Below are 133,768 nucleotides of genomic sequence, written 5' to 3'. Positions count from 1 at the left end.
AAAGAGAAGGAGAAAGAGAAGGAGAAAGAGAAGGAGAAGAGATTCCTCCTGTGGAAGAGAAACTTCTCACAACTCTGTTTCACTGCTTCCTGCCCGTCCACGCAGCAGGGTGGCTTCAAAAGATGAAGAAGTCACAGCAGAGCATTAAAGGCGGCTCCGAGTTGCCCAGAGGCCGTTTGCAGGGGTCTCACTGCTCGCCGGCCCCAAGGACACGCACCAGGGAAAGGCGCCTTGGTGGAAGGAGAAAGCCCTGCGGCAGAGGTGCTAAGGAAGGTCCCCAGCACCTCGGGAGCTGGAGCGGGCTGGGGATGCTGCAGAGGCACCGGCTCACCCCCGGGGCATTAGTGGAGCTGAGACGACTTTCCGGAAAGGACTGTCATTTTGGTATAGCGACACTCGGAATAAGCGGAGACGGGGCCCGGTGTAAATCGGGAGCGCACGCACTGCTGTCAGCAAGGGCGTAGGAGCTGGATCGGAGTAACGCCGTGCGTTGTGCCGCATGCCCACAAGCGACGATAACCAGGGAAGATGCTCTTTGTAAACCGACTTGGCAAAAATCGTGTTGGGGTTAAGCCACGGCTAGGAAAGTCCTGCAAAGGGAAGTAGGCGAACGCGCAGGATCTCCAGCTTGTCAGCCGCAGCCGCCTCCTCCGTCTCCGCTGTCAGACGAGGAAGGGTTTGCAGGAGGAAACTGTGGTCTGTGCAGAAAAGGCACGTTGTCCCTATCACGCCGCACTGCGGCACATCGGGCCCCGCCGATGGTTGGCCTGGATCAGGTTTTCAGCCATGTGCATTTAACTGCAGAGGCATCGCGGCCATGCGGATTACCGAAGGCGCTTACCAGCTGGATATCCAACCCGCAGCCGAAACCAAAAGCCCACAAATGCAGCGTCTCTTGCCACACGCCAGCTCGGCTCCGTTCCCCAACTCCCTTCATTCCTCCGGAAACGAAAGGCTCACGCTCCGTGGCCGTTTACTTCGCAGAAATAGGATCAGGACCCCAAACTAGCCATTAAAATCCAGAAAAAATCCCCGTGGATCCGCTTTCTTTGCTCAGCCTGCTCCCCCTTACCCGCGGCCGCTTGCCCCCTTCCTCCCGGCGTCCCGGTGCACGGAGAGCTCTAGCACAAAAATGCACAGCCGGCTGGAAGCAGAGCATCTCCCAGGGAAAACCAGGAAGCCGACGCAGCAGCAAGCCCTTCGCCTCGCTGCCCGGCGTGCTAAACCCACTGGAGATGAGCAGCGCGGCCCGAGAAACCCCAGCGCTTCCCTCCCTCTCCCTCCTTTTGCGATTACGCATCCCTGCTACAAATAGGCAATAAAACCCGGCAGCCGCATCAGCAAAATTAGCTCAATCCCGCAGCGACACATCCTCATTTAAACATGATCAAATAACGCTTCGTCCCGAGGAGCAACCTGGGGAACAGCTCTTTACGGGGTAGGGCACGAAAGGAGACCGAGTCAAATTAAAGATTCATTTAAATTAAAAGGTTCAATTTTAAAAGAGGCAGGGCCGGGCGCGAAGGAGCCGGGGAGCGTATTTCTTAATGAGCTCGGTGGCAGGAGTCTCTTTAATGATAGATCTGATAGGAGGACTGCGTAACGCGGCAGCGCAGGAGGCTTTTCCCTCCGCGCCGCGCCGGAACGAGCGGCACGCGCCCCCCGCGCCCGGCGCGTCCTGAACGCTCTGTCCGAGCCCCAGATTAAATCTCAGCGACCAAACCAAAACCGCGGCGGCGGTCTTAGGGAGAGGCTGGGTGGTGCTGAGCCAGCGGCACGGGGGGGGAAAACTGCCCCGGAAAAGGGAAGGTCGTGGATAGTTATGAAGGAAAATGAATAATTCTGCGCTCGAGCTGGATCCCCTCGCTGGGAAAGCAGCTCACCGGGAGAAACGCTGCCGTCGTCGAAGCGCCGATGAGGATGAAAAAAAAACGGTGACGGGTTTTCCCCAACCTCTGGCATTAATTGCTGGGGTGACCTCAAGGCAGCCGCTCACAACGTGCCGTATTTCTCCTCGTTATAAATAGAACGAGAGACACGGCGTGGTGGCGACGAGCCCTCGGAGCATTAAGATCACGTGTGCATCATTCACATCGTTCCCGCACAACTGCAGTTTTGAGATGGAGTTTCTCTAACTTTTTTCGGGAGAGGAGGGAGGGCCAGAAAACAGAAGGTGGTTTAGAGGAATTATTATGGGTTTTTTTTTCTTTTTTGAAGTGAAAATGCTTCCACTCCAAGGGAAAAAAAGTTTGGAACAAAAGTTTTGATTTAAGCCCGCCGTGAGGAAGGAAAACGTCTCAAACCTTCTTTTCCCAGAGCAGCCGAGACGTGGCCCCGTGCCGGGCGGTGGTTTGGGCTCGCAGCTGCCCGTCTGGATGCGAGGGAAACCCGGAGGCTCAAGGCTGCTTCTTCCTCCAGGGGCCAACGCCTGCCCGGTGCATTCGCTGGTGGACTGAAGCCTGCACTGGTGGCACGGAGACGCTGACCTTGGTCCCCGTGTCGCCGCAGGGGCCCTGTGTAGAGGGCAGTCCCCAACTGGGGATGAGAAAGGGGATTTTACAGATGCTTCCAGCTCCCTCACAGCTATTACAGACAATTTCAGATCTGTCGCTGGAGCTCAGTTACGGAGCTCTCAAGGCTTTTTCAGGCAATTGCATCAAAACTTGCTTTCCCACATCGCATCCCGAACCAGCAAGAACTGCAGCTGCTCCGATTTCTGTCTCCCTTTCGGGGCTGCTGGGGAGGGAGAGAGAGGGCAGCGAGAGGAGACAGGCTCTTTCTGAGAGCGGGAGTCAAGATTTATGTGAACAGTTGCAGGAGGGAAGAAAGGGAGAGCTTTAGAGCTCAAGAAAACYTGCAACTGTTTTTTTTCTTTTCCCAGGGCAGCCCGTCACCAGCATCCCCATCAAACTCATCGCTCCTGCAGCCGGACAGAGGCTTTGGGACAGGTTCCCAGGCACCGGAGAAGCAACAGGCTGCGGGAAGCAAGCAAGCAGCAAGAAGGAGGCTGTGAGCAAGGGAGACCGTGCGTACGCAAAGGGGCAGGATGCGGGAAGGTGGAAGGATGAGTGGAAAAGAAGGAAGCACATCCAGGAGAATTTCCTCTGCAAAGAAAAGGCAAAAGCCAGAACAGGCAGACAGACAGGTGGGGAAACGGGAGAAAAACAAAGCAATTTGTGCTACCAAATTCCAACTCACACACCAATCCCTTTTTTTTTTTTCCTAATTGATTTCAATACTTCTTGACCCTCCTGCCCATGGCAGAAATGGACTTCCCATTTCTGCAGCCGCCTGCAGGCAGCCTGACTGTAATATCTTGTCACCCCCATCCCTGCCTGCCCCAAATCTTGCCCCCTCCCCAACGCCGGCGCTCGCCTGGTCCCCCGGCACCAAACAGCATCCCGCCGAAAAGATGAAGTCATTTTGCAAAGTAGGGCTTAAGCTCTTCAGTTGCTTCAATGCCTTTGAAAACACCAGCGCTTGCTGTAACTGGGGGATTCTGCTGCGGTACCGCGGGCCGGGCGCTCGCACAACCCCGGTCACCCAAAGGCAGGATCTGCAAGCAGCGTTTTACAGCGGACAATGCAGCAACCCGYCTGTGAACAGCCTGGCTTTGGAAGGAGGCCCGACCCGGAGCACCGGGGGGTTGACGTTACGTGATGAATAGCAGCAGAATTAGAGCCCAGCATGTCTGTCCTGGGAATGGGGGAGTTTTGCCCTCGCCGTGGATGGGTGAGTTACTCTTAGAAAAAAGCTCAAAGAGACAATGCACCACGTTRAAAAAATGGTATTTTTCAGCTAATACCAGCTCTCCTGTGCGTTCTGCCAAAAGCAGTTTGAAAATCCGGTGCTGCTTTTACACCACTGGGATAGCATCTGAGGAAAGGGCTGGGGATTTTCACAAAACACTTCAAAACCAAGTCTGGGGGCTTAGACGCCAACGTGCCCTTAATGAAGTGTCCCGACCTGGAGCGACATTGTCGCAGCGCTCCTGGAGCAGCCGCTGGCCACAAAGAACGACCCGAACCACTTGGTGCCATCAAAACTGTCACAGCACTTAGTCACCGGATTTAGTGCTGCTCTGAAGCATCAGCCGCTYGTCTCAGGCCACCCGCTGTCACACCAGCTCTCATCAACCAAAGAGGGCAAGTCCTTGGCTCTCGTGACTGCAGGGTGAAAATAACTGGAAGCATGTTACCCTTTAGGCCTGCAGTACCAGAAACAAGTGAGAAGCGCAGAAATCCTGCCCTTATGTCACGGAGCTGTAACTGCACGATCTTTGGGGTGATACCCTACTTCTTGCTTGTTTTACGATACGACACCTGAAAGGTCACTGAGTTTCATGACACCTTTAGGATGCACCGGGATGGGGACCGTGCACGTCGGGTGAACTTGGCAGATTGGCTGCATCCCCGAAAAACCGGCATCTGTCCAAAGGGCAGCCGGATCGAGGAACGACTTTCCCTGCTGACGCTTCACTTTCCCAGCACGACCATGCACCAGATCCTTGTGCTCCTGGGGATGGTTTTGTGCGTTTAAGACCTGTCCTTAGCAAAGCACCGTGCAGGGCTTTCAGGCAGGGAACAGCCAATTCCCATGAGCTGGAAGTGCTGCGCTCCAAAAAAAAAATTTTTTAAGGTTTGGCTGATGTACGGCAAATACTGTCAATTCCCACTTGGGGTAGGTCCCTTGGAAAGCAATTTCTAGTGAGTTTTGTTTTTTAATTAGAACGTGGCTGCATAAAAAGTTATAAAGAGCGTGCTGTTAAAGTGTATTTTACAGCTGCACCTTGGGGAAAAAGCGCTTGCTTTAAGACAAGAGGAGAAAGCAAGCGGGTACGAAAGGCGATAGCTTCACGTGGCCTCCCCTGGTAAAGGCTCTCGGCACATCTCGGGCTGGGGAAAGGCCTTCGCCCGTGGAAGGGGGCTGCTCCACCCGGCCCAAAAACGCTGCCGTGCCGCTGCCGCCTCCGCGCAGCTCCGACGTCGCCGTTTGCTCCCGCGAGGGACCTGCCGCACGGTGACTTCCGCTCAAGGGCGGCTTCAGAAGGCTCGATGTACCAACCCGCGTGCCCAAAACCAGTCATGCTGCCATCTCCAGCTGGGCAGCCAACGGCTTCCCTTTCTCCTCCAGGCCTGCGTTCGCCAAGAGCATGTTGAACAGCTACAAAGAAAAACAACGGAAACTGTTTGTCCCCATTCTGCAAAGGATCCATGGGGAGGCTTTCAAAGAGCTCAGTGCAGGTACAACCGCACTGCTGCTGATATCACAGACTAATTTAGCATAGACGTCACCAGAATTCAACCCCTGGCCAAAGCTTCGGAAAAGCGGCCCAAGTACATTTTTTCATTGCTGGTCACAGATGAATCATTGGAGGTTCTGCAAAGTTCCTCCCAGCATTGTTATTTTCTTTTTTTCTTACAGCCTCCTAACTGCTTAAAACCATTTCTTTTGGAATAGCAGGGATTTCTTTCTTTGTTCAAAAGCAAGAAGTGGACTGGCAGAACACAAGTCAAGGAAAACCGCGTTCAAATGCCTCCCTGTTAACCTAGGAAGGATCTAGATCTGCAGCAGGATGGAGGCAGATGTCTTTCTTCGCTGGCTCCCTTTGGAGAAGCGAACACCACAGGTATGATTTATGCAGCTTAACAAAAGGCAGGCAAAGGTTGAGCAGTCTCCTCACGCCTGAAGCTGGAAAAGCATCTGGTAAAATTGCCGCCCTCCCCAAGTCGTTGGCATAGACCAAGGAGAACATGATATTCCAGTGTTTCATGGGAACAGCACAATATGACAAAGCGACACAGGAATCAAGGACCAGAGCAAAAGCAGTAAATACCAACCACAACGCTGAGCCAACTGGCGAAACAAGAGAAACCAATTCAGCCTCGGGTTTTCACTTAAAGATAGCAACGTCGCTGATATAGCCTGGGAAGCTGGTAGTCCTTTACAGTTCTGTAAACTTACCTCGTGTAAATTCAGCAGAAAGATGAAAACTACATTCCCACTCCAGGCAAAGCTGACGAGCAGCTGCAAAGTGCACATTAATGTGGGTATCGATGAGACAGTCAGAGCAGCCATGGAAATGAACTTAGCTGATAAGTGAGCAGATCGATACAGCCCCCAGACCGGCCAGTTAGCTAGCGCTTAGGAAACAACAAACCATCTGGGTCAAAAACAGCACTTAAAATGCATCCATAAAACAGGGCTGGAATCTCGTGCCCCAGATTCAAAATGGACATTATCTGCTTCCTGTGTAAGGAATTAAACTCGACACAAAAAAAAAAAAAAAAATCAAAGCACTCATTTGCTACCCCATGTATTTCTAGAGCGCTTGCAGGGTGGACAGCAGAGAGAGCACCACAATATCCTACAAAAGACATAAGCAAAGTCATGAGCAGAAGTCCTTGTGTCAACATCTAATGACCCAAGCAGCAACTCTATTTTGCCCTTATTAACCCATGTCCAAATTAAAGGTTTTAAAATCAGCATTTACATGAAGCTCCTGTATCAGTGCTTTTGGCTACAGAAGCCTCTGCTCCTCTGAAATGCTCTTTGCACAAACAAGGTGTCAGGAAGTGTTTCTGCTGCTGCGTTAAACTGGTGCTTCTCTGCCTGGCGTTGGACTCCCGGGTGGTGGCAGGGCTGCTGACAYAGGGCCTGTAGGCAGCTGGGTCACAAGATGGAGCCTCCTTATCGGGATCTGCTAATTCATATAAAAAACAGCTCATGAGCCCATAAGAAAAATGCAAGGCTCCATATTTGGGCAGGGTCAATGAACTGCACAAAAACAGGCTGCGGAGAAAGTAAAATGTGGAAAGGCAAAGGGTGAGCAAAAGAAATGTTTGCAAGGTGAACGAAGCCAACAGAAGCTGTGCAATTGGAAAAAAGGCAAAGGGATGTAGAAACAGGCCTGGAGCCTGCACAACACATGCAGGAACCGGCACCACGTAGAGCCGGGCAGCGCCTTGGCTGGGGCACCCACTGACAGCGAGCTGCAGCGTGGGGCTGATGAAGGGAACCGACGTTCAGGCCTGCAGGAGAGAAGAGCGGAGCGGTTTGAGAGCAGTCTCCAAGGAGGTGCGAGGGGGACCCGCTTCTGAGCTATGCTTAGGCCAGTTGGAGCASTGCATTTCCACCACCGGGCACTGGTGGCAGCCTGCCTTGAGGCAGCTGCACGGTCCTGCTCTGCTCTCCCCAGCTCTGCGCTCTCAGCCCTCCTTTGGGCCAGATCTGGCACTGCTCGACCCACAGCTGAGCCTTGCTGTGCACCAAGTCACCGGAAAACCATTCAGCCGTCCTGTGGGCCGGTTTTCTGCCGATTTACCGCAACGAGGTGGCTCAGCAAAGAGCCTGAGGAGCATCACTGCAAGAGGACAGAGGCCATGGCGAGCAGCAGCAAAACTGGCCAAGCTGGTCACTCGAGCACTGCCTCGCAAGGGTGATCATTTAATGCTCCTCAGGCATCCGGGGTGGTAGGCAACGGCCATACAGCATCCACTGTAGCACACGATATACTATAATTTGCAAGAAATCCCTACTTCTCCGGCTGGTGGGGAAGTTCCCACAACACATCGGGGGGAACTGCTTTGTTTAAGAATTTGCAGTGCCTGATCATCTCCGTTGACCACATTCACTGCAAGTTGTCTTTTAATTTTTGAAAGGAAAAGGAGCAGGGACTCACGTCTGTGTTGCGTTTCCCTGCTTGCTGGCACGTTCGCAGTGCCAGGCTGCAAGCGCATGCAATGATCTAGTTAGTACCGGGCTGAACTGAAGTCGATAGACCAGCTTCTTTTTTCCCCCGCTCTTACTTTCGGAAACTTTTGGCCGCACCCCAGCCGAGAGTTGTCATCACCCCCGAGATATAGATCAGATCATTAGGCCTGTGCAAAACTCCCATCGCGCTGCAACAGCCAGAGCCACGGTCACCTCTTGAAGGCACTGACGTACCGACAGTTCCTCCGGGAGCTCCTCCGCTTCGGCTGTTCGGCCAATCTGATCTGCCACACCTTAAACACCTGCAGTCAGGAGCTGTAGACCAAAACACGGGCTAGGCAGGGCCAGGGCTGTGCGAGAGGACAGAACTGCTGCGTTTCGGCGGCAGCACCAGCCTCTGGCATCTCCACGGCATGTGCTCCAACCCAGCAGGCTATTCACAGATGTGTCTCAAATTTTAAAGTGCTATTTTTAAACGGCGGAGGACACCTCCGAGGGGCACCCAGCCCGGGCGCAGAGCCAGGTTGGCGGCCAGCTCTGTTGCGTGGGGAGGGAAGATGGTTTGAGCATCTCTCGGCTTGGCAGGGGATGCTCGCCCACGAGAGACGTGCCTCCACCGGCACTGGGGCAGCACTGACCTTCCTGCACGTCCGTCCGAGCTCTCGGAGCATGGGGGACAGGAGCAGTAGGTGAATTTGGCAGGAAATTACATGCCGTGCTCAGTCCCAGCCCTCTCACGAAGCGCGAACCCAGGGATTGTAAATCTTCTCCTGGTACTTCCGGTGGTCTCTGAGGAAGCAGGGGAAGGGCCAGGCGACACCGCCAGGGAGAGGAGCAGGAAGCAGTGGGGCTTCGGCACGCTTGTCCTCTGGCCATCCCCCAGGAGAGGTGTCCAGCGTGTGCTCCTCCTCGCAGGTCATCCCCAGAAACTGCACGTACCTACCTCCGTGCTTCCAGGCACAGGCAGCTCCCACCCACCATCGCCATCTGGAACGAATTCCTCCCGCTGGGACGGCAGAAGAGGACAGGGAGCAGCAGGAGAAATCATTTTCTCTCATCTCTCTGGAGCATCTCTCTTATGAGGAAAGGCTGAGAGAGCTGGGCCTGTTCAGCCTGGAGAAGAGAAGGCTGAGAGGAGATCTTATCAACGTGTACAAGTATCTGAAGGGAGGGTGTCGAGAGGATGAGACCAGACTCTTTTCAGTGGTGCCCAGCGACAGGACGCGAGGCAATGGGCACAAACTGAAACACAGACAGTTCCATCTGAACATGAGGAAATACTTTTTCACTGTGAGGGTGACAGAGCACTGGAAGAGGTTGCCCAGAGAGGTGGTGGAGTCTCCTTCTCTGGAGATATTCAAAACGCGCCTGGATGCAATCCTGTGCAATGTGCTCTAGGTGACCCTGCTTGAGCAGGGGGGCTGGACTAGATGATCTCCAGAGGTCCCTTCCAACCTCAGCGATTCTGTGACTCTGTGATCTCCACTAGAAGCATCAGGAATCCACTCTTAAACTGGCTTTGCAGCAACACCACTTTCAAAGCAGCATTTCTTGGCTGAATGAAAAAGCTCCTTGTTAAATAACAGCTTTCATGAAAGACGTCTTAAAAATTTTTCATTTCTAATTGAACAGCCCAAATTCTAAAATGCTATATACACTCTCCGTCCTCCAGCACAGCCCGTAATACATCTACACATACCAGCATGCGGTCTGAGAGCTGAAATACTATATGCATTAGTTTGTCTGAGCGAGGAAGAGTTATCTGATTAGCGATCAGCAAGATTTAAGAACTAGTATAAAATTTATCGCAGTGTTTTTGCGCTCATCTGCTTTACGTACTCAAATGGGATTTATTTTAAGTTTGAGTTGTTCTTATTTGGGATCTGAAGAGGAGGAGGAAGGAAATGAATGCCTAAGTTTCTCATTCAGTGAGACATGTAAGCCTATGCCTAAATTTACCCATGTGACGGGTCTCCCTGAAGTCAGTACAAGTATTTTTGTGCCTAAACATAGGCATGTATTTTAAATATCATGTTAAATTGAGGCTTGGACACAGTAATCCAGAATACATTCATGATTCTAAGCTTGTCCTAGGCCCTGCTCCTTTAAGAGCTTCTTTTCAAGTTGCTCAAAATCTTTTCAAGCTTTTAACTTTTTACATTAAAAATTTCCATTTTGTGTTGATACTGTGTGAGTTTTACTAGTAGTATTAACCCAAACGGTTCATATATTCCCAAAAACAAAGTCATGGAAAAATAGTATTTGATCAGGTACTTGGACTGTGTCAGAACTGCCTGCGTTACCTTTATGCCAGCCCCTCCTTGCAGCAAGAGTTCAGCTTTCCACCGCTTAAACCATTCAGCTTCTGAGAGCAGTTTTCTTCAGAGGTTTCATCTGACATGCAAAAACTAAGTATCACAACTAATAATTCCTGTTACACCAAACACCACCTTGGGGGGGAAAAAAAATTAATATAAAGAATCTTTCCCTAACAAAGCTGTGGCTCTAGCAAGATACAGAAATATCTATAAAAATAACAGATAAATTGAAGCATATGGCTCTAAAGGGCCAAACCCTGAATCCATCTAGCTTTGTGCTGTTTCTGACAGTGACCGCAAGCAGATGCCTACAGAGCAGAATCGGTGACAATTGTCTCACGTTTGCACTCAAAAATTATCTGAACTTCTAACTAACTGATCTCATTTGGGAATCTGCATCCTAAGCCATCTTGCAGCTTATGAAATGCTCCTGCAGATGGGAACTGGAACGAAATGTTATAATGCCAGTAAATGTTATGCAAGATGTCTGTGTTTTCCCGCTCCGCGGTGCACTTTATAGAAACGCAGTGCAGCGCTCTGCTTCTGTTTAAGAGCAATGTTCCCATGATGCAGCTCGAAGAGTTTTTGGTTTTACAGCTGTCATGACAGTAATTTTCTCAGCTTTGTAAGGTTCCCTCATATCCTGTTCGAACTGGCTTATCTCTGTTTGGAACTGATGTTTCTACACAGCATTCTTCAGGAACAGATGTTCTATCTGATCCTGCAGCGCAACGCTCAGCCGTAATATAGCCCCATTTTGAAACATTTAGCCTGTCACAGTTGAAAGAAACCTAATGGTTGGCTACTTGTGCACTTTGGGAGAAAAAAAAAATAGAAGTAACCTATGATTTATAATTTTTCCAAGTGTGCTAAGATGCTCTAAATTTACAGTTCATTAAAATGGCAGCATGTCCTGGTTCAGCTGCCAGTCCTAAGATTTGTTATCTGAAGAACCAAATTTTTTGCTAAAGCTGCTAGCGCCAGCAAAGATCTTCCCCAGTCCCACAAGCAACAGCAAAAATGTACTGAGAATCTCTATTTACACAAATTAAAAGCTAATGAATTAGTGCAAAGTGTTTAGAGCAGTGGGGTCCATAGTTCTTGGACCACAGACTGCTGTCAACACACAAAATTTATCATGAAGTACTAGGCAGTCTTAATTATTAAGTCTTTAGTTGAACATACTATGGAGGCGATTGCAAACACACAGCTGAGGGCCACGTACCAGCGGTTTGTGACTCCAGTAGTCTGCAGACCACAGTTTGGGAACCATCCATGCAGAGTGCTAACACAAACACAGTAAATCACAAGTTGCCCTAAATGGCTCTAGTACCATAAAAGTCAAAGGCGCTACATGCAGATTTATATCAGCTGAGAATTTGATCCCCTACATTAAGCGGCAATAATATCCACCAAAAAAAGAAACTTGCAGACTGCTGTAATAAAATTATCTGGCTTTGATCTCGTCGAGATTCCTCCAGCCTAGTCCCACTCGGAGAAATAGATCTTGCRGTCATACAGATCCAGACCAAAATGAGTGAGAACCCAGCCCAGGGCCACTCTGCTGCCAACACACACTCCCCTACTTTATCTGCTTTATATTCTCGTCAGCATAATTTATAACCCTTCTTCTTGTCCTCTCCCTTTTCCCCTGTAACTCCTTTTTTAGCACACATTTGGAAGCTTTTTCTCTGTAGCCGACGTTACCTAGCCAGCATAGGGCACACTAACGATGAAGACCATGATGACCGAGCTTAGAAGCAGGGAGTAGCCACCGGACTCCGTACCCCCGCTTTCTTGCGGGGCAGTAAAGGGCAGGTGCCACAGCACATCACAGCTGGCAGGGAGGCAGTCCAGCCTACCAGAACCAGGCTGGGAGCCTGGGCAGGAAAAGCATCTCAGATAACAGCTAAATATCAGCAGACGGAGATAGGAGACAAGCTGAGGGTCAGCAGAGGGCTTGCAACAGCCACAAGCTTCAATTACTGATCAGCTGAAAGCAACAGCAGAGGCTGCCTGAAATAAAACTRCTTCTCCTATCAGCCAACACTCAAGGCAACCACATTTTTGACCATCAAAGCACAACTGAAAGGCCTTGCTCTCTGCAATTGCTCACAGGCCTTAGATGGGAAGTAATCCTGCCAGAAAAAATTTGTGCGAGAGAAATGCTTTCTCAGGCTCCTAGAAACACCACATAGCACAGACATGCCGGAGACATTCCCATGTATTATATACACATCAGATGCGTAACTCTTTTCATAAGTACATTTTACTTTCAAGCAGACAGTCCTTACTTAAAATAGGAGATGAACTGCTTTACAAAGTTTTCTAAGATTTGCCCCAGGATGAAGGAAGGGAGTGGAACTGTCAAACATTAGCCGAGACCCATTCAGGTCACTGCTAACTCCAAATATTTATTTTAGCAGTCAACTCTCCTCAAAGCCCTCAAAAACAAAAGTTGGAAGACAAGGGCTCTTCACTTGGAGGCACTCATGCCAACGGTGCTATCGGAAAATGACACTTGATACAGGTTCATCTCTACTGCCTCCTGATCCCTGAAATCTAGTCTCCCTTCTGGCTGGTGAAGGGAAAGAGCCCCCTTACCCTAAAGGAGATGTCTCCAAGAGGTGTGATGGTTCACATCCTAGAGGACCTATTCCACAGACTATACGGATGTCCTGAGACCTAGCAGAAATGTGAACATCTTTACAGCTGGGCAAACTGAATCCCACCCTCAGTGAAGACACAGCAACAGGACCACCGTGTAGGCTTTCTTTCACATACACACAGTTGTTTTGTAATGAAAGGCATGGTCCCATCATTCATTTCCCCCAGAATATTCCTCCAAGGTTCAGCACCCATTAAAGATTGGTTTGGCTTTTTTCCTCCTCCAAAACTGACTTTCTACCACTGGATTCTTGCACATGCTCCGTGTTACATTCACAAACYTAATTACCAGGTTTATAATTCTTCGCTGTGTACTTTTAACTACAGTTGAGGCATTGGCAGAGCTCTGTGCACTAACTCACCTCCATATAAACACAATTATTTTAAATGAACTCCAGACAAGGTTTAGCTGTAAAAACATCTCCAGTTTTTGAAGTATTTTAAAGTGTTCAGCTCGGAGTTGTTTTTTTTTTAAGGCAAGAACTTACCTTTTCTGCAGTTTACAAAGAATATTTTCAAAACTAAATGTGGGTGATGTCCCAATCCCCCCCCAACAATAACATGACGCTTGAAAGTCACAAGTTTGAGAATGAAGCTCCGCTGGGATTTCACATTCAGGATTTTCCCTTTTTTAGCTGGCTATTCATTTCCTTACAAGCAGGAATGCTTTCTGGTTTCAAAGCCAAGTTGAAGAGAAGTGAAAACAGTAAGAGGTATTCACTTGCTTGCATTATTTTAAATGTTTCTGGCATGCAGTTCCCGTTATAGTTTGCATCAAAAAGTGGCAGAAGAACATTGTGTATACATTATAATGGTTGTATTTTCTCTGAACAGACATGCTTCCAGGAGGCGGCAGATTAAAGAACTGGTGTGACTTCAGACAGRGAAAAATAACATCTTGCCAGTTGTGCTTATTTGTAGGGAGACATGATTTATGCTTTCCCATTTGTAGAGTGSTTGAGAGAAATGGGTCACGTGGCACTGTTTAGATAATCCCGGAGGAAATTCAGACGGCATCAGGCAGGGAGAGATAGGGTTTGTTCCTTCAGATGAGAGGCTGGAAAATGGCAGGGAGACATGAGATTTCCTCAAGTTCTTGGAATGAAGTTCAAGGCTCTGATATTCTGAAAAGATTGAGTGTGGGTTGTGAGAATGAAGCAATTAAGATAACAACAAAAATAGCCCAGGTATGTAGGGATGAACAGTCCTTTCCTGTTATTTATTAGGYGCTGTCTGTACAATCGGCCCAGGGCAGGGAAAAGAAAAAACAGTTCCTGCCTGAAGGATCTTTACCTGTCAAACAATCCAGCGAGAAGATGCAAAACTGTTCCCGCAAGCATGAAAGGGGGACTTGTCACCCTCCTGCTCTTCAYTTTCCACAAGGATTCCTCTCTGTGGTGTGGGCACTGTCCCATCTCTCTGTACCCTCCTGGATTTAGCAGGACCTGCAGAAACTAGCCAGTATCATTCCCATAAAAGCATGCAAGAACCTAGTCACAATCACCGGCATCCCCTGCCCTGAAAAACATACATACCAAATTTAGAAGAGGCAATAATACAACTGCTTGCAAAAAGAAGAAAATAAGATATTTACTGCAAAGATGGCTTTATTCAGTTGATCTCCCCCAGTCATACTGGAGGAGAAAAAAAAAAGAAAAAATAATAATCAACCGTTAAGTGTCTGGCATAGAAAGAGGCAACGGCACAGCAGCCTGAGCACAGAACGGGAGGTCCCCCTCAGGCTTGAGCTGCAAAGTTTGCAGGGCAGGAGGAACCCCTTGCTGTACCATACCCAGCACCACATTATCCCAGGTGCTGATTTGGGTTCTGGAGCACAAACACCTACTGATAACGGTGGCAGGGAATTCTGCCTAAAAAGCAGTATTAAACCATTGACATTAGSAGACATAACTGCTGTTTAAGCAGATGCTGGGTTTCACAGCAAGTGCCATGTTTGATCAGTGGCTCGGTACCTGCTGCTTTGCCATAGGTGCTGATTAAGGAAACAGCAGGGAAGGAGTAGCAGCTTTGCAACACAGAAGATGGTATTTATGTGACAGATGCAGGATGCTGAATGCCCTTCTCCAAGGGCACATCATGTAGGAAGAGCACAGACAATTTCCAAGACTGTCAGAATAAAAATAAGGAAAAAGAATGACAGGATGCCATTCACCCAGCAAAATCCCTGGTCACTGCAAGAAGTATCTCCCAGAACCCATTAAAAATAAGCTCTAAGTCATCATTACAGTGGCAAGATTTTTACATGGCAATCAAACAGTTGGCTATTWAGGTGATAATAGGCTGTAGGGGAAATAAAACTGTAAGTATATTAAAAAACAGGCACCAATCTGGGGAGAATTTATCAGCTGACACTAAGAAATCAGCAAGCTGAGACAGTAGAGCAGGGAAATGACCCCACTTGCACTGCCAGCAGCACACAGACCCGCTGCTGGGCCTGCCCAGGGCAGAGGAACAACAACCGGCACGCCGAGGAGTGCCCTGTCCTGCTGCCAGCAGTGCTCACTGCCTTGCTCCCCAACCTCCCTCTCGGCATTTGGCTGGGGGTTCGGGTCACTGCAGGGTAGACCGCAGTGGCAAGAYTGCTACTCTTCAGATGGCGGTGCCTAGAGTGGAGCCAGGCTTTCACTTATTCTTTTGCTCAGCACTCGCTCAACTCTTCAGATGACTCCGATTTTTGCATCTCTCAGTTGTTCCCAACTACTTTTCTGTGAACTGCCCTAATCCTGCAACGGGAACTGCACAGGCAAGAACCCCACTGGCTTTTAGTTGAGCCATTTCAGGGTCCTCGTGTATCCCTTCAAGGTACTCAACAGCATCAGTGCAGGACTGGTCAACCTGAAAGACCTACGGGCCTTTGGGGTGAAGACCCATGARAAAAATGGCACTTCTCTGCTCCAAGCAGGCTCTGCAGAGGGATGAGAAGACACATGTTCATACAAGAGCCCTTTCTTGGACTGACTTTCCCCCCAYCCTGACAAAGGGCCTCAGACGCATCACTCCGGATCACACTTCTGATCTGAGTTCTCTCTCACCTTCCGGTTTCTAACCTAAATACAAAGTAATGTACAAAGAAGAATAACCTCCAAACCAGAAGAGTCCATTTTCTGCACTCATRTCTCAGGACAGAGGTTGGCAGCAAATGCAGGGTTCACCTTCTTACCACGCATACAGAAGCACGGACACAGTATTGCGTGTTTGTATTATTGCCATTACAGGAGCAGGGCCTAGAACGTTATTTTGACCACTGCTCAGTCGGCCAAGTCAGCGTAGTGAGATTTCCACATTTTTTATAGAAAATTCTGACAAAAGCTTCTGTTGCAGTTCCCTAACCTGCTTCTGTGATGAGATGCTAGAAGAAGGACCACCCTGGAGAGGCAGAGAACCACCTCATCTGGCTGAAGAAGYCATGAAGAAGCAGCCAGAATTCCTACTGCCTTAGCATTGCCACACCATTTTATAAATAATTGTACCACTATCTTGATAGAAACAAGAGAATGTCAAAACACGCAACGATGGAAGACTGCTCAAAGATGCTACAAAATCAAGATATGGGTAAATGATACAGTTGCATCTGCAGGACCAAAGAGGTAAAATCACATCCAAGTCCTGGAAGGTGGGGGAGGCATCAACATACAATCATAATAAGGAATATTTTAAATACAACTTACAAAATAACATAGATCTAACACAGGAGTGCAGCAGAAGAAAGGAAGAGAAAGAGAGCCCTATAGAAACAGGCCTGCCCACCAGTCCCAGGACAAATATCACAAGTACAAACATGCTTCCACAATAGTTTTCAGTCCTACACATGAGAAAACAATGTTGGACACGTATAGAAAACATGAACTTCTCATGTCATACCAATTCACTAGGACACAATCCTCTTGCCTTTCTGCCTTAAACTCTTTTGCCTAATGTTTAGTGAGCTGTTTAATAGCTGCAGGGTTCCAGCCCTTAAATKTCTGAATTTCAGACTGGGCTCCAACAAATTTTTATGCATGTGTAACTTTAAACATCTGAGTATTTAATTCACTAGGAGAAGGTTGGCACGTACATCTTTACCAAATCAGGACTGAAATACTCTCCTGCATGGATCTGTAAAGCACCTCAGAAAGTCAGTGCATGTTTTTAGCAGCTAATTTTCACAACTTCCATCTCTGAATTATGAAGGTGAACAGCAATAAAAAAATAGATAAGATAATAGATAATAGATAAGATTAAGTCTGCACATGAAATTCTTTGCTACCTATACTGAAAAACATAACTCAGCTAAACAGGGGAAGAGTGACACTAGCATCAGACAAGCTAACTACCAGTTTATAGCTGAAGTCCTGTCCCAAAAGTCTCTACTGGCCTGGAAATGGGGTTCCCAACCCATGTCAGGAATCGTGTGATGTCCTTGCTGATCTACACATTCCCTCTATTGCTACTGCCATCACCATACTGCATCTCCCTTTTTACTTATGGGAGGGAGGAGGGGAAAAAAAATGGATTTTGAGTACCTTACTTCCAAACTGCCACATTCTACTTACCAAAGACAGAAAAAGATGGCCTACAAAAACAAATAGTTCCTACAGTTCAGTTTCCTGCTTTAATATGCTGCAAGTGCAATCCATGATCAAATGCTCTTGTTTTAGTGTTTCCTGATTTAAGATTCAAGAAAGCTTCACCAAAAATTCWGTTGAACCAAGAAATAAAGCAAGGGTTTTGGTTTCCACACTACCGTCTTGGAATCCAATAACAACCCACCTCCCACCTCTATGCTGCTGAGAATTAACTGAAAAATATAGCTATATAGAGGTGGGTTTTTAATACTTCTGCTGGATGGAATTCTATTTGATGCTGTTAAGCTTTGATGACATACCCCAATGACTTGCTTGGAAGAAATCCATTTAGCAAGCTTGCAAATCATGCTGTTTCAGTTCTGTGAGTGCCCATGAGAAATGTGCATTTTCAATCATAAAAGCTGTAGAAACAAAATGGAACTTTGAGACACAGACAGATGAATTCCTTATCACGGCTTGGCTCTGTTCACAGAACATGTGCTTACCATTTCAAACTCCGGAAAACTATTTACAGGAATCTGAAATACGAGACTAAATCCAAAAGTAAAAAATAGTAAAAAATAGATAAATTTCTAGAAGATGCATTTTTTTCCTTTTCAAAGGCAAAATGGAGAGTCTGATTAAAAACAAAGCAAAAAAAAACCCCAAAACCCCAACCCCCCCCACAGCCTCTAGTTTGTTCCTAGGATTAGAAATGCTTGTAATATGATCTATGCACAGGGTGCCAGAATTACAGCGGTCGTCTTATGTTTATGTGGCAAGATACTTCAGTTCTGGGGAAGGAAAAGCAAACAGTTTGCACTTTCTTCACCTCTCACAAATTGTCCTTGAAYGGGAACAACGGAGACTGCAGTGGGGATGGACACTTAGCACATCCCACTGCCACAGTGTAATCCCTACCAGCACCRGATCTTTGAACCACACTGCCAAGCATTCAAATGCTTCCAAAAAAACCCACCAGTCATGTCAAGCTGGGAGAGAACATAAATCTGTGTCAATCAGTGTAACTCTATATGGAGTTTTGAAAACAGTCTGAAAAATGGTCTTCACTGGGCATTTTCTGATCTACTTGCTTAAAAATTCAGTTCATTTCTGTAGGAGGCAGTCAACGACAATGACAGCACCTTCAAGTTAAATGCATTTGTTCCCAAGAAGAGAATTAAAGAAACATGTGTCATGCTCAGCATTGCTGAAAGTAAGACTTGACACAGTTATTTTCCCGGTACAACGAGACATCGGCCTCTCCCACTGGCCAGGATTGTCTCATTATTTCCTTGTCCTCTCTCCTTGCCTGTGTATCCATCTGTTGTTTCTTGTGTTATACTTAGTTTGTCAGCTGGCTGGAGCAGCAATGTTCTCGATTCTGTTACAGTACTTTGTTCAGCACAGTGCAGTTCTGATCCAARCCTACAGCTCTGGGCACAAGAACAGTACAGCTCATTTGCTATTTACACTGCAACAAAAGGGACCTAAATTATAGATTAGCATCACAAAAAACCTAGCAGATTCACAAAGCACTCAGAACTTAGTTTCATGAAGGTTTTCTCTTGCAGCAAAGCTGGTTTAAGAAGTTCTTGCCCTCCTAACCACATTTCATTCTCCTGTCAGTTGTTCCAGTGCATCTCTTTGATGCCATGCTGTAGCAAACTGACGCAGGTTAAAAAAACATCTCCCCCTTCCCAGAAAAGGGTTGCTGTTCTTTAAACCATTAATCATGTCAATAACCTGATTTATGGTACCATTCCACAGACAGCTGCACCAGCACAACCAAGCAGATACACTGTGACAAGCCACCAGCAGCAGAGGAGAACTTCTAGAGCAGCTTTACCACTAGAGAAAATGTTCATGAAATTGCATGCTGGAAASCAGCTCCCAATAATGCTGTCTCATCTGTACCTTTTTTTTTTTCTTTTTTTTTTAAGTGATGTTCTACTTTGCATGAAGCCTGCCACACTTTTACCCCCCTACACACACCCAAATCTGCTATCTACACGTCTGTCAGAACAGACAAGAATACAACTCTATAATGTGCTAAAGAGACTGCCTATAAAGTTGAATCCTCTGGATATTACTGACCTTGAATGGTTCAAGCTCTCTCTTGTTCCATTTATCCTTGTAGATTCTGCAGCCAAATCAACTGAACCTTGTAGTCAGTGAGACCAAAATAAAACAAAGAGGAACTTCTAATCTTTCTCTGTTAAGGAGAAATGAAATCAGTGCAGGCTCCATAAAACAAGAGTAATGGGAACTGTTCATGGTTATGAGCATCTGAAACAACAAAGTGCCTCTCACTAGGTGATGCAGTGAAACTGTGGCAAATGAAGTTATATGCTCCAATGTCACAACAAGGTACAAGTCAACCAAAAAGGAATATTTTTTCTTAGCTTTTGAGAGATGACTTCATGCTACGTGTCTTTGAAAGTGCCACTGTCTCAGATTTTCCAGAGATATCCCATGAAAACTTGGATTGGATGAGGAAGAGAGCAAAAGCTGAGTTTGCCCTGCTTGGAAAAAAGCTCCTTTCCTAGTTTTCTTGCTTGGAACATGTCTGAATTTCTCTTATTTTGTGTAGATGCTGCCTGGGGCAGACAATCCTACCTTCCTCCACAAGTCACTGCTGGACAGACCACATTGTCCTGACTCAAGCAATGAATGAACTAAGCAATCCTTTGGAGAGCAGCAATGATGTGTTCACACACTCTGGCTGTTAAATTATTACCATGGTATTTCTGACTAGAGATTACTGGGCTTCCAAGGGTTGAGACTGTGGCAGATAGATCCTTCTCATGAGAAGGAGGAATTTACATAAAACAAATGTAAGCAAATAACTTAATGCATACGATCTCTCATTCAGACATGTTTCAACATGGGAAAAAATCTTTAGGGAAACAAACATCAAAATTCTGACAAATTCTTATAATAGTTACAAAAATAAATGTGTCTTAAAACAATACAAACATTGGTGGTCTTTTTTACATACAATTTTGAACTACTGTCTTATTGTGCTAGCAGTCTTCTAAGGATAAACAAGCTCTGAAAGTATTTAAAAAGAACAGTTTTCTTGCAAACTCTTGTTTGAAATATATTCTCCTCTGGCTCCACATTTTGACAGTACTGAAACCGTACTGAGCCAAACATTTTTTTTCCAACAGTGAGTATTTTAACCGATTTTAATACAGATCACTTTCATATTCATTTGTACATACAATAACTAGCCTTCACCYTTATTGACTTAAACTCACAATAATTCTCATAGGGTGGCATTTTATTTGTTTAAAATTTTGATATATTCACAAACAGAATAATTGCCTAAATTTACAATCATAATCATATCAAAGTTATATGGAAAAATAGTAGAAAATAAACAGTATTGAAAGACTGATATTTTCATGAAACATCCAGACTATCACACTAGGCATACAAAATGTACCAGTGATAAAATCTTCAGACAGCAACTATCATATAAAGCCATAAGCTTTAAAATGTATCTGCCCCTGAAGAATCTGAATCCCCATGTATACTGCTGATACTTCTAGTTTGGTTATCTATATTCATGGAAGGCAGCTTCACTGACACCTTTGCTGCAGAAACCTGTGAATTTAAATGCAGGACAGCATCCCCTCCTAAAATAAAAACAGAATAAAACACATTATTCGCAGTCTATGATATATATCGTTTAACTACTTGATTCATCTCCATACTGTGTCACTTTATTGAAATATAAAGACACAGACACCCTTACTGTCAAAAATCAGCATATGGCAATATCTTTGACGCATAGTTCAGAGGGTGTTGTTTTACCCACCACAGTCCTCTTTATCAGATAATAAAGGGATGAATATCTGAGAACATATAGTGTGGGTATTTACATACATACACACCACATGCGCGTGCATACACACACACACACACATATATATATAAAAGTGTGTGTGTGTGTATATGTATATGTGTGTATGTGTATGTGTGTGTATATATATATATATATATTTATATAAAATCTCCAGTAGGCATAGAACTACTTCGAAAATGTATACTGATGTTTTCCATGGAAAAGAAATGAGATATTGCAGACACTAATAGTATTTCTAAACTCCATCCATATGTGCATGTCTATTTGCATCAAATCCTTAGAAAACATTAAGGATTCTCTATAACGCATATCTCCATAAAATCATAAAAAGCAAAGCAATACAAGTTGAAGCTATTGGCTATATGTGTTGTGGGGAAAAGCACCCTCCCAGCGATTCAGCTGCCCAAACACAAGTGAGCAGTTGCTTTAGCTCTTTCCCACTACAGGGCTGTTTCTCCAGCTTGCTTCCCTGACAGATGATGTGGTGTTGCTACTTCCTTGTGGTTCATCCCCCTTCTTCCATCCTACAACAAACACCAGAGAAAATGCATCAAGCCGCCCCACAGGAGATGCGGCTTGCAGAACTTCACTTTATCTTCCACTAAGCCTGAGACGGCACCTCGTCGTTCTCCGTTCTTGTGGTCTCGGCCTTCTGGCCCTGCGCAGCGTGGGACTCTGCCAGGGACAAGCCCACACACAGCCTAGCCACCTAGGTAATTAAAACACTAGTTTCTCAATGAAAAAACAAAACAAAAGAAAAAAACCCCACCACACTTAGGCTTTCTTTCACCCCAGTTAATTATCTACTATGTCACTGCAGTAGTAACCTGCTTTCATCTGACTTGTAGCAAAGCACACTTCAAATGACTAATTAAAACAACAAAAAAACAACTGCTAAAATAAAATTTCACCCCGTGTTTTTCACGCTAAAACAGCTGCCAACTGCCTAGGAAGTCAAAAATAAATGGGGCTGAAGACAGTAAATCCAGTACCTGGAGCAACTTGTGCCAGCTAAGCCTCTTGCATCTCAGGAAGGCAGGGCTCCACAGACGTAGGAAGAGCACAGTGACAACTTTTATGTCCCCAGGGAGTCAGCACATCACCCGCCTGCTACAACCACTTATGCACTTTGCAAGAGTCAATGGCTACGGTTTCTCTAGCCTATCCTCACTATTTGCGCAGCCTTCTTTGCTCCCCGCCCGAATCCCCTCCACAAAGCACAGCTGCCGCAGTTTGTGTTGGCAAATATGATGCACGATCAGAAAGAATACACGAGAAAATCGACATCTTCTGAACATTATTCAAAAGCACATTTATGGTAACACCACAGAGATGTGCAAACAACATGTGCGTTTTGTTCTTCCAGAAGTAGTTCCACGAGCTTAGTCTGTAACCATGTCTGCATGATTAAAATAGGTTATTCAGAATGGGAACAGAAGAAAAACATATATGTTTATTTGGTTAGAAGTGAAGCCGACACACAGTAAAGATATGAATGTGTAATGCCCAAGGAAACTCTGTAAATCATCCTAGACACCAAAGCAAACCATTCCATACTCGCTGACACTGTATGCAGTTTGATGCTATCGAAGCTTTACATGGTTAATAATTTCCACAGTCATGCCACACTCCATGATGTCATTGTTTCAACAGCTGTTTTCAGGTTTAAAAAAAGAAAAGGAAAAAAAAGAATATTTCCTGATCCCAAGGGTCTGTAGTAACTTCCCAAGCATTTGAATCTGGGGCGCTGAAAGACCATAGCATACCAGTCTACATTCTTCCTAACACATACTCTAATATATTGTACAGACAAACTACAGTTCAATTTTCTGTTGGCTATAAAATGCTAAAAGCACAGAGAAATCAACCGAGTAATTCCATCTACCTGCTCAATAGAAAAGTTACCTGGTCCTGGATTATCCAATTATCCTTAAAGATCAGCTTAAAAAATATCCAAAGTCAATATTTAAAAAAAAAAATACAGAAATCTGAAGTCTTCAACTTTGTTAGATACACAAAGAAAACATACAACCTAGATTTTCAGCATTTTAACTGTAAAAATTTATGGATATCCTATTTCAGCTCCACAGGAGATTTTGCTTCGTGACTGCAAGTTTCCAGGACAGGAGGCTGCTAGTCCTAGAACTCTGCACAAGCCCAAAGATGCAGCTATTAAGTTACTCTCACATCTGCTTTACCATTATCACCTCTTGCTTAATCCAACCTCTGGCATTCACAGTGCATACATTTTATAAAACACATTCATATCTACACACAGAGATGTGTATGTGAATACACGCACAAATGCAAGTACATAGGTTTAAATGCTTGTATTCATGCTCACATAATATGTTATAAAGCATGCATATTTACTGATGTCTGAATCTGCCTTTGGCTCTTCACCATATTAGTGCTTGCATAGTCCTTGGCCAGCTCCTACTTTACCAACGCAATATTCCATTTTACTTTCCTCCCTCCCCGTCATCAGAGAACGGCTCATAACCAAAACTAAGAGACTTTCTTCTTAAAGATTAACCCCCTCAGCCACAAATATGCAAATAGCAATGATGCTTGTAATCTTCTGATGCACAGTAAAAACGAAGTGGAAAATTCCATCACTCCATAAAGCAGCACAGAGCAGGGAGACAAGTAGTCTTCACAGCTTTTTTCCTCTTTAGAAGTTCTGGAAGTACTCAGAACAATTTTGCAGTCATCTACTTAGCTGTATTTATAAAAATTTTCCTTGTTAAAATCCAATAAATGCAACTTGCGACCTCAGCTGACCTCCATTTCTCCAAATTCATTGTCACTGTCTAATAGAATACGTTCATGTAAACTGTGAAAACTGACACCTTTAATAAGTGCATAAGGGCCCTCGACTGGTAGAAACTCAACAATGACTGAAAACATCTTGGTGACCCGCTGATGGAAAAGGTCGGATTTCAGATTAGGAATTTTTCCTGTGCTTGGCAATCTATATAACAAATTCATGTACAGTACTAAATTTCCAGATCTTTGTTTAACAGAAACATAAAAATTAATGGTGTGTCAACCAACCGGTGACCTGTGAAAAGAGTTTTTCTCTGAGAGGTACCGTCACACGGAGAGTATGCTATATACAAGTGTATTGCGAATGTGTGCCAAATGGAAAAGGAATTAAACACACTGAAGGGAGTTTTGGTTACTAATACCATATGGCAACAATAGGAACAAAGAAAAATGTTTGAACCTTTCTTTTTAATTTTTTTTCTATTTGGCAAAATAAAAAGACTAAACAAGTCTGATTTTTAAGCCAAATAAAAAACATGTGCTTTAACTTCTTTAAGCCAGTGTCCGTACATTAAGTAAAACTTCTATTTTTAATCTATCAGGAGATAAAACAGAACCATATTCTTGTCGGTGAAAAGAGCTATCTTTGTAGACATATGTGCCTCGATAAATAGGGAGGGGTTTGAAGGATCAGGGCCCCAGTTATTGTTTCAGTATAAAAGCACCATAATTACTGTAATTACCCGTGTATTATTTCCTAAAAATTAAAAACAACCATCACCCCTAGCAACCCTCCCTCTACCCTCTCATAATCTAACGCAAAAAATAAAGCAGCTAACTTCTAGAGTAAGAATAAACTTCCAAGCACATGTAAAAACAACTCCGATACAATACTCTTATTCCCTTAACAGCAAGGGTTGATATGCTTGGCTTGTTTCTTCTTCTGCCAGATTCCAGCTGCTTCATTTTGTTTATCACTAACTTCAAAGTTTCAATGCTGTCCTGTCCCAACAAATAACTTCCCCCAGATGGCATTATCTCAAGTGTTCAGAGCACTGGGGATAGCACAGCACCTGCAGATCTGTAACTCAGCATTGTATAAACCTCCAAAGAAAGTTCCTTTAATTTTTTTTGTCTGTCATTCCCCCATTTTGCCTTTTTTTTTGCTACCAAAAAAAAAAAAAAAAAAAGCTTCATATCTGACATATAGTTACAAGGACCTTTAGCAGGGAGACAGAGAAAGAGTTGTCAGAACTTCTTACAGTGATGACCGTAAGCAGAAAACCTATGAGTCCAAAAGTGACCAGACCACCACCAACAGAAACACTCTACCCGCTCCCCTTACCTGTAAGTAAAGACGTGAGATGCATATTTGCGCCAATGTGCGTCTGATCTGTGTCTTCATGGATATCTGTATGGTACCAAAAAAAATCCACGCATTTTAATGTCTTGTTGTACAGACAAATTACCAAGTAGAAAAACACAAAAAGCAGCATTTTCCTACAAATCAAAACTATTCCAGACATGCTGGGCTAACATACATTGATAAGAAACAGCCGTATTTTGATGTAAGCAACTCTGAAGGCTAAACTAAAAAGAGAAAACACACTGCAAGTCAGTCATGTTACTAATTATAAGGAACAATATTTCCAGTTCAAATTCATGTCTAGCTATATAGCCTGTGCGCTGTCTACATAATTCAATGCTTCTGGAATTTAATGGCTTATACAGTTGAAACTTGGTATGGTACAGAGCTAGCCTCATGGTCTCAAGACGGTAAAGAATACAGCGTTCTCAGAAATGAAATGGTCTGAACGGTTTCTCTAACAACCCTATCATTCGGACAAATTTACTCTCCATTCATGAGACAGCACCTCCACTTTTCTATCCCAGGTCCATTTGCACCATCGATTCAGTGTGGAAGGTATGCATATTTATGTTATTATGGAAAAGGTGAGGGAGCAATAAGTTCCAAATGTCCTCTCTTCGCACTGCCAGAAATGAAGCAAAAATGTTTAAGCATCTGTGCTTTTTACGGCAGGGACCCCTTCTCGCTGTGCAAACGCATTGGTTAGCATAGGGCCCCAGACTCCGGTACAGACCTCTGGCTTCCACTAGGACAGAAATATAAAAAACAAGAGAACAAGATGCACGGCAAATGCATGCAGTTCTAGCCTCGAAATTCAAAACCAAACCTGTCCATAACTTCACTGGTTTCATGACAAACAGAAAAGACTCCAGGCAAACTGAGACCAAATTTCTAGGGCTGAATTACATGAAAGGGATGGATTTACAATTAAAACACATCAGTTGTTTTACAGAAATGGACTGACATCTGTGGGATTTGAGCCAGAAACGTCTGGATCTAAAAGTATGAGTCTGCTGCTTGAGCTGAGATAACACAATTCCATTCTCAAAGGCTTCAGCCAACTCATAAACCCCCGTAAGTGGGCTATAGCCACCAAGGGGACAGAAAACTATATAGCATGAGTTTAAAGTTTTGACCTAAAGTTTTCATGTGGTGTAACCTGCTTACAGAAACTCCCCATGCATTCACACACAGTTTTCTTTTTTTGTTGGTTTAAAGCCTAATACATATCTTAGCTATAAGTATTTTTGAAAAGAAAATAAATTCAGATCCCGAGTCAGTAAAGGAGTGTGGGACACAGGCTAAGCAGCCTAGCAAATTTTTCAAAGCAGGACACTTGAAAATGACTTTTCCTCCTCTCGAGTCTGACTTCAAGGTTCAGCGGTTTTCCAAAACATGTTATATTCCCACCAACAGCAACACTAAACAGAACAAATACTAGAAATACATAAAACAAACTAGAACCAGATTTTTCAAAATCCTAACGCAGTTTTAAGAGACCAGTAGGGAAGGGCAAACAGAAAGCAGCTCCAAAAACATCTAGGAAGGAGATTGCAGAGTTTGCTAAATAAATATTTCCTTTCAGCGACTAAAACCTCCTCTGCCCCTTTAGCTCCGGCGTATCTTGCTCTGTAGTCTTTCTCATTGCCTAACAATTCAATTCCCTGGCCACACCTCTTCCTGTTGTTTCCCACAAAATCACTTCCAAAAGATCACTTTCCAAAGAACTACAAGAATTATTAATACTGAGAAGACATAGCAGAAGTCCGTTTGAATGCTCCTTACAGCAGCCTGTGATTTTCTGCATGTGAATTGCTTCTTTCTTGACTGCAACCATTTTCCCTGGGAGAAGTTAGAGGAGGGGCCTGCAGCAAACCTTGAAGGTTTTATTTGAAAGTAAAGCAGACAACGAGCAAACAGGAGAAGGAGTTGGCCTGCTACTGGCCCAGAATCTCTGAAAAACACTGGGAAAATGTGCAACATGTGCAGGGAGGTGTGGGTGGGTGCGGGAGTTACTAGCCTGCAACCATCTCTAAGTGCACAAGAGAGCCTAGATAGAGAGTTGGTGGAATCAGGAGACTCTGACAGGTGATAATTAGAAAACCGCATGTCTCATGGTGTATTTAATATTTCTTTTAATTTCTCCCTATTTATTCAGTAAAAATAAATACCTCCTACATACCAATCTTCTTCTCATTTTCTGCAAAATCTAACAGGCAAGTGGATAGGAAGGCAATTTTGAATTATGGTTGTATAAAACTATAGTAGCTTTGTTAATCACACCTTCATGTCTGGGGATCCAAAGGACATTTTAATGTCAGGATCTGAAGCAAAATAAAGAAACTCAAAGAAAATGCACTCAAGTGATCAACAGCAGGAACTGACACTCAATTCTAGTATAATGAAATTATGCAGACTTCCCTCAAGACGCAAGAATCATTCACTACAACCCTAGGAGTAGGACTGGCTCCACGGAGACCTTGCATCTTTACATAATAATCGCAGTAATACTTCCATGAGTAATTAAAGTTGAATAACAAATTCAATTACGTTTCACAATAAATTAGGCTTACAATGGGTTTGAAAGTGAAGATCTTTCCAATTCACACTTAAAATGAAGACGGTTGCAAGTGAGGGAATTCCCTAAGTAAATGTTGTTCTTTTATAAGCCAGTATACTGGCCAGGAGATGTACTAGATTAATCTAGAGTCCCTTCCTGCCTCCGAATTTCTGCTCAGATCTATTTGGCCTATGCAGTGGAATTACCAACAATATGATGGCTGTTATACAGTTTTTGATGCGCGGTTGTCCATACTACTTGGGGAGCACATAATTCGCGGCAAATGACAATCTCTGCTTATCAGACACGTACAGTATGTTGCGGGTCAGACTGAGCATGTATCTGCAGTGAAGTTTGCACTGCATCTGCTTGCTAAGCATCATGTGCCATCCGGCCCTATTAATTCCCCAGCTGCATGACTATTAAAAAAAAATAATTCGGTTAGGGACGTAAGAGGATAACATTCAGACAATCAGTGTAAGAAGTTACAAGCTACTTAATATCTCTTCAAAGTGTGATGGGAGACCTTGATGCAGCTGTATCTCAAACAGGCGAGGGATTTCCTGGGCTCCATTCCCTCCAGCCGTAACAGCAATCCTCACCCAGGTTAAAATGAAGGCTTCGGGACGGACAACGGGAAGAAAAGGGAAAACTTTCTCAACCGCACTACCCTTCAAGCAGCACTGCAGAGCAGAATTTGCTCACTGCAAGTCACTGTTCACATATAATGATGTCACTAAATATATTCCTGCAATAAAAATTTATAAAAGATATTCTCAGAATCCAAAGCTGTTTGATTAACAAGTGTTTTTCTAGATGACCACAAACAAAAGAGATAAAATTTCTCTGTTCTGAACACGTAAATATTCACAAGACCCTATGTATTTGTTTTGATGATTTTTACTTAATTCTTCCAAGCTCATGGGATTCTCCATACGGAAACAGTTTGCCAAGATGCCTATTACTGTACCACCATTACAAAAATCTGCCATTTTAAAATACCTATACTTTTAGCACAAGTATGCAATTTTTGTAATTATATATTTTTAAAGGAATATTATGAATGTTTTCCCCAGGAATACAAAACAAAACAGAACAAAAACAGCTCTATACAGTTAGCATTTTTCAGTGATACACTGTAATAAACACTAGGACATTTCTACATATGTTTCTAGCATACATGTTGACAAGCTTGTTAAAAATGACTTCTTTTCAAGCCATTTGTTAAACAGCAGAAGATGGCCATTGAAGGCCTTACCATTTGTACATRTCAATTAAATTTGAAAAAAGTATATATCAGGAATAAGCAATTCTAAGAAATATGAGAAGGCAAATAATGTCTCTATTAGGTTAGAAAGAATATTGTAGTAGTATACATAAGCAAGCATACATTAAAAAAATGGAAAACATGAAATCTGTTTACAGGCAGATCTGGTTGGAGACAGCTAATTTGCAAGTATTCAGATCCTAATCTGGCAAAGACCCTCTAAGCCTTCACTTGAAAAAAGTACCCAGTGTACCCAATGTGATGACAAGTAACGCTGTCTCTACAGTTTAATGACTGGAACCACAGACTTGGAAAGGTCTGATAGCAACTCTATGCTTTTCTGCTGTGCTATTTTAAAGTTCATTAAAACCTAAGATGTTTAAACTTTGTGCAACAGAGGTAAGCATTCCTCCTTGCAAACAAACAAAAAAAACCCAAAAATCCAAACCACTCGGTCTGTTATATGGGAAAAGTAAAAAAGAATTCCTTTGTAATACTCAGGTGAATTTGACAGTAAAAGAACTTACAGCTCTAAATACTCAATACCGTCAATGAACTGCAGAAACATATTTCTGGCTTAAATATTCTGCTATTACTCTACATCTATGCTACCTATTTAGCACGCTACATCATCTTCCTAATTATCTCTTATGCACATTGCTACTTATTTTAATATGACACATACCTCCGTCTCTGCAGACTGCTATAAAAAGCAGGGAAAACACTGCAAGCCTCCGCTCTCAGCCCCACCGTGACTCTTGAAGGTTTCGCTACTACCAATGGTTCCCAAATAGCTACAGTAAAACCAGCAAATATGGTCAGCAATGCAGGAACTGCTCTGCACAAATCTTTGAGCAGCAGTCGAATAGTGCCTTTCGAGACACTGAACACCCTCATTTACACGAGGTTCTCATCTGGGCAGATGTTCTTTACCTCTAAAATTACACACACACAGGTTGAAATTTTGAAGAAGCTGGCTGCACAAGCTGCTGGTAACAACCCTTTTTTGTGCTAACTTACTTGCGAAAGCATTGCCGCTCTTTGCCATTCACTCTTCCCTGATCAAACCGTTGGTACCAAACTTGGTTCGCGCTTGGTTCATCAATAGCTTGCCTCATCAGCTTAGGCCACAGGCAAGCTGAATGCAGCTTGTAAGCAGTGTGATCGAAACTCATTTATCAGTTGTCCAGGTTTAAATATTTCTGGCCACAATACAGGGGAAATCTGCCCTGGAAAGCAGGGTGAATGGAAATAAAGCGAGCGTGTGCAGGAGCAGCTTCCTTGCAGAAGTGCAGGCTACCGTGTGTTGACAAGACAATTTGTGCAGCGCAACGGCAGCGACTCCTGGTTCTGCTCCGTGCTCCAGAGCACGCATAGGACCTCCTGAATTCGGGGGCTGTATAGGGTTCTTCGGAAGGGCCAGCCCATGAAATTACTGAAGTGCAAATCATTAGTACAGGACACTGAGTCCCCTTGACCGAATGCAAACTAATTATGGAATGATTCTTGAGAAAGCAGGTGAAGGATTAGGGTCTAACGCAGTTACACTTGTATGTCAGGTGCGTGTGAGTCTATATGAAATCTTAATATTGAAAAGAATCATATATGAATCATTTTATCCATAAGTAATTATTACTCATTGTTGTGAACTGAGATTATTTAATTAATTAAGTTTTAAAGTGTCTCATGGGATTTAAAGGCTCTCCAGTATTTTACCTGAAGCAAATTCATTCACATTATATACATGCACACACATACTCCCAAATCTGGGATATCTCCGCAAGTATTGGATAAATCAATCTGCTTTCTTGCAGTTTCTACATAGAATCAAAGAAACAGCAGAAATTTTAAATGCATTATCCATTATTTTCTTCCTCTCTCTCTCTCTCCCTCTCTCATATATGGCCTACACATGAAAGAACTCATTCCAGAATATATTTAAAATTGAACACGTATATACAAATTTGGGAATACACTTGCCCATATCATTTTTCTGTCACTGTGAGTTATATGGCTCCAAGACCTCCACAAGACCAGAAGAGAATAAGCACTTAAAGCTTATCTTTCTTGATGCAAGACAACATTTGAACATCACTGTTACTTGATGCAGGGTTGTTGGGGGGGGGGGGATAATCTTTGAGAGAGAAAATGCACATGCTGCAAGGTCTCTCAGAACAGGACTGTCTCCTACAATCTAGAAAGCCTGGCAGAAGTGAGCCTCAATCATGTCTGGTGCCTCTCGATGCTTCTGTAATGCAAACTGTAATACAGTTTTACTGTCCAAACTGTAATATGGTCTTCCTGTCCAAGTTACAGAGTGAGCTATCCAGTCCTTCCCTGTTTCTTTAGGAGAGAAATATACAGATTAATGCAGACTCATTGTTCATTGCTCCATATTTTTAGGCTGCTGTTGTGAAAATGAGGTACAGTAGTAGCCAAAGCGTAGTATTACTCACGTGGCCTACATTTATCAGGCACAGAAAGTTCCCTGCGCTCAGCTGAAAATGTATTCTAAATCTGATAAGAAAAGCCCCCATTAAGAATCATTTGCTTGTTTAATTTTCACTTATTGAGCTTTAATGTACCATAGCAAGTGAACTGATAGTTAGTAATAACAACAGTGCCTTAACTACACAGTCCTTGTTTTGTACTCATTAATGTTTTAGAAGAACACATAACGGCCTCTAGATACAGGAAGCTGCTGGAAAATAAAACTAACCAATCATATAAACTAAACCAAGAGCTCTAAAGAATTTTTTGTTGAACACAGAGTTCAACAAAAATGTATTCTGTTCACTGTACACACGACACCAATGGGAATAAGAGCCAGTTCAAGTTCTAAGTTACCATTACTGGGGTAATAGTTTCAAGCTGCAAGGCACAGCTGTATAGGCCCAGCCAGACAGGCTATCACAGCAATGCTTTGATAGCATGGGGCCCTTAAGTGTCAGGATATAGAAAAGGCAGCAGTTGTTGGCTGTGAAAACAGTCTGATACAAACCAGATGGGGACTTACTTGATGGGCAACACAAAGGAAAACAATTGGCTCATTCAACAAAGTCAGGCCACTGCCCCAGAGAATTAACAGAAGACAATAACAGTCAACCCGAGTTGAGGCAAACAAGAAACAGCCATGTGGATACGGCTTAAGGAATTGTTTCTCCTCAGACTAAACATAAAGTTTTGATTTCTAATTCTTATATTCATTAATTTCAGTCTCGTTTACAAGCCCCCTCTTCCTCCAAAGTCTTCCGTATAATTCGTTTCTGTAACACCGGCCCTCACACACCTACTTAAGCAAGAGAAAAAATTATACGACAAAGAAGGCTGTATTAATCTAATGTTTCCTGAAGAATGCCAAGACCACAGACAACTTTCTGAACTGTGTCAGACCAACGTTACAGGCGCACGGCACACAATGCGTTATTGGGCACACTAACTCTGAAACATTTGCATGAATATGGCAGTATACTTACTGATACTTTTTCATTTTAAATGAATAAAACCAAAGAGGTCACATGCTAAGTTCCTGGAGTACAAATGCCTTCCAGTTTTGTGTAGAGATCTGCAGGGTTTTTAATCTTCTTTTTTTGTCTTGGGGTTTTTTTGTTTGTTTGTTTTTTACTTTTTTTTCCACTTTGGAAGCAAACTTCAGATCAGTTATGTATATAGTTTTGTTTGTTGGGCTACAGTTAAAAATCTATTAAAATAGCTATTATCAAACTGTTTTGGAATAATAATCAAGAATGGGCTATTTCTGCTGTAACTCAAAAAATCCCCAACGCATTCATTTTTAGAAGCATGCTTGCAGAAGATTATGGCCCAAAATCTTAATTGCTCTTGCTGTTTTATTACAGGAAATATAAAAGTGACATGTGCAAAGGTATTTTGATTACAAATTACTTACAGAGATTGCACAATAAGTCAGACCTCTAAGGGCCTTCTGCAATTTCACTCTCAGACTAGAAACATCTGAACTTGCCTTTCAKACGCTTCGAAACACTCACCCTGGCAAGCTCTGCCCTGCAGCGATCTACATGAGCGCATGGACGGCACACACTGAAAGACAGTCCCGTACTCAGGATACTCAAGCTAGTGTATCTACAGATGCAGTGACGTGCAGATGTCCTGGAAGCCTTGTGGGCTCACATGGTCCTGGGATCAGTCAGCATCAGCCCACCACAGCACGTTCCTTGGGCTTCCCTGCTTCCAGAGGCTGCTTGTCATCAGTTCAAGGACTTCTGTGCTAGCAGTGTTGCATGATGTAAACACGTCCCAAATACATCATTTGGATCTATGTTGGGTAGACACAATATCTGCTCTTCTCTGTAAGTGCTTCTCTTTCCAAGCAGACTTGCAAAAAGGAGCTGAGTTAAAGACCTGAACGTATGGCTCGCCTTTAACAGCCACAGCACTGGACAGACAGAGCTAGGAAGTTTGTCCTAAAAGAAAGAAAAAGACCTACTGAATTCATGAATTAGAGAGTCAGGGTCTGTCTTCTTAACTGGTTCTAGTTTTTAGCTGTTGGGGTGCTCGAGCCTGTGAACATGGTTTTACTTGAAAAAAAGAACTAAAATGCAGCCTTGGGTGCATTCAAAAAACCACCACATACAGGAGATAGAAAAGTAAAGTTTTGCCTCGGTTTCCTGCCATAAGCACACAGAGCAAACACGCTACAAAAGCAGTTGAGCGCTGCACTCTGTCGGAGCTAAAACATCTCATCAGCAGAATCGCGAGGCGTATTTCCAACAGCACAGCCAAATTCTTAAAACCTCCAACGAAGGGGCGGGTTGTCGCATCGTAACAGGGAGGATTTTGCCTGCAGCGCTGCCATTATTCATTTTTCACATCAGATATATCAAGGTCAGAACACGGGTTTTCTACACAGCCAAAACTTTGGTTCGAGGCTCCTCACTAGGCCATTTCTAGAAGATTACAGATCTTCGGGACAGAACAGCCTTTATCAGGCCTTAATCTCTGAGCCACTCACTGTCTTAGCCTTATGTTTAAAAGCAGATAAGAGAGGAGCAAAAATCTCTTCAAATCCCACGTCTGCCTGTTCAGGAAACCCCCAGTGGTTCTAGCTCTTGTACAAATGGCTTTAGACAACTTCGGTCAGACAATGTATACAGAAAGGACGGTATCTGAAGGCCATGGGGAAGGCATGGACTGACCATCCATTAAAGTGAGGACCCGCAACAAGAAACCGTTGCTCCTCCGCTCTTCTTTTTTTAATCAGGAAGGAAGCTTCATCTTCAGAAACGAGCATCCCCTGTGCAATCTCGCTCTTCGCATGTCTCTAGGATCGGTTCCAATTACTGAAACAGGCAATGTGCACTTTGAAGAAGTTAATCATGTATTTACACTGTAACTCAAACTAGTAAATATTTCCCATTTATAATTTTGATTTACACAACAGGGCGCAATGGCAGCTGTTAAGTAAATAAAACAATTTTCTCAAGATCTGTAATTATGGTTTTAGGAATATAAAAACAAACCAAAAAAACACAGATATTAAGCAACTGCCAGCAAATTCCAAGCTTTTTACTTCTTTTGAAGATACAATAGCCTGACAAGGGACAGAAACTGCAGCTGCCACACTGTCTTTAAACAAATACAACCCTGCCTAAGTCTTGCAATACGTACAGTGCATAAAACCAAGCCATACTATGCAACCTTGAGATTAGTACTTTACTGTAACAACTTGAGTTAGGTTGGAGGTCAGTAGGTCAGCCCATATTAAGCCTAACCTGCCTCAACTGTATAATTTTGAGCCAAAACATAAATGTAATTCTAACAGACTCTGTGTGGCCTGAGATGCACATTTTTATTGTTTGCATATGGCTGATGATTTATTGTTTTGTATTAAAGCTACATGCCTATCTGACATTAAAAAGGAAAAGAGTGAATAGAAAGTCAAAGTTATGCCATACACAAAGAGAAACAGTTACCTCCCTGCAGCCAAAGCATTAGGGGAAAAAACCCTGCATTTTATGGAACTGCTAAGTATTTTGTGTCATACTCAACAACTCTCTCTCAACTTGTTTAGAACTGTGCTTAAAAGCAGTTCTTGTTGCTTTAAAAGCAAAACATGTTTCAGATTAGAGAAGGAAAACAATTTCTAAATGATAATAGAGATACAAAGGTTCTAAATCTAAACTAACTTTTTCTAGGTGTACTTTTAATTTTTTTCTTCCTGAATGACAGCATTCATGACAGAAAACAGAACACAGTAGTTCACAGACAAAACATAACCCATCTTCATCATTTACTACTGTTCCTTGCAAACAGTCACCAAAAAGTAATTTGTAACAAGTATTTCAGAGAAGAGGATTTGTTGCATTTTGCTTTCAAAATTCAGCTTTATAGACGACAAAAAGCGCTTTTAACCAAGTTTTATATTTGCACGTTATTCAATACTGTTAGAAAATGTAGTCTCATATGCAAACTGAGCAGTGAACAGGTCACACATTACAACTTTAATCTTCACTTATCAGTTTTTACCCTATTTTTAGGAAAGAATCTACTTTGGCAGACTGCATTTTCTCAAAAACAGCATGCTATCAAAGAGTAACATTACAATTATTTTATATAGTATCCCTAATTTGGAAAACATCCTAGACAGCATTTACTCTATGTTCTCTTGCCTTATTCAAAAGTTTCCTAGGCACCTAGTTAAGAAATGAGGAAAACGGGCACTGGAGACACTTATATTTCATTATATGCAGTCTTTGTATCAATGTGTTTGGAAGAAGTTGCTAGAAAAACCTGGCCTCTGTTCAACACACAAAGTAGGAGGTCTGTCGACTCCTAAAGGATCTAGGAAAACAAGTAAATAAAATACTTAGATAACTACACCGATCACGAACAGCAAAATCATCTGTAAGTCAAGCCCTTTCACAACATAATAAGCAAAAAAGTTAAAAAAAAATAAAATGTTACTATTTGACTGTAGACACCAATCATCTAAATATCCATCTTTATCGGCTCACTAGATTTTTTTAATAACTTCACAACTATGTATCACCTGTGCCAGCAGTGCAAAAACTTTATTAAGTATTAAAAAAGGGAAAGAAACAAGGTCAATGGCTGAGAATGACAGCATCTGTAAATCCCCCACCCACTTCATAAAAGAGGTTTGGGGACAACGATGGTCAGAATCTGTGGATTATTCATCACTCGCATTAAGCTACCTCTTCTCTTCCTGGTCATCTCTCTCCTATCAGCCATCCCATGTACAAACAGCTGGGTCCTTTCAATTTCTGGATAGTGCTTAAAAAGCTGAATTGGAGCTCTTCAAGGAGAAATAAAGCTGAAGAGTGTCCAGCTGCCTCTGCCAAGGATGGTCACAACCAACACAGACAGGGAAAGCAGAAGCAGCTCATTCTGTTGCTTTGCTCTCAGACATGCACAAGCCCCTGAATTATAAAGGGCAACATCTGCTTTCCGTGACAACCAGAAGAGGAAAAACAAAACAAATCCAGAGTATTTTCAGGACAGAAAGCCTATTATTCCTACACATTTCTATTAGTCCTACACAATTGTATTATTCCTACACATCCTATAATTTTGCTATAAACGTTTCTTCAGATTGAAAGGCGTGTTTGTAATACTCCTTGTCTTCATCTGTGGCCATACAGTATCTATGCAACGGGTCACCAGCATCCAAAGGCCTCAGGCTTCTTGTTCTGATACTCATGCCTTCTATAAAAGAAATACAACTTTCATATTTAAAAAAATAATGTGAGATAAGAGGCCTACTTAAATGATTGTTAATCCCAGCAAGGATGGTTATCCTAAAAGACCCTACTGTGAGTCTGTTGATTGCACTAACTCAGCAGCAGAGTCAGAAGCAGGTCTAGCTGAGAGAGCTGGAAGGGTTGTTACTAATTCCAACTTCAGCTGATATTGATGTACCAGGCTGTAGAGTGAGGAGTGGAAATGCATCTTATCCAGCAAACGGTCTTTGAAGGCTGTAATCTCTGGTGAAGGCTGCAGCATACACCTGGATGCAGTAACTGCAACCAAATGCTGAGCTGAACAAGAAAAGGACAATGTTGTTCCTCACAACAGATCTTGCTGTAGTGACATACTGAGATGCATCATTTAGAACAACTAGGAATCTCATTWTAAATTCATTTGCTATCACTATTAAAGAATAGGCGCATGGAAGAATAAGACCACAAAAATCTAATGCCTCTATACAACATTATGGTAGTAAAGATGACATCTAGAGGGACTTCAGACTCAAGTATATGTATATAAGTGAGTAGCAGGTTCAGGAGAGACTCCACCAATCATCTCCCATAACCTACTGGAACACAGAGGCCACAGAACAGCTAAGGACACTTGCTTTCTAGATGCACGTCAGTTCTTTCTTATTAAACCATGGGCACAGAGCTGTGGAACCACTAATTTGTGAGAAACTTCTCCCTCCAGAGAAGAACTAACTGGAAACAGCCCTTAGACTGATTAAGTATGTGGGGAGTCTCTGTCCTTAGTGAGTGTGAGTGTGTGTGTGTGTGTGAGTGTGTGTGTGTGTGTGTGTGTGTGTGTGTGTGTGTCCCATTTATACAAGCAATGGGTGCATGAAAGGGGAAAGCAGGTCAGCCTAGTCAGCTTGCTACAAAATCTGCTTTTATTCAGAGTTACTCAAGATCAGTGCCAGTGGGATCGATGCCCGTTTACAGGGTTTATTGTGTGTGTTTATTTTTTGCTCTTTACAATGAAGGCAAGAGCAATTACTGTAAGTTTGTAAAAGTGCATACAAATCATAATACACAATACAAAGCTGCTTCAGTCAGATCCTATCATGTTTATGAATCCTACACAGGCTGGGAGAAAAAAAGGCTGTGTGTTTAGGCACAATTTGGGTAGACTGGTGAGGAGTGATTTAGTGTCCAGGAGATCCTATACTGTATTTGATACTTGCTATCAAGAACATACCCTATTTGCAATGCACAGCAACTCCAGCTCCTTCATCACCACACATTCAGAGCATGAGAATCTAACACAAGAGAAACAGCATCAAGTTCTAGCTTTGGTGCTCAGCTCCTGGCTGGATGGGCATCAAGAAAACAAGCAAAGCTGCTGTTACTTACTTATTTGAAAATCTACCCTCTTCAATAACTCTTTACACCTGGATTGTCTTACAGTAGAGGCTGATTCGCACAACTGGAAACTGGAACTTGTAGAAGATCAAAGGTAGAGTGCCAAAGCGGAAATTGCAATTTTGGACTATTATCTACATTCCAGTTGTCTCAGAGTGGATATGCAGTGGTGAGAGGTACTCTTTTCTTAATTAGAATTCTGCCTAGAATCTGTTTGGCCACTAGAGACAGAAGCTGCAAAAATAAATGGAAAAACTGTCTCAAGAGGAAATATGGAGAAATCCCCAATGCAGGAACAAGGCAGTAATGACAAATACAGCATAACAGAACTGATATGTCTAGGAAAATCTATTCCATTATTAAGATATATTTAACTTAAAGAAGGGGAGGAAATGAGAGATTTAGGAGACTGGAGGATCATTTCCCAAAAAGGAATCTTTTGTGAATAGGTGCAAGGATGCGCACCGTGCCATGAAAGCCACAGCAGTTCCTGGTGCTCACTTCTTCCCATAACTCCAAGCAGAAGAACACACCTGGGTATGCAACAATGATTCTACACGTGACTTCACCTTACACTATGAAAAAAAATCAGTGTTTTGTTTTAAGCTTTTGCTCAAAAAAAATTGAGATAACTCAGTGGGGAAAAAAGCAACCTTAGATATAAATGATGCTTTATAGCAGATAATTAAAATGTATGAGTCAGCAAATTCAAAGCTACTGTTCCAAATTTACTGTAACAAAGTTACATATCAACTTGCAATACTTTAAACTAGAAACTCTCAAGTGCAGCTACTGAGGATTTTATGTAGGAAAATTATGCAAAATGTATTCTTATTATTCAGGTAGGTGTTTTATAATATATGGGCTGCCATGTAATTGCAGTGGTCGCACATGCATAAAGCAAGAGAAAAGTGTTTGAGAATTAGTGTTCCAAACCCTTCTGATCACTTATAAGCCTATGGCTACTTGTGAAAAAGGCAGAGTTTCTGTTGGAAACACAGTTTTGCATTTCCTGAATAACCAGAATGTAAAATAAATTAACTGAATTATGTCAATGAGCAGTTTGATATCATGGGGAGAGAGCTATATTGGTGTCAAAATAGACCAGAAACAAGAGTTCTGCAGAAAAAAATGAAAAAACTTATATAAACCTCTACAGGACAAACATTTGCTTGTAAAATACCACAATTACATCTAATTGATTTCATGACTTCAGTTTCCGAGATATTCCCTCAGAAAGCAGTCAAGCTCAAGGACCAACATAGGCTATACAAACTATTCCTATAGCTCAGGTTGTGGCGGTATTCTGTCTACAGTGTGAAATAGCTCTGTTCTGCTTCACTAGCTGCAATTTCCAGTGTGGTTCGGACAGTCTTTAGCAAAAGTCTAGAGTGAGATCCAGTCCAAAAAAAGAAACAGCAGGATATTAAAGCAAAAGTAAACTTTCAGTAAAATAGTTAAGAGTTTGACCAAAGCAATTCCAGTTCCAAGAAAAAAAATACAGACCTTTAGCCTTATCCTAATCTTCTTCCTTCCTATTGAAGCATCTGTTAGAGATTTGCCTCATGCCACAATAGTTTAAAGGAAAAAAAAAAAAAAAGACTAAGAGCAATTTCTGGCTAAGGAAGAGAGACAAAAGAAATATTTAGTTATATCCATATTTTCAATATTACAATTTTCAGTACAGCATAATGTCAATGTGAGCAAAGAACAAGCTCATTTTCAGTACAAAACTGGAGCTCTGGAAACTTTGTTTTTATACAGATTGTTTTAAGGGCTTCTGCTCCCCTTATTCATTTTTTGCACAGATCATCTCCTCCCACAAGCAGTTGTGCAATCTCTCTGTGGCAACGAAGCCAATCGCTTAGTCTCCTAGCATTACTTTCTCATGCACTTATAGCTGCCTGAATATAATTCAGTAACTGAAGATAAAAAGGAATTATTATCATTAAGTTGTGCTCTTCAGATCATATTTTGAGAGTCTGTGCTGTAGAGAAATAATTAAATGAAGATACATCTACCCCTTGGTTTTGAGCTGCTTGTATTAAAGTTTAAAAACACTCTGCAGTCAAGCATTGCCACCTGTTCTTTCATTTTAATTTAAGTATTTCAAATTATGTTAATGGAAAGCTGAAAAATGCTTGCATTCTGGAAATATGTACATTCACTAACCACCACAATTATTATCATATTAAATTTATGAAGATAAATGAAAAAAATGGCATAAAGATTAAAGGGTATTATAAAGCCAGAAAAATTTCTGCATGTATATTATACGCTACAAACATATATGTTTTCAAACCACTGTCTCCGCTATGTCTAGAGAAGGCACACATTTCAATTAATAATACATTCAGGCTTTATTTTCAGCTGTAACTTTCAGGAGACATTACCCTTTTAGGCATGATATTGTAAAAGTCCTACTGAACTTCAACTTTCATTAGAGGACATCAATCAACTTTCTTTCAGTAAAAACACATGTTCAGTGTAGACCACAAAAAAATTCTTAAACAACAAAAGAAAGCTCTATCATATATATTTTATATTTATATTTATTTATTTGTGACCAGAGACAAAAGATGCATTTATCAATTAAATAAAAAAAAATTTTCAAATGCAATTTTAAGTTCAAAACAATATCTCTTTTCTCCCACCACCCTGAATTCACACTTCAAGTGGTTTAATAAGCTGTACAGTTAGCTATAAGCAGTACTGTATAGTTAGCTATACAGTAACAGTTACTTAACCCACACATGCTTATCATGTTGCAAGTTTTCATTTTTCTTTCCAGTGATTCTTATTAATTTTTATCCTCAAATTTTCACTGATTTAAGTTGGATATGGTGAAGCTTATGTAGACAGGACCTTCTGGTTAAAACTGACAGACAGTTGTTTCCATTTCCAAACCCTTTTGATTTTTATTGGCTCATTAAATATGTATACTATGAATGAGATTTAAATTATCCTGCTATATAAATCATCCTTTTTTTGTTCCTCTCAAAGAGCAAAGACTACTGCCATCTTGCGGTCAAACATTTTGGTCTGACACACAGACACCCTTGGACTGCACCCAAACACCTTGTATTACAGTACTGATCCTTTTTTTTTTTTTTTGGGGGGGGGGGGCGTAAGAGAAAGATTCTAGAAAATAACAGATTTGAAAAAAGTTATTTTACTCCATTTCCAGCCCTCCCTAACTTCCTACTCCATGATAGAGGCTGGAAGCGCTGTCTTGTTAAAACACAAGAGCCAAAGCTGAGGTGCAAAACATGAGCTGCAGTGCTAGGAAGAGTATCCCCAATCTGCTCCTTCTCTCYGATGCTTAATAGGAAGTGGTGGGAAGGAACTGCTCTTAACTGCTCTTAAACTTGTGAACAGGTCAATTCTGGAAGACAGCTCTGCCACATAATTTCTTTCCTTTTTTTTTGCAATTTAGAGGCCATATGCAATTTATTGGAAATTCAATTTCCTTAAACAGTATGGATTTTCTGAGCACCAGAGGAAAAATGCAGTTCTTCCTATCAGAGAAAAATTCATTCCAATACTTCCCACCAATATTAAAAGATGGGGGCTAACTCTTAATAAAAATTAATAAATGAAGTCTTTATATACCAACTTTAAGAACGTATGTTGATAAGTGTCCCTACAACAAAATATATACATGCACAAACCTAAGGTTTGACACTTCTACTAATTGACACATAAAGTGACACTACACTTTTCTACTAATTGTGCATAGAAGATAAGTTTTACATTATTCATAACTTTCTTCTTGATATGTAAACCACGGTTTTGAAATTAGGTTCCAAGTCCCATGACCATAACATTGGCCCAGGGCTTTTCTCTCCCCTTACAAATAGCTGAAGCAAAATAGTTCCATCAAAATTATAATTCAATTAGGTTTCTTAAAAAATTAAATGGAAGAAGTTCAAAGAATTATTTTAAAAAAGGGCTTGAAGGAAGAATTTGTCTATACTTGGGTGGAGAAATGATAATTGCATATATTACAGACGTGCAGGTTTTTAGATTCCTGTTCTTAGCACCTAATATTAAAACTGCTACATATCTCATTTACCACCTCCACAAACTTACTATCTGCTAAAACAAGCAAGTAGGGCAATAATATGCGCAGAGCTTGTTATTCCAACACTAACTTGAACTACAGTAAATACAAAATACTCTCTGCCCCTCATGCAATATCATTCATACTTTTAACAAACATTGTTAAATAATTTCTAAAAATAGCATGGCTATGCATAGATAATACATAGCGTCCTTCACAAAAGAAAACCAGCATCTGTTACACATTAGCTAGAAGCCCATCTCAAACCAAGCCATTGCAACATTGGATATGCTCTTTTCTTTCCACATTTGCACGACCTTAACTTTTTATTATCTTTCACTTCTCCTCTAGTACCCCTGCGTTTTCTCATGTGTATGAACCACTGTCATCTACCACTACATTACGAATACGTTCGCTGAACAGCTTTCTATAATGCAATTACAATTCAGTTGACTACACAACATGCATATTGTAAAGCTCTTGGCAAATAAAAGTTTAAATAAATACTTAATTGCAAAGATTCTGATGACTTATTTACAGACAGGTACAGTATCAACTCTTTCAGTGCACCCCAGTGAGATCATAACTGTGTAAGCAGATTTACAAATGCTGTATGTACCCATTAAAATTTTGGGGAATATAGTAGTAATAAAAACAGAATGCCAAAAATCACAGCTTTATTGTGAATGAGTATAGAACAGCACTTAAAAGTGATGTGCTTAACTGAAAGAACTGTGTTTACTTAATGACATTGGATTACCTTCTTGCTGCGTCTCTTCAGACTTAGTTCTCACATGAATAACTCGGGGTCTCACAGGCGCAACTTCTGCAACTCCTTGGCTTCCTTCCTACATGTCACATATTAGAATCATGTTACAAATCTGATTTTTGATTTAGAAGCAGAGTAAAATTATGTGGAGGTTCAAGAAATATTCAAAGAGATTTTTTAAGGTTCATTAAAGCATATGCTTTTGTTCTACCTCCTTTCAACTTCAAAATAATTCAGACCTGAATTACCCTATTGCAACTTTGCTTCCTCTAGACTAACATCCTGGGAGCAGTAGGGATGACAAAGTGCCATTTAGACCTAAGGCATAAGAGACCCTCAATTCCCACTCAAAAGAATGTGGCAGGAGGAACTTTTTAAGATTTTTCTTCTTTTCTCCCCATACCAATACCCAGGATTTCCCCAATCCTCCTGGATTAAAAAAAAAAAAAGAGTTCAAAGCAAAAAGAAAAAAAATTTAGCACATAGGTTGGAAAACCTATGACAAGTAGAAAATCTATTTCCTTGACCATGTTTTTAAAACCATTTCTCTCTCTTCCTGAAATTCTTTTCAGGACCTATGTCTGCCATGATGCCTATCAGAAAGCGGTTACGTAGGATCAACAAATGCTCTGCATATTAAAAAGGAAGACATCACATTTGTCAAACACACTTGTTGTCTTAGGCTGTTAACTGTTTGGGACAGAAATTGTGGCACAATGACGTTCCACTACAATGTACACAGGAGCCATGAAATGTGCACAACCAACTCATGGAAACTGTAAGGCATTCTCTAAAACAGACCAACTTGATTTCTTCAGTTATTCTGATGATTCTATAGATGAATATATGCTTTTTAATGAAGCTTCCTAGAGAAGGAGGAACACTAGAAGGGTCATAAACTTCCGCATATCATACAGCATTTGAAGCCTATGAAGCATTGCTGTATGACTTTCAAGAAAATTATATGCCTTAAAAAGGAATGGCACGCTTGAAGAAGCTATGGTATTTGGTCCCCAAAAGCTAAAAAGGAGGAAAGAGAAAGCATACTTCAGTTCTGCAAGAGAAAATCCTACCCAGTACAGGCTTCAAGCGAAACAAACAGCCAGAAATACTGATGAGAACATTTCTGTCCAGCAAACAAGCACGGAGCCAAGGAAGCAATCAGGGCTTCCCATTTCTTTCAGCTAACAACTGTATCCTACGATAATGGGACTCTCAATGGTAATGATATTGCTTGTCATGCACTTAAAGCATGATCATTTAAGCTGGTGTTGCAGAAATCGGGAGGAACAAGAAGATAAGCCATTTAGTCGCTGCCCTTTTCTCAATGGCAGTATGGACACTATGGATACTTACATGTTCCAGTGAACAGATGGAGATGCCCACACTAGTAAAGAGCATGTTATCTCTGTAACAAGCAGCAGCATAAACCTCAGCAGCACAGTGGTGAGCCTAAGCTAATAAAAGTGATTATACATGCTGGGAGGTCAAGCTAGCATCTCCACAAGGCACTATTCGCCTGGATATGCCAGCTAGGACTGGCACTACTTCCGGCACCTCTACGCTCCATGAAGTAGACCTACATCATTCAGCATAATTTAAAGCTGACAAGAAAACAAGGAGCTGAGGTGATTTTCTGAAAGCAGGGAGGCCTAGCTTTAAGGTAGGTGGAAGTGTGATTGAAGGACATTGCTATCTAAAGGTCATCACCGTTACAGGACATTAAGTTTAAGCAGCGTAACAATACACCCACGAGGCCTTTTGAGGTGGGGGCTTTTATTGAGACAAACCCAAAAAATAGTTTAAACTCAAATGAGGTGCAAACAGAAGTTTAGACATAACACAGAGATTCATAACCCACAATTTTGCATTCCTGGAAGATTAAAAAAAAAAAAAATCTCTTTTGAAATACTAGAAATGAAAGCTAATGAGAATATCAAGCTGACAATCCCACTTAAAAAATGTTGATTATATAAAAACATTCCTACTTATGTAAGAGCATTATGAGAATATTTTGCAATTAACTCATTCTCCAAGAATTTAACAATGCATTTGGGACTTAGAGTGATTTAGATTTACCATCTTTGAAATGTTTAGCCACACAAATCTAATTTTCAATGTTTGTGCCTCTCCCATGAGCAAAAAATGATTTATTTAGAGCAAGAAGAGCCCATTTTCCTCCTTGCCATTCTTTTGCTTCCTAGAGCTAAGAGCATAGGGGCCAAGTGGCCACAAATATCACTTAATTCCTGTGTTATTAAACAAGAATGGCCATAACAGGTCAAACCAAAGATGCATTTAGTCTGGCATCCCCTCTAACAGTGGCTAAAAGCAGATATAAATCTCACAAAACTCCAGTGCCAGAAATGGAGGAACACCAAAGAAATTTGGGTAGGTGAGAAAATTCCTGTATGACTTAAGGCATTCATCTTGGAGCGAGTGACCACACAGGTGTCATTCATGACTAAAAGGCATTTTCCTATGCCCTACAGGAAAAGACAATGCTCATCCTGTCGGTCAGGGTCTGATCCGCACCCGGTGCCAGGGAACAAACAAGTGGCAATTACATGGCTTCTCCACACTGCCGCCCACAACCTCTCTGAAGCGAGGATCCTATTCAGACAGGTTACAGAAGCCATCCTAGCTTTGGCATGATAAATCCTAGTGTCCAGGAGTATTGTTCCCAGTTGAATCAGAACAAAGCTCCACAGAATCCAAAGCTGGATGTCATCTGAAGCAGTATGTGCTTTCTCAGGCCTCTCAGCAAACACCATTAAAAGCCTCATTTTGCGCCTCAAGGGATTGCTTTTCTCACTTTATAAGTAGCTGATACAGTTTCATTGCAATCAAGGTAAAACACTGGCTAGAGATGAAAACCAAGAAGTGAAAAGACTGATGTGCTTTTGAAACAAGCTTTCAAATTATCTCATACAGGGATTTTTTTTTAATATTAAGGAGCCAAAGAGATAGCTCCTGGCTTGCTGGTAGTCTGGGATGAAGCTCAGCTTCGTAATTTTTGGTTCAGTAGGCAAACCATTCCTTGTGTGCAAAGAAGTTCTGTCTCAGTGCTGATGCAGCAAAACAGAACCCTACCTTCCTGCTTTTAGACAAGGAAGACTTAATGAATCTTCTCAAAAGCTGTTGGGAGAGGAGTACCAGTGACTGGTGTAGACCCTGAAGACCTATATGAAAACACTGCCAAGTTAGCAAATGCAAGGACTTATGGAAAGCTGTTCAGAGAAATAAGGTGACATCTCAACATCTTAAAAAAAATTAAAAAAAAAAACAAAACCCAACATCTAGAGTGTTTTGGAGGATTTGCAGGTATACTGTCTCCTGCACAGAACTTTTCAGGAGGAACAGCTTCAACTTTGCCTGCTTGCTATCTGGGTCCTTTCAGAGAAGGAGGTTCAGATCTAGTACTGGATCTTATGGAACACAGCTTTGCCCCACACAGGACAGAAGTTGACTGTGGCTATCATGGGGCACGGTCACATCACAGAAAAGTTAAAAATCTACCCCTTGAGAAGCAGTGGTTTAGAGTCTTATGCCACAAACACCCATGTACAGGAAGACATGATTGCTTGGGAAAACAAAACAAACAAACAGAACCACAAAATTTGGGGTTTGATTTATTTAGTGCAAGGGAGAGTTTTATATGCCAGCAGGCAAAAAAACAAACAAAAACAAAACCCACATTAAGGATTCAGATGCAAGAAAAAGTTTCCGCAGATAACATAATACACAATTATACGTATATTTTTTTCCTCTATGAAAAACAACTAAGCTATGTTAGAACACCTTATATTCCTTGCATAGGTGAGACTAAGTGCCTGGATCAGCTTAAACGTGGTAAGTTATCATTTGCCTGTGCCCAGGCAAACTAAAACAAAACCTAACCACATTAGCTACATCTTCAGAGCAGGAGATGCAGATACCACTGGGTTCTTTATTACAGCTACTGGTGCTAGAAGAAGGAAACACACATTTTACTCGCTCTGCCCCTGTTATTTTTGGCTAGTGAAAGGATAACAAGGATACAAGCATCACCCCAACAGACAGCTGCTTAGCAGAATCCAGTCTTGCCTATGAACAATCACCCCAAGAAATAATACGCCCTGGTGATCTCAAAGTGGAAGAGGTATAATATTTCAAATCACCTTTGAAGATGCAGCACTTCACTTAAAATGACGTGTTTAAGAACTGGTCAGACAGCAAGGGCACAGTACAAATCAAGGCTCAAAAGCAAAACCAAAGACAGGTAAATTTAGGCTAGTTTATTAGGCTCTATTAGGCTATAGGGTGATTTAGGCTATTTTTAATATAGAACATCAGTGAAGAATAGAATGCATCCATGAACATATCAACCACACAGTAACTATACTATTACTTTCAAACACATTGTGAAGTTTAGCATATTAAAGAGCAACCCGACACCTGATTTTAGTTTTTGTCACTTGCTACTTGAATTTATCTTTAGTTAGTAGGAAAACCATCACCTCTAAGTAGAAGCACATACTAATAAAGCAGCAAAAGACAAACTCCAAGTTTCAAGTAGAAGTCAACAAGATCTTCCTCTACCTTCAACTGTTCTGAGGTGCACCGTCAATACTGCTTTTCAAACCCTGCCCCTACTACAGCAACCAAAGCTCCTGAAAAGCTAAATCAGTGGGCTACAATGGGTGAGGCAGAACCTCTATTGCTGTTTCCTCTCCCGTATATCTATATGCCACTTTTCTGTATTTGAAGCACTATGCCCCTAAACCACTGGAAAGTGCCACGTGAACTGAGTATGCATGGTGTTAGATCCTAGGACACCAGTGAAGCTGTGAGAAAATACAGAAATATTCAAACAGAAGGCAAGAGCCTAACAGAAAAAACATTGCAAGGATTCCACCTCCGTAAAAACCATCTTCTTTGTTTTACACATGTACTTTTCATTTCAATTTCACAGGGCTAAACATATCGCTTTAAGTGTGCCTGTTCTGTGATGTCAGTCTCCACTACCTAAATATGAAAATTTATCTTCCTAGATTTCAGTGCGCACTTTCTGACTAGTCAAAAAAAAAAAAAAAATCCTTTGAGTTTACCTGGGAGAGACCCTTGGAGAGAGATGTCACTCTGCAGCTTACTTGGGCTGCTTGCACAGCAGGATTTGAAACTGGTTGTGATTCCAATTCAGTCATAAGCATTGGACCATGACTTGTATCTGCATCTCCAAGAATTTCTGCTGAGAGAGAAAAATAAGGAGAAAAAAAGAATTCCTGATGAACTGGAGCAATAATCTCCCAGGCAGATCGTGTGAAGCAGGATGTGGAGCCTTTTCAAGACTGAACAGTGGAACGTACAATGCTAAAGAGAACAATTTCCTCTTTACACACTCATGGAATATCCCTTAAGTAGTCCTTGTGGAGAAAAAAAAAGAAAAAGAAAAAAGGAAATATATGTCTTTGGAAATGGAAAAAAAAAGATCAGTTTTATGATTTGTAGATTTCCATCATGGCAAGTTGTTACAGTAGCTTCAGAGCTGTATAGTTCATCATATCATTATATGCTTAATAAGTTTTATCTTGCATATTGGAACAATACTGGAAAGGCTTCTTCATGAAAATGTTTCACTTAGTGTGAGTTAAAAGAAAGCTGGATAATAGTCTATTTTTTAAAGAGGTAATTTGCTATGTAACCCAGTATTTATCATGCTTTTGCAGCCTGCAAGCATGTAAAACATCTTTATGAAAAACATACTGACAGCTCATGAAATAACTTTGCCTTCTGTTACCATATAGAGCCAAAGAAAGAATTTTAAGTCTAATTAACTGTAATTATTGTTCACTTTAAGACTACATGTGCCATATTTCATTTGCAATTTGGTTTTTATGTCCTTGATTTTAACCACTGAAAACAAGGATTTATAAAGGACAGACTGATCGCTACAATGCTGTCATATGCCCATATAAGCAACACTTTCTATATTCTACAAATGGACAACAGATTTCCATAATACAAATTAAAACTGGTCACAAAACTGAAGGCATTCATAGATACACAATCCCTAGGATACCTACAGATACATTTGCAAGCAAGTAACTCATTCTGACAGGGAAACTGTCATACTACTGCAAGTATCTACTGCAAGGTTATATGCTCGACTAGTCAAGTGTTTTAATGTGTACAGAATTACACACCCTGAAATATGTGAACTTTTACACCTAACTGGTTTAACAATTATTTGATTTTACCCCTAAAAATAATTCTTAAATAATGAGGAAATAGCACTTAGCGCTAACTCGCAATAGACTAAAGGATGTGCAATCTCACATACCCGTGAAGGATACAAAAGACTTGGAAGAAAGTGAAAAAAGCACAGATCATTCCCCCTCTCTGCCTCAAAGGAATATTTCATGTTCAGCATTGACTTCATTATCAAAAGGACTTGGAGACAAGATCTTCTGTTCCTCCCTGACATGAAAACATCATTACCTTCAAAGTAGATCCTAGCTTTTATACAACTTTGTTTCCTTAGTAATGTCAATAAATACCATGCTGGCTGGTTCAAAATGTTAGGTAACAGTGAGCTTAAAGGACTTACTCTCCAAATAACCAGTTCAAATGTGAATCAAGCTCCATTTCTCTGAGAGCATTTATATCACATGTTGAACACATTCAGTTTCAATCCACTTCCTATTCGTCAAGTGTTAATAACATGAGAAATCCTTCTCTTGTCAAAATCATACATGTGAAGATTAAAAGGAGAGAAAAACAGTTGTTTGGTCACTTTAGATACTGGTCTAATAYGGTATAGACAACTACTCTGTTTTAGATGACTCAGGGCAACCATGTTTGTCTTATTACAGCTTAATAATTATTTCAGTTTTGTCTAATTAGATTTAAAACCACACTCACCAAAAGTAGGAGTTTCTACAAACATGTAGCAGTTTAATTAAGCAAGTACAGAAATACATTTTCAGATAAAAATGGAGAAAATGGGGCAGAAAGATGAGGGAAATGAATGATGGGCCACAGTCTATTGCTTTACCACAGCAATATATTCCTCCAATACCTTGAACCACAATGTGTGCCTCAGCTACCCATCTGGGAGAAAAAGAATTTCCAGATGTTATAGGAATATTATGAAGCTAAAATATATTACAGATTGTGAGACACTACGGTATTGCTCTGATGGAGTGATAAAAGTAATGAGGAGGAATGCTGTCAGAGGAGAGAGAGAAGCCGCTGGCCCTGCCAGTGTTAGTACCTGTTCTATGGAAACAGACCTCAAGAACGGTCAAATCAAGTGTTTTTGAGTTCTGAATTAGACTTAAAAGAATAAAACACATACTTTGCAAGTTGACTTTTGCATAGGGAAGTGGGTACTTGGAACAATTTTAGTTCAAAGTGTAGCATATTAAAGAATTCTGCATTAGCCAAAGAAGAGTGAAGACACAGCTTGAGTCAAACCCACCCAAAACAATTCTCAGAATAGGAATGCTAATCCTTTCATTGCAGTAATTGCCTGTATTTAATACAGGAGTTGAACACACTCTCTGAAATAATTTCAGATACTATTATAGAAAACCTCAGAATACAAGTAAATACCACAGACCAGAAATAACAATTTAGTTATACCTGCACTTTGGGCAAACTGCCCTGGTGACGGAGCACAGAAACCCTGGTTTCTACTCTCAGAAGTCCGAGCAGTTGGATGATCCGTATAAACTGAATGTCTCATTAGGATATTCTCTGCTGCTCTTGTCAGTCTAGGTCTTTGACCTTCACTGATCTCCCCAACACTATCATCAGAATCCTACAGAGAACAGCAACAACAGAACAGCAAGTTTAAAAATACAATTCACTTCTTTCAAAAATCAGGCAATATTATCTAATTGTGTTAACCCTTAAAGCATAAATGAACTTAAGCCTATACTACTAGCCTTGAATAAAGACAATTGAAAATTGAAGAGATACCATCTAACTGGGTTTGAAAGACCTACGTTTATCAGTACTGGACTGAAAAGAATCATTCACAATCAAAGAACATCACTGCTTTTGTTAGTGGTGTTCCAAGGTGATCAGAAACTGAGTTACATTTTTGACACAGGAATCTTTAACATTACAGATATAGTCATTGCTGCCTGCCTGACCTTGTAACATCGAACAGCTTTTAAACACTTCAAATGTCTGTTGTACAGCATGTCAGATAAAAAGATTCCTTTTCAAATAGGTTTGGTAGCCCATAAAATGGACATGTTTCTCTGGATTCTGACTTTCAACCAAGCTGCAGAGAAAAAACAGTAAACTTGTTTCTATGCAGAAAAAAAAAAAAAAACAGGCTGAATACACACACACGCATGGTGTTATTCTAAGGAAATACCAGCAACATCTACGAGAATATTCTTCTCTTATACATGACCAGCTATGCTTGTATCTGTCTTGCTAGAAGCTGTGGAGGAATTTATTAGTCTTGTATGAACAGCCAGAGTGGTCTGTGACTATGGGAAAGGCAAAAAGCAAATTAGAGATGCATTTGTATTTGGCAGTGCTGACAAGAAAATGTCATTACAATTACAGTCAGATTCAAAGCTGGCACTGTAGAAAGCTCTTCACTAAGTTCATCTATCAGAGCTTGCTAAGCAAAATAAAAGACAGACAGACCAGGGGAACAGTTAAGGAGGTGAGTGAAGTTGTTAATTATTTAGACTAAACTGACCAAGACAGAAGGAAGAAACTGCATATGCATCAGTATAGTCGCAAAAAGCAAGAAACTGTCCTAAATAAAGTGTTCACGAATTGTGTTGCAGTATTCAAGGTTCACTTCCTTTAAACATCCCTCCAGCTACATTAGTTTGATCAGATGCCCACTCCAAACTACTTTTTTCACGCAGAAAATAGCTAAATATGTTACCAAAAAAAAAAAAATTACTTTTGCCCCTTGTAATGCAGACAATTGTATTTTTCTGCTAAGTCTGTTTTTTCTGCCAACCTATTATGAATATTTGGGATTTTTGTTCCAAGATCTGTATCAACAACATATGCAAAACTGCATGTAAACATTTCTGACAGCTATTCTTCATACTTCCCCAAAACACTCATCTGGCTGTAAGCGCATGGAACTTGTACTGCTAAACATACCACTTATACTGCCAAAGCGACAGAAAACTTCCCTGGTTTTCAGAATGACAGGACAAATCTGGCATACTGTAACAGTCATGTACACAGCATGAAAACTAGGTATGTGTGATAGTACATACAGCAAACTTGTTTATAACAACACTAAAACTTCAGTGTTTTTAAAATATTTAGTTGAGAGCAGAGCCAACGGAAGTGGGATCACTTCCAATAGAGATTAAAGTGGATGAACCTGTTCCACAGCCAACAGGAAAGATAAGCTTCAGATATTTTACCCATTTTTGAACAAAAAAGTATCATTTTGAAACTTGTATGTTTGTTTCACTACTGTGCTGCATGGAAAAGGACGGTAACTTACCTCCGAATGGCACATTCCTTCTTGTGCAGCAACAGGTGCCTGATTTAGTTTGGCAAAGAGAGTCAGGACAGGGTCCCTGTGATAGCCTTTATGGGGTCTTCTCACCACTTGCCCTTCACTGGGAGGATCATAGTCCTTTAAACAAAGAATAAAGGTCCACATAATACATGATGCCAAATTATTCTTTCTTTAGTTCATAGTTAAACTGTTTTCTTTTACAAAAGTTGTTACAGTTATCCATATTTAGAACGTGTCATGAAAATCCAGGCATCTAAAAATAAGCAGACTGTCACACAGCTTTCTCCTTTTACTAACAAAAGTGCACAGCCTTTAAGAGCTTGATACAGAAGATCTTAATACTTTCAGATGGACAATGTCTATTAGGCCTTCGGGTCCAGGGAGACAGTTAAATTCACACATACCAGATGCTCATAAAGCTCTGGCTGTACAGCTGCTCTCACCAGCAGGGATTTAGCTTCCTCAACCATACAGAACAGTTTGAGGATGAAGAAAGAATATTGGAAGGAAATATGATCCATTTGACAAAGAGAGGGAAGAATACCTTAGCAATCAGGCTTTCTAACCTGATGGGGAGAACTTTAACCTAAATTCACCTAATAACAAGAGTCTTAAGCCTAGAATTTAGGGGAGGAAGTGCTGCAAACAGAAGAGGTATCCAAAGGGAAAGCCACAAGAGGGACTTTACCGTCTTGACCAGAAGGGAGAGCATTCTCCTCAAGTGTCTATACACTCACAAACAAAGTTTGGACAACAACCAGAAAGACCTTCAAGTTCAGAGCATAGTCTCAGGGCTACGACATGAACGAAATCATAGATATTCGATGGGATAGCATGCACGAGTGAATTATGGGCATGTATGGGTACAAATGTTTAGGAAAGACAGGCAGGGAGAAGAAAGGGAGTATCCTGCTCTAGGTCGTAGAAACATCGCATCACTGAGGTTGGAAGGAACTTCTGGAGATCATCTAGTCCAACTCCCCTGCTCAAAGCAATCTCAAAAAGAGCCACGTCCAGTGGGGTTTTGAATATCTCCAAAGATGGAGACTCCACAACCTCTCCAGGCTACCTGTTCCAGTGTCTGATCACCCTCTCCATAGAAAAGTTTCTGATCTATTCCTGTATTTCTATTTGTGCCCATTGGCTCTTGTCTTTTCACCGGGAACCACTGAGAAGAGTCTGGATCTGTCTTCTTCACTACCTCCCATCAGGTGTTTATACACATTGATAAGATCCCCCCTGAGCCATCTCTTCTCCAGGCTAAACAATTACAGCCCTTTCAGCCTCTCCTCCTGACATACATCATACGCTCCACAAAGTACACAATACTCCAGCTCCGGTGTCACCAATGCTGAGCAGAGGGCAATAACACCTCCCTCACCCTGCTGGCAATGCTCTTAATGCAGCCCAGGATGCTGTTGGCCTTCTTTGCTGCCAGGGCATATTGCTGGCTCATGTTCAGCTTGTTATCCACCAGGATCCCTAGAACCTTTTCTGAAAAGCTGCTTTCCAGGAGGCCAGCCCCCAGTTTGTGTTGGTGCATGAGGTTATTCCTCCCCAGGTGCAGGATCTGGCAGTTCCCCTTCCCCTTGCTGAACTTCGTAAGATTCCTGTCAGCCCATTTCTCCAGTCTATCAAGGTCCCTCTGAACGGTGGCACAAACATCTGGTTTATCAACCACTCTTCACAGTTTCGTATCATCTGCAAACTTGCTGAGGGTGCACTCCGTTCTATCATCCAGGCCATTATTGAAAAGGTTAAACAGTACTGGCCCCAGTATTGACTCTTGGCGTAGTGACTGGCTTCCAGTTGAACTTCATGCCACTGATCACAACCCTTTGAGACCAGGAAGTTTTCAGTTCAGGGTCAGGAGTTCCTTGAATGCACAGACCTCCGTGTGCCTGTTGAAGGTCTGAGTCAGGATCAGAGGGGAAAGGAACCCTGGAGACACTGTGGTCAGGGTACGTTTCAGAGCATCTGAACAACAGAGAGTAACAGAGGAGACTTTCTACAGGAAATTAACAGCAGTCTGCTGATTACAGCTCTTCATCCTCATGGGGGATTTCAACTACTTGGATAACTTCTGGTTTGTGCGGGAAGGTCTCTCTGGAGGTCCATTCCAACCAACACTGTTATGATTCCACTATCAACTTGTTTTTTGCTTTCATAAAGAAAGTAGTTTGGTTTGAGCATAGTATTACTGTTTGATATTACCATTTATATGACAACAACGTCCTACCAAAAGGGTACATGAAGTTGGGGGGGAAAGGGGGAAGGGAAGAGACAGACGGAGACAATACCTGGGAAACTTTTAAGACAATGCACTAAAGAAGACAGATAACACTCTTTAGTGAAGTTTTAAGCAGCTTTAACCAACTCCAGCCTCAGCAAATCTACTTTAATAATTTAAGCACACAAGCAACCACAAGACGGCTCTAAGTTGAAACAGCTTAGAGCTGTTGATAGAATTTCCTATTTTATTTAAGAGATCCTAAAACTAGTAACAATAAAAGATGAAGATGCATATTACCTACCTCTCACCTACAGAAGTATCTAAAACATTCAATTTTATTATAAATTAGTTTGGACAATGTGTTTTTTTTCTTTGGAGCTCTGAAATTCTAACATTTTTTGTAAGCATACAGTTTAAAAGCGTAAGTTTAAAAAGTTTAAAATTGAAAATGCTTAGTAAAGGACATCTGATTTACCAAGCTGCTTAAGGTGGACTACCATTCTAAATTCAGTTCTTTATTAAAAATTTCCTTACCATTTCATTGGCATCTCCTAATGTACTTGTTAAGCTCTCAGTAAGAGCTGGAAGAGACAGTCCTTCTTCTGCTAAGGCTGAAAAATATTTTAAGTTACAAATACTAAAAAAACATGAGTTACACGAAAGCAAGCTAAGGTCATATTCTTCAATAATTGCCATGCAGTGCTCTAGTAAGGTCAGAAATTCCTACTACCAGATGTGTAGTGGAAAGACAGATTTTCAGTCCACAGGAAAAAAAATCACTCTGATATTTTACTTTCAATAAAAATTATTTATGGTACTTGCATGAGACAATCTAAATTATTTTCCGAGCTGATCTTATAAAAAAAGAGCAAATTTAATCTTTTGTTCATTAGTAAACAAATGCTTTTGTTCAGAGAAGAGAAAAGAATGATGAGGTCTCTTAAATACATCCAAAAACACGAGCTGAAAGTTAAGGAACAAGTTAACGCTTGTAGTTTTATCAGAGAATGTATGAAATGTAATTCCAATAGATTGGAAGACAATTTTATAAAGAAAAAAAATTATCCAAATTCTAATTTCCACAGATTTGTTTAGTTAAAGTTACCTCTTGCAGCCGCCATCTGTCCATAGCTGAAGAGCACCTCCCCTTCTGAGATGGGCCTATCTGCAGTTTCCGTTTCTGTTCCCGTGAGAGTAAGGCTGCTTTCCCGTGTGGACTGCCCAGAACTAACTGTAGGCACAGGTGATGGAACCTGTGGTTCACGAGGAAGCGATTCAAAGGGCCTCGCTGATGACTGCCAAGATGGCAGAATCAAGGCCTCTGGTTCCTCRTCATTAGCCACTGACATTACACTAAAATGTAAGAATACACATTGTGAATACATCAAAATGAATTGAACGAAATTGATAATACTGATTAAAGTCTTAAAACAACACTGAAAATAAATAAATTTGCAAATATTATTTCAAATGGAAGAGTACAGCATTTTACAGAAGAGCCTGAGCATCAATGTGGTTAAATAACCTTATTAATGAATTTCTGCTCATAGCTAAAAATTACTGTGTTTTTGTTACAAAAACCCACTGAGGCAAGAGAAAAAAATAAAATGCTAATAATGTCCACATGACATGTCATTGTTACTRTAGTTATTACTAGCAGGTTTTACAATACCAGTTTACTAAGTACAATGGTCAGCAGGACAATGAATAAGAACTGATAAATTCTGGGARAGGTCCAAATTTCACATTTCTCCCCAAAATACAAATCAAGCAATTCTAAAAAAGAATCCTGGCTTACTGCARTGCCTCCTGACATAAACATTAAGCACTTCCCTCTACTTACTTTCTGAGGATATGTGTAGAAAGGATATACATATGTATTTATTAAGAAATGAGAAAACCATGCAGACTTAAACTCACACAGCTCTGGGATGGAATCGTTCTTCATTTAAAGGACTGGGTTTCTCCTCTTCCAGAGGGAGTTCTGCATCATCCCATGGGTTTGGAAGCTTTGGACTTTCCATTTTTGCAGCATCAGAGAGCCCTTCCGAGGCAGGAGGGCTCGGAGTAGTTATTCTAGGGGGTGTATTGGCAGGGGTAACCACAGGTGTGCCAACACGGCTAGTGGAAGCTGGATTCTCAAATCCTGCATCTGTGAAGCCAAATTTCAGATTAGAAAGGAAAGCAGGCAATAACTCTCAGGCACAGAGCTTGACAGTTCCACTAAGCACTTATGCAGCTTGCCAAAATTTTTTTGATAGTTATGGAGATGAGGCTAGATTAAAACTAGACTCTTTATAGAACAATGTTAGCATCTGAAGGAGCTAGAAACACCTCAGCTCTTTACTGCCTGTAGTAAGGGAGTCTGCCCTGCACTTTAAAAACTAAGCTGCTTTATTTAGGGAGTGTAAATTTGGCTTAATTAACATTAGGAACACATGAAGCAGCAAAAGACTTATTTTTCTGATGTGAAAAAGTATGTCGGGGTGGAATCACACAGACTGTAACAATATGCATTAAGTTTGATAATAGAACTGTTATCAAATAGATGTTTGCTTTTTATACAAATTAGCTCATAAATTTTATACCACATGAGTCCCCACTTGAATCATAGCCTCAAGAGTGTTTATCCTGAGAGAAAACATGTCTTTAAAGAAGAAAATTAAAGGCAGTAGATTAAAGCATATTTGTCCTTTCTCAAGTTCAATTATTATTTTCACTACCTGTTTCTTTCATTTTTTCTTGTTCATGAACATCGCCACTCATTTCTGTAATAGACGGAGAAGACTCTGGAGTTTTGACCGGAGGCAGTTCTTTTTCTGAAGGTGGTGTTTGAGGTGGTGTGGCCTGGGGTGTCGGCAATGGAGTAGGCACAAGAGATTCCTGAGGGAATCATAACCGCAGTTATTACCTCAGTGCAAACCTTGTATCTTCCAAGTATACCCACAGTTAGTCAAGGGAAAAGGCAAAAAGAAAAAAAGGAGAGAGAGAGATAGAGAGAGAGAGAGAGAGAGAGAGAGAGAAAAAAACAGGCAGGGTATCATAAAATAAGAACAATTGTTACTTAGATGCATGCTTCATGGCTGTAAATCCTCTATCTAAATATAAAATTGCACTAGGCTAAATGAATTGCCTCGGACAAAATAAGTAAGTTAAAAAAAAAAAACAGTAAATAAATATTACATGGATTTTAATAAAGCATTTGATGCTTTATTAAATAAATGCCTCATTTAATAAAGCATTTTTTATGCTAAGGAAGAAAATATTTCCTGACATGGACAAAACAGAGTCAGTATAATACTTTTAAGAGAACCAGCTAAAAGAGAAGATTATGAACAAGGCAACAGCCAGGACAGCAAAGCACTAAAACGGGCATGAAAACAGTCACTATGTTCTTGAGCAAAAACCAGTGATGAAGATATATCTGACAAGAAAATATGATGGTTCTCATTCAGGCTGCTATAGGGGAATAGGATGGACTAAACAACCTCTCAAGAATTGTTCCAGCCTGTTTTCTGACATTCCATAAAGAAAACAAGACAAATGCTAAAGGAACGTTTCCACGCTAGTTCCTCAGAATAAGTCAGACTGCTGATTTTTATTAACGACCCACACAGGGAGTGGAACATGCTAACCCATTTAGCAGTTCACACACAACTGCATGACTGACTCCCCAGTCAAGACCAGTCTAAAGTGGAAACCATAACAGTAGGACCCAACAGGAAGAGCGGAGGATTGGTATGCATACAGATGCTTGCTTTATTTTGCCTAGTCAAATAAAGGCCAAGAAGGACACAACTAATCTCAGCAAGTACACAAACGAATAAATACAGAGAGAAAACAACCATTACAGCTCAAGGACAATGCAAGTACAGGAAAAGGAAGGCTTAAAAGGGCTATGAATAAATTTAAATGGTAATTAGAGAGAGGGTTACTTAGTATTACAAGAACAAGCTCTGAAGAACAGCCCTCCTTAACATCACATCCCCCTTAATGTGTAATGGGGTGGGGAAGAGCTTTCAGACACAGGATGGCTGTACTAAGTCTACAGCAGTAAAACACCTCTGTTTGCCTGAGGAATAATCTCATTTACAGCTGGCAGTAGGTGGTATTTCAGTGTATGTGCACTGTGGTGGATTAGAATAATTGCTCTCACTTTCACCAAACCTTTAAAGAGTTGGATTTCTAAGCACAGCCCTTTACACATCTGTCTCAAAGACATTATACAGCCCAGATCACTGGATTGTAGCAGTCATGCTGTTATCAGAATAAGAGATAGCTGTCAGTTGATTATGAAAGTGAACAGAGAAAATTATTCTGTCTTACAGGGAGCTCTAATCATTTAAGCATTTGCTGAAAACCACCGAATTCAAAATGCAGAAAGAATTAATATTTATCTTTACAAATATTACAGAATGTCTGCCAACCTGTAGGGCCAAAAATAATACTGTTCTCAAGCAAAACTCTATTTTTCACTCTTGCAACTTTGCAAGAAAGTGACATAGCTATACTTTGTTGAAAATAACATACTTGTCTTTTGACAACAGGAAACCCAATACTAAGTCTTTTTCTTAGAAATCAGTTTTGTGCTCAGCCTTAAAAATGAGTAGAAAAATAAAGCATGTTAAGGGAATACAAGGAATTCACATTTTCTGAGTGAAATAAGTTTAATCTTGTTGCCTGCTGGGGTATAACAAGGAATAAGCAACAAATGCAAATCGGGTCCATTCAGTTTTCCAGTCTTTCTCTGACATTTTCATATTTGAACAGCCATGCTATCAAGGACTTATCCCTTAGAACTTCAGCAGGAAATCTTACATAAAACAGGCTCTTACCAGCATAATCGTTGTACTTGGAACAACATTTGTGGCAGGAACTGCTTTCTGAGCCTGCCTGTTACCCAGCATGGTGGCAATTGTCTCACTGAGAGCTTCATTCACAAACTGACTGATCATTTCTGAGTTCACGGGCACACCAGCATTGATAAAGAGCTGAAATCCTCCACCACCTGCCACTTCGACTGAAAATGAAGAAACACAAAGTACACATCCAGGTCTCACTTCTTAAAACACAGGTATTTTACTGCAGCACCACATTTTTGTATTTTACAGATACAGAAACTACAGTAGAGAAACTATTCAGGACCATAAAAGAAGCCAGTGCAGGGTAGTGACATCATATGAGAAATGCATTTGGCTCCTTTGCTCTCATACTTTTATAAGGGAGGTAGTTTTTGACAAATCTATTAATAAAAGGAAGGCAAACATGTTCCAGGTGTAGCAAAATACCATGCCCAGACAAATCTGATTTGCCTGGCCAAGGAACAGAAGTTGGTTTGCCACAGTGATGTATTTTGTGTTCACCTTTTCTTTTTTAGATAATTTATTTTAAAGGCCTTTTAAATATGTGCTCTGCCTCAACATAAATTAAAGCATGTATTTTTGCATATAACAGTTTCACTGGTTTGTATTATCTATAGTTAGGCTCAGGCAACAGCTACTGATGCAACTTTTTAAAATTAGACTGAATTTGAGAAAATTCATCCACCACTTTGAGGGGAAAAAGCAACTGTAAACAATAACTCCTACTTACCAATATCAGAGGTTACAGTCTCGCCGTCTTCACTTTCTGATGTGCTTACACTGGGTGCTATTTCCTTCTGAACTGGGTACATCCCACTGATAATTTTTGCCATTATCTCTTGTTCCACCCTAGCAAAATAAAACCTTTATACCTATCAGCAAGCACTAAGACACCTAAACGTATATAACAGAGCATTCTTGACACAAAGGAAAAAACAGGCAAAATTAAATGGAAGCTCAAAGGAAAGGTGAAAAGGGAGGGGAGGGGTGAAGAAGAAAGGGAAGGTTATTCTTACAGATTCATTCCTTCTTCCATATTTACACTCCTTCTATTTTGTAACTGTCATTTGCACTGCAACTCACCAATGTATCAGCCTGTTTTCTATAGTCTCTCTCCTTTGAATCAGTTCATCCAAAACATCAGAAGACTGCTGAGGAGCAGAAGCCACTGGAGGAAACAAAGGACCGTTGTATTTTGGAGAGGCAACTTTAAATTGTCCATTAAGCTCCAGAAGAGGCTCAGAGAATTCTGGAATTTCGTCACGCTCCTCTTCCTGATCCTAATAAATAAAAAGTAAATTAAATTATGGTACATTTTTGTAAGATAATGTCATTGAGGCAACCTTTAGATTTTTGTTTTTGGGGGGGGGGAACAGTCATAGATGTGTCAAAGCACACAAACCACATTCTCCATTCTTATTATGTTGTAGTTAATAGATGCAGTTCTAAACCTAGCAAATCATAAATCTATAGAGGTATAAGAGTACAGGAACTGCTAAGTGACGCGTGATTTGGCTTATGTTTCCTGCCTGTACTGCATAGGGCAGGGAGCCAATGGTAATTCTAATACTTGAGAAATTTACTTGTGACATAACTGAGGTTTCTTGAAATACATATCTCAGAAACATGCCTTTTTTTAAAAAGAGAAAGCCTTAAGAATCTTACTGTAGTCATTTGTTGGGGAGGAGGGTTAGAAATTAAATTTTTATTTTAAAAAAGTCTCTAGTCTGAAAAGACATATTCCCAAAAGTTAATGAGCATGCAGTCAGTCAAAGCTCTAATAAATATATCATCATTGAAGCTTAGACATTAATAATCGACGTGTATGTTAACTCTTTCACTAACTTCGGTTGCTGAAAAGGTAGAAGGAATTTCTTGGCAATCAGTTCACAAGAACCCCAGAGACACTTTGAATCTAACCTTAATGTGCTATTCCTAAAAGTCATGAAAGTTATTCTGTGTGCATTAACAATGTTTGACTGTTTCCAAAGATGTCATCCCCCTCCCTTTTTCCTCCTGAGTGCATACCCAGCATTAAGTCCCCAAAAGCACAGTCACCAACCCATCATATCATACTATAACACTTTAGCAATGTCTCCTGATGGATAAGAACCTGTATCCTTCATTCAAAAATTAAACTTAAACATTTCCAATAGTAATATAGTTCTATAAGAAGAAAATTAGGCATGTCAAAGAGAGTTGAAGAAATGAGCTCTAAATTACCAGTGAGAACATGTGATGTTGCATAAAAAAGCTCATTGGGAATCTACATTTACTGAGATTGATCTCCTTCAGATTGGCAGGAGAAAGTTTTCTTTTCCTTTATATAAATTAAATTCACTTTTAACTGATAAAATAAAAACCTTAAATATTTCTTATGCATAAAAGAACAAATCACTAAAAATGGAAAGAGAAGAGAGAAAAACAAAAGAGACAGTAAGAGCTTCCTCTCTCCTTCCCCAGCCCACTATTAATGCTTCTCTCCCACCTTAATATATGCTAAAGCTGGAAGAAGTCAGACAGCTCCATGATGGGTAGTGCAGTGAACAGCTATTTCTCTTGGTGGAGGAAGGGTAATCTTTCTGCATCTTTAAATAGTAATAATTTTCCAAAGAAAAGCTGTAACTTACAAAGCAGGCAAAACAGAACATGCATATTTGGGCCAACAAAGATCACTGAACTATTCTATGCATTCATTCTGAAATAAGACAGTAAAGTTATACTCAAAATGTCACCGGATGACTTGCGAGCTGATAAGCAATTCATTCTGTTAGGATATATGCGTTCATAACCATAATTCATGCTGACAGCAAACGTAAAGACGCCTTTGTCCACTGTTTCGTTATGCAGTTTCTTCTGACTGCATTACTCCATAAATTTTCTTTGATGTCTCCTATTTAATATAATCTTTTCTTTAAGTATGCAAAATGCAAACATCTGGATTAAATAAACCAAGTACATACAATAAATTTTGTGTATAATTAGTAACTTCTGACAAACTTTTGCAAACTCTCCTGCATTTCTAGATTATATGCATAAAATATTTTACACTTAATAGTGCACAAATCTAAAAAATATCTAAAAATTACGTTCATTTGGGGGTGATATATTACCTCAGATGAAAATTTTAAAAAGAATATAATACTGAGTACTTATTTATACAGCTTGAACTTGCACATATATCACCTTGTAGCCAGTCCTGAATAATCTGCACTCAATTTTGCATTTTACCTCCTCGGAGACCTTTGAAAATATCTATCATGACTCCCGATCAAAATAATGCATATATTAGAAAGGCTTTCAGATATGGTTGGAATATTAATCATTGTACTTTAAAAAGTATCAAGCTGAAATTCTATTCACTTCCCCAAATTACATGGAAATAATTAAAATATATTTGAAGTGATTAGGTGGTACAGATTAATTTTGTTCCATTACCGAACATGCATATGTACAGTCTTTTATTAAAGCCATCCAAAACTTAGACATAGATTTCTTTTTGACAAAGATTTCTAAAGCAATTTTCACAAGCCAAGTCTGGCTGTATTACAGACGCTACCTGTGATCTTTTGTCTGAAGAGCTACACATGTAAAAAAATCATAATCATAGTGTCCCAAAGTGCATTTATGAGAAAGCCATCTTGAGGAAGATACGCTTACTCTGATCTCTGCAGGTTATATACGTTAGGGTAGTATTCAACAACGTGTAAGTACACAGCTGCTTCAAAATGGAAGCTGAAATTCTGAGAAATAAGTTCCTACCTTGCAATTAGGGCATGTTTACAAAGTAATAGTAGTAGAGAGGACAAAAAGCCTGCCTAATCTTACAGCAAAGTCTAAGTTTGTTAAAGGCATTGCAGGATGTGGGTGCTCATGAGAGATGGAGACTAGACTCAGTAAACCTGAAAGTCCATTCTGAGCTCATGCTAACCGAGCACGTTGCTCGCTCTGGAATAAGACAGKGTCCACAAGAGGGTCGGCATTATGAGATCTCTTCTGTGCAGAAAGACTGAAAAACTCATGTATGTACACCCACTGATCAAGAACAAACAAGTGTGTAAATTAAAGCTAGTAATAACCTTTCCACTTTGTTCTATTCTGGAATAAGAGCTCCTAATTCAACTGTTTTGGAACAAGGAACGCTAGATCTTTAAACATTATACAGCCAGGTTGCTATGGGAGAACAATGTGCATCACCTCTTCCTACAATGGGGCTTAGATTTTAAAAGTTGGGACATGTCGCATTAGCCTACAGGAACTGCTAAATCAAATCAGTATTACATTACATGATAAAAGGTTTGTCTCCACAAACCCAAAGGAGCACAGAGGAACAAGGACAGGCAGGGGAACCCAAACAAGTTCATCAGAGAAACGAGCACCCTGCTGATCCAGCTGCTCCCGGGACTATCACAGGAGGGTGATCAGTCCCACTGTCCAGGTGTGCAGCCCATCAAGATGAGCAAATGGAAGTGCTCTCCAGGCTGAAGTGGGGTTACCCCGTTATTATCGCATGCAGCAAAGAGCATTTGGGGATTGTAAAAAATTTATTATCACGTGCCTCATTAGTGCAGTTATTAAACTCAATTTCTGACTATTTTCCTAGCTAGGGCTCTCTATTCTGTGTGCATGCATGTGTAAGGAGATCAAAGTGCCAGCAACTGGAGTCAGGCCACAAGTCACATGGGCCCACGTGTCTGTGCTGTTGGCAACTGGAGCCAGAGGGTACATCTCAGTATGCGCTTGCTAGCAAATACCAAGCCGGAAGAGCAAGCAGGTAGGATATACAGCCTGCAAGCCAGGTATCAAACGACCCTAAGTCTAGGCTGGGTATGTGTGCATCTCTTAGAATGAGACAGCTGGAAAAGCTGGCTACCAGAGGAGCCAGAAGGTCCAGGCTAACTGCTGGAGAGACCACAAGGTCTGGGAGTTGACTGAAAGACTTGTTAGCRTGTGTGTGCGCCATCTCTGGACAACTGGAGACAGAGGATCCAAGGGCCAGTTACTGGAGGGATCCTGGACGGTACAGTCAATATCAAATATATACTATATATACACACACACAYATTATATATACACACACAYGTACACACACATATGTTGGGGGGTACATTTCCCACWAACAGACCTTCATCCTGAACTGCCACAGAGAGGAACAGGACAAGCCCACTGGTGCTGTTTGTGCGAGCGTTGAGTGTTTCTCCCTGTGTTGATCTGTGCAGTCAGCCAGGTATATATATGTACATGTGTATTGCTTACATGCGTTTGCGTGTGTGCGTGCTCAGCCTCGCTACCGGCTGCACCTGGGAACAGGGAGCTGTGACAGCCTCACCTCTGCTGGGCTACGGGATTTGGCAACCCCTATCGATTAGTATTTCAACTGTCAAAGTAACTCTCGAATCTGCATCTTCTTGTATGAAAGGTAAAGCAAATTCTAGAAAAAGAAAAWTCCTGGGCCAAGGTCCTGAAGCCTTTTTGCAATTTCCAACAAGAAAGGGGGAAAAAAAAATAAATCACTACACACAAATACTTATCCTGTTCAGCTCTAACAGAATTAACTTTTCATGGAAAAAAGGAGGGGCGAGGGGGGAAACAATAAGCTGTTTTCCCATGTAACATTTTATGATGCATCTGAAGCAGAGTTACTGTTATAAAAGAGGCTTCCTTTTGATGTCTTAAATACTCTTGCCACTCCAGAGGTTGATTTTATGCTTCCACATTGTGTTTGTCTTGCACATTTTTAAGAACATTGTCTACATGGTCATAGGCCAAACATGTGTTTCACTTGGAACATTTTTTTGGTATTGTGGTTAAAATATATCCCATTGCCAAAAATAAAAGATAAAAGCAATTCAGGAGAAAAATGAAAAAAAGAGATGAGTAACTCTTATTCACATATAAGAAAAATCTAATGTTGCAGGATATTTTTCTGTTATTTCATAAACTGATTTCTTAAATAGTTTTCCGGTTTATTTTTATAAAATAATTTTTTTGTGCAAATAGAAGAAAGTTCTCCAAATAGATTTAACTCCTTCCCTGAATCCATATACACACACAGACATACTAACAAGAGAAGAGATCCAGCAAAACCAAATTCAGTCAGCTCTTAATGAGATACATCAGATAAGTAATATGCATATACTGCTTGCTTTTTTTTTTTTTTTTTAGTTACACTCTTTTTGACTGAATTGAGATATTATGCCAAAGCATTTAGGACCTCAAAAGCACATACACATTGTTCCATACTTATATTTTCTAAAAGGGAATCCTCAGAAAATACTTTCATATTTTAAAATACAGGTTTGCCTAAAATCTGTAAGAGCATCCTATATTTCTTTTAGAGCTCAAATTGTGAAATCTCTAAGTGCTATAATCACTGCTGATTTTAAAGGGCTGCTTTTATTTCTAAGCAAGTCTGACACATCCAAATAAAAGTTAATTTTATTTTTTTATTGTAATTCCTCAAAGATACTTTACTTATTAACACATAGTGACTCATTACATTGTTCAAAGCACTGTGAACATTTCAGTATTGTTCACAATGTGTATTTTTAAAGTTGGTAGTAAAGCAAACTCATTTTCTATATTGTTTTTTCAGTTATGACAGAATGATAGAAAACAAATAYGAAACATTTCGGAGAAAAGGATACTTTTTCAATATAATTACCTGCATGACATCAGTAACGTCAATGAAATTAGTTCCCGGATACTTTATGTCTTCTTCCTCACTATGTACATCTTCTGGAGTCTTATAAAGACAGATTGAAATTGTTAGGTATCTCATATAGGGGCAAAAAAAACAAAAAGCAAGACACACATTAACAGAAAAACTTCATGCCAAGAATACAATTACAATCCAGGAAGAATGCTTTATGTATCTTAACAGTTAGGAGGAATTTCTCTGCATACCATAAGCAGAGTTTACTAGAAGTGTTTCTTGTATACTGACAACTACTCTCACTGAATCTCACCACCAAAAGTTTAGGGCAATGCCTATAACCCTTATTAGAATAAAAATTAGTATGACAAAATATTGTCAAAGGTAGCACCCAAGAGCCTACAAGTGTCTTAAACCATTTACTTGTGTTTAAATTCTACAGCATTATTTAATAGCCCACTGTTTTAGTCCATGGTCTCTATCTTATTCGGTGAACACCTTGACTATGGGACTCCAAAGGGCCTAACTCATTAAGTYAGAAAGGCAGCTGAGAGAGTGAAAGCCAAAAGTACACTAACTATACAAATATAATCGTTCCATCACTGTGCCTTACTCGATTCTCACCGTTCAGTCGGTGCAGTGTATGAGACAGAAGTCCAGTGCACCAAACAATATGCCACCCTGCAAACATGTGCCCTAGTTTACAACCTTATCATTCAGTATTTCTGCTCAACCAAAACCTTCATTACCAGCTAGACTAGGTTAAAAATGCTATTGAAAAGTTATACGGGAAGAGCRCAGAGGGGACCAGCCAGCTCTGCAGCCCAGTCACTCTGTATCGTTTACCCTCATGCAACCGGCTACACACACACGCCACCAACCACTCAAATACAGGCAACGAACAGACAGAGGAACGAAGAACATCTTCAGTCTTCATGCCAACACCCTAAAGCCAATATAAATAAGACAATGTGACATGGGCCAATAAGGGATTATAATTCTCAACAAGACAGAGGAATACTGTTTTCCCTAGGATTTTGCTACAGTGCTTATTCAGTCTGGGAAGAATAGTGTCTTGCTGCAAATTTTCATTTGCTTAAACAAATACCTCATATTACAAATTCTTCAATATAACTATTCCCCTTTTTTCCTGGAACCAAACAGGGATAGCTTTGTAGTAATTCAACATAATTTACGCATATTTTCTTATTTTTAACAGATTTCAATTCATTTAAACCAATCAATACCTGTATTACAGCATTGACAGGAGGAAGTGCTGTTTCCGAGCCTGGAAGTTCGTGGTTTACACTCACACTGCCACTTGAAATACTGTCAATATCTACATTTGGTAACACCTAAGACAGGAAGGAAAAAAAAAAAAAAAGGCACCAATCTGAAAAATCTATGTTTCAGTTCAGCTACGATCACTAAACTTTCCATATTCTCTTCTTTTACTTGCTATTGAGTCACTAAACTCTCAGAGCAGATCCCCTTTTCTCATACCTGCATCTGATAATAACTTGATTCTAAAAACAGAATACCATCATATACAAAAAGTAACCCCTGAGAAACAGTCTCCTCTTTTCTTCTGGAGCCTGGTTTCTCCTGCTCTCAAAAATCAAGATGTTAACCTGAGTGGTTAAACTATAACAGACTGCTAACCTCCGATACCTTGTCTTGCATGTAAATATACCCATAACTATTTATATAATAGATGCACTAATTCTATTCACATAAATTAGTTAGACCATGTGTTTGATTTGCATTTACGTTATTTTTGCCTATAAGCCACTGTGCAGATCGGTTACTGTCTTTATTTTGTCATACATCTGGTATGGTAAAATAAAGGGATGATTGTTGTTCTACAATATAGCTTGTAATATAGGCATGTCCTTTATAGCATCAAAACTTTTTTTTTTTTTGCTTTTTGAAGAACAGTTGCACAAATGCATAAAGTTTTAAATACTAGTTTAAATGTTTGGAAAAAAAAAAAAGTCACCTTAAACAATTAAGAACTAACTGGGTGAAATAATACAAAAAGGTACATGGGTGAAATACAGCGACGCAGCAAGGGAATGAGCCACATACTCTGTTTCTATTTAACTGAGTTCCGTGAATGATTTATATCTAAAAAGTGTATGTAGGAGTGTGAATATTCTCAACAATTTGAATTCAAAACACTGAACATGTAAAGAAACATTTGCTTCCTCGACAACAGATTTATGTAATAAAAACTAGATAAGGACTTCAATGCTTGATCAATCAGGAGTGAAATTCTTGGGATTAATATCCTACTTGAAACAGAAATTAAAGGCAAAAGCATTCAGCCAAAAAAAAAATAATATTTATATTAATACTCTTTTTTATTTAAAGTTTGTTCTGGCTTGAAAATCTCCTTTAAAAACAAGAAAGTGTGGCCTATTACATGATACAGGGCTATTTTACAAATAACTTGCACAGCTGACTTGCAGGAGAAAAAAATATTCTATTTTGGTTAAATAATAAAAAAGGTTGTTAAAATATGAACAAAAATATCAGCAAAGCACAATGACTTTTTGGTCATTCCATGCCATATGCTCCTAATGCTTACAGAAAAGCATCTACAACATCAAAGTAAGCTGCTGATGGATGTGACTATGTCTGTAGTTAGCATTTATATATAAATAAAAAAATAAATACAGACATCAGTCTTGATACATACTTGTACAGACAGTTGAGGTGGATCCTTTTTTTCTGATCTCATCTCTATTACAGCTATGTTTGGCTTTTTTGTCTGAATTGTTGGCTTTGGTGGCACTGGAGGAAGGGAGGTTGTGACTGTAACAGGGTGTGGTTTGCCTATAACTACTCCAGCAGGCTGCAGGGAGACATCACTAATTTGCGTTTGACCTAAGGAAAATTTTAAAATAAATAAATAAATACATAAATATTGAAAACAAGTCAGTAAAATAAAAAAGTAATTAAAATCCAATTCTGGGCGTCTAGGTTTCACGTAGGACAGACTGAGTTCTCTTGCACAATTATAGAGCAAATCGAAAAGTCCTCTATTTTTTTATTACGTTGCTGTCTCAGTTGTTACTATCAAACCTTCATAGCGTGACACCTATTATGCTAAAGCCTAGTATTTCACCAGGTAGATCTAAGCTTTTCCCAATAGAAATTTGAAACATTGCCATTTTTCAAATTGTGAATCAGTTCTGAAGCAGTTTATTTGACTACAGTGACACCTGCTGCTGAAAACAAGAATAACTACATTATCTTTCCTGCTTAAGAATTGTTATCATACCATGCTTCTCCTCCCTCACACTTTCTTAACTATATTCAAAATATTATTACATTTAATACAACATCTCTCAGATTTTAATTTGAGACTCTCTATCCTGTATAATTATTTTCTTTAAATGCTGACATAATATTAAACTTTCCCTAAGCAAGGCTGATATACAGGCTCTACAGAAAGTCCAAAAATACAGATGCAATAACTATAAAATAGCTTGTTTGGCACAGTGCTACTGAAGCCACTGGGCTGAAGTTATTGGAAATGCTGAATGCAAGGGCCAATGATTCAGTTTCTGTTTACACGGGTACCAAATAAAGCCAGAACAAGAATCCTAGGAATGGAAAGCGTACCGAGGAAGGTATGTACAGCTATACAAATATTGCTCTTCCAGAGAGTAGTCAAACATGCAGCACGAACAGGAGGAGACCCAGAGGATTTTAAACTGTTGTCCCATGTATTAACCTATATAGATCCCATCTACAGGTKATTAGCTCCTACCTAGTGGAATAGCCATAGGAATTAGGTGACCTTCAAGCGGACCGCAGTCAGCAGGCACATCTCTGCTTGGACTGAAGAGATACTGCTTTTCTTGGGTAGGTATGGGTAAAGGATGCTGCTTCTTAGGGCTGGTTATTACCTTCTGCATGTGAGAATACGTCTGCGTTCTTGCTGACTTTACCTTTGTACCTGAAACAGAGCCAGATAAATCRCACATCATCAATGCAGGTACAAACACAGTAATATCATAGTCACTAAATAAGCCGTTTGACTGAAAGTTATGAATTTCTGCTGTGGGATGGAGGAAGTGAGGGAGACAGGCAGGGAGGGAAGAATCCAAGAGTGAGCTGAGAACTGCTATGGCCAGTCAGTGCTGAACAACCGACAGTATCTCAGTCAAAACAGCTTTCCTTCATAGTACATACCCATGTCATAATTTCTTCATTCTCTTTTTGTACAATGTTTGAAACCAAGCAATCAATAAAGGTAAATGAAAGCAACTGCAGAAATGAATAGGTTATCCTCTTGGTATTTATGAAAGAAAGGGAAGGGAAAAAGAAATACAGAGGACTATGTATTCAGTACTGCAGGGAAAACTTCTCTATAAAGATCATTTAGTTTAGTACTCTTAGTTCTCCCTTCCATCCCAATTACACACACAACTTAACACAGGTTCACAGAATTTGAAAAAGCACAACAAGCAGTTCATAGGTTGTAAGCTTGTAAAATCAGAAGGAAACCATCAAGATTACCTAGCATGGCCTTTTACATCACGCAGGCTATCTGAAACCCACGATTAATGCTTAAACACCACAACTAATGCTTAAACAGAGGCGGAGAATATAGCCAAAGTTTAATCTACTCTTCATATGATTAACTGCCTTAATTTTATAAATATACACTTTGTCTCCAGCCACAAGATCAACAGGTATTCAAAGGAATAGGTATAATCTACGGATTCCTGGTTTTAAAACTCACTGTCATTGGAAAATAAAGCTGTAATTAATAGCCATACATCTTGACTTGCAACATCAAGGAAGCACTGATTTTTTTGGTCTAATTTTGCAAATACATTCTCAAAGAGCCACCCAAAAGTAATCCGTATGTAACGATGCCTTTTCTGCCTAAAGCAGAGAAGAACATTTATGTCAATGTTGCATATCTTGCTGTACACGCATGAAAGTTCTTATTCAATCTATCTTCTTTGTAAACAACAGATATTATGRGCACATTAAGCTCTGGAATTTAAATACAGGCAATGTTCTCAAAGTGACCCCAGCTTGATCCACAAGATGTCTTCATTTGAGATTACAGCTTATACTCAACTTATGATTTAAGAGAAATTATTAACCTTTATCTCAATGGATAAAGACTGCCAGATAGATCCCCAAAAGAGTTGACAATTGTGAATCACCAAACAGAGGTGCTTCTACTGCTGTTTTGTAGGAATTAGGAAAAGGAACCTGGAAAGGATCACATGGGTAACAACTCAGTACCTTCACCACAGCTGACAAGTGTCATCTTACTCCTCTCTTGTTTCTAATTACCAGCCTTTATTTATTCATGGCCAGTTAACACAGGGCAACAAACACTCATGTTAGCTCTGTTCACATTTAATAGCTTCCTAATTAATTGAGGAATAAAAGTTAACGATGATAACATTYAGAGATAATAAAGATTGATAATGTGGCATATAACAATGCAGATAAGGGAGGAAGCCAATCCACTCAAGAAGTGGCATTTTTGCACACACAGATTATGGGTTATAAGCCTAGCAAAAAAGAATTGCAAGTCATAACTTCAATTTGAGAATGCAGGGCAGAACGCAGAGCCTTTGAGAAAAGGTTTTAAGGTCATGCTGGATAAGCAATGCAATGAGAAATCATAATATAACACTGTGGTCAGGTGGAGTAATGCAACCCTCAGATGGATCAACGGGAGAGCAGTGAAATGGAGTAGGAGAAGACTTCCATATATGACAACACTACATTCAGTTCTAATTGTGTATGTCTGTAAGTATTAAAATAGGTTGGACATTAAAAGCCTTTTAAATTTTGTTAAGAAAGTTACCTGGAAACTGAAGTAGCTGTAAACTGAAGCCAAACACACTATAAACCAGTTACTAAATGTAAAGCATTATGTTTACTTTTGAACAGTAAGATATCTAGCCACGGGAAGAGGCAATTAAGGGCAGAGTTTCTGATGCCTTTAAATGATGAGTACATGCCTTTCTGCAAGGCATAGGTCAGGCAGGCAAATTATTCTTTAGTCAAAGACAAAATTCCTGGACTCATCAACAGAGTAAATAGATACAATTTAGTATGACCTCTTCTAAAGCACAAGCCACTACATAATTTAATAGTCCTCCCGGCCTTGAACTTTTGAGTAAAAGCAGAATTTGGCAAGATATCTGTAATACCGCTAAGTTGCAAAAACAAGGTTCTCGCAGTAAGAATGATTAAGTACTATACACACAGCATTTCATTTTAATTGCTTTCCACTCCCCCTCCCTCCAAATTTTATTTGCACTGGGCAGAAATTGGGCATTTGATTAACCTTAGTTTAAAAAAAACTGGTGTTTTGCATATATTTTTCAGTTAAATTTATGCAAGAAAACAATTTTTTTTTTTTAAAGAAATGCTCTCTTACTCATAGAAGTGTGAATAGTTGGATTTTCTTTCTAACTTTCCAGAAAAATTCAAGCATTAGTCACTACAGTTTATTTACAAAGAAAATGGTTGAGAAAGTTATAAAACGACTGAAAAGAGACTCTCCAGATGGCCATTGAAGTCTTAAACAAACATCTTTATTATAACACTCATTTAAAAACTAGCTCAGTGGACTGCTCTAACAAAAAAAGTCATTTTAATAAGCCTGGCTTTTCCAGCCAGTCAAACTCAAGGCCAGCTCCTTTCCACAATTAGAAACCATTTATCACCTGGTACATCAAGGCCAGGAAGGGGAATCTGTGGGTGCAATTTCATAAAAGAAAAACAACCATGCCTAATGCAAGCAAGATTTCTTTGCTTTTTAAGAACCTGCTGCTTTTAAATGCGCACGCAACTTTGCTTCATTTTATTTACACTCCTGCAACAGAAGGGTTCGGATCCGTTTCCAGTTTTACTATTTATACTATCCTGCCATAACAGCGTCTTTCAGAATAGCAGCCCACGAAACCAGTTAATTTTGTCTGCACAAGAGCGACGTGAAGCACAGAAGCATTGCTCTTTCATTTTATTGACAAGATGTGGGAAAGCATAAGAACTAAGCAACTTGACCAACTGTCATATAGGAAGAGTCAGAGGCAGGTAAAGCCAGTATTTTAAGTACCGAACAAATGCCAGTATCAAATAAACACTGACCTCACTCTAAAGCTATTAGAATCAGAAAGCTTGGAAATAGGTTAAGTCTTCGTAGGAGTGCTACTGTAGGAAGTGACACAAAAAAATATCCGTCTTCTTCCTTTCTTCCCTTAGATGAGAATACAAGGGCTTCTTACTTCTTTTACTCTCAAGATACAGRCAAAAATATAACCTTCTGTAATTACAGTTCAATGTGAAAGGGAGAAATGAACTTTATGATGGCTTTACTATTGCAAACACACACGCTGCTCTACTGCTATAGCATGACTTAATGACTTGGAAGAGAATCACTTTGGGTAAAGGCTATCCAGAGTTCATTCTGTTTTCAAGCAAATAGCTTTTAAACTGTATTTGTCACATTCAGGAGTTCAGGAAGATTAAACGTAGCACAGATCCAGGACTCAGTATTCTCCTTCATCTGCTAATCACCTCTAACAGAAAACAAGCTAAAGCACAGGACTGGCTTGTTACAGCTGCATGCAAGCTGTACCTTTAAATCTAACCGAGAATACTGAATTAAACATGTTACCGGTGGAAACCTGTTAGTATCAAATGACTTACTTTTTATTATGATAATATTTGTGCAAGGGAGAMTGAGAGTATGACATACTTTTCCTGACTCTTTAGAAAGTATTATTTTTGAAATGATGAAATTGGCCTACCAGGAAAGGTTGTGACCTTCTCCAGAGRACCAGAGCCCTACAAATACAGAGGAAAAAACTGTAGTTCAGGACCCAGTGAAAGCAGAACTTCTGATTAAATATTCCTTAAAGGAGTGTCTGTTCTCAGTTCAAGTCTTAGAAGTCACTGTATTGTAGTCTAAACTAACTTAATTCTTACTAACACATATTTTGTTCAAAAAAATTCTGTGCAGAATAAACTAAACTGCAGATTCAGCAGTCAAAAACAGTGATGTATCACACTGGTCCTTCAAATGAGTATATTGGCATCTTTTACAAAAAAAGAAACGTATTAAGAGAGGTAAAGTCAAGAAGACAACCAACATGACTAGTAATTCTCAATTTTCACTTCAATCACTGTGTACAATATCAAGTTTTCTCCATTTTAAAATAAAGCAAGTTGTGAAAGCTCTTCTGGATTTTTGCCAGAACTATTATCCACATTTTCAGAACAGATATAAGAATTTTGAATACTCTCTACATAGATCACAACTGGCTCTAGAGCACAGGTGAGAACAGCACCAAGAAAAAGCACAAAGATTAGGCTACACTTAGCACATTRTTCCTGGACTATTTTGTGGATTTAATCACTGTGAACATCCATCCTAATGTCAAAAAGAACAGCAGTGCTTGTCTTCAAAGACATACATTCAGTGCTTTACACCATACATTTTGCTGACCTAAGAACATGGTCTCATTAAGTAGCTGCCTTCATCATATTTATCTCTTATATTTTATACAGAATGTGTCTATTTTGATACATGTTCATTTTAATAAAACCGCACACAAAACTAAATGAGACAGTTAAGATTGCACAACTGGCAAAAAGCATAATAGCAAGAAGTGAAGCGTTAAGTCAACTGCTATGTACTGTGCTGTCTTCTCCATTGATGCCCATCCTATGGTCTTGATTGTGCCCCCTACACCTATAAAAGGTGATGATCAAGGGCACTGATCATTATCTTTTATAATATCACCTAATTTGCTCACTCCTTCATGCAGTGAGGAGAGAGGGGGGAAAAAAAAGGCCTTTTTTTCTTCTTCACTCCACAGCAGCCTTCTCCTCTTGCATTTTCTGGTCCTCACTGTTAGTCTCTTGCAATGTTTTTTTACTTTCTCACAACGCGCAAAACAACTTTCAATAAAGGCAGCTGGTGTCTTAACTGAACTCTTTTTCTGTACAAGTTTGGGGAAGAAAGAACAGTCCCCTCCTCRCTTCAATCACACTGAAAAATAACAAAGTGCAACCACTTTGGAAATGTCTTTGAATAATCTTCATCCTTCAATACAGGCTACATATTTAGTTAAGAGTAACAGCAGAAATGCCCTTTAAATCTCTCCAGAATCCCTCACATCAGTTCTTCTATCAGTTCTACTAATGATTAATCTTCATTTTTGTGTTATGAACYAGCAAGTTTTAAAAAGACAAGTAGGAAATAAAACAAATCCAATTAAAACAGACAAATTTAAAATACACAATTTCAAACATTCTGTTGATTTGTGAAGGACTCAACAAAAATTACCAGGAAAATCCCAAGAACAACTACATGAAAATTTAGAGAAAAAGCTCCTGAAACAGAGAAAAATAAGAACTCACGTTCCTCTGTAAATCCATTTCAAATACAATCYGATACTCCCCACGCCTCCAGCATAAACACCTAGCAAACACTGAATCTTTAAAACACTCATTTTTCAAACAGAAATAATACAGACACTTTAGCTGTGAACAACAACTGTTTTTGCATACAAGTTCCCCAAAGAAATATATCAGTGCATATTTTAACCGTGTCTGAAAATGAATTCCCATAGCCTAGAACATCACGGCAGTGCCATATACATATTTATGTGAAATAAGCAGTATATGTCTGTCGATACCTTTTTTGCCCCCTTTCCTTTTTCTTTCTTTGTCTTTGAGACAATCCTTTTAAAGAATTATCACCCATGACAGGGTGAACTGATCTAAGACTAGAGTAGTGTTACAAATTTACTTTGATTCAGAACACAGAAAATAATCCATTTTAAATCAAGATTTGACTTTATACCTTTCAATTATTTCCTTAAAGTGAGATCACATTCATTAATACAATTTTTAGTGAAATAGGTCCATTCACTGATGCAAACATTACTTTCTACTAACTCAAGATGAAGTTTATCTACACTTACCTATGTCAGGTATCATACTGTTTTACTGTGGGTTTTTTGGTTTTTTTTTTGTTTGGTTGTTTTGGTTTGTATTATTTTGTTTTTTTACATTTCTAATAAGTTTGAAAATTATTACCTTCAGATTTTAATATTTTGCCTACAGCAGTAAAGAATGGAATTAAAACTATATTTCCATCAGTTAATTAAATAACCTCAACAAACTAGTACAAAGAAGAAAAAAAAAAGTTATGCTCTGCATTTAAGCCCGACTTGTCTGCCAGAAGAAGTTACCTGCATTTAGTGAACTGAACCGATGCCTTTTGATTAACGTGTCTTTCAATAATTTCAGGTTAACAGATGTAATCTTCTCACCCTTCAAGTTCAATTTTCATTTTTCAATTCACATATTAAAGGTGGGACAAGAAATATCAGCCTTCCTTCATTTTTCAGTTTCCAATAGATTCCTTAACTCCATATGAATCAATCACTTAACTGACATGATTGGATAAACCTGACATGAAGAATACATGTCAGCAACCTTTACCAAAAGCTGGGTTAACCTTCTAGTGCACTCTGCTTCCAGGTGCCTATGCTGTTACTTCCAGCAATTCACTTGTTTAAGACTTCCATAAGAATAAATATATACCAATATGTTTATTAAATTCAGAATTAAGTATGAATTTAACAATCTAAAATAAGTCAGATATACTCTAAGCAGATTTGAAACCCAATTTTCATAATTTTTAATTTTGAAAAGATCATCTCTTAACCCCACAAGAGTTGCTTAAGCTTTACACTAAAGAGCAGGTAAATGATGAGTAAGTGTTTTAATTTATGCAAGGAAGTCCTAATAGAAAACTCCAAAAAAGAAAACTTTTTTCACATCAAATAATTACTTACCTCTAACRCACTCTATCACTTTAGGTCTTTGAAGCTTAGACTTGGGAGAAGGAGAGTTGAATCTCAGATATGGTGCTTTTTTAAGTGTGCTACGATGGCCCTGGTAAATTGGTTTCCCATAAACTTGGCACAAATACTCTTCATTTTGTACCACTGCACTTCCATTCACAAGTCCCTGCCACAAGAGAAAAAATGGTTTACAGCTTTTCCATGTGTGAAAGTTAAACATGTCATTACTTTGGACCTGCTTTATCCAGTTTTACCTTTCACAAAGCCTCAAGAAGAATTTAAGATTAAGAAGTTATGCAATGAATAGTATATATTGCATGTAGACACGTATGCATGTCAWTAAACTTACTAACAGCTGGATGAAATAGCTGGTGCTGTGTAAGATGAAATTCTAACACGGCAATGAACTCTGCATTATTTAGCTTAGGTTTCTACAGCACATGAAAACAAGGACAATTCTGACAACAGAAAGCCACAAGACAGCTATTCTATTTTCATTTAAAATTATTACAGTTACACATACAAAAATTTTTCTGTACAAACACTACAATCTAAAACATTGCAGTCATTATAAAAAAAAAAAGAAAAAGAAAAACAACTACTTTGGAACTCACATCTGTCTTTTTTCCTTTCCTTTGCAAACCTTCAGAAGAATAAGTTCTTAACGTCTGTTTTCTCATGTTATCTTCCGCTTGCAATGGCTTAGCTGCAGATGAAGACTTCTTTGTCGAGAACCCTTGGATTTTTTGAGTTTTTGCTTTAATTTCTTTATTGGTCTTCATAGCCTTAGTGTTCTGGGCTCTCTTGATCCATGGAACCTTTTGATCATATTTCACTTGTTCAGAATCATTTCTTGCCAATTCAGTCTGAAAATAAAACATAAATGTAATAAAAGGAGATTTTATCTTCAAGGCTATCATAGGAGCCTGTGGATAACTTCGAAGTTCAGAGAAATTGTCTGTTTTTCATGTTAGCCAGCAACAGTGACCAAGTGACTTTCATTAAGCAATGGAAGTTTTAAAATAGAGGTAAATATTTTATTACAGCAAACTACATGCTAGTAATAAAAGGCAGTTTTCTCATGTTTTGAAGTTGAGAGCGAATCATGTTATCTGCCTATATTAACAATGTTAGAGTGAAAAATAAAATGCAAGAATTCTGAACTCATTTTTTCCAGCCATACCTGGATTTCTAGGCTGATTGCCTTAATCCACTCATCCACAGTCTTTCTGATACGAATCTCCTCTAATACATCTCTGAAATAGAAGAAAGGGCTATTTTAGGTCTGTACTTCTTAAATTGCACAGATTTGTTCCTGGGAAAGTAGCAGCCTTCCCTATGGAAAGTTGTAGGAACAGCAGAAAAACCTAGGGCAAAAAGGAAGTAAGATTATGAACCTCCAAAAGGCACTGAGCATATCTTCTCCTAATTTCCCAAACTTAAATCTCTTTTTACATAAGTGCCACCTGCAAAAACTCTCCTGCTTCTATGTACTAACATTACTACAAACTTATTTAAAGAAGTAGCACTCGTGTATCAGTTCCTGTTTTGATCAAGAATTGAAAAACCTAAAAGGAACAAAAAAAAATTCCAACTCAGAAAAAGCAGCTGACGAAAAACACCACTTTCTCTTAAAAAGAATTATAGCAGATACCATGCCTGAAAAATTTTTTTTACATGAAGAAAACAGTGATCTTTCTCAGGAAAACAGAAACTGGGAGTAGTTTTAACAAGAACACTATAATTATGATTTAAGCAGGTGTATTTAACACAACTGACTAACCAAGAAGAAGTGAATTCAAAAGCCAAGGATTTTTTGTAGGGTGACTAATTCTAAAAAATTGACAGGCTTACAAAGCCTGTTAAGGAAAGTCTTTCAGCCTTGAATGATGAAACCACTCCTTGGTTTTCCCATTTAAGTAACTCTGCATACAAAAAGCTATAGGCCCCCTTGCCATGACAGCAGAACTGTTTGTCCAGATGGGAATTTGTCTAGTGTCAGAATTTAGATTTAAGTTCTGGGGCACAGATCAGACCAAGAAGTAACAACCACCTATCAAAAAAATTCAAATCACATCTGGAGATTCAAAAACATTTGAAGTTCAAGAGAATCCTCTCATGACTGCTAAGAATAAGCAATAAATCTCTTTTTAGGGAACTGCAGCAGTTCTTGAATGCATGGAATTGAAACAACTGTAAGAGAGGTAATGAGCACATAAAATAAAAGYAGCTACATAAAGCACTGAATAATAGGGTCTAACCTGTTTGTAGTCAAGGCGTTAATAAAAGTATACATGGCATCCCCATCTTTTGCACGAATAATGGCTTCCAAATTTTCTTCAAGAATTTTTTTATTGTTTTGAACTCCTCTCAAAATCCTTTCAGCATCCTTCAGCATAGATTTTGGTGCTTTAACTTTATGAAGAATGGATGGTTTAACAAGTTGATGATGTTCAGAGAGATCAGATGCAACAGTAGGTTTTTTTGACTAAAATTGAAGCAGAACAATTGGCTTTTAATCAGAGATTGTAACCATATAATTTTCCTACACACTGATCAGAATTACTATTAGTCTATTATCAACTCAAGGCCCAACATATGAAATACTGTCCATGTGTACTATTATCAATTTTAGTGTTACCAAAGAACATTCAGTATTTTGCAATGGAGTATTTTGCAGTATTTGCTCCACCACCCCCCCGCCCCCACAAAAAAAAAACCAAAACACACTTGAACAAACTCAGAGAGCATCAACTGAACAAAGTTTCTCAGATCAAGAATTAGTTTGGGCTTTAAGGTGACTATTAAGCCAAAATGAAACAAAAACTTCTGTCCTAACAGATGTAACTACCTAAGCACAACTGACATGAAAAAAAAAAAAGAAAAAAAAAAGAAGAATCAACACCCTGATCCTGTGACTTTGGGTTTCACCTGGTGAGGAAAGGACAATATTCAAAATTATTTGTGAATTCTATGTAGGTTTCATTTTAAAATGAAGCTTTTGGACAAATACTAGCTCAGCAAGACAGCTGAAATGCATGAAAAGCATAAGAAATGTAGATACACGTTCAATACAATCTTAAAATGGCATAGACTTGCCAATGACACTGAGAGCATGAAACAGTAACTCTATTAGCAGTCCACACCAGGCATATTTGAGGAGGCAGCTTTCTGCTCAACATTTGTTTTAGACTTCCCTTTGGGTAGTTCACAAAGATTGAAAAAGACAAGTCAAAGAACAAGTTAAATCTTGCTTTGATTAACTTAGTCTAAATATAACATCGACTTTTTCAAAATACTACAGGCATGCAATAGTTATAATAGGGTTACCTCATTGCAAGCATATTCAAAACAGTTTCAATATTATACTATTAAAACAAAAACAAAAAAAACACACAAAATTCAAGTTATACCTTAATAAGATCATTCATGTCTGATTTCCATGAATTTGCTTCCTAAAAAGACAGAAGAAGAGCCTTTGAAACTCATCCAAAGACAGGTGTGAATAGATTAGATCACTTGAACTGGACAGAGTGAATTTGTTTTGACCTACTGAACCTCACAGTTCACTTCTTTTGGATTAGAGCAGCACCTTCTGTTCCATCTCCACCTACCTGCATTACTTCAGACCTTCCATGTGCTTGTATAACAAAGTCAGTGGTCATTTACCCCAAACATCTGAACATCATTTGCGTCAACTGTGTCTTTCTCAGGCTGCCATACCTTCTCCTGTCCTGCCCCACTCTGTGTTGCATATGCTAAAGAATGTTATTCAATGTAAGTTTTTAGCAATAGTGGTACACAGATATTTCCAAAGTAAATGCGGTACATGGCATCCGTTCATTTACTAGTAAAACTGTTAAACAAACAATCTTCTAATATGTTATAAAAATCTATAAACTAAACAGTGCATCAACTATACTGTAATATATAATTAGATGAGGCAGCATCTTTTAAATATGCAACAAATTGAATAACTTGCATGTAACATATGTAATGAAATATGCAAGCTGAACCCTTCAACTACAGAAATGAACTGGTAAAATCAAAGCTATTATGCTCCAAGATAAATTTAAACTTGTGAATTTTCAAGTCTTCTTTCCTTCCCACTGCTTACATTTACAAAAACAGAGACTACCACAACAGACAGGCTAAAGGATCAGGTACACTTTGCTTCCATATGGAACCAGGCTAGCAAAATAGAAAAAAGGCTCGGTTTTGAAAAGCCAGAAACTGGTTACATGTCGCTAGCACAGAACCATTCTAGATGCACAAAATCATCAGCACAAAAGAAAAAAAATGTAACTATATGACAGGTAATTCTTTGGAAACAGCACTCTTTTTGGAAAGAAATGGCAATGTGAGAAAGGAAGTAGCTTAAATCATCCCTAACATTGACTGCCTGTAAGTAGAACATTTTTCTTTCCTGAACAGGAATGTTACAGCTGCTCTGTAGCTCCAGGATCACAGGAAGAGACCCAGCAGAAAACAGGCATTAAAAAAAAAAAAAAAACACACTTTTAAAATAAACTTAATAAAACTACATCCTTGATTTTTACTGTTTTGTATTTGATAGAACAGAAATAAGAAGCTCTACAGTCTAGTTTATTGCACACTCATTACTCAGGATCAAAGCCTTTTCACACAAAGAGATAGTAGGATTTCAAGCCACTGTATATAAATGTCAGCCTGTTTACCGAGGTAGAAGCAAGGGCAACATTTTTAATGATATCAAAATTCTTAAGTTTTTCTTAGCATTCTTTACTCAAACTCTTGGTCATCCCGGTAACATGGTCTTTACCTGCAGCATGTTGTGCATTTCTCTTCTCAATTGGCCGAGATCTTGGAGTAGATCATCTGCTTTTTTCACTGTTTTCTCAATCGAACTGGAATTTTGGAAGGAGCTTTCAAAAGCGGGGAATGAGTCTGCACGCAAAGCGGTAGGTCTGATGGGAAAAATACTCTTTATTAAATTCTCGCGCTTCCTCAAGTGGCTCAAAAAAGTGCCCGACTTCTACACTGACTACTTGAATGTGTACCAAAACTTAACACAAAATAGCATTTGCTTTTCTGCCTGAGGTTACAGACGGGTTACTGTGTTTTCTCTGTTTACCACTTATACTTGGATCTGTATCCTTGTATTTTCAAGTGAAACTATATATAAAATTCAGATGTAATAGAGCAACATTTAAACTTTGAAAATCTTTTCATTTGAAGCAATTATTAATATTTTTGTTCCTACTATCATAAATAAGACACTGTGTCTGTAGCAGTTTCTAATTATACTTGTGAAATTATGACATCAAATTATCAGCTGTGGAAAACTATGCTTCAGACTGGATGGCTAAGAAAATTTCCTAACCTAAAGCTTAGAAACTGGTAGGCTGATGCTGCTCCTTCCCAACAAAATGTTCTCAGAAAGCTCGCATAAGCAGGCAGCTTAGAGTCCACCGAGGAGGGCAATCCCTCTTTAACACAATACTTGTATAGCCGACCTCCTGACGTGACTTCCTGAGCAGCTCCAATAGAAGAAGTATGTTCAGAAGAGAGGAGAGCACKGCAAGCGATTCCCACTGACCTCTGAGAAAGGTTGTTACCAGCTATCCTTAACAACTGGCCTTATTTACCTCAAGAACGACAGAAATGCAAAAGCATCGTAGAAATCCCTGCGTGCAACAGTATTTTACTTGAAGCGCAGCTTTATCAGATTCAAGATCYGCACCAGTGACTCTGTTACACCATCGATATTTAATACTTCTTTCTCAGTCTCATTAAAACAAAAGATCTGCCTCAGTTTTGAACTGTTACATTCATTTACCCGTCTCTCTTGGAATGCCAACTCGCTTTATTATTGTTTAATGTTGCATTCTCAGAAGACTCAATTTGCCTCAGTGGGGTTTCTTGAGAATTCAGAATATGCTCAAGAAGTCTCCCTCCACCTAAAGCAGAAAAAAAAGAAAGTTACACTTACTGTTAAGCTTTTTCAATATATTTAACACTTTCTTTTCCTTTCCAGATAGTTCACTATTAGACAATATTCACTAACAATAGTAAATATATATATGTGTGTGTATGTATATAAATATGTTACATATTTACTTCAGTAAGGATAGGTCTCATCAAAATGTTCACATCTATCTATCTTACTATGATTGATCTGCATAGCAAAGTAAGAAAACAGATGAATGAAATTGGGACACTAATTAACTGAGTCAGAGAAACATTTTGCTCWTAATGTCACAGATTTAGGCAACTATTCTTTTTTAGCTCTTCTTCCTTGATCTTATTTTCCTCAGCAAAACAGAAAAAACTCATTAATCAAACAGGGCATGTGAAAATACCACATAAATGTTTTCATGAGACCTGTGACAAGTATATAATGTATCATATGGATACACACAGGCATATATATGCACACATGTACATATGGCTAGATTCTCACACTGACAAAAAGCAGCAACATTGCTGCTACCATCAGAACCAACCTTAAAGGAAAAAGTCACATCTTCTAGAATGAACATTAATTTTTTAATTCACCCTAAAACAATGTTTGACTATATTTTTATACAGGTCACTTTCTAATTATAGAATTAATTCAGGTTGGAAAGCACCTCAGGAGGTCATCTTGTCCAACACACACACACACTGCAAAAAACAGATGGAGATTAAAGAAGAAAGGGAAGTGAAAGTTACTGAAGTCCATGCAGTCTTCTTAAAAGAAAAAATTTAAGGAAAAAAAAAACAGTAATTAATACAGTCAAAGACAAAATCGCAGTAACAAAGGTTTAATTTGAAACAGAATATAAGGAGGCCACATGAGTTAAAAAGYAAGCAGGAAGCAAAAAAACCTTATTTTAATAACATTGTTCCTAGACCAAGAGGAACAAAAAGAGTATGTGGGGACTTGGAAAAAGAGAGGCAGAAGCMGCAGTCTGACAAGCAACTAACCAAGTCAAACTGGCATTTCGTCCATGATATTAGAAAACAAGCTTGGATCCACAGGCAATTTTTCCCTGAACGCTACTAACTAAAGATGCTTTACTTTTTGATGGAATGCTCAAAACTGGATTTCATGCTGCTTAACTGATCACAGCTAGCAAAAGAAAATCACTTCATTTGCTTTACACATGCTATTTCCATTAGTATAACCCAGAGACCTGGAGGGATTCATGTTYGTGAGAAAAATTCAATTTATCTAATGAAAAAGTTCATGAGTAGCACCCCAGTTTTACATTATATAATTTTCCCTAAACAATGAATGGTCATTATATTTTTTAAACCTTAAAATCAAAGTGAGAAATTCTCTTTAGAGTCTATAGGTTAGATCATTAGTGTCGTAAAGTCTTCAGTTAGTTAAGAGTAATCCAATTATCTCCAAAACTAACCTTTCCCAAACTCTTCCAAAAATTCTGCACTGAAGTACATCCATTCAGACAACCCAATGACTCGGAAGAACTGAGGACTAGAGAGAGTAAACCCTAGGCTGGGCTATTCACACCAGCAGAGGACAGGAGCACCTTACTGACAATACCTTCATATGTGGATTTGGGAATATTTTCCTTTTCCTTTGTAGGGTTTTCTTTCTTTGAGATTTTCACATTTTTTGATACAGGTTCGGGAGCACATCTCCGAGGAACTGGTGTCTTTAGGGGAGAATTCTGTGTATGAACCCCACAGTTTGGAAATTGACTTGAATATGCTTCAGAGGGGAAAAAAAAACAACATTCAAATTTAAGATTTTTTAAAGTTATGTAAGTGTTAAGATYATTTTTCACAGGAAAATAATCTAGAAAAAAAAACCAACAAACCAACATTATGAAATTCTCACAGAAATGCAAAACATTACAAAACAAATACAAAAATAGACAGGAAGAACCTTCTATACTTCCGAGTGTGATTATGAAATGAAGGGGGGGGGGCAGGGGAGGAAGCAACCACCAAATAACAAAAAACTCTCCACCACTAGCTCATTATAAGCTTCCACATAGATATTTCTCATTAAAACTGTATTACGGAAGTCTCAGCCTCTCAAACTGAATCAAATTGGTGCAGACTAAGCAGTTAGTAAATACCAAACTCTCACTTTAATTTAAACTTGAATATTTTCAGAATAAGTGGTACACATAGCATACAAGGCAATAGGAACATTTACTATACTATACGTAAAGGTTTACTACACATTAATAATGTGACATACAATCCAATATTAATTAAAACAAAATTAATGTAGAACTAACACCGAAAATAAGACATTAAAAATTTGTTTTCACCTTGGGCAGGCGGACCACTAGTAGGAAATAAATCCGTCTGACAGGAAGATACAGGGTGAGTAAGCAATCGCTGCTCTGGCTTCTCAAATTGTTTAGTCATGAGACTGGAAGAAGGTACGTGAACTTGCTGTAAGCCACCCATGTTGACTGCAGAGCTAATGAGATGAGACTAAGAGACAYAGTTACAAAGTATTTTGGTATATGCATTAATATCCCAAGTAAAACTAAGCATGAATACATGCCATATAATCATACTAATCAGATTTTGACACGCTACTTGACTGAAAGTCATTTACAACATGTACAATACTTTTTTTTTTTTTTTGAAAGGAACAATAAGACTGCAAAGACAAAGAATACRCTTGTTTTTTGATTTTTGTCTGAAAGATTAAGTGAAAGTTTTCTCAATTATCAAAAAGAAATAATTTTTTTTAGCAGAAATTAGGATCTCTCACRGTTTTTGTATGTTCTTTCTACAGACAAAATGACTGGGGGGARGAGGGGAAAGAAGCAGAAATCTGGGACAAAACTGGAAGTGAAGCTTTTCCCAAAAAAGTTCTACGCTTGTGTGCTGAGCACTGGATCATTCTTTCTCTCAAAAACTAAAAAAAAATACTGAATATATATTTATACATTGAAAATTTCTTTACATTTTTAACTATCCAGCATAGGAAGGGACTTGAAAGTTCATCTTGGTCATATTGACACATCAAAATTAAGAACAACAACAACAAGATTATAATGTTAATACTGAGAAATAGAAGAAACAATTAAGCAAAAGCTTCTGCGTGTTTATGTAGATACCTGAATATTCATTTGTTGCTGCTGTAACTTTTCCAAATGCTGAATCCGCTGTGCCATGAAGGTATTCATTTGTTTTWCAAGCTCACTGACTCTTTCATGACAGTGGAGCTTCTCATTTTGAGCCTTCATATTTGTTTGTTGTTCAGCAACACGTTGCAGTTGTTTATCTGTCTCCTGTAGTTTATCAATTAATGCCGAAACTGAGCTAACTTTTGCTTCYAAATCATTTTGAACCTAGAGGGAAAAGAAAAAGAAGAAGAAAGCAAGAAAAGCTTCCTAGAAAAAGAGAGATGCAAGCACAAAAAGCAAGCTGATATGAATGCCATCTCTATTTATTCCCACCTTTCCTATCATCATGGGATGATTTGCTTCCAAAAAGACACAAATAAAATAACAGCCCTAATCTTTGCTGGTTTAGCAATATTATGAAACTCTCCTAAAAGACAAATCAGATGTTCTACATCCACGAGCAGCCAAGTCCCACCGAGATAAATCCAAATTAGTTCTCTCTGGTATAATGGTCAGTAAGTCTGAGATCACTAACACACAGAAAAAAAGTTAGTAGACACATTCAGTTMCGTTTGAAATAAAAACCTCTGGTTTGAGCCAGGACCAAACTTTCTGTGTGCTTGTGGAAGCCAGTAAATTAAAGTTATATTTAAACAAACTACCAGGAGACGACTGATCTTTTGATCTTTTTGAAATGCCATTTAGAAACTGTTGTTTTTGCAGAAATCTTTCTGAATCAGATGTGTTATCCTTTCTACATGGAACCTGAATGCTCTCTTGTAAAGTTCAGCCAGATTATGCAGCATAAGGTTATCTCCAAATATGAAATCTGACCAGTTTATTCTAACTAATGTAATGCCCATCCTTTATCATTACATTTATATAAATTTGTTGCACCTATAGTTCTGTCATCTTAACAACACCATTTTTGTTAGGGAAATTTACACCATATGTAAAAGCTGAAAGGAATCTATAAATACCGAGYGGCCTGATTTCAAGCTGGCAAATAAACCATCAAACAAAGGTTCTTTCCCATAATACTTAGTATACACTACTTAACAGCAATCCACTTACATGTGCACAAAACAGTAGCCTGCATTCACCCAAAGGCTGCAGTCTTCTGTACCTCCCATKTAATTTTACTTTATAGGCAAATGATGAATGGAGGGAATATGAATTAGGTACAAGTACAAAAGAATGTTGGTCCTACCGCCAACCATTTCAGGCTTGCTTAAAAGATATACTATTTTAAGAGGACAATGAACTAAATTATCACAAATGACTCATTTTAAGAGACGGATTACTCACTTTAAAAAGTGGAGCCGTAGTAGCAATGGCAGCTGCAGTTGCTGCTGCGATGGTTGTAGTGGAATCAATTTCCCTGTGTGTTGACCCGGTGTTTTGACCAACACTTTCCTGTTTTTCTGTAGAGGAATTTCCTAAGAGCTGTACCTTCACCTCCTTAAGTGCAGGATTATTTTGGGTTCTACAAATATAAACAAGTTCCTGTAAATAGCATCGTTTTGTTCAAATCCCCTTCAAGAAAACAATTTCCCACCTGTAGCATCTGTATCACCTCTTATATAAGCATTTCCTGCAAAGCTCTTGAGGCCCAAGAAAAAAAAAATTACTTTCATCTTTTAGTATGACAGTAGATATTTCTGAAAGTTACATTTCTAATATTATTTCTATATTAGCTTCTAATATAAAAGGTATTTCCAGGTGATGACTGCAATCACAACAAAGAGTATGATTATGAGTTGTCTTTTGCAAAGTCAATGTACTAGTATCAAAGTTCTACTAAATAACTTCTGATCTTCAAGATTTCCAGCCTAGGGATAGACAGCACAGCACATCTCCTTATTGGTCTTTAAAAATATCATACATGTGTTGGTCAAGATTTGCTCTGATAGATAATTTATTCAGTGCCAAACTCTTGTACCATGAAATCATTAACTCATATAGTTTAAAATGTGCAAAATAAACAAGATATTCCAGTAAACTTTTAATGATAAAATAAATTGAAAACACGTTCATAGATAGAAAAAGAACACTCACAGAYGACAATAAGTAATACTTTTTCCTTACCAGCTATGGATTTTGGCAGAAACTGCAGAAGTATCTACCATATGTACAAAAGCAGATTAGCTGAGAATATCAACAACACACACTTACTTTTGCTTTAATGCCACACGCAAAGCCTCTTTCTGGCCAGCAGCATACTGAGAAATAAAAACATCATCTGTGGGGAAGGACATCAAATATACTTTGTCAGGTAACATTCAGTCTTGCTTTAGAGGTTGAAATGTTATTCCAGTAAGATGTAATATTTTGCTACAAAGAATCCATTGCCTGCACGGACCACATTTTCTACTGCAAGTATCAAATTGTTTCCTTCACAAAGTAACAGATTTAAAAACAAGATGAGACAAGCAGTTAACACAATTTTGTCTATTACTGAATGTTGTTATTAAAAAAAAAAAAAAAAAAAGCCATTCTGGTACCCTCTGAAAATAACAATGACTGCACCTTATCCTCAGAAAATTTGGAAAAAGTTGCTCTAGAAATAATAACTGCAGCTCAGGCAACCCATTCAAAAAAATTCTGCAAATTCTAACTTGAAATAAATTTAATAAAAAAAAATATAACTGTGATATGAATATTTTCCTACAGTCACCAAAAATTGTAACAAAACTTTTCAATAGCTTTAAATTACGCTGAAAGGTGTGCAGTGCCTCCTGTATCCACTGTTCATTGGGCAAAGGTGATAATACAAGCTGTGGAGGATTCCATGTTTCACTACTGCTAATTAGGCAGTTACTACACCCATGTTGATTAGCTGGATAGCTGCTGCCTCTGTGAATGGGTAAGAGGAAAGCAAATTCCTCTTAGCCTTAAATGGGGGTGTTAAATTGTGTTTCCTTTTCTCAATCCAGTCACAGATTTTCAAGAAAGCTGCAGAAACATATTTTCTTTAAAAGCTCTTTGCTTTTTCCAAATCTGATTGAAACAGAGATGTGATTTCCTGGATTTTTAAGGTTAAAAATATACTTTTTCTGGTGTAGGTTGCTCGCAGAAAATAAGTATTTGTAGCACAATTACTCACATCAGGAAAATATAGCCACATGAGCTCCCCCCCCCAAAAAAAAACCCCAAACAACCAAAAAACATCTCTATTCAGAGACATGAGTAGTTTGAATAGTAAAAGGAGCCTCCCAGTTTCTGGTACACTGGCAGAACTCTCTCTGAGAAAAGCACAAGAGCTATATAAGCTACTGTAAGCCAGAAAGATTTAAATAAAATTTGCAATATTTAAAAACATTAATTAAAGTTATCTTCACCTTATCCAAGAAACCCTTGAATATTTTCACTGAATTTCTATATTGAAGAAAAAGATCCAAAACAAAATCATAGCTCTTTCTTTCTCTAATGAAGCAGTTTTTTTGAAGGAAAAAAAATGGCTATAGCAACACATAAATGTGTCTYACCTTCAGGTCTTCTGTTATCTTCCAACAGCAGTGAAGGAACTTGTACCGCAGCTTCTTTAGAATAATCCTTCAGAACAAGAAGAGCAGAAAAGCATACGTCAAAGCCTTTGGTAGCAGTAGCCAAAATTTTAGAAGCAGATAGGATTGCTGAATACACAAGTGTAAGCATCTCCACACTGCAGTAACGCAAGGCTTTGGAACAAGCCATGCTAAGACTTACCTCTACCGTAGAACTATCTGGACTTTCTAGTCAAGAACTAACATGATATTTGAGGACACAAACTAAAAACACAGTACAAATTCAAAATATGAATTCTAAATACTGATTAAGAAGTGTATTTTCCTCATTTATGGCCAAAGATGTAGAAGTGAAGTTACATGCATTTAAGTTAATAGATGTAACTATTCTCAAAGAATTCAGCATCACTCACGCATGCAGAATTAAGCACACATGCCAGCAACCGCAGAACTGAAGGGACAGAGMTGAATTTCCTTGAATGGGAATCCACAAATAATCAGAGTCTACGTGGAGTCAATAAACCAAGTTAGGAAAGTAAAAATCTCTTACTCAACTTTATTTGATGGCGTGGAACTGTAGAACAGTACTCCACCATCTTTATGAGAACTTTTGTTAGCTCACTAGGTCTGCTTTGAGCCATGCAGAGACTTTGCTGCAATGCTTTCAYAGCACAGGTTAATTTTATCCTCGTGCACGGTCATCATAGGCTGGACCCTCTAGAGACAGGTCTCCATTGTATGTAAGATTTAGCAAACATAAATTAATCAGAAATAAGCCTTTTAATCTTGAGTGTTAAAGAGTTCAGTTTAAACTGATGTCCAGTTCAATACCTATGATAAGAAGAGAAAAATCTACAAAAAGTTTAGGGCTTTTCAAATAAATGTTGTGCAATGTGCAGCTGCTATTTCAAAGGAAGAATTACTCTAGACTCTGAAAACATGAATACTCTAAGAAAATTATACTTGGATATAGACTATGCAACAGGTAGCAGCACACTAAGCAAAGGCCCTTCAAACACTTCAGCATGCACATCACATTCGGAGCAACTCATAAAGACAAGCATCTGCACAGTTATTTTGCAGAAGCAGAGCCAAATATTCAGTTGGCTACCAGAGAGAAACAATTTGCTCTTCTTCTACAGAAGCTGAGCATATAACTTCTTGAGATAGATGTGGTTCTCTCAGTCTAGGATTCTAGGAAGCAACTGTAACTTTTCTTACCATTTGTGATAAAAACATAGGTTCTGTAGAATTTTCTACTGAAAGCAGATGTTCTGGATGTCCTTTAGTATTCTGGACTCCTAAAATAAAAGCAGTTTTACTGTGGTCATAATGATCTTTAACACAGTTGCAGTGTACCTTGCCTAACTCCAATCTTAATCTTTTCTCTCTCTGTATCTTTGAAAATCTAAATATAATGACTTTCACAACACAAATGATCACAGCCATCAATCTGAAGCTCACAAATGTTAATGAATTCTGTGAGAGTGGAATATAGATTTGTTTTACAATACAAGAAAAACTTCCTGAAAAACAGAGCATCTAAAAAGCTGACAACCCTTAGGTCAAATTCAAGTCTGACAGGAACTAGGGACATTGAAAGCTACTTGTCTAAAGACACATTACAATTATATGACAACATACTTCAAGTAAGAAAGAGAAGGAAACTGAGCACAGTACATATTTCAGTATCAAAGACTAATCTAGCTTTATCACACTATGAAAATAACATCTTACGAAGCTGTTTGAGCCTTTGATCCAAAAAACCAACATCCCCCTCCAGGAACTCCAAAGACTGATGGAGTTCTGTTGATCTAGCTTTGACTGACCACATGACCCTGTACAAGTCACTTTCCGTATGGAAAACAAAGGTATATTCATAAAAGCTTGGGGGAAACTTGGAAAACAAAGTTCTGCAAAACTGCTGACACTTATGGTATCAGAACACGAAGGTCACTTCCTATATTATAAAACTACTGCATGACTGAAAACAACGCACAATGATTTTACCTCAAATCTAATCTGAATGTCACTGGTAGATCACATACCTGGTGCAGTACTGCAGGGGGAAACTTCAATTAAACTACCAGATAAAGTCCTGCTTGCTGGCAAGGCTGGAGGAATACAYGATGTTTCATCTCTAGCCAATGCTGCATCAGAGGCTTGGCAGGGAGGGACCACTTCACGAAGCTTCTTTACAGAAATTTTAACTTTTTTAATACAGCCACCGGCTCCTGGCGCGGTTTCAATGGGCTGCTTCTTGTGGAGGCTAGTGGAGTGAATGAGCACATCACCCGCCGTGAAACTAGCCAGTGAATCCTGGCTAATGCTAGAATTGCCTTCCACCTCCATGAAGACCTCAAAACGCAGGTTTCAGCACTTAAACCTGGCAACAGAGTTTAAAAACAATACTGTTACAAAAATATCTATTTAGCAATAAATAAATAGCCATTGAGCAACGCTCCTGAACTGCTTATGGGCAAGTCGCCCACACTGCTACAATCTACGATTAAGGAAACAGCAAGTGCGGGCAAAGCGCAAGCAGCGTTTAAGCAGCAAGAAGCAAACCGGCTCCAAGCCGCCATTTAAAACGGAGCCGGGGCTCGGGCGCGTCCTGCCCCTCCCGGCGGGGACAGCAGGTCTCCCCCCTCAGCGGCCCAGCGGGCCTGGCGCTGCAGGCAGCGGCCGGGCCCCACCGCGGGCACCCGCGAGCCCGCCCGCCTGCTCCCCCACGCGGAGAAGGGCGCGGAAGGCTCCCCTCGGCCCCGGGAGCAGCCCGCCGCCGCCGCCGCAGGCCCCCGCACGCCGCCCGGGGCCTCCGCACCGCTCCGCACCGCCCGGCGGGCAGGCAGCGCCCGCTGCCATGGCAACAGCGCCGCTCGCGCCAATGCCCGGTCCGCTCCTCAATAGCGTCCGGGGGGGAAAAGCGGCGCTCGCGGCCCGCTCGCCGCTCCCGCCCGCTTCCGGCGGGGCCAGGCGCTGCCRCGAGCGGGAAGAGAGGAGGGCGCTTTAGAGCGCTGCGCTCGCGTCGGGGAGGAAAGTAAAGCCGCCGCGGAACTCCGCGCCCGCTGATTCGCCACGCGGCCAGCATTGGAAGGGGGGGGGGGCTGTGTGGCGAATCAGCRGGGCTGAAGGTCCTGCTGTTTGCCGGGTCGTGCCTTCCTTCCATCCTCCCTCCCCCACGCCAACCCCCCGCGTGGCCCGGGCTCGTGACGGCGCGGGTGCGGGTGAGTGCGCGCGGGCGGCGCGTGCCGCGGGGGGAGGGGGGGGAGCGTGAGGTAACGGCCGCCCCGCGCCGCCCAACGGTCGCCGCCCAACGGCTGCCCCCGCGGCGCCGCTGGGGGAGCGCGGCCCCTTCCCGAGGGAGCGCCGCGGCACGTCCAGCCCCGGCGGCCCTGCCCCGAGGGTAGCCGGGCTCCCGGCGCCCTGTGGGCCGTTAAGGTGTCGCAGGCAGCAAATTAAGGTGCCGTGGGGTACGGCCGCTCCCTGGAAGCGCGCCGCAGGGGGGGCGGCGGGGCACGTGGAGGAGGGCGGAAGGGGCCCCCAAAACGTCTCAGTGGTAACAAAGCAGCTGTTCGTGTTGTGGGCTTTTCACGGCGCGAGTCAGATGTGCGGGTGACTTGAGATGCTCCCTACCTTAGCACTGGCGTTAAAACTAAAAGCTGGTATATTCAAATCTAGGTTTTCTGGACAAATCTTCCTTAATTCAGATTGGAGTTGAAACAAAGGGGCACAAGGCATGTGCCGGCACTGGTCTGGCACGTGTTTGTCTGTCTGTTGGGTTGGACCTTGGCCTGAGGAGTATCTCCTGAGGCAAAGAAACTCAAGGTGCCCTTGAAGGCGAGAACCAAAAGATGTAGTTTAAAAAAGCAGGAGACAGAATTAAGGTGAAATTGCTTCACCTTCAGCCACTCCAGCTCAGGTTTTGACCTCAGTAGATCGCAAGTACTGGCCAGGCCTAATCAAACTTTAATAGGAAGCCACTTATGGAAAAAAAAGTACATATTTTCTCTCCAGACAGAAGACCTCCTTGTGTGTATCCAGTCTGTTCAAGAGACTCTCAAGAGGTCTCATTTCAGACTTATTAGCTTACCTTTGGCATTAGGATTTCTTTCTATCATTGAACTTTTTTTTTACTCCAGAGTAGAGTCTGGCTCACAAACATGTGCTGATGAAGCATAACCTGTGCACCGAGTACATTTTGTTATCAAACCACCTTTTAACTCGTCTTTTTCTCATCTAATCGTCCGTGTCCGAACGCTGAGCACAGCTTGTGGCCTGAGAAGAGAAGCTTTGTGTAACCGCATCGCAAATAATGCAGTCCGAAGTAGAGCAGTTGAACCTCATTCGGAAGGGGCGATGAGCTGTACTCTGCCTTTCCGACAGGAGAGGGCGCAGGGAAGCCATGCCTTGCTGCCTGTCTGGCGGCTTGCATCTTACAAGGCAGGGTTACACGTTAACGCTGGACTTCCCGCGTTGTGTGGGTAATTACGTCTTGGCCTGAATTTTAGGTGGTTAGCTTAGCTGCCTACTGRTCTCTCATGTATTTGCAGTTTAATTAGCTTCAGTAAAAGAATGCTTCAAACATTGAGTTGTCTTTTTTTGTTGTTGTTTTTAGTATGAAGTCAAGTTCTAGCCTAGCAAATCCCTACTACTACTACAGAAAACCCTTTTTCTACAAGCTATGGCTGTTGTATCTTAACACATTTCTTTAACTTGATATTTTTCTTCTTTGTTCCTGGCACACATGTGCAGAAACGCTTGGGTGGTGTGTTTCCTCTCCCACCCTGCTCTGGAGGCAGGGGGTGTAAAACTTCCTTGGCTTCTTGCAGAAAGGAAAAAAACTCAAAGGGCCTGTTCAGCTTTCCTGGGAAAGGATACCACTGACTTAAGATTAGGTAATAAGCACTAATGTTTTTTACATCAGTGAAAAGAACTTCCTCACTGAAGTTTACAGTGCATGTTTCACCTGTAAGAACTCATAGCTGTTAAGTGGAGATAAGATGGAGATAGCCACCCAGTGGGACAGTAATAATAGTCGTGGTGATCCAGTGCATCCAGTCCATGTGGCCTTCTCGTATAATCACCCACCGTCCTTGTTGCTGTGGTTTATTCGGAGCTATCCGCTTCCTTTAGTGTGACTTGTGTTTCAATGCCTAACTTTCAAATTACATTTAGCCCAGAGGAAAGTAATCTAGGCTACGTAGGGCCGAGGCTTAAACCTGAAGCCTGCTGGAGTTGTTTGAGCAGCTGCATAAGAAGCTGTGTGGTGTGTTAGTCAAGGTGCCAGCCTTGCAAGGGGTTCTTCTATCGCTTTTATTTTTTTCCCTCTCTTCCTTCTTTCACAGGCTGGAGGGAAGGAGGACAAAAAAGAAGGAAACTTGAAATATTTATTTTTAACATATTTTAAGAATAAAACGATTTGCATGTTTCCAGGAATCCTTGGCTAGCATATTTTAGAAGTTAAGGCCAACTGGGAATGATTTGTAGCTACTGAAGATGTGTAGTAGAGCCATATAATTTCACTGCTTTCTGTATGGAAAGTGTAAATTACCTGAGGACGGACTAGTGCTTCAGACATTTTGTTTCAGAAACTTAAATTAAGATAGTGCCATTTTGCTGTTTTAGATTGGAGCTATTTCCCAAGTGCAGGTGCAAAAGCTTTGTGGAACTACAGTTCTGTAAATCTGCAATTTTAAGCTTGCCGAACTAGTGACAGAAGAACAAAAAATTAGATTTGTGATAAACAGAAACAATAAAACAAAATACTGAGTGTGAGAAAATGGGAGTTGAGGCTTTTAGCTTTTTATACTTGGGAGAGGACAAAAGTCTTTTCTGTTCTCTGTGGGTTTTAACACTCTGTTCAATAATCTACTTGAACTGACTTTGTAGAATTGTCACTGACTTTTCTTATAACAGGGTGAGAAATGAGTGACATTGCCATCCATTTTCCCTGGTTGTTGTCCCAGTTGACAGTGTTCACTTCTTTTAAAACAAGTTGGAGGTTTATATTAACCTGAATAATACCTTGTTTCTTCTGAGCAACCATAAGAATATGGTCCTCCCTAAAGCAACAAGCCTTGTGATCTATCTATCCACGAAGAATTCTTGTTTGGGGGGAGGGAGGTGTCTTAAGTGCAAGAATCATATGTGCTCTTTACATCCCGTACCTGGATTGACTTCCTACATAGCCGTAAAGTGCAACTTTAAGGGGCAGATGTTCTAGTTACCCTGCTACTGGAAGGGAGGAGGTTCATGCTTGGGAGTGCTCCTTAGTGCGGTCTTAATGTCTTCGTTTTCTTTCTGCTGTAGAAATAATTATTAATGTCTTTTTGTTCCTGTTCAGAAGGCTTGCTTCCGCTCTCCCCTCCACACCACCAAAAAGCTGGAATAGTTTCTTAAGTTTTCTAAAACGTGAATGTCTTGCTCAAAATTTGACAAAAGCGTAATGCAAGGCTAATTATGAGTTGCCTTTGCTAAAGGGCAAAATGAACTTTTTCTGGCAAAGCGATTACTCTCCAGTGCTGATTTTTTCTTCTACAAGTTGAAGTGATTGAAACTGATGGATCTGGTTCTTTTGAATGTGTAATAATAACTTGGGTTACCATCTGTGATAGCTCTTGGATAATATGTAAATTAAGGGGAAAGGAAGACTAGCTTTCAGTATTCCTGTAGGAAGTCTCCTGGTTTACTCTCAAGTCTTAACTTGTTTACCATGTTGGATTCCTTTAAGGTGCTTGCTTAAATTCTTGGGTCTCTGGCTGTTCATTCTTTCATTTTTCTTTGTTTTTCTTCGTTTAAGGATATTCTCATTCCTTTATGATTCTTTACATTTAATTTGCTTTATTAATTGACCAGAACATATGCTCTAGTTTTTTTAAGCATTTAGTGAGAAAGCAGCTACATAGAAACTCTGCTTCTCTCATCCAAGTTGGCTTATAATGCTGCAGCTATTCAAAGCTGCTGTCATTTTACACTTGCTTTTTTTCCCTTACTGTTGTTTCAAATGACACCCAAAGTCACTGTAACTAGAAGGCTAGAGAATGTTATTGCTTCCTTCTTTTTTTCCTCCAATTTTATTTTATGCCTTTAAAAGCATTTATAAAACACTTCTTGCTTTTTTTTTTCTTTCCTCCTTGCATCGTCATTTTATCTGCTTGAAATGCTTAAAAGCAATAATAAAAGAACAGCAGTTTACAGGAGGATCTGGGCAGGAACTGTCTTGGATGCTGTTTTAACTGAATATATTTCAAACTGATAAATTTCTTCAAGTGGATGGTTTGAAAGATTGCTAACAAAGTTGCTTTTAAACACAGTTAAAGCATATGTGAATTCCATTCTGCTGTAAAATGTTGTAGTTGATGCGTATGTTTTTTGTGCTTTCTTTTTAATCTTCAGAAGAGGAGACTGAATCCTAGACAGTAGAATATGGCTGGACAAATATCAGAATCTGATCAGATTAAGCAGGTAAGATGCTGTATTCACAAATGGTGGCTTTGAAGACCTTGTATTACTGCATCACATAGACTAAAAGATATAGAGTACTTTTTGTCCTTCCCTATGCCCTAAGTTATCTCTTGAGATAAGAGTAGTTTTCTAGCAAAAAAAGATTTAAACTTTTGACCATGAACAGACACAGCATAGCGTCTGATAGCACTTGATGCTGAAGTCTACTGAACTGATAGCAAATTTTTCTAGTGTCTTGTTCTTTAAATGTTAGTGTCACTGGCTGGTGTATGCAGCTATGTATGAAGAAAAATGAATGTAGATTTTTTTTTTTTTATATATTGATTGTCTGTTCACTTTGTATTTATAGTTCAAAGAGTTTCTGGGAACATACAATAAACTTACAGAAACCTGCTTCCTGGATTGCGTGAAGGATTTCACTAGCAGAGAGGTTAAACCAGAAGAGGTATGTAATTGTTTCCTGTGCTTTTGATTTCCCTTTCATAGAATAGCTGTATAGCATTTAAATTTCATTTCATCATCAAATGACTTTGAAAGTTTTTATCTTTCAGCTAGCTAAAAAAGCTAGGGAGCAGTCTTGAGTGGATCACAGGTGTTCAGTATAAAGCTTCCAAGTGAGAGATGAAGTGAGTTAGAGGAAGAAAGGGAAATAGCTTATCTGTAGTTTTGCTCCTCTACAAATGTCAAAAGGTGATGATAGACTTTTTTGCACCCAGAGTCTATTTGCCAAAAAACAAACAAACAAAACACTCCAAATCCCCCCCCCCATGCTTTTGATATCTTAGGTCACCAGTTACAAAGTATAAGCTAGGACCTCTTGAGGTTTTAGTCCGTGTTGTCTTTTTGCTATGTATATGCACAGGGAATCTTCCTGTTCTCACTGTTAGCATTGGCTGCTTATTGCAATTCTGCGTATTTTGTTCTCTGAGCTGTCAGTGGAGGTTCTTGTGCCTTGACAGTCAGAATTCTGATGGATGATATCTTCAGGGACATGCAGGTTGTCCACCTGCAGTCTAGTTCTGTGAAGGTAGAATTCTACTGAAATATTTTTTTACCTACCCTCATTCCCTGCATTGTTATGAATCATAGAAGCACAGGTCTGCAAAGCTCTGGCTGTTAAATCCAGCCCTCTGCATTGCAGGGAGCTCCATCATAGAGTCATTTGCAAAAAAGATTACACTGTAGGTAAGTTTAGTTGCATATTTCTTGCCTCCCCACTCCTGTTGAGAGGCTGTTTCAGAATCTCATAATTTTGTTGGTTAAAAGTCTAATATCCCGCTTTTGCTTAAATATGCTGGCAGAAAAGCAAAAAAAGATTTAAACTAGCTCTTGAGCATCTTCTACCTCCTAGGAATTTTACTCCTCTGCCCCTCATGTCTCCATTCAGCTTTTGCTTTGCTGGACTAAACAAAGCTCTCTTCGCCTCCCAAGACAGATTCTTTGTTCTCCTGATCATCTCTGCATCTATTCTAGTGGAATTTTTCTTGATTACAGGTAGTCAGAATCATTCTGGGTAAGGTCCTGTCACTGTCACCAGTTCATTTTGAATTTCTTGAACAGTACAAGGAGTTTCAGTTAACAGAACTGACAGAAATGTTAGGGGGACAGCCTCTTTGTCTTTCTGGGGTGGCATTTGATTTCCAGTAGAGGATTACACTTCTGTCTTTTGCTACCCTAAGGATTACTAGACTTTCTTTAAAAATACGGGTTCAGGTAGTCTTTTGTTGATGAACTGGGTTCAAAGACCAAAGAATCCTCATGGCGGGGGAGGGGGGAATTAAATTTAAGGAGTGTTGTTTAGATGAAAAAAAAAGAAGTCTTAGATTCTAATCAGCTTTTTTTTCCCTTCCCCTTCTGTGATCTGCAAATGGACCACATTCGGCAAGACATGAGCCATCTGTTAATAATGGAGGCTAGGAAGAAACTTTCTTATGGGAACTTTGTTAGGTAATTATCTATTACGAGGCTTCTTGCAAAGCATCTGGCTCTGGCCACTGCTGGAAACAGGATACTGGTCTAGATGGACCACTGGTCTAATCTGGTATGGAAATTCCTAAGTTTCTATTTAAAGTTGTAGTTTCTTATTAAATAATTTAGACAAATATGTCCAAGAATTTCCTGTGAGATTCTACATTTGTAAAAACAGCTTCTGACCTCTTTACTTGCAACAATCTCCACTGCAAGTTTAGACTTTCCAAGGCACTATATCACAAATACCGCACCCTCTGGGAGAAGTGGCTGGGATAGTTCCAAAATTCAACAGAATTTGCTTCCTAGTCAGACTTAACTCCTGCTTAACAGGTTTTACTGTGGCTGATGCCAGGTCAGCGAGGGAGAAGGGGGAGCAGGTGAGCGGTTAGTTGCAGGGTTTTTGTTTTGTTTACTTTCAGTCCCTCTACTTTCCACAGCCCTTAGCGCTGAGCAGAATCAAAGCAATTCTTGGTTTTCCAGTAATCATGYGAAGTGGTTGTCTTTCCTTTGTATCTGTATCTGGAAACTTTATGGCAATAGTAATAGCTAGGTTTGGAACCATATTATAGAATATCTGATAGGCAGAATTGTGGCTTAGAAATAGGTCTAATAACTTTTCTCTACACTTAAAGAAAAAAAAATCTTCTAACTTTCAAAACCAATGCAGTCTGTGGTATAGGCCCAGGTATTTCTGTCCCTGTCCAGCTGAGTGGTAGAACTTCAGAAGGTATTCTGGTTGCTTTTGTCAAGGCTAACCAAACAGGTACAACAAGACTGATAGAGTTCATTGGAACAAGGTCAGAAGAAGGGTAAACTGAGCAAGCAGACAGTAGACCCTATTTGGCTGTCAAAAGTAGTAGGTGTTTGTAAACAGAATTTGAAGAAGTGGAGACTAGTTTAATAGACTTAGTATTTACTGCATAATAAAATGCGTTTTATACTTCATACTCTGTGTATTTCATGGGAGGAGTCCAAGGATGGTAATATATCTGGTTATAAGACTTTTTTTCCATGGAGACTTTTTATGAGAGTGAATATTAAAAGACATCTCAGAGATCCCTCAAAAATTAAACTTTTCCACTGCACAAAGAGGGTATGTACCACTAGGCCCTGAGCTTGAGGCTAAACATAAAACATGAGACATAGTCACCTAATCATGTATGCTTGCATATGATTATATTTTGGGTCATATTTTTGGAGTCTTTTTAATTACTGTTTGGAGCCTTCTGTTTCCCTTTCCCTGTAGATGACCTGCTCAGAACACTGCCTACAGAAGTATTTAAAAATGACACAAAGGATCTCCATGCGATTTCAAGAGTACCATATTCAGCAGAATGAAGCTCTGGCAGCTAAAGCAGGATTGCTTGGCCAACCTCGTTAGACAAGAGAGTACTCTGTTCAGACTTTTTAAGCAGTGCCAATGTTCACTGGACAAGAACACATTTTGCATCTTCTCCTGTTGGGATGTATGTCCAGCAATTCAGAAGAGAGTTCTTGACGCTGTTTGGAAGGTGGAAACCATGAAGCGTTACACAAGAAGTTAGTAACGGTTGACTGGCAATGGAGTCTGTTTCTGAGGTCCTTTTTCTTGTACAATTGAATAATACTGATACAAACTTTCCCAGGACCCACAGACTAGCATGTTTAGATTTCAGGGAGGTGGGAGGGTGCTACTTTGTTTCTTCTGCTCTGTTTCGACACATAAAAGTGTAACATGAAAGTATATAAATAAATGTCTTGACACTTTTTTTTATTTAATTCAAGTAAAATAAATGGGAACTATACAGGTGTATGTATGTTCTTTCCAAAGATTCATTTTTAGGACRCTGCTTGAGAGCCATGTTTTAAGTTTGCTGCAGTTTTATTCGTCCTCACCTACTGCAGAGTTCTGTTCTTTCATTGCTGCTTCGAGTTACTGATAGACAGATCAGAGTTAGTGACTTTGTTTCAGCATCTCTAGGGATGTGTGAATGAGTCATTTCTCTTCATTCAGGAAGAACTTCAGTTCTTTCACTACCAGCTGCCCTTGCAGACCCTCATGATCGTTCTGGGTCTCCTGGAGTGCTGCAGAACTGTGATGACAGCATCAAGGCAAGGGTAATGTGAGACAGCTGCTGTAACCATGGAGCTGGGGTAGGCAGAGATGCTAGTTGCTTACCCCAGGTTATATTTGGCTCATACTTCACCAGGTCATTCATAAATGACATGAGTGCATCATTAGCACCCACCTACTCCCAMGGCAATTTCTGTGAACTCTCTGTTTCTTTTGGGGAACACTGGAGGTCTTCCAAACCCAGCTTCATTGCCTGATGAAAGTATGATGTGTTCCTTCAGTAACATTAAGCTTTCTGGCAATTTTCTCCTTTAATTGCATGAATGCCAACATAAGTGTGAAGCATGCACAAGACAGTGTCTTTTTTGCTGCTGGATGAGTATGAAGACAAGTTTGTGAAAGCTGACTGTTCCAGTGTTGTGTTTTTGGTGTAGAAAGGACGCTACTCCTTTGACAGGATCTTAATAGCTGAAACAGTAGTCAGATGGTTAGTGCAGTAGAATGATGGTTCATTGCCATTTTATTATCAAACAGTTGTGTTCTGGAGTGCAGAGTAAAGAAAAAAAAAAGCAGGGCACTTCATTCAGTAACAACCACTGTCATGTCCTGGTAGCTAACAGGCACATTTTATTTTAATTCGAACTAGTAAAATACAGTGAACAAATGGAATTGAACATCTGGATTAGCATGTAGATTTTGAGACTGCAAGACACTAAGTCTGACAGAGTTGTTTTAAGTCAGTTGCCAAGTTCTGCTGTTAGATACAAAGGCAACAAAAATATAGTCTGTTGTTAAAGGTTGCTCTTTAATGGTCGTCTGTTAATTCATTGCCCATTGATGACCACAACTACACCTGCAATGCTACTTCTGGAACCAAAATTCCAAAATGTAGAAAATCAATGACAACTGTTAAAATGAGCTGAATGCAATGCCTTAATTCGTAAAACAACATCCTGTACAAACCACATTTTTTTGCCCAAAATAAACTAACTGCAGGTTCATTGTGTTCATATTACTGATTAAACAGCCGTGCCTAGTATGTGTGAAGTGCACGGTTCTTTATAAGATCATATGAAATAATATAATAATATGTACTTATGTGACAGTTGTTCTCTGCAGAAGCATCTCATACATGGTGTTGGGAGTATGTGGTGCAAGACCTGCAGTAGCTGATGTGATCCTGCGCATGCTGAAATAGTTAGTAATGTGTTCCAGACTCTTCTTTTAGCCCCTTGCAAGAAACTTTATTTTTTTTATTGTAATTTTACAGGTGGCTTCATAATGTTGTATTTATGTTAAGAATCACCCCCCCCAAAAGATCTTAGCTTTTTCTAACAAGAATTTGCATATAAGCAAAATATGTCTTTCCTTTTTTCCTCCTAATGAGACGATAGTAGACAAACATCCGCAGAATATTTCATATAGTCAAAAACAAATTTTTGTTAACTTTATCAGTACTTGAAAATATTTTGAGTAGATAATGTCCTCTTCTTAGAATGCAGTAAATGTTACTGTTAGTCTTAGCATCTGCCTTTTTTAATCATTTGTATATACTGGGTAAATATACAATAGTAGCTGGAGACTTATTTTTTATTTTAGTGACCAGAGGCAAAGTTTGAGTTCATAGCCTGAGTTTCTAGAGCATCATGCCAGGGAGCAGCAGCAATGTCAGTCATAACTGTTGTGGGATTAACTGTCTTTATCCTCTTACATCTGCTCTGGTGGAAGATGCTTCCAGGGCTGTTGGAAGGCTATACTTTTAATTAAAACATTATAGACAGAGCAGCAGTGAAGTAGGTTATATTAATTTAAGTGCATTCATTCTAGGYTGTGGTACTATTTGCCTTCAGGAAATGTTTGTACCTGCACCGTAATAGGCCAGGCCTGAAAGAGGAGCAGAGTTCCTCAAGAGGAGCAATAATTCAGAAAGTGAGGTATGTAAAGACTCAGATGTTTAAGTACAGTTTCATTTCAAAAGAGCAATATGAGTTTATTTGGGTGACTAAACTGAAAATAAAAATATAACCAACTTTAACTTCCCTTCCTTAGATCATCATTTTAAGATTTGCAGTCTGAACATTTCATACATTTCTTCAGCGTTTTGTTATTTTCCCCCAGATGCAGCAACCCCAAAATGCAGGAGAAAAAATCCCTACTACCGTTTTTGTTGATGACTTCTTTAAAATTGCTTGTGACTGCTGCATTAATAGATCAAGTTGGTATTGTTTTAGAGAAGTGCACTGGGGTACTGAGTTTTGTCTTGCTTGTGCTTTTATTTTCAATTGCGAGCTGCTGACAACTTGGAAACGAGCAGTAGACCCTTGCTTGGGTGTTGTATAACTGTGGCAAAAATTATTACCCCAGCTCTGAAGAGTTTACAGTTTGTTACACTAAACAACAGGTGCATAAAGCAGACCGGGAAGCTTAATGAAGTAGTTCTGATCAGTGTGGAAAAACATTCATGGCAATCTGGATACCTATATTTTTTTTTTTTCTTTTTTTTTTTGACAGGAATCACCAGAAGAGTTTAAAGAGTGTTTCCAGGAACACTTCTCTGATGCTTCCAAGGGAAAAGATACAAAGGTGTTTCCTGAGAAATATTTTGACTGGACAACTGCAACTACTGCCATTTGCAGAATAAAGGCAGGGGGGTGAAACCTCATTACCGTGTAAGTCGGCCATARACAGCATTGAAGATGAAAGACTGCAGAACAGCCATGGCCGGAGGCCTGCCCGCATGCTTTGTTGTTGTAGTTTTTAGAAGCTTCTTTGTAGCTTTTTGCTTCCAACAGCAGCTTGGAAAATGGTTTCCTACCTTGCTGTTTTCTTTGCTACTCTAACTCTCGGCGACCTGGGCTGTGGCTGGCTATTCGAGCCCTGACTGCAGCGCGGTGTTGCGGGCTGTGCAGCGCAGTGTGCCTGCCGCTTGCACTGGACGCTGCTCTGCTGGCTGCTGTTTAAAGCTGCCCCAGCTCGTCACAAAAATCTGTTCATATACCTTTCAAAGGTGGAAGAAGCAAATAGGTTCCTATAGCCTCATTTATGTGTTTTGTACTATCCATACGACTGCTTTATCCTACATAGCCCATGCCTTGTTACCTTGGAGATAGCTAAGAACTAACTCTAACTTGACCTAAAATGGTAAAGGCTAAAAAGGAGTCCAAATAAGGCAGCAAGTCTCCAATGATGTCCTGTATTTTTTAATGGATTAACATGCTAATGATGTCCAGATTGCTACAGTTAGACCACAGATGTTATGCTCCATTATAAATAATGAACTGGCTTTAAAGTCTTATGGCTTTCTTTAAAGCAGTCCTTTTTGTTAAACATTAAAGGTAACTCAAAATTATCCCATCTTCCGTTGTATCTTAGTGTGCAAAAAGAGTAGAAAGGATTCTGAATTCCGAAGAGGAACTGAAGAGTTTAAGTGATGGGATTGGAGGACATTTATGCCTTTTGGGCAAAGCTGCTTGGGGCTGACATGAGGAGGATGAAAAATCAGTTTCCCCTCATGTTTCAGTGCTTGAGGATTTGGGGGTAGGAAGATGTTTAAATATTTGTTAAGACAGATTTCCTGTACTAAAGGTTAAGCAAGTATTGGAGGGAGTTAGTTAATAAATTACTCGCATTTAGGTTCCCCAGTTTCCCTTGACTCCAGTTTTAAAACTTTCTTAACCCACTGTTATCCAGGGAAAACATTCACTCTTAAAAGCCAATTATATGTCACTTCTCCCTGCTGCTCCATCCCCCTGCTCAGAAAACGAATGGGTGGGATGGGACTGTGTCACTGGAGGTACGAACATCAAGTTGGTATCTGCCAGCCTGAAATGGAGCTGACTAAACAAACACCGTGACTTCTGCAGGAGCTATGTGCTTATAGTGACTGTAGTTTGTTTACAGACGTAGCTGTTAATTATGAACACTTCAAAGCTACTTAAAGTCAAAAATAAGTTGCTATGCTTTTGGAAGAAAGGATGGAGTCACTGGCTTTTACCTTTGGATCACCAGTTTTGTGCTAGCTCCACTCCATTGAGAAAAAAACTCCTGCATTCTTCCAACATCTTTCAATGTGTGTAACTTGCATGTAACCCAAGAAAGATGATACAAATGAGTACATTTTAGCTTGTAAATAAAAAGTGCATCAATGCAACTAAAGCATTGAGCTGATGCAAAATGTCATAAGAGCAACCGTGACAATTTTATCAAAAGGTTAATTTGGTTTGCTGAGCTTTGACTTCCCTTTGCTTCTTTGGTGAGTTGTTTGCATTTCCTGATGGCTCAAACCATGTTATTTAGAAAATAGAAACCCGTAAGATATTGTCAACAGGACTTGTGGGTTGAGAATGATTCTTAACTCGCTACGCTGATAGAAAGTGTTTCAGTTCCTCATGCCCTTTGTGTCAGCATGTACTGGCAAAGGGTTGCAGCTGTTCTTTCATCATAGTAAGATTTCTCCCAGCACTACATTCTCAAAAATATTAATTGGAAAGACAAAATGATTATTTTGATAGTGCCTGAATGGTTGTCCACTGTGAAGGCTGGGAATATCTCCAAAAGCAGGCAAGGTTACAACTTTTTCTTACAATCACCAGCTTTTGGATGTGAAAAAGAAAAGAAGTACTTATCATTTAAGAGTACAATTACTTTACCATACCTACTTTTCTGTCAGTTTTGCCTAGTCAAAACTTCATGAACCTGAAGACGAGCTCCTGGAATGCTTATAGATTTGCTAAATTGAAGCCTTAGCTTTAGACTCAACAATGTATTAGACTTAAAAGCATGACTTTCAAGCATTAACTTGACATATAATTAATTTTAACTAATGCTTCATTTAAATTACTTTCAGTATCTATCTTACCTCGCAAGTGTCTCTTACAGAAGATGTTCAAAGGTACCACCCAGAAAAAGGCTAGCTTATATGGGGATTTAATGCCTACAGCCAGCAGCTGACCCTTTTGGTATTCACAAAAATGCCCATTCAATTGCAACACRCTTCCACAGGTAACAACAGCTGTATGTTTCTGCTGAAGGTCCATCAGTTTGTGCTTAGCTTTGTATCGCTAATCATGTGCCTAACTTCTAATAGCAGCCAGTGTCTAGCTTGTGCCTAAATGCAGTAGGATTCTGCCACCGAGCTTGTCTGCTGTGCATGCTTGTGGCTCACCTGCTACATCCAGGCTATAGATGCAGAAGGTTATTCTGCTGTCCCAGTGATTAGTGCATTGGGCTGTGGGAGAGCCAAGGTCAAAGTCCTGTTTGTGCTGGAGGGAACYTAATCCACATGTTTCTCTCTCCCAGTGAGAATATCCTGACCCCTGTGACATAGCTTAATCTGGAGTGTGCCCTACCTCTCAAGTAGCTACAACTTTTCATGCTATAAAGAAATACACAGTCAAAGAGAATAAAAATGAGGCCACAAGCTTAGTCTCTGGTTCCTAAGTGAAAGGCAACTACTAAAGAAAAGGCTCAGTGGGGGGGTGAGTTTATCACCTTGACTAGGCAAATCAGGTTAGGCTCAGTAATGGAACCAACTCYGATGGAAGGAAGAGCGGGTGGAAAGGGAGTGGGCTCCACAATGCGGCGGGACTCCACAGTGGAGCATGCCCTGTCCTGGGGAGGGAGTACTGAGAAAGCTGTGGGAAAAGTGACCCAGCACAGASTGGGGCAGGAGGAAGAGAGAGAGGGCAACAACCGTGCAGCCTGCTTAAAACGGGTTTGATGCCACTGGGCTACAGAGCAGACTCTCATTTGGAGGTGCTCTCTGCCTCCCTCCGAAGCACCACCCAAAGCAGGGGCAAGGCCAGGCACCGAGGCCCAGGCAGGGGCTGAGCCGTGCGGAAAAGGCCGGGCCCGGCCGGGGGGGGAGGAGAGGCTCACTCGGTAACCTAGCCGTAAGCAGTCCCCTCCTGCCACTGCTCATGCTCGGTGGCCCAGCGAGACCCGGAGAAGAGACCCAAGGGCCCACGTCTGGCCCCTTCCCTTAGCCAAAGCTGGAGGTGCCAAAACAAGATGCTGCTCCAAGCTGAGAGAAACTCTGCACTCCTACAGCCAAGCGTTTTCTTTCTTAGCTCCCAGTAAAGCAGGGGCAAGATTCCTGCAGTTAATACACGTGGAAAGAAAGAAAAAAAACCATCAAAACACAGGTTTATTACAGCATTTTACTGCCTTCAAGATACAAACACACACAGGGAGAACATCTCAAAGAGGGAGCTGAGATGCTGCAACTTGTGACAGGGAACAAAGGTGACCCTGGCATGGCCAGAGACCAGAGGAGCTGGAAGAGACAGTGTTTACCACGGACAATGCACCTCCTCTCCCATCCCACTTCCGTGGGAGAAGTGCCACTTACCTGCAGCTGCRGGAAGCACACAGTGTTACCCCAAAGGTAAATGGTAACTCAGGAGGGCAAGAGCTGAAAAGGCAGAAAAGCTTGAGTCATTAAATTTACAGTGCAATGAAAAAGGAAAAGGAATGAACAATAGAGAAAGCAATAATAAGAGACTAGACGAAACCAGGCAATCATGAAAGACTCTCTGCAACTGGACCATAAAAAGCAATACTACACGCAGAAGCTAATTAAATGACACATGCCTGGCACATAATCCTTCAGTAATSCTATGAACAGTATGGGCAAGGTGGTCACCTGCAGCATGGGAGGTGAGCAGTGTGTAAACAGAAGGCGTCAAGAGTTTGGGTTATTTTTTTCCAAATAGTTGTAAGCCTTACCAATCCCTAAGGAAAGTAATTCTCAGGATATGGTTTTAAGCTGTGCACACACGTAAAAAGATCTAGTGGCTCATTAAAACAAACAAACAAACAAACCCGCTTGTGTGATCTAACAAAAGTATTTCATAAAAATTCCACATCTTACCCCTTGTTACGTAACTGGCATAGCTGGCAGGATCATGGCAAATCAGGTCAAGCTGTACCCAGATGAGGGATTAGAAATACAGTAGTTTAGAAACAGCTTAAGAAACTGATAGAGCTAGAATAGAAATGATATTGTTAGGTTACTTTGAAGAGCAAGGAAATAGAAAGACACAGCCAATAGCAAGTAGTTCTTTCTGTCAAGCACGAGGCTCACTCAGAATGAGATAAGCAAACACACTACCGAGAAACATCCTGCAGTTTTTCACGGCTGTAATAGAGCTATAGTGTTGATTTTCTTTGTTGGTAGATAATGGAATATTGAGAAAGAAAATAGCAGTCACAATACTTCATTTTTTTTTTAAATCACAATGAGTGAGCTGTACTGGTGAATTAAAGTCAAATGCAATAAAACCCAGGAAAGACACTTTTTTCACCTTTGGAAACTATTAGGATAGGACAAGCAACAGTATAAGGGTACTAAATAATATAAATAGCAGGCAGTTGCAGAGATAAAGCAGAACCAATTATCAGAACAGCCCCCCTCCAAAACAGAAATAATTTCTCTGAAAATGGGAAGATGCAACTTCAGGATTTTCAGATGCAAAACTTTGCCCATGACCCATGACTAATCATAAAATCCACCACCAAACCACATTAAAACAAATACATATTCAGACCAATAATATTGCAACGATAAAAATTAAATGTACATATTCTTCCAAAGCAGTGGATGAGTCTAATAAACGCTTGTGGAATTTTAGGAACTCATAGATATCCRAAGGAAATAAATATATACCAATAGATGTCAGCTATTTAGTGACAATTAATAAAGGTGAATAATTTTAAACTCCACCAGCAGAGCATTTAAAAGAGAGTGTTTGTCAAAATTCATTCTGTCTGAAGGAAGATATGATAGAAAGAGATTTTCTCAAAATTTGAGAGCAATAGCTTGCTAAACAGAGGAGAGCGTGAGCTAGTTACAGTCTGTTTTCTAAGCCCTGGAGTTTTGGTGAGTCAGCGGCTGGCAGCATCCCCGTCGGTTCCATTGCTTTGGTGTTATGTTCTGCACATCTCCAGAGGTAATCCTTATCCTGCATATTGTAGCAAATAATAAAATCCTGAGTATGGAGAACTAAAAATAATCAAGATCTCAGTGCACAAAATCTGCAAAATACAGGAGCCTTAGTGAAGCAAACAGCTCAACACACTGTTAACACTCGTCTTTCGTTTCAGCTTGTAAATCTGTCTTCTGGTTGGTCAGTCAGATTTGTGTCAAGCTATCAAACCAAACTCTCACGTAAGTTTTCTCAAAAAGAGCATTTGCTTAAAAACAGCATTTTGGAGACATACTACTGTAAAAGGATTCCAATAAATGTTGTCCAGAAAAGCCATTTTGCCTCCTCAGAAACGCAGGAGTATTTTTACCAGGGAGAAGAAGAGCATTTTATTAGAAGACTTTAACAACCATTTTTTGTGTGTGTGAAATTTCACCTTCACAAACATATTTGGAGACAGAAGCCTAAGAGTGGAAGGCTTGATAGTCTGATTGAGATGCATGAACCAAGAATCCTAAGATTCTGATTCTCTTTCCAGCTCTCCACCCAAGCAATCCTGTGTAATTCTGGTAGCCATTACTATGCGGCTCCCTACATGTAAAACAAGAGTATGTACCCCCTTTAAAAAGTTGTTGCCTAGATTACATTATCACTACATCTAAAAAAAAAAAAAAGGGAGAGAGAGAATCTAAGTCGAACGTGTGCAAAATACCATGAACACTGAAGAAATTATTTCATCACTTTTTCTCCTCTGCTGCTGTTCTTCAAATTAAAGGTCTCTGCTTCTGCCTGCGAAAGTCAAATATATTATGCTTCATGAAGATAAACACTTTTATTTACCCTTGTTACAATTTTCTTTTACTACTGTTACTGTAAATCTATTTAACTTCTGTTGAAATAATGATTTATTATTATTGTTGTTCCAACATCTTGCTTCTCCTGCGCGATCTATTCAGACTGATTAGGCAAGAGAAAGTTTCTCAGACACAAGCAATCTGATGGAGGAAACAGAAACAAGGAGAAATTTAACTGGGAGTTTATACATTCAAGTTGAAATAAAAACTCATTAGTATACAGGTATACACTTTTATGGAAGGAAAGTAAAAACTAAAACAAGTAAAGAAATGAATGTTTTCTTACCTTATGTCCCTGCATACAAAATTTTTAAATTGGGGTTGTATTGGCTTTGTACTTTGCTAATATAAGGTAATACTGAGTAGTATCAAAGGACAAAAGTAACCAACCACTTGCAAGATGCCAAGTGTTCTGACTGTTGTTAAATATATTTTCCAAATTTCAGATRTACACTAATACAATCTAAAGCAATGTATCTGCCAGAGATCTGATAGCTCTTTCTATAAACTGCAGAAGGTGGGGGGAAGGTCTGAATTCTCTTACAGCACTGTTCTTTTTAACAAATCTAAACGGCAGAATTTGATCCCGTAATTCTTTGCATTTTTATCCCCTCCTAGCTTACCTTCAGGTAAAGTATATAATTTTGAGAAAACTGTAGGAGATTAGAAGGTAGGAGAAGAGGGAAGACTGCCAAACGGTGCTTTACTTTTAATTGCTCCTGCAAACACTGTATCTAACCTCTTATTAATTTTTTTTTCAGTGTAATCATAATTACTCTGTCCTCAACAGCATAAACATTCAAAGCATTGGAAGACACTTTGTAATTTATTTTATGTCAACAAAGCAGAAGTGAAAGGATTATAACAGAAGTTAGAAATAAAAGACCTATTAGGGTTTTTTGTTGATTTCCCTTTTAGTACAGGATAATCCCGTATTACATACTTACTTTTCCCGTCCCTATAGTATCTCATGACATTTAAAAAAACTGTTTAAACATCTACTGAATAATCTGGCCAACTGATATCCTTCTTGCCAGAAAGATAAAACTAGGAAATCAGTAACGTGCTAGAGGCTTTGCCAGTGGCTCGGCAGAAAGTCATCCACCTTTTTGGGGGGAGTTTAGTTTTCTGCAAGGAGAGTCATGTTAGGTGTTTTTTTTTTTGGGGCGGGGGGGAGGCAGGAGGTGTTTGAGGAGTACTAGCACAAGGTAAGCAGCTGGAAACAGGGAAGAAGGAAGSGAGGCTTCCCTACTTCAAGGAGCAACCATCTGTTAGATTGTATTTCCATGTCTGATGGAACCATACCTTCAATTTCCTTGCAATATTTTAAAGATTCCTAAAAGATAAGGAGATGCAGTCAGTGTACAGACTTCTAAAATCTGTGCTGAAGTACAGACTGTTAAGAGCTCATCCATCACCTAGACATGTTGAGTATGTGTGCATATGCCTGCTTATTTTAAGATTTCACAGCCTTTGTAGACAGAGGTTTGATATCTGCATAAGATATAAATGAATCCTATCATTTCATTGAAATGTACTTCTGCAAATATTAAACATGGAAGATAATCTGAGAAAATGTGACCCATGTTAGTTCCTTTAAAATGAGTATTGCTTTTTATTCATAGCTATTATAAGATTAACAGTAAAAGTTAGCTCTGAAAAAAAGTCTTTACAACAATTTATGAAGATTAATTTTCCTATTTAGGTAAGTAAGTCCGGACATTTACAAGAGCAATCATTTAAATAAAAATAGAATATAAAGCCTATGTTTAAAACATGGCCTTTATTAATGCTGCCTAGTGAGCTCCATATTTATCTTACATTGAAATAGTTCTGCTTTGCTTAAGAAAAGACAGAAAAAGTGCATTTACAAGAGTACTTTTTCTTTAATTTTCTGCGAAAATGGAAGGAATTGGAATCACAAGTTGACAAATGTTGTAAAATGAAGTTTCAAGAAACATCAATTTTAGTAATGCTACTCCATCACTAGTGTTTCGTTATGACTTTCTGCCGTGTGAACCAGAATATCCTGATATACAGTCTAGAGCATCTATGTTATTACTCTACAGCATATTAAACACAGAAAAAGGGGTTAAGAACCCCTTTCAATGTACAAACATGAATAAAAAAATTGATAAAAAAGTCACCTTTATACATAATGTATATGCAAACTGTTTTAAATACACGGTTTTGGAAGAGTTATTTACAAAATGTATCCGTCCGTGGGACAATCCACAGACAAAGCATACACAGTTGCTTTACTTTATTGTTGCATCTCAACTTTGGGAGATATAAATTCATTCGGCAGTATAGCAAACATAAAAACTTGTGACAAAGTATCTTAAGGGCAACCCAATAAATTTTGTTCCTCAAAACAATGTAAGTACTAGGACTGCCAAAGTTTCCAAATAAAGTCGTAGTTTAATCCAGATGCCCGGTTATAGATCTATGGTGTGGAGGATATACAGACAGACCCACGTTAAGCATAGGCATGGCTACTGGATAAAACCTCCTGTAAGAGCCATAACTGATAGGTATGTTTTATCGAAAGACTGAACTAACCTAGATGTTTTTTTTTTTCTCCAATTTTATTAATATTTTAAAAAATACATAAAAATACAACATCCAATGTCTGAATAAATATATTTAACAAGTTGCAAGATACCTTATTTTACACAAAAATTTCAGCTTTAGAAATCTTGTTAAATAACTTCATCGTTGTTATATATTTCATTTTTCGTCTTTTTGTAACAAAATAAAAACTCTGAAATTACATAGAAAAAAGACAAAATATTTTTGTCAAGGGATAAGATAGTCCACTGAAAACCTATTCACAATTCCACTGTAAACATTAATAAACATTAAAATATTTGCATAATTGTGTGCTCAAAAATCCTATAAAAAGTGGAAGACTTATTACAACTGTAGTTTTCAGTCAACTACACTTCCTTTCACAATTTATTTTGTCCCATTTACACCTTTAAAACTGGGCACATTGCTGAACACATACTTTGGCAGTTCTGTATAGCAAGTGCTTCCACAAAGAGGAACTACTCACCAAGAGTTAACACACAGCTCGGTGAAAGTGCAGCAGTTACTCAATTCTTTTTGATAATATTCTGATGTCTGCTTGGTGCACTTGCTTTTCTATGATCTCCCTAGAACACCTGAATGCTTCATTGGACATAACTTTTCAAATTTGATAAGTGCCCTTTCTCTGTATTAACAAAAAAAACAAAACAAAAACAAACACAATGACAAGCATGTCACATTGTGCCTACAAACCTTCAGTTAGCAATGAGCTTAATTTCTCTGAACAGTAAATTAAACAAACAAACAAAAAAAGAGGGTAGAAGGGGAGAACAGATACAGTCCAGCAGTGGAAGTGTGTACAGAATATACTTGGCAATGTCAAACCAGTTGAGTGCTTTCTGTGGTTGAATTTCAGGATTTATGTCCATGGCAGCAAGCTGCTGGCAAGGCAGAGAAATGTGTATCACCTGCATTCTACAGCAAGCACGTTTTGTGGAGGAGAAGATGATGATGGACTCATTCCAGTGTCTGATGAAGCAGATGACATGGATGCTCCTGTATGTGACACTGAATATACAGAACAGCACATCAGCATCAGACTATCAAAGCGCATGTCAGAATGAAGGATTCCTTGGTTATCAGATTTTAAAAAGACCTCAAAGACTTTGCATGTTATAAAAACTGATCTGGATTTTTTTTGTCAGTTGCTTTCATCATTATATTCACATAAACTGGATGATTAATCTTACCATTTCTGCATTACAGACCAAATGAAAAGATAAATYGGATGATCCTGTACACTGATTGAAAACTCAGATCTAGCTGGCACTAGGAAGTCCAGATTTTTAGTGCACAATTATAAAATAGTCAGTGATTCTTTTTGCTAGCTTCAAGTTTCGAAAAGCCACAAATGCTCTCTCCAAATACGTATACATACAAACAGGATAAACTATATATATATTTTTTCAAAAATATTGTCAATTGAATTCTAGTTGCTTTGAGTTCTGAATTTTCTGAAAACAGACATCTCATGGGAAGCATAAAGCAAATCTGAAAGTTACCTTCTCTATCTTTCTTTTTTAATCGTTTTCTTCTCCTGTCTATGGTTGCTACTTCTGACTTCAGGGACATATAGTATTTTCGGATTTCCTGTAGTTTTTCTTGTAAGAAGGAGATCCTTTCAGTGCTGCTCATATTGTCTAGTTCATCTTAAAAGTGTGAAGAAAAAAAAGACATAGACACTGCTTTAGCAAGGTGATTTTAAACAAACGAGTGCAATTCTCAGAGGATACATGATGCAGTATGAAAGACAACACATTTCCATAACACCATGCCAAGAAGGCGTATATCTAATATAGAATACCAAGATTCACACATTTTTCCTTTAGAACATAAACTTTGAATTAGAGGGAATTTAATAAGAAAGTGCAAAAACCATTAATAAGAATCTGACAGAAAACATTAATAAGCATCATGCTGACTGTGAGGAAGCTATTCTATGTATATTCTACTATTCTTCCTAAGATCAAAACCCACCCCTAATGAAAGATGATTAACAATAGGCACCACGGGGGGAGGTAAGATTTCTACAGACAGGTTCAAAAAATTGTCTTTACATTCTTAATATTGTCTTAATATTAGTTCTAGACTGTATTTCTAACGATAAAGGAGAAAAGCAAAAGYAAAAGACAAAAAACACCAAATAATTGCTTATCATCCTGCCCTTCCAATCACCACCACCTTTTCAATCACCATCTCAGTGGTAGCAGCTAGTGTTGCTCACTGACTCCAGAATGGCAATTTAATGCCTTGACCACGCCACTGAAAGCTGGGATTTCAAGCTACTTTTTGTTTGCTTGTTTTTAGAGGCATAYGGGAGCTTCATATCCCAAACTCTGCTGAAGATGATCAGAAATCCCTGGGGTCAACTGAATGAAGGAAAGGAGAAAAACCTCAGGCAATTTCAATCATGACTTTTTTTTTAAATGTGTGAGCTGGAAAGCTTTACAATAGGATTAACCATTCACTTCAGAGGCTTTGATGAACCTGTTCTAAAACAGTAAAGGTCCTAGACCTTGAATCAATAAAGTTTGATTTTTATGCTTCAAAGTTTAAGATGATTTTAAAGAATTCTTACTGAGCTGAAAACTCCATTTGTACACTCTAGGGGAAGCATTCTGGTGGTGGTGTTTCTCCCTGTGTTTATCCTTTTCTCCATCTTTGATGTGAGGTGAAATCACTCTTGCAGGTGATCGAGAAATCTTCTGTGTTTTGGTTGCGTTTATGTGTTTTACAGGAGTACATTTACTTGCACTGTCCAGGACAGGAAGGTCTTCACTGTCACTACTTTGCCCTGTAGTGAGAGAAATCATTTAGACTTCAAAACAAAACCTTGAAATTTTTAAAGTTTTAGTTATACTCAGAAAAGTTACTTAAGTAAAAAACTGCTCTTGCTTACTCAGATCCTGAAATACACACAGAAAATAAACTGGATCAGATCTAATACATAACTTTACTGGATACAACATGCACTGAATTCTCAAGTGTGCTGTACATTAAAATATAAGAGCAGTCAAAAGCTGACTAGGTCTTTAGTTAAGGGGCTAAATTCAAAATTTTCTACATAAGCAATACCAAAGCTTATTCCAAAATAAGAGCATCAGTGCACTGATAAACTGCCTTAAGTCAGATTTTTTAGTTTAAAAAAAGACACTAGAGTCACTTTTCTAAAAATAAAACTGCATAAATATAGGCAGATAGCACATGATCATTTCAAAAAAGAGGCAACAGATACAGAACATTCAAAAAGGATCTTTTACTTACATCAGTATTTACTAAATTGCTTTAAACACCTAAAAAACAGTTCTGAAATATGACTAAAAGCATAAAAGCTTTAACAACTAACAGAAAATTTTAAGCTATGATTTTATATAAATATTTTGGATTCCCACAATAACTGCAGGAAGTTTTTACATGAGCACTTAAATATGTTTTAACATTGTATGGCAGACAATATATTAGTTTTATGTTTTCAGATTTCAACAATACTGTTAAAGGCACTGAATATAATGACTTACTCAACTCAGCTTCAAATTTTGATCAAATCAACAAAAACATTGTTGAGTATCAATGAGAACAGCGGTCACCTATACACATTTGTATGACAGCACAGATAATTTTCTGGGAACATACCTGTTCCATTCTTTTCATTTTTGGCTGCAGCACTTGTTCGCTTTGGAGTACGCTTTTGTTTTTTTGCCAGTGTTCCACTATTGCTATCACTGGGTCTTTTTTGACCTAAAGGTGGAGGAAAAAAAAAAAAAAAGACTCAAATATTTCTGCTACTATCAAGTTCTTTTTATAAGCAGCAAACAGATTTAAAACTAGATGACAAAACAAACCAATAAGTTTTAGCCAAAAAAAAAAAAAAAAAAAAAGCCCGTACCAGACAAAATCACATCAGAAATCATTACAGTTGAGAATGAGTTTTCCCAGGAAATGCTCACCCTTTTCTCCCATCTCTCTTTCTTGCACTGCTATACTACAACTGCTTGACGTAGTACTGGCTTCAAATCCATTAGCAGACTCACTTTCACAGAGACCTTCTTGAGATTCTTCTGCCACACTGTCGACTTCGATAGTCATGTCACTCTCACTTTTGATACTGCGCGATTCATCCTGACTAAGGGCAAGAGGTGAGGCCACTGAAAAGCTCGACTGGACAGCAGGGGGTAAGGCAGACTGATTTGAATTCGAAGTATTAGGGTCTGGCTTTTCTGATATTGTATCTTCACTACTGCTCTTCTCCTTTTCATCCAAGTCATCCAAGTCTACTTCATGGCAGAGTAAAGTTTCAGGACCAATCTGAGGCATTGCRTCATCCTCATCTTTTAAGGGAACATTCTCATTTTCTTCAGATGGACATTCAAAGTTTTCATTCCTCAGCTCTTGACCGTGCTGAACTGATTCTGCCACTAAGGATGGCATTTCCTCATTTTCAGTTCTGAGCGACTCTTCAGCACTCAACCCTCTACATTCCTCTGCCCCAGCACATTCACTGGACCTCTCTTCAGAAACGATATTTGGCACTTCCATCTCGCTCTCGCGCCGAATTCTCTTCTCGGGTGATGCTTGTTCCACAATTTTCCTTTTCAGGAGTTTCTTATCTTTCGTACAAAGTTCTGTTTCACTTTCAGTAGTGCTGGAAATCTCTCTACAGTCCATGGAAGACATGTCTAATCTTTCAGATTCTACGAGAGATTCATTTGCTACCTCTTCTTGGCTTCCCGGTGAAATCTTGGTATTCTCTAAACAGGGATCTTTTGTCTTGCTCCTTCTGCCTTTCCCTTTAGGTGACTTTTCAGCCTCTCTTTTGATTTCTTCCATTTGTTCTGTTTTATTCCCAAAAATCTGAACAATTTGTTCACTTTCTTCAACTTCCAGTTTCAACGTTTCTAATGGCTGTACTTGAGTCCTGTCATTTTCTTTCAATGCATGAGGAATCTTTGGGTTTTCTTCATCTAGCTTCTCATCATTTAGTTTTTCATTTTTTTCCAGTTCTGAAGTTTCTGGAGAAAATTCTTCATTCAAAATCTTCTCAGATGACTCATCTGCTTCACTGTCAGATGAGCCAGATTCTGCAAAAGATTTTAAAAAAGGAAACAGCACCCTAAATCAACAGTTAAAGTACAATTTATTTTTTCAACCACGCAAAAACCTTTTTTCTCCAATAATCTATGGTATTAACATCATTTTGCAATAAACAATTTAAAATGTAAACAAAAAAATCTTGCATTAGTCAACACTCATTACAGTTCTTATTGCTACTCAAGAACTCTACGAAACTACAGTAGTAGTCATTCATTAGAAAGTAATTTTTGGTAGTGTCTACTATTTCCCAAATAAGACAATATAAACAAATTGCAGTTTAGAGAAGCAAAAATACTTTTACGGATTTCCACAACCTGTTATCCACCACCAGGTCTCGTCTCCCCATCTGGCGTTAAAAAAACCAAAACAACAAAAAACCCCCACCCACACCAAAACACTGGACATTTCATTGCTAAACTGTTTAAACAAATCACGCACCATAGACAGAGCAAGCATTATTACATTACCATAAGATTATTCAGGGACCTGTACTAAAAGGAGGTGGTGATTTCACTTCAGTTCTTGTTCACAGAGGCTCAAAAACACTGAAAATATTGCTGTCATTTGCACATAATTAGCTTCTTCACCGGATGATGTGGGATTGAGGTTGAGAACTTAATTGCCATAGTAAGGACTATCATTGTACCACTAGACTTGGTCAGCTCAGGATAAGGACTGACAGGTTCTGGCTAAAGAATGTGGGATGACTTGCAGAGTCATTTCTATGCCATAGCTCTTCTGTGAGAAAACTGTGCTCTTCAGCAGTGTCAGTGCAACTACTTCCTCAATAAAATTCACAAGGAGAAAAAATAAAAATAAATCTCTTTTGAAAAAGGTACTAAAAAACCCTCAAAAAAAAAATACAAAAAAAATACACAGGACTGAGATCACTCACCGTTTGATCCTCTATCAGAATCAAACATTCCTGAGCTAGGTCTTGTCTGCCTGCGAGGTGTTGCTAAAATCAAAATCAAAAGTATTAATTTTTATAGAGTAAAATCTGCACCAAAAATTTGTTCTGCTATATTGCCAGTATACTGGTGGGTTAAGTAGGACTTCAAAGCTGCTGACAGCACTGCGTTCACTGAAGCTGTCACATTAATGCACAGTATTATATCACTGTTTACATGCACTTCCATGCCTGAACAAGGGTGCCTCGGATGTACCTTCTGTTCCATTTGGTAGCGGTGAGGAATCCGACAAGTTGTTCCGTCCACTTCTGGCTCCCGATTTACCTTCGCTAGTCGGTGTTTTGGATAAACTGCAAGATGTGTTTGATGGAAGAGTAGATTTCAGAGGAGGTCGCCCACGCTTTGACTTTTGTTTCTCCTCATCTTTCTTTTCATCCTTTTCACTGTCGTCTTTATTCTGAGGGCAAAAAATTGAGTATTTCATTAACATGCTTCACTGATAATCATATCAAGCTTTCTCTCCTTTTGCTCTGCCCATCTATTAAAAAATAGACTGTGGATTGAACAATTTTTTTTTTTTTTAAATAAAGGAACAGGCAGAGTCAGTACACATGGTATCATAAGAAACTTATTGATATATAAGTATTACTTTTGCTTTTTTCTTCTGTTTTCTCTTTGGTCCTCCTTTGTCCAAAGGCCAGATAATCCGATCAGCTTTCACCCATTCATCGTATCTAAAGGCAAGTAACATACTGGAATTACTGCATATAAAAAGTTGTTTGTAATTTGAGATATAAAAAACCCGAATTACAGAAAATATTTATTAAAGAAAGGAAGGAACATAGAGCATATATTTACCAAACATGTGGCAGTAGATATTAGGAAAACATACATTTCTAACCCATAAAAAATTTACCTCTAAGATCCTAAGAAAATTGGTAGGGGAATAAAAGGAGGGGAGAACTGAGGTGCGAGCTTCCTGTCTCCTGCTAGTCACCCGACTTCCAGGGCTTTGCTGAACCAGCTTCAGTGCTTGTCAATAGTTTCACGCGATACACAGAAGTCAGTTCTCACCACTTCATGCCTCTGATGCCCCAACAGTAAAATATACCCTATTTATTTTTTAAAGAAAGTTTTAAAATGATGGCAAGAAACTAGACTCTGAAAAGCACAAATATGCCACCAGTGCTCCTCAAAAATCTCCTGAGTTATTATGGTAAAAAAGGACCACACAAATATTTAGGGGGAGAAAAAAAAAACACAAAAACAAAACGCCCACAAACTTACATTATGTTGCCACATAAAGAAAATTGCTTGGTTTACTTAGAACCTTATGGATTAGGCAAGTCTCAAGTTATATACCCAAGAAAGTTGTATTTAAAAAAATATGATTAATTTTGTGATATTTTTGTGTATATGACCACAGTGTTCTTAAGAGGGGAAAAAAAAAAAAGCCATTTCACAGCAGTATTAAAATATAAAGCACAGCTGCCAAGAGAAGCATGTGATGGCTTTCTTTCTCTAGTTCTTTGCTGTTTAGCTCTCTCCTCGCCTCTTCACATAACAACTGCTCTTTATAATCACAGTTAACATTCAATACAAGAATAATTTTTATTGTCAGAATTTCAGTGCTTGATACTCTTCTCATTGTAGATGTCTTCACTATTATCAGCGAGTCTTCTAAATATGACTCTGATATTGCTAACACTAGTTGACACAAGTTACAGGGATACTTTACTTTAAGCAGGATGAAAACTTGAAAACATATAAATAAGTATATTCTGAAGATTTCAATACAACAGGATCATACCATGAACAAAATTAGTAACACTGGAAAATGCGATAGAGTCAGATCCTTCTAACATGCTGCTAATTCAGTTTGGAGCCAAATCACTGCTTCTCTTTCTCTTTTTTTTCTTAAAAACAAAGATACTTTTGCAAATACCAATCTTTTTAACAAAAAAAAGAAAATGAAAGGCAATTTGTCCTTCTCACCTTACATTCCAACCATAGTAATGAACTAAATATAAAACCTCTCCATCATCAATTTCTGTGCTTTTAATACTGGCTTCATAAATTTTCTGAGTTTTTCCACGTCCATATTTTACTTTCACTTTGGTTCCAGTCAGGCAGGGCTCTGCATCCTCCTCATCCTCTTCACCTTCCGATTCTCCTTTGTTTTCAATTTCCTCTCTGCAGTAAAGTATATTTGAAATGTCCACTAATTAGCGATAAGCAAAGTTTTAACATTTAACTAGCAGAGCCAAAATATCGCAAAGGAAAAAGGCTGCAAAAATGTTTCTCATTTGCTGCATGCTGCACTGTCTGAAGCTAGCTGGACATAGCTTTTTCCAGTCAAAAACATGACTTATTCAAAACGGAACAGAGGTAAGTGCCAAGAACATCTAGAAAAATATATCACATTTTAACATAATTTATTATATGTATAACTATCTCAACGCCTAAGGCTTTTTTTGGAATAGATATTTTGATAGCACAAAAAAAGAAGAGTAAGCTAATTCACTGTTCTGCTCCTAAATAAAACGGGAAGAGCTAACTTTGTTTTATTTATATATTTGCTTCTAACACACTATTAAAAAAAATCCTTATTCTACAGTTTGCTTAACAGGCTACAGCTTACTAATGGTATATAAGTTTGGATTGCTATCAGTAGTGATCCTTTCATGAATATAAACACCATTCCACTGAAGCAAACATTGATTATGACAAGTGTTTTCAACCAAGACTAAAATTGTCCACACAGCTCTTATTAGCTATATCTAGTATTTAAACAGCCTATTAAAACATATTTTCAGCAATCTGATCTACTTACTTATATTTCTCTCTTCCCATTTTTGGGGTGAATTTGGAATAAAGTAAAAGTTAAAAACTTGAACAAACTCATGAAGAAAGAAAATATTGAAAAAGAATATGGGTTTGTTTTTAATTAAAAAAAAAAAAAATTTGCTAGCCTATGGTGAAAGATGAACTATCTTGCTGTGGCATACAATTACAAGAAAAAGGAAAGATGACAGGTACCCACCACTTAAAAGAAAACTATCTTTGATGTCTTAGCTTTCTGACACACCTCAGCAATCTCCTGCACACCCACACTGCACCTTCATTTGAATTAACTTCTGCAGGCTATGGTATACTGCAATATTTTCCTTTGGACTGCACAGTGCCACTTAAAAATAACTGTGTGTCTTCCCACTTCTCAAAGCTCTTTAGAAGAAAATATGCAGTACACCTATCGGGCTTTTTCAGTATCAGCTTGTGCCTAGCCACAAGGACAAGAAAAACAACGTAGGAAAGCCAGCTTAAGCATATAAAACACTACCCCTGACCACAGCCAGGACCTCTAAGAAGAGGTCTACTCAACTTGGTGATAGTTTGGTCACCTGGAGACAACTTGCTGGTGACAACCAGGAATATAAATCAACCTGCTGTTTTCCCTTGGCAGATAGTTTCTTTTCCTCCACTATTTCCTCACCCATCCACTGTTTTCAGGCATTCTGTCTTTGCTCTCCACATCTCTTCATTGTATCCTCTTTAACCTATCTCTAGGCTTCATTCAAACCCCCTCTTTCCTTCTCTTTTGCTTTTATTAGTTCATGCCCTTCAGCCTTCCTACAATATATTCAAGTAACAATGAAATCAAAGGAACTGTAGGTGCGCCAGCTATCACTAATTGCTAAGACAAAACAAAAACAAAACACATGAGAAGAGGGACTATCTTGTCCATTTGTATTTTAACTGCCCAGAACAGATGCTCACCATCCATAGAACACCTGGCATACTTGTACCCTGTTCTGCTTGTTGTCTGTACGTGCTAATGTAAAAAAACACCAACATGAACCAGCCGGAATACATAAAAAAAAGAACGATGCAACTTCCACAGAGAAATGACAACACGGCAAGCCATATGGGCTCAGAGGTGTAGCTGCAATGGGGGCTGAACCAGTGATACGGCTGTTCAGGACACCAYTCTTATAAACAAAGCTTCTGTACAGACTCCAAAACTTTATTTAAGCATTTTACTCTGGCAGAACCTTCAAGAAAATTGCAGTGAAAATACTGTCTGGCACCTGCCAGAAAGTATCCTTTCAAAAAGTACTATAGACTCTTGAAATACAACTTTCCCCTTCTTGTCTGGCTGAGTGAATTACGTCCCTGACTTCTGCCTTTTAGAAACTGGACGTATCTCCAGTTCAGCGTATACCGTTGTTTGGGGTATGGCTCTACCACAACACAGCTGTACTTATACAAAAGTGATGCAAGTTGATGTTTACCTCTCCCTCTGCCTCTCCTCTTCTTCATCAGACTCTTTGTCAGATTCCTCCTGCTTTTTCATTTTTTTCTCTTTTTGCTTTGGTGTACTTTTTCTCCCTAGTGAAGTTTCATTTTCTTTCTTTTCTGCAGTCTCAGATGCTGTTTCCTCCATATCTTTATTTTCTTTGTTATTGTCTTTTAATTTGTCTTGTGTTTTGTCCTCTTCGCTATCTTTTTTAGCAGGGGTTGTATCACGGGCAAGTCTTCTCCGGCCCTAGGATAGAAATAAAATCTGTTTAATGACTACTGTCACTGTTCTCTGCAKAGTCTTTCCAAATCTCAGTTTGAAATGAAACATACTATTCCTGTACAGAAGAAAGCTGAAGGTAACACCAAAACGTGATTTTTTCTGTAATCATACGCTACTAATTTAAACAGTCTTGTCATTAAGGAAAAAGCAAAACAGAAACACAGCGCTTGGTTTGAAATAAAGATGACGAGTTTCCAATTAGCTTCTAGGGGATTTTAAGACATTTGGTCAGACCCATAAGGACTGTTGCCCCTGATACAGAGTCAAATGCTTCGGTGGTTGACCAGAGCAATAGCATCAAGTAAATGCTTGTATAGGGCTACGGAGACAAGACATCTTAGTCCCGCCATCTTCAATCCTGATACCCACYTGTTGGTTTCAAAGAATATAAACTTGTCAGCTTTCGAAAAAAACTGCAGTACATTGGTTTYTAAAAGGTACTTCAAGTAGCTGGACAACTGCTCTCTGGTATTTTCTGTGACTGTTTCTTGGTGGTCTACTACAGGTTTACCATTTTATTATTAAAAGTCTTTTGGATAGGGTCATTGCTTTGTAATCATCACTTTTAAAACACATTACTTATAATGTGTTTTAATTATTACTTATAATGTGTTTTAAAAGTGCATTTGTTTTAAAAGTGCATTTATTATAAATAAAATATATTAAAAATTATTCAGAAGCCATCCAAAGAAGACAATAACGAAGGCACTATACAAATTAAAATTTACAGTAGTATAATGATAAACACTTGGAAATAGTAAACATTCATAAACAGATAGCTGATGACTGGATTAATAAAGTAACAAAATACATATTCAAACAATATTATTAACAAATTAATATAGAGAGCCAATGATAAAAGAGAAAGTTATTATATTCCTTCATCCTCCCAGCATATAGCTTTCTCCCAAAATTATCAAGTTAAAAAAATAAAATAAAATAACAAAAAAAGTTAATGTCATGCCAGGAAGTTTATCAAATTTGACATACCTTGGAAAAGTCATGCTAGTTAGACAGAAATACAACACATAATACAAATCTAAAGTTATGTTTACACTTAAGTATAGATGAAGTACCTCAGTAAAATTACTGATTTTAACAGAATCTTTATAATTTGAACAATTTAAAAAGTAGCATTTCTTTTTCCTTCAGTGATCTTGCTCTATCAAAGAACACATTTATTAACAGAATTAGCAAGAGTAGTACAGAGCACTCAGCCAGTCATATTCTTGTTCCACACAAAGATAAAAATACCTTAAAAGTACTCTTGTATTCTCCATCAGGCTAAATATCCACTAGCTGGTAGGTCACTGGTCTTACCTATGTAACTACTAACACAAACATCATCTCGACAGCATCCAAAGACAGAGGAAGATTTAAATGAAGCGTGTTCCCTCTCTCATTTTGCTTACATACTGTAAAAATAGAGGGTTCCTTTTATTAAGGGATACTGTGAGAAAAATCAACTCCAAAAATGGGTCTTCCTTTAATTCTCAAAGCTGTAGCAGCCCCTGGATCATTGCTGTCTCCCGCAGGAAAGCTCCAGGTTCCGTYTCCGTGGAAATTCTCGCCCACAACACAAACTCTGCTGCTGAGTTCCATCTCTGATGAAAGAGCCCTCAAGAGTTCTCAAGCTCTCCCTGAATAGAAGGRTGCCTGACATAAAACACGGCCTGAGCAAATCCCACGGATGGGTTAGAATACGAAGAAATAATCAAAGCTGATTCTATTCACAGGTAGAACRCAATGAACGACCGAACACCAGCTCGGTGTTCACAGAGCCCTGTCCTACGCTCGTACAAGTACGCTAATTCAAAGGTACAATCACTCCACAAAGGAAAACTCATTATGTGAACTGTCCGGGGTACAAAAGGGTTTTGTTAAGTACTAAATAAGAAAGCAGTTCAAACTACTTACCCTTGGGGATCTTACTTCTATTTCTTCTTTTTCACTTTCACTGCTGGAATAATTTTCTTCTGCTTCTTTCTTTACTTCTGTTGGGGGCATTTTTTGTTCTTCTTTTACACTTTCCTCCATTGGTTCCTCGTGTTTCTGTATGACTTCTACCACTTTTGGTTCATTGTGGTGGATAGTCCTAAACTGAATGTTTGCAGAACGGCAGTACTCTTCAAAACCATAAAGATACCTATATGCACAAATAAAGTTTCATTTGTAGTTTCACTGTTTATTTTCCATTTATTGAAGTGCATAAAATTTATTTTCCTGCTCACAGAAAAACAAGAGGATCAGTAACTTGAGGGGGGGGGAAGAGAAAGAGAGAGAGATTTTGAAATGAAACACTTAAGCACACAAATCAAGCAGTCAGAAAGAAAACACTGCATGTACACACAAGYGCTTTCCACAAATTTAATTTTACCCCCGTCCAATTAAGAATTCATGACAGTAAAGCCTAAGAACACGTAAACTGTTTTTCAAAAGCACAACGGCAGCTAAAATCAGCCTAGTATCAGAGCATGGGCATACAAACAAGTTACCGCATGGTAACAAATTGCCATGCATCAGCTTGTTCTCTGGTAAGTGCCTGTGTGCACACTCTAATCCAGTTATAGGTGAGAGGAATACAACTAGCTTATCCCGCAAAGAACAGATATGCAAACTCCAACACACTATCACGTGTCCATACAAAAGAATTATTTCCACCGTAACAGCAACCTAGCACATATTTACCAATTACTCTTTTATATGATACATACTCTTCTCTGTAAAATACAGACCTTAAATATGTGCCCAGTTCAAATCCCACTGAAGATAGTCTGAATATTTTCATCTTCATCAACATTAACATGAGTTGAGTCATTAGTCATCCCTATTCAATCAGCCAAATTTCCTTAGTTTCGAGTCAGAGAACCTCATTCTTCCCTTTTACTCAAAAAGCCCAATTGTTTCTTGTTCAAACTTTCAGGAGAATAAATAATAAAAATAATCTTTATTTAGAAAATGAGCCTGAAAAATGTCATCCGTAAAAGGTTTCCATTTCAAAAGTTAAAACACAACTGAAAACCAGGGGTCAGAATAAGAAGATTTATGCAGTTTTATTACAGTAGTAATTACTACTCAGTACTGTCACATCTATGATAGCAATGTACATCATTATGCCCTGGAGCCATTATTCTACAGATTCAACAGAGATATGGTATTTAGATACGCAATCCAAAACATGTCTATCTGTATCAACATTTTAGAGGAAGTTAAAGAAACTGGTAAAATTCTGCTCACTGCATGCAGCGTTCCCAGACTTCAATGAGCATGCAACTGAGGACAGAGTCCTTTCTTGTTAATCGCCATAAACTGCAAAGCTGAATTTGCCAAACCCTTTTTTTTTATTATTATTTTTAATAAATTTCATTGTTATATTCTGAAACCGCATCATCACATGCTGACAACGAAAGCCTCATGATAAGAAAATGAGCTGAACTGTAATGTATTGCAGCAACAGGATCTTACGCAGGCCTGAGCACTCCTTTCTTCCCCCAGCATTTCAATCTGTGGCACTGGAAAATGCTCAGAACTGCTCATAAACTGAAGAATGTCAACTACTGTTCCATTAATCTAGTAGAAATTGCTTGAATATTGCTCATGCTATTAAAAAATTTATCACCATTATACTACAGAAGAACTTACTTTCTATAAGCAGTTTTTACATTGTAGGAAGCAGCCGAGTTCAAAATAGGAATGCCAAGGTCCATATAAATTTGCTTCCATACAGCACCACTCTCAATCTGGAGGGTGGGGGGGTGGGGGGGAACAGGGGAAAAGAAAAGAGATTTTCAGATTTTGTTAACCAAGAAAATTAAAGAACGACATTTAATGCAGACAGGTCACAACCTTTAAGAACGAGGAGACAAGTTTTGCTTAGGAAACATTCGACACTTACACTGTCGCACCCGCCCTGCTGATATACCAATCTAAAAAGTTTGAAGAGATTAAGGTCCTTGTAGCCCAGAACAGGTGGTTTATTGATAGGAGTACCTAAATAAAACAAAACAGAGATAAAAAGTTACCACACAGAAAAGCAAACTGTTCTTCCATTCCTTTAGCACACATTTGATTACTAATATCCTTTTACAGTTTAACATTGCTATTTAACAGTTCTAAGATATGTTGCAAGTCAATAGTTTCCAACCGAGGATTAAAGCTTTGCCCTTTTTTGACTACATCACATATTTCTGGGGGCATGAATAGTCACACGAATAGCACAAAGCCACAAAAGGACATGAATATTTGGGGCAGTTGTGGAAAAAAGAAAGAACTCGAATCAGATGAGTGGTAATGATATAAAGAACAACAATTAATTACAAAAGAAGCAACCAGAAGTGACTTGGGGCAAGTGGCTGTAAGTATGCAGACACTGCTTCTCCCAGCAAGGATGAATATCAAGCTTTTTCCCTACTGTTTCTCATCTCCCTTCATCTTCATGCAATTACATCTGGAATCATGAAGATAATTTTATAGGACTTTGGGAATACTGTTATGATTACATGAATCAAAACCTTCAAACTGAGACTTTATAGAACAAATCTGGTGGAAATGGAAACGTTGTCATAAGGGAGGAGGGGGAAAAAAAAAAAAACCCAAACTGTACATTGCTCAATCAACACATTTGTTTAAGAACAGTTTCTGGACCGAGTCTTCAAATTTAGTGCACAAATACTTTCTTCTTTCTCCTCTGTCCCTGCAAGTCACTGACATCATCTCTCTACATGTTTCCTATACTAAGGATGCTTAAGAAAAAGAGTAAGGAAGAAGGAAAACAAAGTGGGGAAGAATCAGACTACTAGAAAACAGAAAAAGAGAGGGGAAAAAAAAAGGATTACTCCTGCAAAATTTTTTTTTCCCCCAGACGTAGCTCCTTTACTCCTCCAAGGCAGGCGATTCTCTGGAAACACTGGTTCTACACAGTATGGCCTTAAAATGATATCGGATAAACCCCAGTACACCTTGCTGTAATACAGGACCTGTTCCTACAGCTATGATAAGCAACGGCAAGACTGAACAGGCTTGGAATCACTCTTTTAGAACTCTGCGGTTTGGAAAACACTTGGTTGAAAGGGATGCAGAGCCTCCTTAACGAAGGTAACTCTCTTTTTTTTTTTATTTTAAAACCTAAGAAAAGCTTGTATTTTCAAAGGGAAAACATTCCAACATTACATGCATTCTCCATTTTACTGCTCTCCGCTCTGGTTATTTCMAATTGAAGTACATGCCCATTGCTGTGCTCTGTGATGCTGTGGAAATGTTATCCAGGTAATTTCGGGGAGGGGGAAGGGAGGAGAGGAGAGGAGGGGAAGGCAGTAGTTGCATTTGTAATCTACGTCCACTTACATTATTGTAGGATTAACACTTTCTGAATTCAAATCAAAATAGCCACTTCCCGGAATAAAATGAGTAAAACAAACATACTCTAAAAGAGAAATTATTTCCAGCCTTAAATGTCCTTGGGGGAGAGAAGGGGGGAGGGGAGGAAGCCGAGCGAATAGGAATAGATAACCTTCCCTCTTAGCGCAAGTCTCCTCACAACTGCAAATGTGAAGGGCTTAGGCAACAGCAGTTCTCCCAAGTCAGCAGGTATATCCTGCTCTCTGTCTACACGCAGCACACGCACTTCCACTATATTTCTTACCCCAGGACTTCAACTATTCCAGTTTATAACAGTCTCACCTAACTCTGCAAAGAAAAACATTTCAAATTTGTTATTTCCTTGCTCTAACTACTGCACAAAGTAGAGTTGTCTCTTCAGGCGAGTATCAATGCTAGATCTGTGCGTGATTAAGACAGTTCTGCAAGGAGACTTGAAGATGGCACATCTCCCACTCGGCTGGTCGAACTTCGCCATCCATGAATAGCCTCCTCAGGTTCCAGCCTGAGATTAACAGCACAGTTCCCAGCCACGACTGTCACAAGAAACCAACCAAGAGCTTATTTAACAGGGATTGTTAACACAAAAAAGGTTTTGTAAAAGCAAAACAAAACAAAACACCTCAGGGAGGATTTGGGTTTCCTTTGTGCACTGTGCTTCAAAGGAATTGAAGCAGATCTGCCACATATGAAAATGGGTATAAGTATTTTTCCTTGCACCAGACTAGCTGTTACCCTTGCTCACTGATGTGAGAATATGCCTATAATAAAATCCATTATATTTAAATGCAACTTCTAAAAAACATTTAAAAAGTAGACCACAGGTTAAAAAAATTAAATTCTGTGTTACCTCTGTCTTCCATAAACTTATAAAGCTGTTGGAGGAAATTGTCCCTCTCTTCAGGATCAAGCTCTTCCTCAGGCTGTGAAAACAAATGGAGTCACAATGAAAACAAAATATGCAAAGTAACAGGTTATTTGTACAAAAGCGTAACAGCAAAATCTACACCCAAACCACTTCCCACTTGGCCCTTCACCCCATATAATGGTGAAGTATCCAGAAAACAAAAATCTACCCAACAGTGGAATCGGGGTATCAAGCAAGTTTGGATACAGCAGTTAGGGCTGCCCTCGTAAGGATTATACCCTCACGAGCTGAGTATCTCAAGAGGAGAAAAAGAAAACACAGGTCAGGGAAAATCAGAATCCGTGACAGAAAACACAAGCGAGATCCTCAAAGTGAAAATACCACTATTCTTAATATATAGTGCTAATACAGAAAAATTCTGTTATTTACAGGACTGAAGCAGTCACAGGAAATCTAGGGTTTATTTTGACTAATCCCACCCCCGCCCCCCAACTACAGCTAAGGCTGCAAAATGGTTCTTTCTCTAGTCGTTCTTATTTTTGATGCTCAGGACATAATTCCTTTGGTGATTAAGTTCTGATGCTTGTTTTCAGCTCGTATTCAGAAATATTTTAGAGTCACTTGCATAATTTCTTTGAATATACATTTTCCATGTATTTTTTTTTATCCTCATACAGATAAACACTGCTGAACTTGATGTTAACTGAAATTTATAAGCAGTCCACAACGGGAAATAAAGCTTGTGTCCTATTCAAGTGGAAACCATGAAAAGAAAGTAAATTTAAGGCGGGGGGCAGGGAGGGGAAATCACTTCTACATATATTTAATGGAATTCTGAGATTCTAGCACAGACCAAAAAAAAAAAAAAAAAGTCCTTTCCCCGCAAGGCTTTACACATGCCACATTCTTCCTGCCAGCCTGGCAATCACAGGGATTGCTGGTAAGGCAGTTTGCACAAGAGAGACCGCAGCTGTCTTGAAGGGAAGACATACAGTACGTGGCAAAAATCTTACCATCACATTATTAAAAATAACAGAAAAATCATGAGCAGTTCCAAAAGGAAGCAAGAACAACAACTTCAGTTCTGGTTTTCTCTGCATTCTGGATGCTCTAAGCTGCAAGGCAGGGAGACAGCCAAGTGAAATGTAAATGTATATGCCACTGCCTTGTGAACAAAAAAGCAATCTGCCGAGCATCAGTGTGAATCTCAACCCTGCCCGTTTCAAGGAATCACACGCTTCAAAGCCCAACAGGGACCATCTAAAGATTACCACAATCAGGCAGAGACAGTATCTCTTTCTTATCTTCCAATTTTTTCTTGGAAAATAACTTGAGGAAGTTAAATGAATAATCACAACATCGTACAGCATCAAAATTGCCATTACTCATGCTACGTATTATATGGACCATGTAAAGAGAAACAGCTATCTACGGAATCACTGTGTTCTTCCAGGTTAGCAAATGAATTATTGCTATAGAAACCACAGCTTTTTTCTTTCCTAGCAATCTAGATTGTGAACCCACTTCATAGTCGAGACATTTCCAACATCTACTGTAATTTTTACCAACTAAAGGCACTACAAATCAAGCTATGCAAGCTAAATCTATCTAAAGAACAATAAAAAAAAAAAAAAAAGGAAATATTTCTGAATAGTTGAATTCAAATCATTTCTTTTTATGTGGGTAATGCCAATCCAGAACTGTTGATCAGAATAGCAGAAATGTAGGTTGGAAATAACATTCTTACAAACAGAACGTTAACCATTTCATGGATATCAAGTACTTTCATCTGAAGAAAAGCGAAAAGGAGAGATGAAAAGCTTTTACGTACTTACAGAACTGGGGTAGAAAACCTGACTGCAATTCAGTCACTCAGGTTATACATCCTGAATACTGAACCTACTTCTCTCTTTGATGGTATACAAGCTGGGAGCTGGCACCCCTGGCAGGGAGAGTCTGAATCATGCCTGAGACTCAACGCCAGAATAGATGCTAACTGCTTCCGAGAGGTGACACGAACACGGCTCTGAATGACTATCACCAAGGCATGAATTTGTGCATCAGCTATCTCAAACTCTTTTCCCACTGGGCAAAAGGAGAAATATTAACCCTTTGTATGATTATTACTGTAATGTTAAGACACATGGATTATCAGAAGAGGTCACGTTTCATCAAGGTTATCTGTTTGTAATTGGACGCAATGAGTTCCCATGCATGTCTACTATTCTGATTTAGAGTTGGGTTTTACTGCAACCGTATCAACTACCTTTCAAGCTGCTGTATTGACATCCTTAAAAACTGCACCTAAACAGCGAAGAAAACATCTCCGAAATGTTGATACCACAACCTGCCACCGCTGCCGAGAGCAGCAGCTTTGTCCGCGAGTGACTGGAGAGCTGAACCTCCCGGGACGCCTTTCCAGCAGGCATCGGGGAAACTCTGCTCCTCCCCAAACTCCCTTCTCCTAGCCAGGCATTCTCACTGCAGAGTTTCAGAGATTCCTTTCAAATTGGCCACAAATAAGCTCATAGTGACAATTCTTCAAGATCTGTTTTCTTAAGAGAATCCTATCTCCTCATTTCATTCCTTTCCTATGGAGGAGTTGCAATAAGGGGAGAGTGTGACCAAAGATACATCCAAGCGAGAGGCACAACAACYTGAAATTTTTAAGTGGCAGGAGTTCAAAATAGAGACTATTTTGTTGTTTAACCAATAGCCATAACTAAACGCAACATGAGATTTTTTTGTTGTTGTTTAAGGGTGAAGGGCTGAATTTCATACTGAAATAAATCTCCAGAATACCCTTTTTTGCTTATAATTAAAAAGCTGAAGTTTTATGGGTTTGATATTTTTTCTCCTCTCTGACTAGCTGGTCATATTAAATCTGGAAATACTGTAGACAGTAAAAAATGAAAGCAGCAACGAACACAGGATCTCTGTATAAGGGGCATACTCCTTTCCCAATTCAATTTCTTTTTATATTCCAAGTAATACTAAGAGTACTTTTACTTACTATGTAAAATTTATTTTACTTTTGAGGACRATCACCACCAAAGCAAAAGAGCCCAACATAAAACCCACAGGAACTTGCAGAGAACTTGTAACTGGCTTTACTTCATATGGTGAAGCCCTTTATTCAACAAGAGTTTGKCCTCTATCTTTACACTACTATGATTTTGAACAAGAACGGAGCTCTGTTATCCTGACTCATCATTTACTCTACAGAAAGCAGTTAAAGCTCCTGTGGATCCTAACCTGTACAGCTGAGCAGGAGCACAGAGGGATAAATAGTTTATTTTACAAAACAAAGAATGAATTTCTGCTTACAGGCATGTACCTCATGCCCTCAATCAATACTAAACTAAGGTACCAGGGACAGATCTTTCTTTTATGTTATTAATAGGCTGATGATATCACAAACTCTTATCTGAAATAAATACAATCTAAAAGAGAGAACAGTGTGTACAGCATCTGCAGTTCAGAAGAGTGCATGATGAAGACGAGGTGTTAGAGTCATAGTTACTGTATTTTGTTGCTTCAGAATACTTAAAGACATTTCTGTCACTTGCTTATTTGCTTTCTGACGCTGCATTTGAATACTAATTAAGGAAATGAAAAGAATTAAACTGATTGCAACAATTTAACAGCTTGACACCACGTGAGGATGAAGGGCCTTAAAACGTTCATTTCCACCAACAAGAACCAAGAATCCAACCATCCTCAACAGTGACTTGCTGTAGAGCTGTGCCCCAGTTTGTAACCTCTCTGCCCGTCTCTGAGGAATATTTGGAGAACACCTGTCAGCGCAAAATTGTGAGCAAGAAATTCTTTATTAAAACATTTGTGTGTGGTGTGATGAGGGCCATGCTTCACAGTAGCCAAAACTCCTACAGATGCATGCATGCATGAAAAGGATGATTAGCTAATGAATGCTTAGCTATTTTTACAGCTATTTAACTGTTTGGGTTTTACATACCTAGGTAAACCATTTATTCCTGAATACTACGCTGCATTAACTTTGAAATTATAGCATTCCTATGTTTAATTTTTAGGGACAGCTTTTTGTATGTTATCTTAAAATATGTGCACATTTCAACAGAAATGAATGATTCAGGTAATATTTTATCTGGTCTAAGTCACTTACAAAAAGAGTACCTGGGCAACAAGACTTATTTTGAAGCAGAAATTTAATATTTAAATTATTAGATAACTACTGATCATTTGTAGGAATCTCAGGCCTCCTAAAAAACGTCTTGGATCTCATATACTCATTTTTCTCTTATGATCTTAGTGCTGATGAAATACATTATAATGACTATCAT

General features: G+C 39.4%; 4 protein-coding genes and 1 long non-coding RNA gene across 21 annotated transcripts in view; 1 reads left to right on the top strand and 4 right to left on the bottom strand.

Moving 5' to 3' along the window:
* Nucleotides 1–13,192: 13,192 nt before the first annotated feature.
* Nucleotides 13,193–19,491, bottom strand: LOC112961237. The gene is made up of 4 exons (XR_003251965.1): nt 19,361–19,491; nt 17,584–17,685; nt 13,992–14,216; nt 13,193–13,822 (listed from the first exon to the last, which is right to left on the bottom strand). It is a non-coding gene; the product is annotated as an uncharacterized LOC112961237 (long non-coding RNA).
* A 628-nt stretch (nt 19,492–20,119) lies between these two features.
* Nucleotides 20,120–33,193, bottom strand: LOC112961202 (TALPID3 protein-like). Its single transcript, XM_026056129.1, has 3 exons — nt 33,110–33,193; nt 25,252–25,317; nt 20,120–20,907 (listed from the first exon to the last, which is right to left on the bottom strand). The coding sequence occupies exons 1-3, from the start codon at nt 33,147–33,149 to the stop codon at nt 20,762–20,764; spliced, it is 252 nt and encodes an 83-aa protein (XP_025911914.1). The 5' UTR covers nt 33,150–33,193; the 3' UTR covers nt 20,120–20,761.
* Nucleotides 32,687–92,668, bottom strand: KIAA0586 (KIAA0586 ortholog). Of its 8 annotated transcripts, none has more exons than XR_003251957.1 (33): nt 92,581–92,668; nt 91,805–92,142; nt 90,978–91,057; nt 89,739–89,805; nt 88,426–88,492; nt 87,559–87,736; nt 86,242–86,475; nt 85,438–85,606; nt 84,699–84,866; nt 82,986–83,106; nt 81,969–82,113; nt 80,581–80,622; nt 79,429–79,655; nt 78,351–78,423; nt 77,782–78,033; nt 77,159–77,333; nt 70,075–70,263; nt 68,998–69,185; nt 67,544–67,651; nt 66,306–66,386; nt 60,725–60,921; nt 60,372–60,490; nt 59,615–59,799; nt 57,503–57,662; nt 56,700–56,931; nt 55,885–56,132; nt 55,314–55,390; nt 52,529–52,663; nt 50,671–50,848; nt 48,135–48,274; nt 43,036–43,123; nt 34,277–34,420; nt 32,687–33,544 (listed from the first exon to the last, which is right to left on the bottom strand). XR_003251957.1 is itself a non-coding variant. In XM_026056109.1 (33 exons), the coding sequence occupies exons 2-33, from the start codon at nt 92,106–92,108 to the stop codon at nt 36,758–36,760; spliced, it is 4,902 nt and encodes a 1,633-aa protein (XP_025911894.1). In that variant the 5' UTR covers nt 92,109–92,142; nt 92,581–92,668; the 3' UTR covers nt 36,117–36,757. The 8 variants fall into 8 exon arrangements, 7 of the variants coding, with proteins under 7 accessions (XP_025911901.1, XP_025911898.1, XP_025911894.1 ...); XM_026056109.1 differs by lacking the exons at nt 32,687–33,544; nt 34,277–34,420 and adding exons at nt 36,117–36,806; nt 36,913–37,138; XM_026056110.1 differs by lacking the exons at nt 32,687–33,544; nt 34,277–34,420 and adding exons at nt 36,117–36,806; nt 36,913–37,138 and having other exon boundaries at nt 92,591–92,650.
* Nucleotides 92,669–92,884: 216 nt separating this feature from the next.
* On the top strand, nt 92,885–100,986 carry TIMM9 (translocase of inner mitochondrial membrane 9). Of its 4 annotated transcripts, XM_026056126.1 has the most exons (5): nt 92,926–92,983; nt 94,512–94,654; nt 97,155–97,223; nt 97,573–97,668; nt 100,441–100,725. In XM_026056126.1, exons 3-5 carry the CDS (start codon nt 97,185–97,187, stop codon nt 100,573–100,575), a joined length of 270 nt encoding a protein of 89 aa, XP_025911911.1. In that variant the 5' UTR covers nt 92,926–92,983; nt 94,512–94,654; nt 97,155–97,184; the 3' UTR covers nt 100,576–100,725. The 4 variants fall into 4 exon arrangements, with proteins under 4 accessions (XP_025911910.1, XP_025911911.1, XP_025911912.1 ...); XM_026056125.1 differs by lacking the exon at nt 94,512–94,654 and having other exon boundaries at nt 92,885–92,983; nt 100,441–100,986; XM_026056127.1 differs by lacking the exons at nt 92,926–92,983; nt 94,512–94,654 and adding an exon at nt 93,119–93,219.
* Nucleotides 100,987–111,790: 10,804 nt separating this feature from the next.
* ARID4A (AT-rich interaction domain 4A) overlaps nt 111,791–133,768 on the bottom strand; it is a 52,151-nt gene continuing 30,173 nt past the window's right edge. For 3 of the 7 annotated variants that reach the window (XM_026056117.1, XM_026056118.1, XM_026056124.1), the window contains 14 exons: nt 129,429–129,501; nt 127,098–127,192; nt 126,845–126,942; nt 125,120–125,348; nt 122,913–123,166; nt 120,616–120,813; nt 119,270–119,354; nt 118,876–119,077; nt 118,605–118,667; nt 116,566–117,696; nt 116,252–116,356; nt 115,197–115,412; nt 114,121–114,267; nt 111,791–113,626 (listed from right to left, as the gene is read on the bottom strand). In XM_026056117.1, the coding sequence (XP_025911902.1) occupies nt 113,523–113,626; nt 114,121–114,267; nt 115,197–115,412; nt 116,252–116,356; nt 116,566–117,696; nt 118,605–118,667; nt 118,876–119,077; nt 119,270–119,354; nt 120,616–120,813; nt 122,913–123,166; nt 125,120–125,348; nt 126,845–126,942; nt 127,098–127,192; nt 129,429–129,501 (3,000 nt within the window). In that variant the 3' untranslated portion in view covers nt 111,791–113,522. The remainder of the gene's footprint in view (nt 113,627–114,120; nt 114,268–115,196; nt 115,413–116,251; nt 116,357–116,565; nt 117,697–118,604; nt 118,668–118,875; nt 119,078–119,269; nt 119,355–120,615; nt 120,814–122,912; nt 123,167–125,119; nt 125,349–126,844; nt 126,943–127,097; nt 127,193–129,428; nt 129,502–133,768) is intronic. The other 4 variants (XM_026056119.1, XM_026056121.1, XM_026056120.1 and 1 more) reach the window with 3 other exon arrangements.

Source organism: Apteryx rowi, unplaced genomic scaffold (genome assembly GCF_003343035.1).
Source record: "Apteryx rowi isolate R43461 unplaced genomic scaffold, aptRow1 scaffold_13, whole genome shotgun sequence".
NCBI lineage: Eukaryota > Metazoa > Chordata > Aves > Apterygiformes > Apterygidae > Apteryx > Apteryx rowi.
The sequence above is the reverse complement of the archived record's forward strand: the minus strand, read 5'-3'. Positions and strand labels throughout refer to the sequence as shown.

What these genes read in the sequence shown, in the direction of transcription:
- TIMM9 (XM_026056125.1), top strand. Translation starts at nt 97,185, where the DNA reads ATGGCTGGACAAATATCAGAATCTGATCAGATTAAGCAG. An exon ending in AATCTGATCAGATTAAGCAG is followed by an intron (nt 97,224 to 97,572) that starts GTAAGATGCTGT and finishes TTGTATTTATAG; the next exon opens with TTCAAAGAGTTTCTGGGAAC. An exon ending in GAGAGGTTAAACCAGAAGAG is followed by an intron (nt 97,669 to 100,440) that starts GTATGTAATTGT and finishes CTTTCCCTGTAG; the next exon opens with ATGACCTGCTCAGAACACTG.
- LOC112961202 (XM_026056129.1), bottom strand. Translation starts at nt 33,149, where the DNA reads ATGCGCTCATGTAGATCGCTGCAGGGCAGAGCTTGCCAGG. An exon ending in GCAGGGCAGAGCTTGCCAGG is followed by an intron (nt 25,318 to 33,109) that starts GTGAGTGTTTCG and finishes GGTACCATACAG; the next exon opens with ATATCCATGAAGACACAGAT. An exon ending in TCTCACGTCTTTACTTACAG is followed by an intron (nt 20,908 to 25,251) that starts GTAAGGGGAGCG and finishes TTTTTATTTTAG; the next exon opens with GAGGGGATGCTGTCCTGCAT.